We start from the raw sequence: 115,017 nt of genomic DNA, 5'->3' as shown, positions 1-115,017 counted from the left end.
TTTGCTCTGTCTTTGAAATGCATGTACTTTTATTTTTTTTTTAAGGCAAAATATGCAATCCAGCAAATTTTCTCTAAGAACCTAGGGGGTTTCTCTTGGAAAAGTAGCTATGGAGGAAGACAGTGACCCTATCTTCCAGTTTCCCTGGGAGGCCAGGAGCTTAACTTCAGTTGAAACCCAGCTCCAAATTGCAAATCTACCTGCAATTAAAGATAAATGAGAACTATATTTTTCTTTTAAAGGTAATTAGTGAACACATTAACCAAAGAGTGGAGGATGAACCACATGGAACAAATGTCCTCTTATATGAAAACTAATCCTTTTTTATGTTATGAAAATGTATGCAATAGATTGTTTGCCTGGCTATATAAAAGGACAAGATTACTCTTTTAGGGATTGTGATATGCATTGCATTTATTCCAATTTAATATCTATAAAAATTAAGGGTTTTCTTTCTCTTCTACCTCTGTGGAGAGGTTTAAAGGAGAGACAGGAGAATTTGGTTTAAATTATCTTTAATAGTCATTTTATTAAATTTTTTATTAATCCCTCAGATAATTAACTGTAGGAAAAATGTTATGGTAGAAAATTTTCTTATTTTGTGAACATCTTAAAAATCACAAAATCCCTCTTCCTAGTAAATTAGATAGTTAAATAAGAAAATATATAACAAAGTTTACTTTTAAAATTAGGGTGTTCATTGTATATAGGTTTAAGAAATCTAGGACTACCTTAATCTGTTTCTTCCATTCTTCACTTCTAAAGCCATTTCCTTCCCCAGGCTGGATAATTGCAATAAATATTAAAGGATATCTTCTAAGTTACCTAAATCATCTATGTGTAGAAAATTTGGGATAGCAACCATGGCCTACCATTTTCTGTGTGGACAAAATGTAGCGTGTGTGTGTGTGTGTGTGTGTGTGTGTGTGTGTGTGTGTAATAATCTAACTTTTACTTACATTGTGCTGAAGAAGAGGAGCTGATTAGGAGTCCTGGTTGATGTCTGAAAACCACAGCTATTCATTGCTAATAGTCCTCATTAAAGAATGTTTTTAAAAAGGTGATAACTGTTTGTCCCAGTAATTCTGGTTGGGCTTTTGCATTTTGCTCCAATGGCTGGTCAAGAACAATGAGTAACCTAGAGGGTTATTTTGATTGGAAAGGCCATTGTCTGAAAGCAAAGTGGGAGTTTGTTCAGTTCACTGAAACTCTCTTATAGATGTGACTGGAAGGAGGTAGCACAGTACTTCCTTGTTAGTGAGTGACCCTTAAGAAAAATGTTTCTTCTTCTCATTAAAAAAAAAAAAAGTAACAGAATATAAAAGATAAATAACTACAGGAAAAAATACAAAACAGGAGGATAGGCACTGTAAAAGTTCAAGAACTCAGCTAAGTTTTTAAAAATCAAAGTGAAAGGCCCAAGAAGAGTCTTTTATCAAAATATCATTAAAAAACAAGCAATGTTATGGACATTGTAAACAAATTAAGTGGGTTACCTCTGACAGTCAAATGGAAGCAAGCTCTAAGCGCCCTCTTCAGGCCAAAATCTGTGCATGACATTCTTTTAGATAAAAGTGAAGTCCTGGGCACAGAGCCCCCATTCCTGCACACCGGCAGGGGCACACCAGCACACATGGTCCAGGGTTATTTCGTGTTTCAGTGCCTTGTGTAGGGAGAGGTTTACAATCCAGTCCAAAAACCTAGCAGACATTGACAGCCCCTAATACTGTGGAGTATATGCTTCTCCAATAGCTTAGATTTTATTTGGAAACCTAGGCCACCTAAAAACTTTGTAAATTATGCTGTTTGGAGTCTTTCTGATTCCAGAGAAAAGAAAAGAAAGCAATCACATTCTCTTAGGTCAGTAATAAAGGGGTGTGTGTGTGTGTGTGTGTGTGTGTGTGTGTGTGTGTTTGATTCCTACTCCCCTCAATCCTTTGTCTTAATTTTCATTTGGTAAAGAACCAGGTTACCTTTACCACAAAGGACATTTTTGTGACTGGAATCTCTGCACTTTGCTCCTAAGAATGTGCCCATCACCAATTGTTTGACACAGCATTGAGATTTCTTAACTCCCAGAAAGTCTGAACCTGAAGGCATATTTAAATTTTTATTAATTCTGTAGGTATTTATTTAGTGTTTAGTATGGGGGAATATATGGCATGATGCCTTATTTTCAAATCTATAATCTGCTTCCTACAAGTTGTAGGATTTTTTGCAAATGGGTCAAACTCACCCAAGTTTACTCATTCATAAATTGGAAATAAAGGTGTCTACTTAACCTAGTTGCTATGAAGATTACAGGAGTTCATACCTATATAGTGTATTATATAGGCTAGTATACCTAACAAAGCATGCACTCTCCTGTGATGACTATTTTATAAATTTGTGTACCTAATATTGTGTTCATTGTTTTGGATAAAATGGATGCTAGAGGTTTCATTTAGGGATGGGTTATGTGGTTCAGTCTGAATCAGGTTCCATTCTTTACTATTATGACTGAGAAATTCTGAGCTCCCAAGATGAGTGAAATATGAAGAATGACAAAAATCAATCTTGTTGGATCAAGAGCAACATTTAAACCACATTTTAGTGGCATTTTATTATCCATAATAAAATGAATTGAATTATTATCACTCTAAAGACAATGCGCAAACTACCTTAGGTGACATAAACTTTTTTTTCTGACTCTTAAGACTAAAACTTACTCTAATATTTTTGAGATATCTGAATATTTAAAATAATAGATATTTTATATCAAGAACATTTTGCAAATATATATGTATGATTTGAGCTGGCTGGTCACCACATTCAGATGCCTTTTCTGCAGAGCTCCAAGAGCATCCACACAGGATCCAACCAGAGGCTGGCCCCTCTGGATGACGGAAGTGTGCTGCAGCCACAGCAGGCCTCCCAACACAGTCACAGCGATGCTTGCTTCCATCTTCAGTACAGGCTTGTCAACTGCTTCTGACCCAGGAGGGAAGAAAAAACACAAAGAAAGCAGAGAGCTTTGGAATCTCGCAGTATTGACCAACAATCTGAAACAGGATGTACTAGAGAGTCATTTCCACCCTCTCCCTCTCCCACCGTGGACCATCTCCTGGCCTTTATGGTCAAGGGTAAAGAAGGAAATTGCAGGAGTGAGTATGACCATTATCTCGTCATAAATTGGTGGCAGCAAGACAAACTGGGGGTAGAGTCAGAGCAGCACCTGGGGCCTGCTGAACTGGATGCAGTTGGTGTATGGATTATTAGGAGGAAGATGTTCTACTCTGGCAAACACTTAGTTCCTTAGCCCTCGCTGAGCTTCAGGTCAGGTTTTTCCCACTCTGTTACATAGCATCGATGAATGTAAAGAGTGACAGAAAGGAACAGCTAACTCTCAAGTTATACTTCAATAATGCTTAATAGTTATAATCATTTTTCATTATAGCACCAATAGAATGACACACAATAAGAGAAGTGAACAAAACCACCTCTGCTTTCACCTAATTACAACACAATCATTTAGATTTATTTTTTATAGTTATTTTGGGGTTAAAAGATGTCTATTGTATGTTGTATGTTCTACCTTCCTTTTCATAGTCTACATTGGACTACACAACCAGTCTTTTCAGTGGTTGTATGATATTTTCTTGAATGAATATTCTATATTGGACACTTGGACTCTTTTAATCATTATATTATTATTGCAATTAGAAATAGTATAGTGTCCTGGACATTTTGTTTACATTAATACCTGGGCTACTTCCAAGAACTGCCGAGTCAAAATATGTGAGCATATTTATGGTTGTTGTTATAATAAATTGCTTTCACTCATCTATCAGCAAAATATAAGAAAACCAGTATCATTCAATTTCCATCTATTTCAAAGGAAATAGATTTTGACATTAAAAACTGTACATATTTTGAAAAGCAAGTGTTTCTATTTCATTATTGTTTACGTTTGTATTTTGTAATTTACTGTTTTACCACATTAGATATTGTCTTGTACCTGAACAGGCTGTTCATGAGCTTGCCTACTGGAGTTATAGTTTTCCTTGTTATGCTATATGCTAGATAAAGATATTGCTTGTATTGTGAGCACACAATTCTTGCAAATAGTTTTCCCTAGTGTATTGTTCATGTTTAAATCTATTTTTTTTAAAAAAATTTAAATCTATTTTTAAATGCCTCCTTTGTCATAGGATGTGGCATGCAAGGTTACATTTACTTAGATGAAGATAAACCTATTTATCTGATGGTTTTTATTTTTTAACCCAGTGCTTATGCCCTGTGACATAAGTCATGTAAAACAGACATACATACAGATATTTACAACAGACACATCTGGCATAGCCAGCTGACAGATGGCTAGACTCATGGTTCCCCCAATGGTCTTGTTTTCTCATGTCCTCCATTCTGAACATCCTCTTTTTTCTCCAAAGAGTCTGTTAATTCTTCATTGCCATCTCTTTCTATTTCAAATTCCTTCAACATCAGCTGGCACTATCCACAGTGTATCCTCTATTGCTATTTAATTGTCCTCCAGTATGGTTTGTCTATGTAACTAAAACATAAATCCTTAGAAGCGAAGTCATAACTTATTATATTTTGATATCTTTCAACATTACATGGTCACTTGAAAAACAACCCAGTGAACTGGGAGCAGCCAGTGTTGCATGGAGGGGTTAAGTAGCAGAATAGAGAGGGGAAACCAGGAATCTATGTTTTAAGAAATCTAGACAGAGGAATCTTATTTTAAAAAGATAACTTTTCAAATTGGAATTTAGAGACACTGGGAGAATCAACTAGCGAGTGGGAAGTGCTCTAATCCACACTATCATACTAAGGGCAAATGCACTTCTGGTTTCAGTCTCCATTGGATATGTTCCTAGTCATGTCGAGGAAACTGAGGCAGCTTACCAGGTTTTCATTTAGGTTTTTTCTAGGAGATGCTTTAGACTTTGATATTCTCCTCGAGTAATGTTCCAGACTCTTCAGCCTAGAAATTGGGATAGGAAACAGGAGTCAAATTCTGAGGCTGTTAATAAGGGTCTGATTTATACAATCTAGTCTATAATCTAGTGTATAATCTAGTTCAAAGCCAGTTGAGGCTGGCTTTGAACTTGTGATCCTCCTGCCTCACCCTCCCAAGCTGCTGGGATTACAGGCGTGCACCACTGCACAAGTCTGGAAAATTAATTTTAAATGCCTACTTATAATCTTGTTGATTGCATGTTGAGTTACTTAATCATCCATTTATCATTATACATTTTGATTTTTTCTAAGTTTTTATTCTTATAAATAATGCTCAATGAACATTATTAGGAGAGCTGGGACTTCTGCATTGTGTGCATTGTCCTGAGAATCAGGACACTTTGCAAGGATGTTGTGACAGGCCTTCAAGGGAGCTTTTCATTTAGTGAAAGCAAAGCCACAATCCTAAGGTGGTCTTGGTGGGGAAAGGGTTTGGGGTAGTGGAAAGGGAGCCGGCACAGAAACACAGCCAGGATCTAACATCAGGGAGCAAAAGTATCTACTAGATAACACAGTCTGATGATGTTCCACTGGCTTATGTTAGTGCCCTTTAGTGAACTCCCACTTTCAACCATCTTGCCATCATTTTGTATTTTAATTGATGGACAAGCAGTACTTTTTGAGAATAGGCACAGGAAGAACATCAGCTTCCCTTGCTCTTTCCGCTACCTCCCCACACACCCCAAATACACTAAACTGAATCCTGCAAGCTTAATAGAGAGATGCCCTAGCCAGCAGGCACTGGAAATAGTTTATCTTAAAAATCTTCCTCATCTTTCTATTTTCATTGTCATTTCCCTTTGTTCTTCCAGGCAGAGGTAGGCTGGTAGAGATGTAATGACGCATTTTCACTGTATCTCTCCACTCAGTTTCGATTCAAGGTCCCAATACTGTTTCATAACTTAGAATCCTTTTGCAAAGTTGGCTTATTATTTTGAAGATCTTAAGATCCCCAAGTGATGTATCCAAATTCGTAGAGAACCATGACATCGATCAATATTTGTGGGACTTTCTGAGTAACTTAGGTTACCGTGGGATAAGTAGATGATAGGGCATTTGTTTTTGAGCTCTTGCTTTTATCAGGCATTGTGAGTACAAGAGCATTGTACCTTCAGGCTGAGAGCCTTCACCCCAGTCCAATTTTAACATGAGGTGGAGGGGAAGGGCCTTATATACTACAACGCAGCCATCTGTGGTGGTACCTGGATGCTAATGTAAGTCAAGGAAGTTCTGATATCTCTTTACACTTGTTTTCCTTTGTTATTTCTTTACTATTTACAAAAAATAATGATTTATATCATATACCTTGTGATAATAGAAACTTTTCATACTAAAATCTATGTAATGATTTTCTTTGGAGTAAGAAAAATACACTGGTAGTTCCTATAAATTGCAGAGTTTCTTTTACACAAACAAAATTTAAAAAAGAACTGTTCCAAGTTTACCTCCTCCTTAATATCACTTTCTTCTTGCAGTTCTTCTTCCAGGAATTCACTTGAAACTAGTTCAAAAAAGAAGGTGTGAACTCAACTACTGAAATGTGGGTCACAATTTCAGCTAGTCGAACTGTTAAGTTAGACCATATTCAACTCATTCATGCTGTGATCTGACATTGTGATCTGACATTGGTGTGAAGCAGAACCTTAAAAAAAGGCTTAGATATATTTTATTATAAAGATCATATAACAATGTGCAGAAAGTTTGAAAGGTAAGGAGACAAATCATCTTTTATCCCAATATCTCCAAATACTTTCAATATGTATTTGGAGTGCCAGGCACATTAAGTAATAAGGACACCTAAGACAGCACAATAGTTTTAAGATCCTATGCCTTTTTTTTTTTTTTTTTTTTTAGATAGTACAACAGCAGACCAGCAAACATACAAAAAAAGCCAAAACCAACTTGACATTGGCCTATGGGACAGTACATGTTGGGCTACTGGAGTGTACAGGAGAGTGGTTCAGTGAGGTTTGGAATTATCATTGATGGCTCCCTGAAGAAAAAATTAAGATTAAAGGGATAAGAAGGAGTTAGCTGTATGGAATGGAGACCTGAGGGTAAGGGGATGTTTAGAGGGTTCTAGGCAGAAGGAGTGTTTTGTGAAGGCTAAGGTGTGGGACACACCCAGATCTCCCATTTCAGGTGAACCATTAATAGTTTGCTATGGCTAGGTTTTGGAGAAGGAGAAGAGACATCTGATGAAGGAGCATATGGTGAAGGACCCATTAATATTTCTTGTGGACGCTTCATCTTAAGTTCAGTGGGAACCTATATAAATACAGTACTTTATGTCCACTTAGTTTCAAAATCATGCAACTGTAATGTAACAAATTATAATTCACTTAAAGTTAGCAACCTAGTGTTTTTATCATTGGCATTTTTACTTGACATATATCCTATGTCCTTCTCTACATTACAAAATAGAAAATTTCTTTTTTAATTATTTATTTGTTTGTTTATTTTTGGTACCAAGATTGAACCGAGGGATGCTTAACCACTAAGCCACCTCCCTAGCCCTTTTTCATATTTAGAGACAGGGTCTTGCTGAGTTACTTAGCTCCTTGCCAAATTGTTGAGGCTGGCTTTGAACTTGTGATCCTCCCGCCTCACCCTCCCAAGCTGCTGGGATTACAGGCGTGCACCACTGCACATGTCTGGAAAATTAATTTTTAATGCCTACTTATAATCTTGTTGACTGTTTGTTGAGTTACTTAATCATCCATTTATCATTATACATTTTGATTTTTTCTAAGTTTTTATTCTTATAAATAATGCTCAATGAACATTTCTATTTCTTATTTGCTTATATCTTTAGGGTAAATGTCTAGAAATTATATTGTTTATAAATACCTTTATGGCTTTTGCAATCTCTAACTTTATTAATGTATTCTGGTACCAACGAAGTAAGTACATATAGTAAATTCACAACATTTTAAAATCAATAAGTATTATTATTCTTTTAAAAACTCACTAATGAAATAAACCAAATATTTAATTTGTTATTATGTTATTATATCAACAACCTTGAACATTTTTCTGCATTTCACTTTCAATTTCTTCATTAAATTGTCCTTTGTTGTGCTCTTTTGGGCAGCACACAGACTGAAATTGGAACAATACAGAGAAGATTAGCATGGCCCCTGTGCAAGGATGACACGCAAATTTGTGAAGCGTTCCATATTTTTAAGTAGGACCTAATCTCCACCATGTGGAATTAGGTCCCAGCTTTCTTAATAAGACTCCTGTGGCACAAGAATTAAAATCAAGAATCAATAAATGGGATAGACTCAAACTAAAATGTTTCTTCTCAGCAAAAGAAACAATCTGTGAGGTGAACAGAGAGCCTATACCCTGGGAGCAAATTTTTACCCCTCACACATCAGATAGAGCACTAATCTCTACGGTATATAAAGAACTCAAAAAGCTAAACACTGAAAAAACAAATAACCCAATTAACAAATGAGCCAAGGACCTGAACAGACACTTCTCAGAAAAGATATACAATCAATCAACAAATATATGAAAAAATGCTCATCATCTCTAGCAATTAGAGAAATGCAAATCAGTCAGAATGGCAGCTATTATGCATACAAACAACAATAAGTGTTGGCGAGGATGTGAGGAAAAAAGGTACACTCATACACTGCTGGTGGGACTGCAAATTGATGCAGCCAATCTGGAAAGTAGTGTGGAGATTTCTTGGAAAATTGGGAATGGAACCACCATTTGACTCAGCTATCCCTCTCCTTGGTCTATACCCAAAGGACTTAAAAACAGCATACTACAGGGACCCAGCCACATCAATGTTTATAACAGCACAAATCACAATAGCTAAACTGTGGAACCTAGATGCCCTTCAATAGATGAATGGATAAAAATATGTGGCGTATACATACAATGGAATATTACTCAGCAATAAAAGCAAATAACATCATGGCATTTACAGGTAAATGGATGGAGTTAGAGAAGATAATGCTAAGTGAAGTTAGACAATCCCAAAAAACCAAATGCTGAATGTTTTTTTTGTTGTTGTTGTTTTTGTTTTTTTGTTTTAAATATAAGGAGGCTGATTCATAGTGGAATAGGGAGTGGGAGCATGGGAAGAATAGATGAACTCTAGATAGGGCAGAGGGGTTGGAGGGAAAGGGAGAGGGGATGGGGTTATTAATGATGGTGGAATGTGAGGATCATTATTATCCAAAGTACAGGTATGAAGACACACATTGGTGTGAATATACTTTGTATACAACTAGAAATATGAAAAATTGTGCTCTATGTGTAATAAATATTGTAATGCATTCCACTGTCATAAATAAGTAATTAAATAAATAAAATTGTCCTTTGTTTATTTCTTCATTACTAATATGGTTATTGACACTCAAGGTTTTAGAATTAATTTTTATATTTCTAAATTCTAACATTATTTTTCCTTTAAATAAATGACAACTATTAACTTCTATTGTTATTATTTATTTCAAAATTTAATTCTTTACAATTTTAAATCTCAAAATTATTTTTCAAATTTTAGTCAACAGATTTGTAGGAGTTATTAAATAATCATTTATGTTTTGATACAATTTTTATCATGTGAAATTTGTATGAAGAACAGAATTTATATCAAGATTACCCATTTAGTTCTAGTGATTTATATGTCAGTTATTTTTATTTTTATTATTATTGCCATATAAAATATTTTAATTCGGGGGAAGAGCCTGAAGTTCCCTCATTAATTTTTTCATATTATTAAGATAATTATGCATGTTTATTCTTATAGATAAAATACAATAATTTCTAAGCGTAACTTGATATTCTGAGTTCACGTATGAGTATTGAATATGGCGGTTGAAAAATACTCTAGGCAGCATGAATATACCTGTTCCAAATATATATATGACTATTTTATAAAAGAATAGTAAGTTCTCAAATTTCTCAAAAGATATAACTCACTTATTGATCCTAGTTTCAGGGAAGTTTTAGGTGTAGACATATACTTTCTTGTGTTCCATGTGTGTTTTTCCAGATCAATTGAAGTTTGAATAATCATTATTTTTGTGAAATCTTCTGTGCCTTGTATCTGTAAGTTCGTAGAATGGAAGTTAATTTCTGAATACATGAAATGCAATTAAATGTTTCTCTAGTTAGCTACTATTTCAGGTCCTCTCTAAATATTTAAAAGATGATTGAAATTATCAATAAATCAACAGAAGTAAGACAGATATCTTAAAATTCTTAGGCTGATCGTGGGAAGGTCAATATTCCATATACTGTCATTGATTTTAAAAAATATTTTTAGTTGTAGGTGGACACAATATCTTTATTTTATTTACTTAATTTTCTGTGGTGCTGAGGATCGAACCCAGTGCCTCATATGTGTGAGACAAGCACTCTACCACTGAGCTACAGCCCACTCTTACTGATTCTTAAAAATATTTTTCTTCCAGATGAGAAAATTATGAAGTTTAATTATCATTAAAAAAATTAATCAAAGAGTTTTTTTATATGGCAGAAAGAGTTTTAAAAATATTTCAAGAAATCATTCCAACATGTGCTGGTTTTTAATGCGTTGAGTCACACTGATACTCAAATCCACAATAAGCAGGGCTGTATGAGTAGGGGATAGACAGAGTTAGACAAGTGTAAGGGGGCTCTGGGACTTTCTTGTGTGAGACAATGCAAGAAAGTTAAGGTGAAATGATTGGGTTTATGAGTGCCGTCCCTTAAATCAGTGAGGGAATAACTGGGTGGTACCTGTAGGCAGGTGGGGTGCAGCTGGAGGAGGCGCGTTATAGGGAGCATAACTTTGGGGTTTACATTTTGTCTGTAGTGAGCACAGTTCTCTCCCCACGTCCTGGTGCAATGTCCTGAGCAGCTTTCCCCTGCCACATCCTTCCTCATGATTTTCTGCCTTCCCTCAAGCCCCAAGGAACGGAGCTGCTATCTGACTGCAAATCGATGCTTTACCAAAGCAATCGATGAAGACTGTATGTGGCTGTCGTGGGTGTTTATGGAGTGGGGGGAAAAGAGGATAATGGGAAGGTAGAAAGTTGAATTACGATTGCGACTTTCTGATACTAATACATTGTTGGACATAAAACATATTGGCCTGAAGACACGAATCAATATTTCTTTACCTGATGGCATGTTATAGGAATTAAGAAAGGTGCCTTATACAGTTTTCGTGACAGACAATCTTCTACGGCTCCATGTATGAGGATAACATAGGTTACACTTTCATCATAGATACCAATTTTGGTATTTTTTGGTATATCTCTTATGTGCATGTTATAGAGCTCTAATTGCATCTTATAGTTCCAGTCCTATAAGAAAAACACAATTTCATAGCCTATTGATTATTTATGAAGTTTAATATAAATTTGTGGTCAATTTTTGGCAATATCTTAATGAGAAGGTTGTACAAACACCTCTTACCTCATAAGATAAATGTTCCCTGATTTTTTGAGCAGTAATTCCACGTCCAATTTTTAGCCACATTTTATCTTCCATGCCAGGATACTTTTGTCTAAAGGCTTCATACAAGTGAGATTTTGGAATAAAATATGTCTGGGAAAAGGAAGATATAAATTTAATATTTCATTCTGTGCACCTATGGTTGAAGAAATAAGGTTTTCCCTATAATAACATTAAAACTAAGATTTTCAATTTAGTAAGTTTCTTACTGTGGCTTGGAAACATAATAAAATGTATATATTGATCACAATTTTTGTGATCTTGTCTTGTACTAAATTTTATTTTTATTTTTGTGATGTGGTGTTGGTGAATTGAACCCAAGAACTTGCACGTGCTAAGCAAATGCTCTACCACTGAGCCACATCCCTAGCCCCACTGTACTAAATTTTATTTTATTTTATTTATTTATTTTTGGTGACAGGGATTGAACCCAGGGACCCTTGACCATTGAGCCACATCCCCAGCCTGTTTCATTTTTTATTTTGAGACAGGGTCTCTCTAAGTTGCTCAGGACCTCACAAAGTTGCTGAGGTTGGCTTTGAACTTGCAGTCTTTCTGACTTAGCTCCACTGAGCTGAGATTACAGGTGTGAACCACCATGCCAGGCACCACTGCACTAAATTTCAAAAGGCCACACGGAGAAGTTCTTTAGTATTCTTCTATCAAATTGTAAGTATGTGATATTGTGTGAAGTTTTGATATATGTACACGTTGTAAAATGATATCTACTACTTCACATACTTATTTTTATTAATTTATTTTAAATTAATAATAATAATAATAATATATAATTTTGGGTAATGACCCATTTGTAGTTATTTTTTACTCTAGGTTACTACTTCATATTTCTTTGTATGACTCCTGATGATACATTGTAGAATTCTGTCTTTGAAAATTGTTGATTCTTGCTGGAGTTGGCAATTCATATACAATCTGATTACTGTGAGCTTGTGTCAGCTGGGTTTTATCATTTGCTTGGGCCAATCAGCAGAAAACCATATTTTCCAAGACAGTGCAACTTGGAAACTCTTTCCCCTCATGATTCTGCTAGGGCTTGCTCTTAAGCTGTTAGGGTGGATCTATAACAAGCCCTAATCAAGATCATGACCATCACTCCTAAAGTCTATTCTTTCTTGTTCCTTAACTGTCTACTTTTGGTTTTAACAAGTATCTCCTTCTCTGGCAAGATAGAACCTTAAAAGTCCCCAATCCTTGATGCTTCTAGACCTCAAAAGTCTCTATTCCATTTTCAACAACCTAGTAAAGCTGGGCACAGTGGCACACTCCTAAAATCCCAGAGGCTCCAGAGGCTGAGGAAGGAGAATCATGAGTTCAAAGCCAGACTCAGCAATGTAGAGAGGCCCTAAACAAGTTAGTGAGACCCTGTCTCTAAATAAAATAAAAAGGGCTGGGGATGTGGCTCAGTGGTTAAGTGCCCCTGGGTTCAATCTCCAGTACCAAAACAAACAAACAAACAAACAAATAAAACAAAGCCAAAAAAGAATAACTAAGTCACTCTACTTTTACTCATTCTGTGCATGTGCAATCCTCAACAGAGGGCTTGTGGAGAACCATCCTGCAGACTCCCTGAGTCTCTGCAGTTCCTTTTTTTGCTCCCTGCTTGGCAGATTTCCGCCATTTTAACCTCCCCCATTTCTCTTTCCATGAGGTTCTTAACTGCTGCATCATGGGTGGGATCAGGGTGCATGTGGGGCTTACATTGTGAATTTCTCTTAAGGTTTTCAGGCATAAACTGCCTATTTCAATGGCTGAAAACATTTACCTCATATATTTTGTCAAGTTTTGTAGTCATATATGGTTAGTGTGCTAGTAACTTCATCAAAGCCTGAAGTAGAAAGCTAGTATTTAAATTCAAATCCTAGGTATCACATAATTTCACTTATGAAATTTTCAATTTCCATCACCCAATGACAGAAATGTTTCAAAAATATAACATGTCAATTATCATACTTAAACAAAATTAAAGATAACAGTATCATCTGATATTCTGCTGATATTAAAATTTCCTAAATTATCTCAAATAAACTCCTAATAATTGGTTTGTTCAAATTAGGACAATTATATTTGGTCACTGTATTTCCTAAGTTTGTTTTTAATAATTTTCTCTTGCCTTCTTTCCCTCTCTCTCCACACACTATTTGTTGACGAAGTCAGGTCATTTGTCCTGCAGAATCTTCCATATTCTAGATTTAGCTAAGTATTCCTTCCTAATGTCACTTGTTTTTAGCTTGTATTTTCCATAAACTGGGTTGATATAATAGTTTGTAGAGCCATAGATTTTCTCTTTTCTTGTAACTTCAAGAATGGAAGTCTCCGTTCTTTTTGAGTTCAAATCATGCCAATGGGAACCCCGCACGTTGAAGATGTTGTCTTCAATCATCTCTAAGGAAGTTTTCCATTAATTAATTCTATCACTGCCATATCAAAAGAGGAATTTAACCATATGGCAAGTTCACTTTTAGAAGCCATTTATCTGGACATTATGCTAGGTGAGTACAACTTTGCAATAAAGTTTGCTCCTTAACTTTTCTTATTTAAAAATAATAATAAATTGAAACTAAACAGTAGACATATTACACATTAAGAGACCTTAAATTTTATATTAGACATTGGATGAGGTACCACAGGAAGACATAGGTGATGTTTTCTGACCTCCACTACAGTTTTGCAGGTGGCAGAATATTTCATTGGCTCATTAGTTAAGCAGTTTAACTCTCCTATTATTTCACCGCTGAGCACATAGTCTGTGTAAATGACTGGGTAAGCTTTCTCCTCTGTCTCCAAGAGTATTGGCTCACTCTCTGTACCCAGATTTACTCTTTTAAGCTGTTCAAGAACAAAGAAACAGAAAAATGCATTTGCCAGGTAATTTATGTTGTCCAAACTGTCAACCTTATGGTTTCTTCCCACTTTGGTTTTAACAATTATAATGCATACATGTTATTTTAAAAATGAAAATACTTATTTCTCCTTAAGTAAACCTATTATTAGCAATGACCTAGACACAAAGCATTCATAAATACTCTGATCTTTTGAATTTCTTCTGCTCAGCCAACTATATCTACTTTATATAAACATAAAATGAACAATAATTTATAATTTTCTGTCTTAAAACATGATCCTTTTGATGGATTCTTACTATCTAGGAGAAAATATGACTTAAAAGGTTATATGTATTATTATCCATTCTCTCTCATCAACAATATTATAGTTTGAATGGTATCTGCTGCCCTAAAAATGAACTATGCAAACTATGTACTTCTTAACATGGAAAGATATTAATTATCAATTTTATAATAAAAGTTTTTCTTAAACTAATGCTCACAAGTACATTTATAAATAAATATCCCTGATTTACCTTTACCATCCCTGAAATAATAATATAGATTCCTTTTGGCTCATCACCTTCTTCAAATATATCATTTCCACAATCAAATGTTACAATTTTAGCTCTTTCCTAAAAAAAAAAAAAAAAAAAAAATCACAAAGTACTTAACTTACCAATGATATTTTGGCAGGGGTTGAGAATGTTGAAATTCACATTTTAATAAAAATGTTACATTTTTAAAGTAAATATTGTAATGTTCAGCAAAATCTAATGTATTGGTAATAAATTTGTAAGAGGAAATAGAGATTATGAATAATAAAGAGGCCAGTAGATATTCATGACTATTTTAAATTTCAGCTGGAGTGTTTATATATGAGTGAGGAAAGAAATAATCTAAAAATGAGGATATAATGGAAGAATGAAAATGCTTCATGTGAGTGAAAAATAACGGAAACAGATGAAGGTTTCTGGCACATATTCTATTACTTATGCTCATAAAATAAATTTAAAAATTCCTTCACTCTAAATGTTTTAAGTAGGTGAAAAGATATAATTGGTCTTTTGGCACTCGATTGACATAGAAAACAAATATTATTGAAGCCAGTTAGACCCATTTATTTCTTAATTCCAAAAACTTTCATTGAGTAACCACTATGCAGCATTGAAAGTGAAAGAAACTGGATATTCAAAAGATGAGTGAGCTAAAAAAACACAGTAGGTGACAGAGATGTAAAAATAATTGTCATGTAATGAACTTAACGCTGGAATGAAAGCATATACTGGAAACGATGGTAGCACCTTTGGTCCTCCCAAGTCCAAGATGGACTACAGGATGGTAAGGAATTGGGCCCAAGGCCTACTTCTCTGAGCACCTCTGGTGGAATGTTTCTGGAGACATAAGTAACATGCAAATTTTGAAAAAAAAAAAAAAAGTGGAACTGAAGGACATTTCAAGGAAAGTAAATAGCACCCACAGATAAATGGAATTAGAAAACAGTGTAAAGTGTGTGGACCACCATGAGTGGATGGGTATGAGTAGAATATTAGGGACTGATGACAAATGGGAAATAGGCAGGGTAGAAGGACTGTGCATGTCATTTCAAAGGGATTTTGATTTTATCCTACAGATAATCAGGAACAATTAGAGAGTTTTTAACTTAGAGTGTATCATGGCCAAATACTTACTTTTGAAAAGATAAGCTGTTGGTACATGGAAGATGATATCACTAGCAAATAAAAATCTTACCTGAATAAAGTCTATACGGTCTTTGTCTTTCTCAAGCCATGGAATGTGATACATAGTTTCGTCAACAGTTAGTGGCTTGATAACAGATTGAAAATCAAGCACCTCTCTTTTTCTGGCCATGATTACCTAAAACCATACAATTTTAAAAAGAAGATGAAACAAACTGGTGTTCCTGGAATGTTAAAAAAAAAATAAAGTCATTTTCTATTATTTCCTAATCTTTATCTTCTGACATTTTTGTTCTTGCATAGAAACATCTGACCTCTTCTCTCTTATTACATCTTTGTGTTTCTTTGTATGATCATCATTCTAAAGTAGTAGCTTGGCTTTTTAAAGCAAATCTTCTTACTGAAGTATAGCAGATGTCCAAAAAATGCATAAATCATAAATGTCCACAACAAAACAATGGAGTGGCTGACCATGGACTAAAAACTCCGAAACCATCAGCCAAAATAAACGTTCTTCCTTGCTTTTGTCAGGTGTCAAATTTCTGATACTTGGAAGATAGGGTCCTTTTTGTGTGTTCTGTTTTCTGCAAGTTTTATATGATGTGCTTCTGAGACATGTGCACAGTTAACTGTTATGGTGTTGAGAGGTGAGAGATGGGTAACTGATACTGTGCTAAGGACTAAACTTGACAGACATTAACCACAAAGTAGTATCCAAACCTTCCCCTGGAATATGTCAACCCTTCAGTAGGTTCCAGAATTCCAACATGGTTACTTCAGAGAGATTCTTCCAGTGCAATTCCTGTCTAGGTGGGGAAACAGAATCTCGAGAGCTCTCCTCTCACTTTTGCTTGTGTGTTGGGAATCAAACCTAGGTAATCACTCCACTGCCAAGCTGCACCCCAGTCCAACGATCAGTTTTTGAAAAAAAATAATTTCTGAGCAATAAATTGTATTAGTAACCTACTGGTTAGGCTCCCTTGATGTTTTATTTTTTATTATTGTTTATTAGATTAACTTATTATTTTATGGATGATTCACATCTTAAATTTTTGAGTCTTTACAGCATGGGTTGAAAACTATTATAAGCTACTATTATAAACTACTATAAGCCAATTTTGCTTGATGCTTGCTTTTGTAAGGAGTATTTTGGGGATAGGATACTGCCAAGTCATTCATTTACATGTTTTTTATAGTTGCTCTGGTGCGACAATTACATCATTGAATGGTTGTGGCAGGAACCATAGTGCTTGAATAATATATTTGCTATGTTGCCCTTTCTAGAAATGTTCGTCAATCCCTCCTTGACAGAAATATGTGCTCAGTGAGATTTTTTTAGTTCTTACTACATGGGTGTTAAATTCATGTTGAGTTTGTACTTTTAATTGCAATTGTTAATAGACAGGAAACAGAGCTGGGAAGTTGGCAGGAAGCTGACGGTGGGAGGACCTCACGTGTCGTTCAAAGGGATTTTGAGTCTATCCTATAGATAACCAGGAATAATTAGAAAGAATATTTTTCTACATTGTCTTTTACTGGGGATACATTTTGTATACTATTTTGTTTCTGGGTACTCTATTGAATTCTCTTAATAATTTTACAGCTTTTAAACTAAATCCTTAGGATTTTTAATTAAATGATGAACAAATAACAACAGTTTATAGAATGAGTTGGGAAACTTTCTATCTTTTAATATGTCATGTCACTGTACCACTTATGTAACTTTGAGAAAGATAATGTAGTTAGTCCTAATCCTACACCTGAGCATTCTCATAGATTATGGCTTGTATGGGAAATGTTATTTCAGTATCATAAATAATTATCAAGAACACATTGATATCCATGGTAGTGAAGGATGAAGATTAGATTAATTAGACCATTGGTTTGAGAGAAAGATATGATCTTTCACTGGGGGCTAAAATGGAAAAAGAAGTTGACCACCAAGGCTACAGGAAGAAACCTTTCTATGGTGGGTGCTTGCCCTTAAATAATTATTTTAAGTGAGATTTTTATATCTCAAGGATGATATTTATTGAAAGAGTCAAAAGCAGGCTCCAATACTGTGAATGACTACATATGAAGTAAATATATTTGCTCCAAAAATATTTCACTTTACCTTAAAAATTTCAGCACCTTCAATTTTATGAAGAATTCCTTCTAACCTGAACGCCTTGACAATTTCTCTAGCCATATTGAGCATGACGTTAATCTCGTCCTTTGTTTTCATAGTGACAGCGATTTCTGGGTGATCATACTCTAAGTAACCTGAAAAGTAACAAATTATTTTCAAATGCAACGAGAATATGCTTGTAAATGCTTCATGTGGACAACAGCTAATGGACTAAAGCCTTCAACACAGGGAAATGAACCTCTCCCTGACACGCTCACTGTTGTCAATGGTCTCTTATGAGTAATACCAGAGTTCTGCCATTTTCTTGACAGCGCTCACACCTGTGCCTGAGCCCATGGGAAAGGATAGACAGTCCTCACCCTAAAACTAAGAGTTATATTGACCCATTGGCCCTGGACACTGGGAGGCTGCTTGGGGCTCCAAATCTTGGGTGTTCATGATCTACTTTTCTATTCTGTTTGGATCAGGATTTTTGTCTATGGACTGTGTGCTCAGATATGCCTTCTGATTTAAACCCTTTCATTCATCCAGGTTATGGTCCTCTCACCTGGCCTATGTATCTAGATGACTCATCCATTTGTGCTTTTCTGCTCGTCTCTTCTGGATTTTTGGCTCCCTGGAAAATTTTATCCACGCAGATTTTACAGTTGGACTTTTCTTTGGTCATGACCTCTTATCTGTCCTGGTAACTGTTTGCCATACACAATCTTGCTAATCTAGCCTCATTATCAGGCTTTTCTGTGTTCTTTTGCTGCCTACTACCTGGTACTGGACCTCTTTTTCCTAGGACTTGTGCAGCACACTTCTGTATTCAATTCAGTGTAACCCTAAACCTTTGAATGGCAGCTCTGTGGGCAGTGAAGAGAAAAAGGAACTTCTTTCCCCATTTTTCAGGAAGACACAAGTTTGGAAGAAAACGGAACTAATAAGGGCATAAAATGGCATGCTTAGTTATGGCAGGCAGGTATGGACTATTTAAACAGAAATTAAAAGATCTTCATTGTATCTGGCAGTGAGAATAAGTGTGTGGAGGTAATATTACACTGTACCCACTTATACTAGAAAATACAATTATGATGACTGTTGGAAGTCATCCACTTTATTATTATCATTGGAAATAAGTTTCCTTAAAGATTAGCTTAGTTATAAAAAGAAATCCTTGTTTTTCTGAAATCATGATGATAAAAGATGATCATGCTAAATATGTAGGAAGAAAGGTACTTACCTAGCTCTTTCATAGCTTGTTCCATATTACTTGTTACCTGAATTAATAACATCTACAGAACAAAAGAAATATTATTATCTCTATTGGAAAAATGAAACTTCATAAAATGTCTTTACATTTACAACTTTTGGATAGTTGACCAAATCAAACTTTGTAGAAAAGTATGATGGAGACCTTTGGGGGGATTAGAATTGAATTTTGTGCAATGAAAAGTTCCCATTTCCTTTCTTTTCTTTTTTTTTTTTTTTTTCCCTTTTGTCGATGCTAAGAATCATCAAACCTCACACACTCTACCACTGAGCTACGAGGGTACACCTCCAGCCCTGAAGGCTTCTTTGCTTCAGCAAGAGCACTGCAGAAAACAAGAAATGGCATTCCTAGGCTGGTTTGGAGAAGCCTAAAGGCACCTCATATATTTTTCCTCAAGGTAACTTGCTTTAGGATATTATTGATTCGGAAAGTTATGGGGGTTACTTGGCCATTCATCTTTACGAGACCCTACAAATTTGGGACACAGGAATGGCTTTCAACCTCAAGGTTAATAAAAGGTTTGGCTAAGGGTGTTTGAAAGTTGAAATGAAGACAAAAATCGGACAGTAATTTAGTGATCTAACTCCTTTTGCTTTTTCTCCTGTGTATCCTCCAATTCCAGGACTAAATATCAGAGGTTAAAAAAGACAACTAAACTCAGGAAGTTAGTTTTAAAGTTGTGTGGTGAAGAGAGGAAAACTACTTTTTGTTCTACCACACATTGAGTATACAGTTTTTGGTTTTTTTTTTTGTAACTACAAAGCTTTGCACACATAAAATATAATAGTCAAATGTTCTAAATCACTTCTGGAGGCAAATATTGAATTCTACCTGGACAATAAACTTGTGGGCACATGACAGTATTAGTTGAAACCTAGAATTTAGGCCCTAGCACTGTCTCTGCCTCTTACTATCTATGGGACTTTGAGTCGACCATTTAACCCTTCTTGTTCTTATACGTCTCATCTGCTTAATGAGAGAATTCCAAAAGGTTTCATGTAGAAAACTATTGTTTTCTTTACTTCCGTCTATTTGTTAGATCACTCACTTTTATTTCCTTTACTGTTTACTATGGAAAAAACAAGGAGATTGTAGGAAGCCTTTAGGCATTATGAGGAACCACTGCCCTACACTGCCGTCCCTTCTCACTTTCCAATATTTCCTATCTAATACAACAATAGCCTAATAAATCCTGGAGCTTGCGTTGGTAGAAAGCTGACCACTACATATGAATTTCATGAGGACCAAAAACTGATTTACAAGACTTACTGAAATGTGTTTCATATTAGCAAGAAATTTAAATGTAGACTAGTTTAAGCTTTTGCAGAGATTAATTAACACACCAGGAGTCACAAAGACCGCAGCTAAACGTACTGATTCAGAACATAATGGATGAGGTCAACCAGGGTAGAAGGAGTGAAGTCTTTTCCTAGTATTTAAAATTTTTCTCACCTGTTTAATTTGTTCAGAACTTGCAATCCGATCAATTATATTCATGACATCTGCTTCACCTTGGACATATCCTTTTAGTATAGCATACCGAAAGGACAGCTGATGACTCATCCTTTTATCTATTATTTGCAGCAACTTTGGAGTTATGAGCTGAGAAAAACAGGACAACTATTGTAAATTGCACAAATCTATCTTTGTGTGTGTGTGTGTGTGTGTGTGTGTGTGTATAATATATATATAAATTGCACAAATTTTATTTGCTTATATGTTGATCAGTTTAACCCAAATTAATAATGAAAAATTATGTGCCTTCTAAGGTAACTAGAGTAACCTGCCAAGGTTCTTATTTTATTCATGCTGTCTTTAATAACTTCATGACTAAAACTACTTCTCATAATGGATGATATTAGGTACCTATTTATAGCTTATAACTTTATTCTTTATATATGTATCTTATGGAGTATTAAATACTGTTTTCAAATGGCTTCAGTTCTTGTGAAACAATGTGACTTATCTTCTGAGTTTAGTTGTAAAATGATTATCTACAAAATACTGACACCCTCATATGCTAAATCTATAAAACTTCCGATTAGATGGTCTCTTCAGGTGAGAACCTACCACTACCTTATCCCCAGTTACATTCCACAATTAATTTCTCCCCTTTGCCAAGGGTTTAAGTCTCCAGCTTCTATGTTTTAACTGGGCAGTTCCCTAACTTTAGCAAAGACAGCTGTTCCCTCTGTTTTCCTTTCTATGCTCCATAATCTCCATACTCTCCACCCCAACCACCTGCCACTAATCCCAAAAAGATTCAGCTCAAGTATCACCTAATAAAGGAAGCTTTTTACTTTACTACTTGCATACTACTGTTTTGCATTTATCCTACCATATAACTTCGGAACCTAGAATACTTGTCATTTTCCTTCTACGACAAACTCCTTTGGAGCAGAGATTATCTAATTTGTCTTTCCTGAATCCATAAGCAAAAAATTTTTTCTTAGATGGGTTATCAGTTTCTTTATCCAAACTTTTGGTAGGTTTTGTATATCCTCCCTCTTATCAGAAAGAACTAACAGATGTTAAAATAGACTAGACTTGCCTTCCTTGGGTTAGATTGCACACTAGCATTACTTACTATTCCATAGAATACTAAAGTATTGACTGCATCCTTTTAACCTACTTGATTTATGCCTCTCAGTAGCAAAATAAAAGTTATAAGCACTCTATAATGTTATCTTAAACTCTTGATAAAATTGGTCTATTTAGCTTAGCATGTCACACAGTGCTTAAATGGGTTCATGTCCTGTGTACGAATAGCAAAAGAACCAGAGAAATTATATCTGCGTCCATATATCCTTACATGTCTTGTCATGGAGTTTCATGTCATTGAAATAATCATACAAAAAATGAAAACCACACATCATACTTGTTATAGAAACATGATTTAGAGCCAGGTGTGGTGGTGCACACCTGGAAACCCAGCAGCTCTGGAGGCTGAGGCAAGAAAAGTTCAAAGTCAGCCTCAGCAACTTAGAGAGGCCCTAAGCAACTTAGTGAGACCCTGTCTCAAATAAAATATAAAAAAGGGCTGGGGATGTGGCTCAGTGGTTAAGTGCCCCTGGGTTCAATTCCTAGTACCAAAAAAAGAAGCACATTTTCGATAATCAAAGGTCATTTTTGATACCACTCTATAACAGTGCTATGAATGTATATAACATGGCACATGTAGTTTTTGTTCTTAATTTGTGTGAATGTATGCTATTTGTTTTATTCCTGTGACTATTTTGAGTAAATGTTGTTTTTTTATCTCTATCTTTCATCTTCTTGTATCTATAAAAAGAAAAATTATTTCAAGGTTAACTTGTATTAGTATGGAATTTTTCATCTGCTCTCTGTTAAAAGGAAAAGCTGTGATGAGTATGTCTATACTTTCACATGATAAACTAATTTCTAATTTAATTAAATTATTATTCTTGCTTCTTATATTTAGTCATTGATTAATCTTTATTTATTTATATGTAGTGCTGAGAATCACACATGCCAGACAAGTGCTCTACCACTGAGCCACAAGCCCAGCCCTAATTTAATTATTCATAACATAAAATGTTATAAAACTTGATTCATCAAAGGGAGCTAAAATTTAAGATCTAAACAACCCAATAGAAAGTGGTTGCCATAAGTAAATTGATTTTAGCCACATTTCATGAAACAGGAGAAATCTGAAATTGAATGATTTACTGGCTCTTTACCTTCAAAATGCGTAATATGCGAAGGAGTCGAACTATTTTCATAAAGACCACTTTGGCTTCAATGAAATTCAAATAATAATTAATGAAATGTGTCTCAGTAAGTATTATATCTATGATGCCAATCAATGAAATTACTGACTCAAAAATATTCCAGGTATGTGAAAAATAGTCCTTCCTCATTGCTGCCATCTGTTGATTTAAGAAGAAATTACATGGTCATGGTTTCAATTTTACTACATCATTTTCCACAATACCTTAAATTTCACCAGTTAGGGAAATGGAACCACCATTTGACCCAGCTATTCCCCTTCTCGGACTATACCCAAAAGACCTAAAAAGAGCATACTACAGGGACATAGCCACATCAATGTTTATAGCAGCACAATTCACAATAGCTAGACTGTGGAACCAACCTAGATGCCTTTCAATAGATGAATGGATTTTAAAAATGTGGCATTTATACACTATGGAATATTACTCAGCACTAAAAAATAACAAGATCATGGCATTTGCAGGCAAATGGATAGCATTAGAGCAGATTATGCTAAGTGAAGTTAGCCAATCCCTAAAAAACAAATGCCAAATGTCTTCTCTGATATAAGGGGGGTGACTCAAAATGGGATAGGGAGGAAGAGTATGAGAAGAAGACTAGCACTAAATAGGGAAGAGAGGTGGGAGGGAAAAAGAGGGAGAAGGGGAGTTGCACGGAAGATGGAAGGAGAACCTCATTGTTATACAGAATACATATATGATGTTGGAATGAGAAAAAGAAAAAAAAAGTGTGTCACATTAGATTGGATAGAGAGAAAGGATGGGAGAGGAGGGGAGGAGTAGGAGGGATAGGAAGGGCAGCAGAATAGAATAGACATTATGATTGATGTATGTACATTCCATGTATGTATTATATGTCAAAATACATTCTGCTGTCATGTATGACTAAAAAAATAAAAATAAATCGTATGGTAAAAAAGAATAAAATAAAATAATAAATAAATACGCAAAAAAACACCCCCCCCCCAAAATTTCACCAGTTAGGTTTTTCTCTGATGCATCTAAGAGTCTGAATATCTAAAATGCCACCGAAAAACAAAGCCCAACAGGTTCAGCAATGCAGTCTGTAAAGGGGCACTCATTGACTTAGAATGGGTCATCAAGTAGAGGCATAGATAGAAAGAAGCAGATTTATAAAATGTCCCTGGAAACAAGGGGCAGCAGTGAAAAGACAGACAAATTCATGCAAATACACAGTGTGTCATGGTCCCTTAATGTAAAACAAACAGCCAAAAATGCTTACGGAATTAATGTAAGGATTTGAAATCTTGTAATGCAAGGATTTGAAATAGATGAAGAAAGCAGTAACTGGTGCCTTTATAGTTGTTATGAACATAATGGAGATTTTGAAAGACAGGATGAAAAGGGGCAGAGCTGAAATCAATAGAAAAAAGGGTAAAAAAAAAAAAGAGAGAGAGAGAAACAAGTGCCAGGGTGCAAATTGAGTAGTAAGAATGATTCTTGAGTTAAGAATCATTTGATTCTGGAGGTAACTATTTGAAGTTCAGTTGAAGGTAGAGACAAGGATTGCACAGAGGAAGTTTCCTCTCGGTATCTCCATAAAGTACAATGATGTCTTTACAGTCCAGTTCTGATACTTAACTAAGCTTGACTGGTAGGAAGCCAACTATAGCTAGGGCAGCAGCTCAAACTTGGTAAAGTACAAAGACGGATAGAAGCATTTAACAAATAAATATTTTTTAAAAGAGGCATCTATTATTGGATCCAGAGGCATTTTCATATATCATTTAGTAACCCTGCCTTTCTATAGTAGAGGAAATTAAGGTTGGGAAAAGTTCAGTAACTTGATGAATAGCTTACAACTCATCACAGAAAACTAAAATCAGAGGCAAGGTTGACTGCATTCTAGCTTAATGTTTTTTTCACCACAATGTGTGTTAAATGATGTTAGGGTACTCTTTACCCACTATTAAACCTAACCCCAATTGCTTAATTTCCTTTTAATTCTGATACCCCCTATGTTCTTTCTGATTAGCTTGGAATTTACCAAGCACTATGTGATTGGATTTGAATCCACTCTTTTCCACTACTATGACTCTGCAACAGCATTTAAATTTTACAGCCAAGATTTGAGATTTATTTATTTTGTCCAAACATCATATGCATTTATTTTATTTAAATCTTCTGGTGAAAAATGTTTTATACTACAACTTGTAGATCCATATGACAGAATATTGCTGTCCTTGCATTTAAAAATCCAGCTATGACTTTTTTCAAGTATAAAAAATCTGTCACATTATCTATTCATTTGTTTATCTGTATATAATAAAAATATAAAGTATAAAAATAATAGAATGAACATCCATCTGCTTAATACCTTGCTGAGTTTAAGAACATTCATAATACTATTTAAACTGTGTCTCTTGGACTTATACTGGTGAAAATTGATTTTTTGCAATATGGAATCAATGCTATAAGCATGCATATTTACTACTGAGTCACCCTAAACACCATCTTTAAAAAATAAAGTCTGTCTTGAGAAGGAAAATTTCATATACTCTTTTAGAAAATTGTCTGTAGTTAGTGTTTAAAAAGTCTCATTAAACATAACGAATTCACACACATAAATTTTATATTACCTTAAGTAGATCCTCTAGAATATAAAATGCAAGAAAATAGTAGTTAGTGAATCTTATTTCATGCTCATAGATGTCATTTAACTGGGATATCCAAGATATTATAATAGGAAATATATTCATTAGTACCACAAGGTATCCAATATACTCAAATTCATCAGTGAATACTATTTTATGGCATAGACGAAGAAAGCAATATCTGTAAAATAAAGAGAGAGTTTTATCTGACAAGAGGATTATGTTAAATAGTGTTCATTATACACTCAGTTCTGCTCTTAGTAGCCATAGCACCATGCTTAAGTCTGAAAAGCAGCCACCACTGGCTTAATATTGTCATCCTGACTCAGACATTGTCCTTTTAATTTCCTCTTCTGCTTAATCTCTTGAGTTTAGTTTTCCCTTTCACTTTCCTTCTTTTCTCACCTTTCATTAACTTTTATTTAACATTTAATAGAAATGCTTTTGGAATAAGCCATGGATAATTCAAACTGAAAATATTTTTTAAATAAAACAATAAGAATTCCTCTTACCTATATTATGAACATAAAGGAATTATAGCATGTATATGTCTTTCTGTAATCTGCTTTAAAAAAGAATTTATATAAACATCTTACCTTGTCCAGGCATAAAATTGGGAAGAAAGTCTGAGATGTGTGGTGTTAGAACAGAATGGACCCAAATCTTATCAAAAATTTTTGAAATGGTGATGTGCTTTAAAAAATAGTTTTCATACCAAGGATAATACTAAAGAGTAAAACTGTGGATGAGAAAATTTACTCTTTTTATACAATAATAACAATAATAATAATAATACTTAAAAATATTTTCAAGTAGTATAATAATATATTATTGTTTAAAATTAAATGATATGATTGATTAATAAATCAAATAATGCAGGATTATTTTCCCATTCTCAGGGGTACATTTGCGTTATGAAGCAGAAGCTCTTTATAATTTTGTGTTCTATTTGAAAAAAAAGAAAATGACATTTTTGAATACAAAAACATTGCCAGGGTCCTCCAAAGCCTTAAGCAATGCTTGCATGTGCAAGGAGCCAAGGTAAGCCTTGTTAACGTCATGACAGCAACACATCTGCCCTTCTTGGTCCGCTCTCCAGAATGTTGTTCTTGATCTCCTCCAGCAGCAAAGCTGTATTGGCACAGAATTGCACTTGTGATACCTTTTGTTTAAATTTATGGTTGATTATAATCTGTCTTGTTGGTGTCAGATAAGTGAATTTTGAAGGAGAAAAAAATAGAGACTATAGGGCTATTCATATTTCCTTTAAATCTTTATTGTTATGTAAACTTCTTCATTCCTCTTGGAATACTATATTGCCTCTTACTTACTATTTTGTTTATTGGTTCCACTTGGCCACTTGGCCACTCCTGCTGTAATAGGATAGTGGATCCACGTGAACATTTGACCTGATAGTTATGTATATGTGCCCTCAGGGATCTGAAGAAATAATCACATAGTAATTGATCAAATCTCTTTCATAACCAGGTTCTCTTTAGAAAAGTGTCTCTCTAGTTAACTGTTCATCTAAATGGCCCTTTGACACACATAATTTCTTAGCCATCCCCAGATCAAGGAGACTGAGGCCTGAAAAGCTCTTTTGGCTAATAAACCATGCAGCTAGGATTCTAAACTGAGACCCCTGACTTCAGAATCTGTACCACTACTTACCTAGGAACGATAATATTTAAAGAATACAGGGACTGCCAATACTAGCTTTTCAAATCTCTTTTTTTTTTTTCAAATTTAATCAATAGAAATGATTACTCAGAAGAGTTGTAGCGTAAATCAGTATTAAAAGCTCTTAAAGGTATGCAATACAAATGTAAACATTTGCCATTTGAGTGTGATAGATTAAAGTAGCCACAAATTTTTTGAAACTCCTGTTGAGAAACAGGGTCAATATTCCTGCCCATCAGTTCTAAGAAAAGAAATATAAGGCATACAAATTAAAAAAAAAAAAGAAATACAATTATCTTAATTTTTATATGGCATATACACTGGGAATAAACCATCTGAAAATGAAATTAAGGAAGCAACTCTAGTTAAAGCAGCATTAAAAAGAATAAATACTTAAAATTACATTTAACCAAAAATTTATACTCTGAAAACTACAATATACTACTAAAAGAAATTAAGGGTCTAAATTTTTTAAAGAGAGAAATTCCATTCCATTTTCATGGATTGGAAGGTTTAATATTGCTAAATTATAATACTACAGCCAGCAACGTATGGATTCAATGCATTTGCAGATTCAATGCAACCCCTATGAACATATCAGTGATTTTTTTCTGAAGAAATAGATAGGATAATCATAAAATTCATATGGTGTTTCAAGAGATTTCAAATAACTACTGCAGTTTTGAAAAAGAAAAAATAGAGTTGAAGAACTCATACTTTCTAATATTAAAATTGTTTAGCAGCTGTGGAAAACAATTTGGTGGTAGCTCAAGAAGCTAAATGTAAAATTATCAAGAAATTAAATATAAAATTATCTAAAGAATGGAAAGCAAACATTCAAACAAATACTTGTACACAAATATTTATAACAGTGCTATTTATACTAGCCAAAAGGTGGAAACAGTCCAAATGTCCATGATCAGATGAATGGGTTAAAAAAATTATATTCCACACAATGGAATATCATTCAGATGCAAAAAGGAGTAAAATATTGATATAAACTACAAAGTGGATGAACCTTATGCTAATGATACATACTACATTCATGTGCATGAAAACATTATGGTAAGTGAAAGAAGCTAGAAATAAAAGGCTACCCATGGATGATTCTATTAAAATTCAGAGCAGGCAAAAGAATATAATTTAGTGCTATCTGGGAGTTGGAGAAAGAAGGGAAAGAATGCAAAATGACTGCTAAATGAATATTGGCTTTCTTTTGGGTTAATGAAACTGTTACAGAATTTGACAGAATTGATGGTTGTCCAACACTATGATTGTACAAAATAATATTGAATTGTACACTTGAAAATAACTAGTGGTTAATTTTATGTTATATGAGATTTATCTCAATTAAAAAAAAGAGTTTTAAGCTACTTAAAAATATTTTTCAAAGTATTTAGGTTATAATTAAAAAGAGAATGAAAAGGGAATTTCAAAAAAACATAAAGCGCATTTCTTATAAGTCTCAAAAGCATTTACCTTGATGGAATCCCTTTATCTTTCTTAGTATTGTATACCCAATTGAGCAGTACTTTTCTAAGGAAGCTAAGTAGTTTTTTGCTTTCAGAATAATGCTTTATTGTCTCAGGAGTCATATATCTAAAAAGAGAGAGAGAGAGAGAGAGAGAGAGAGAGAGAGATATCTTTAAATATGCTTTAAACAGGTTGAGATAAATTTAATACAGTGTTGTCAGAAAGCAGGAAAAACATTTTATGCAGTGATATCTGTGAATGAGACATTTTCATGAGTACGGATGAAAGTCATGAAATCATAGACTCAAGTAGATACACAATTATGAAGTTAGGTTGTCAGACTCACTCATTAAAGAAAGAGCACACAAAAATTGGGGATTCCTGGTTTAAAAGAGCAGAGAGTTCAAGGCCCAGGAAGAGAATATCATTCAAATATTCAGGATTCAGATTCACCTTGGTTTTCATTGTGGATTTCCTACTGTCTGATATGGCAGTGAACACATAAACACATAAACTCACAAACATGTACTTACAATCTAGGGGTAAAAATATCCTGTCAGACTAAGATAGTTAAATGAGGATATATATATAAAGATGTATATATAAAGTAGCTGGACCATCTCACACATTTATCTCTTTTGTTTTACCTTTAGGGCAACGAGTCAAATTACAATGGAAAGGTCAGTGCTATGAAGGACCCCAAAAGACTTTCTGGGAGCGCTGCTTCAGATTATCTGCACGGTTTGTGCTGAGAAGGGTCAGATCCCTGTGTTGTGGCTTGATCTTGTTCAGTCAGCCCTTTTGGTTTTATAAGAAATTTCCCTGCTGTTGACCAGAAACCCTCACTGCCTTCATCAGACAGGTGATGAAGGTCTGGGTAAATGGGCCTGAGGCCCAAGCTTGTCCTCTGGCTTCTGGAAGGGCAATCAAACCTGAATTTAAAGGTGGACCTTGTCCTCTCTATTGATTAAAATGCTCTCACTTTGAAATGTGTGCAATTTCTCTACTAGAGGGATATTAATGTAATGGAAAAGAATGATGTCATTTGATTCTCCAAAATTCAATACAATAATGTGTTAGTTACGTGGAGAATCTTGAGTGTAGAGGTGATTTGATCCATTCACTATTTGAAAAAAAAAAAATATCTATTGAACATCCATTTTGTTTGCTGTGAATTTACTAGTCTCTGCCTTTGACATAATGTGGTGGTACTTCAAGAAATTAAATATCAATTTTATACTTAGGGGTTTACCCAAAAAACAAGAGAGATAAAACTTGCCCATAACAATTATATTGAAGTGTAGTGAGTGTTGCCACAGAGACACTCTCAAAGGGGGGCATTTAACAGAGTTCTGGAGAAGCAGGAAACCCTCCTAAAATAATTCGTATCTAAGTTAAGCTATGATGATTTCATGAGTTCTTATGTGATCATTTACAACCCAAATTTCTAAGTAATGCAGGCTCCTGAATTCATATTTTGCATCACATGTTCACTCTTTAGACATGATGTAGAGAACAGGATGATGTCTCTAACTGGATGGTGAGGCACCTTGCCTTATTATACAAAAGACCATGAGTAAGTTATCTAAAATCTTATGCTTCGTTTTCTTCCACGCATCTTGAAGATAATAATAGCACTTCTCTCATATAATTTTTCAAAAATAAATAATGCATCTAAAGTGTCAGGAGCTGCCACATAGGAACCGAGTGCCCTTAGCCTTGAGCCATGAGAATGTGGAGATGTGGCAAGCCAGCCATGGGCTGTGTGTGTGTGAACTATGAGCATTGAGTGCACAGAGTGAATTGAGTCAATGTTGCCCCTCTGGGCGGGCCTTACTCTGGTCTTTTCATTTGCTCTGCCTCTGATCCCCACACAGCTCATGAGATGGGCATGGCCTTCCTAGATGACAGTCAATCAGCTGACAGCAGACATCAGGAAGCTAGACTCAAGTCCCTGAAACCTGACCCCTTGCCTTATTTGAATGGCTTCTCCCCACTGAAAGGGTTCAGCAAGTGCTCCTTGCTCTCTCTCTTTTCCACGGATCCCTAAGGTCAGAGGAGCCATCACAAGACCCAAAGAAAAAGGTATTTCTCTGTCTCTGGGTGACTATTTCGTGTCAGCCCAGTTCACCTGGAGTGACCTTGAGCGTTTAGTGTTAAACAATGTGTCTGGCACAGCACACAATAAACTATACATTATTCTTGAGCAATTTTATAGACTTTTAGCATAGACCATGCTACCTTTGTGTAAATCCTCTACTCTTTCTATGCTTAAACTTGTTTTCTGGTCACAGGACACCCCAACCCAAGGAGCTATTATGGGAATGGTTAATAAATAGCAAAGTCAGCTCTCAGACATCTCAGCAAAGAAGCAAGTTCCATCAACAGACATTCTCTAGAAGCTGGAACATCAATTTACTAATCATGATATTCCCCACAATGTCTGACATGCAGCTTTGCACATATTAGCATTCAATGCATGTCTCTGACATATATAAGTAAAAAATATCATATATTCCAAAATTTGTATGTTGAATATTAATAGATGATGTTTGAAGTGCCACTTGTGCTTTGGGAAGATGTGCATGTGGAGATGAAGGAACGCTGTGCTCTTAAGCATTCAAACGGTCTTAGATAAAGTAATTTACCACAGCTTAACTTTGGGGTAGGGGCCAAAAATAGGAAGAGGAGAGCATTTTGTTCAAAAGGAGCGGCTTGTACAAAAGCACAGGCATGAACAAGTGCAGCAAGCTTGGCAAAGTGGAAGCAGGTGATTTTGCCTAACAGGCAGTGCCTTGTACTCACACATGAACCTGAGTTACCATACAAAAGCCGGAAAACTCACTTGCATAATTTCCTACATGCCCTGGCTTAAGATAGGAGGCCTCTCTTAACACATACTTACTCTCCCTTCCTTTCACCAAAGCTTCCTGCTGCACCAACCAACACCTGGGCTGCACTCTGGGACAGAGTCTCATTCTTGTATTGTCTTTGGTAGCTCGCCTAAAAGAAACATTGATTAAAATTATTGGATAGTGGGGCTGGGGATGTGGCTCAAGCGGTAGCGCGCTCTCCTGGCATGCATGCCGCCCGGGTTCCATCCTCAGCACCACATACAAACAAAGATGTTGTGTTCGCCGAATACTAAAAAATAAATGTTGAAGTTCTCTCTCTCCCTCTCTCTCACTCTCTCTTAAAAAAAAAAAAAAGAAATATTGGATAGCATGGAAGACAATGACAACTTATTATTTTCCATATGAAAAGATAATCTTTGAAAAAGAAGTCAAAATCCCCAGATAATCCAGTTTGTTTACATAGAGCATCTTTCTATGAAGTCCAGACCATCAGATCAACACAGAAGGTAAGACCTGAGCTTCGGGTGGAACAAGCTATCACCAAAAGACCTATTGCTGGTTGTTAACCAAGTTTCCAAAAAAATCAGTGAAGTTCTGTGCCCAAATAAATCTGAGAATGGCTGGAAGCTGTATTCCCATTTAAAAGTTCATAATGCATATTTGATACTTAAAAAAAAAAAGACTCTTGGAAATCCTAACGTATTAGAGTGATTCTGGTTTACAGCTTTATTTAATTTCACTTCCCTAAATATTTCCAATCAGAACTCTGCTCTGTGCAGTCTATTGTAAAGATAAAATGGACCGATACTGCTTTGCAAAGCACAATCTTTTTTAATTATACATAATAATTATTCAGAATAGTGGAGTTCTTTGTGGCATAGTCATACATGCATATAACATAATTGTCCAATAGATGGACCTTTTTTATGTAATTGGGACTTTCATTTTCATGCTTATGTTTCTGACAGGAGGCATAAGTTTGTTAAATGCCAAACAAATTAAATTTCAGATGGCTAGAACATAACAGGTAGTTCATGCCTTGAAGGCTGTTCTACTACCCCTCAGCATATCAAGGACAAAGTAGAAGGCTGTTCTTCTATCTCAGTACATTGAGGAAAAATCTGATAATGGACAACAATCATTTTCTGAAAGGTCATGAGAATTTTAGGCACCACATTGATTATATCAACTAGAACCCAAGCCCATATTTCCGGCCTCTTAGAAAACCTAATCATTATGCTTATTTTACAAAGCCCACCATATGTCGTCTCATTCTTGATTGAGGAAAGTTATATTATACACTTAGGAAAGTTAAAACATATAAAGATATATTCTTCTCTTTTTATAAACCCTTTTTTACTTTACATAGGAATTTATGATGAGCATAGTTAATATTGGTGGAAAGTGGATTGATGTTTAGAACTTACTTTCTATTGAGAAAGATTATAAAGATATGAGAACTAGTGCACCTTGACTGAGAAACAAAGAAACTCTTTGAGAAAGTAGCTCAACCAGTTTTATGAGAATAAATTTAGGAATTAATTAAAGTAGCTTCATAAGATATATTTTTAGAATAATGTTAGAAATATTATCCTATTTAGATTTTTGGTTTAGAAATTCTTAAGTTCTTAGTCGTATGGGTTTCTGATATGTTTTAAGAATGATTTATAAACTTTAGGATATTTTAAGTATAAGATTTAAGGGGACTTTTTTAGATGGGAATTTTAAAGTAAAGGTGTACTTTAAACTTAAAGGTTAATGATAGGTTAGGAGACTTAGAGTCTGGTTACGTAATTTGGCATTAGTTAATAAGAAAATAGCATATCTTGGGGGAAAATAGTAAATCTTGGGGAAATCTGAAAAATGTAAATTAGTGATGCATTTTATTAATGATTCTGTACTTTTAATAATTACATAACTAAAGGTCATATCCTGTAAAAATGTAAATTAAAGTTACATTTTTTGTACCCCTAATTATGTTTAAGGAAAAGTTTTAAATTGTCTTGGCAAAAGTTTTAAATTGTATAATCAATGACGTATTCTGAATCTATAATGATGAGAAAAAATGCAATAAAAGATGACCCAGGGAAAGCTGCATTAGCTCTCTCTCTGGAGATTGCTCCAACGGAACGACTCCTATCTCATCTTTTTGCCGACGCCACTCATCCTTCAGGACTCCCTGGACCCCACTAGGGCAGGACCCTGGCATTACACCTCTTTTGTTAGATTGATTCCCAGGTATTTTTTTTTTTTTTTTTGAGGCTATTGTAAATGAGGAAAGAAAACTTCAGACCAATATCCCTGATAAATACAGATACAAAAATGATCATCTCAATGCAGAAAAAGCATTTGACAAAATACAGTACTCCTTCAGGTTCAAAACACTAAAAAAACTAGGGATAGTAAGAACATTCCTCAGCATCATAAAAGCTATATATGCTAAACCCAAGACAAGCATCATTTTAAATGGAGAAAAATTGAAAGCATTCCCTCTAAAAACTGGAACAAGACAAGAAGTTCCTCTTTCACCGATTCTATTTAATATCATCCTTGTAAATCTAGCCAGAGCACTTAGAAGAAAGAAATTAAAGGGATACAAATAGGTAAAGAAAAACTATCATTATTTGATGATGACATAATTCTGTATCTAGAAGGTCCAAAAAATTTCACCAGAAAACTTCTAGAATAAATGAATTCAGTGAAGTAGCAGGATATAAAATCGACACCTATTATTCAAACGCATTCCTATACATCAGTGATGAAACCACTAAAAGAGAAAATAGGAAAACTACCCCATTCATATAGTTGAATAAAACTCTTCTCCTGTTCCATAAATGGGAGCATAAAGACTAAAAGGAGTAGTCCTGAGGTACACATCGAACTAATGACAATAGCAAGACTTGAAATGAAGTCCTTCTGCATTTGTTTTGATGCTTCTTGAATATTATATTTTTTGGAAATGACTAAGAAATCTGAGCCAGGCGTGGTGGCACACACCTGTAATCCCAGCAACTCAGGAGGCAGAGGCAGGAGGATCAAGAGTTCAAAGCCAGTCTCAGCAATTTAGCGAGGCGCTGAGCAACTCCGGGAGAACCTGTCTCTAATAAAATACAAAATAGGGCTGGGGATGTAAGCTCAGTGGTTGAGTGTCCCTGAGTTCAATCCCTGGTACAACCCCCACACTCAAAAAAAAAGAAAGAAAAAAATCGGGAAGTGATTTAAAGACCTCATAAATTTTTTAAGTGACAAGGAAAAAATTTTACAACCATTCAAGCAGGAAAAAAGGCTATATTTAATTTCATAACTATTAATTTATTGATTTCATACTTATCACTGCATTATTTTTATATGAACATATCATTAGTTAGATGCAGCTCTCATAGTTTCAGATCTAAATCATCTTTAGACACTTACTAATCAAATTGCTTTTTCTCCAATGTTAGGCCAAAAGCATGAGCCAAACCATTAAAACGTAAATTTTTAAATATTCTCAATTGGAAATGTTGTTACAAATAATCAGTACAATTATAAAATAAAATCAAATTGAATGTTGAAGAATATAATGCTTAAGAAAGAACATCTATAAAAGACTTGTTTATAAAATAACTAATGAGCATGATTGTTAGAATAAAATTATAAAATATAAAAGTTAAAATTAAAAGAGGAGTAACAAAGTTGTTTTAGAACACTGAATGAAATTTATCTTTGTATTCTTGGCCACTGGTGCTGTGCCCAGGACATTGTTTCTTTTTGCCTTTTAAAAAATAAAGTCATAGCAATATTGAGAAAAAGGAAATGGGAAAATATATCTATACGAAGAGCTGTAGTTGGCATTTTAATTAAAAGCTATAGATACATAAGTATTAATGTTTTATAACATGTTCTGACATAAAGTTAGATATATTTTAAATTGGTTTACCTAAAGAAACAAAAGGTATAACTAATCAGCATGATAGTTAGAATAAAACAAACATCTCTATACAAAAGAAAAAAAAAGGAAGGAAGGAAAGCAGGCAAGGAGAGAAAATTAAAGTGTCAAGAGAGATGGCAAAGCAGAGCAAAATTGAGATGGCAAAACAGACAATCTGTTTGTTCTCATAATCACCACTAATCAATTGAGCAAACGTTAACTTAACACCAATTCTGTGCTACACATTATGCTATTCATTAAAGGTGAACAGTTTAATGACAGATCATACCTTTGGGATTCTGCCCTGGTTCACTATCGGATTTACCTTGGAAGTAAATGACTTCTACTAAAAGGTAAAATTCAATAACGTCATGTACAAAGATAACAGTAAACAAAATGACATACTTTTAAGATTGGAAAAATTCTGTGTATGTATACATATGCTACATATGCACAAAATATGTGTGACAGTAAGGTGGGGTGGGAAATGGATTGTAGTAGTGGCAGAGCCTTTGGTCATGAGTTTGACTAGAAGGGTTATTAGGAAAATTAGCTAGCAATTATATTATGTGGAGAAGTAGAGGTAAATATTTGGAGAAAAGTCAAATGAGACATGAGAGAGATCAAAATGGATGTCTCTACAAATCTGAGTAGTAGATTTGTAGAGGAGAACACAGTGAACCAGTTCAAGTCCAAGGTGAAGTGAGATAAAGGCTGAGGTGTGGGCTTTCAGGGATGATATGATAGTGAGAAATGGGTGATGGCTCCGTGCACAAAGGGAAGGGCCAACTGTGAACATTTTGAGAAGTGGTCTGAAAAGAGTCACCTTTACAGATTTTGAGGGTAACATTTAGTATGAATAGCATATTTGGGCAGGTAAAGATTATGTAATTAGTGGTTGATTTTTTTTTTTTTTTTTTTTCATGATGTGATGTTCGTATTCTCCTAAGGTTTTCTTTTCAATCTCACTACAAATGTTTTGGCTTGTAAAAAAACAAAACAAAACAAAAAACAGAGTAGTGATTTCTACTTCCTAAATTCTATAGCAAATTGCATGAACTTTTCCATTATTCTATCACTTTTTTTTTTTTTGCAGTTATGGAGGAAGTTTTTGCAAACTTCCCTTTCTGCTTTCCTAAGAAAAGAGAGCAATTATTTTCGCTTAAGGAAGCCACACATGAATTTGACTAGAAGGGTTAGTCAAACTCACCCAGTGTTATGTCAGAACTAGCCCTACTCCATTGTTTCTAAATCCTCTTCTATTTTGGAATTCTGGTCTGGTTGCTTGTCTAGCCTGTTCCATTGTTTCCTTCCCACTGACAATTTTTCCCTCTCATTCCTGCTGGCTTGTTGTATTCAGACAGCCCAGCCCTTTGTCTTTGTTTTAGAAGCTGCTCAGAGATGGTTTCCCAGGGAAACCTGATGAATGAATGGCTTTTGTCCACTCACCTCACAGACTCATGCCCCCTGCAGCATTGGATTTAGAAGAGAGGGTAGAGCAAGAAAGGTGACTTTTCCCCTGTGAAGCTATGTGGTAGGAAACTATTGCCTAGCCAACAGCAATACCTAATTTGGTACAAATGGAAAACTTGTTGGAGGAGTAAAACTATGTGGGCATAAGCTTCAGTCTTTTTTTTTTAATATTTATTATTTAGTTGTAGTTGGACACAGTACCTTTATTTTACTTATTTATTTTTATGTGATGCTGAGGATCGAACCCAGGGCCTCACACGTGCTAGGCAAATGCTCTACCACTGAGCCCCAACCCCAACCCATAAGTTTCATTCTTCATGAAACTGCATCAAATGCTTAATGAAGTCATTTAGGTCCCCCCTAAAAGAGATTTTCAGACAAGTTTCCTACCAGGACTATTGCTGAAGACAGAACAGTCATGCTTAACAGATCCCCTGTTTCCCAGGTTAGACTGAGTGAGTACAGTTCTTAGATCCCCATGTGGCTAGAAGAGCTGATAAATGCTGGATAGCTCCATGTACAACAGGAAAGCCCAACATGAATATTTGAGATGATGGGTGGCAGCAAATAGTCAAGATCCTGATGGGTAATTGAATAGCAACGTCTGTCTTATATTCTACTAGTACAGAATGTCTATAACTTTTATGCCAGATTTGGATGAAGATAGGATACCCTCTACCTGCATTTTTTAGAGGACTTGGTGGCATCCTTCCAAGAAAAATTGGATTGGAACTAGAGAAGGCAGTGACAAGGAACTGATGGTCTAACACACCTGAAGGTTAGCCCACTGGTATTGTGAAATTTACAAATCTTCATAATAAATTACCTTTTACTTAAACTAATTTGAGTAGATTTTCTTCTTCCCAGTTTCTCCCTCCTTCCCTCTTTTCCTTTTCTTTGTCAAGCAAATTTCTAAGAAAATGCTGAACTTCTCTTTGCTTTTTAGCAAGAGAGAGGGCTTTCAGTATAACTTTAGGCCCCTAAATGTCAATAAATGAGTATGATAGAGTACTCACAATTTGTGCTGACAGGAGGCGCCTGTTGGCCAGCTTTATTGCTTCAATATTAAGGGTCTCATTTATTTCCTTGTTACAATCTGGACATACCACCTTCTGATATTCTGTTGTTTCTCCTTGTTTTAACTAAATAAAACACAAATTAAAAAGTAACAAAAAATATATGAATATGAATGCATTGTTTAGCATAAACCCCAAACAATCCTCCCACTAGTTTGGTTTAAAAAAATGATAGAAAATCTGGAAGATACAGAAAAATGTTCTTATGCTCATCATTTGCTCAAAAGTCCTCACTGTTTGCTCAATAATGCTGGAGGTAAAATATTTGCCCAGACTTAGGGGAAAGAGTAATATCATATATTTACTTTTACATGGCATTATTAAGTTTACAAAAGTTATCACATGAATGATCATACTTTAAGCCAGTAGTTCCATGTGGTCCCCTCGTGACAACAGCAGCACTTGGGAATTGTTAGAAATGCACATTCTCAAACCACTGAGACTCAGCAAATCAGAACTGGGAGAGGCAGGCAGCGATTGCTACAAACTCATTCAACGATTCTGCTTCAGTTATAGTTTGACAACCATGAGGCGAGGGTTGGGGGTGGGGCAAAAGGACAGTCAGTGTAGGTAATGAATGATCAGGTAGGTTTGGGAAGATGGGGACTGGCTGGAAATAAAAAGAAATAAAATGCTAATGCATTCAGGGCACTTCCCTTCCTCCTCCTCTCTTGCCAAGGTTACCTGCCTCCAAGGAACTGTTCCTGCTACAAAAAGTTGCTAATGAATACCCTCTGGGCTGCTAGCTTCCTGCCAGTACCCCTGGGCAGTTTCTTTCCTACCCTTGGATCACTATACCTTTTGGCCCACCTTTTAGATCATGTAGGCAAGATAGGGGAGGAGCAGGCATGAGAACAAAGGAAATCTAAGATCTATAAAAGAGGCAGGACACACCCACTTTGTACCAACTTACAACTTGGACCTCCTCCTCTGCCTCTGCAGAGGAATGCAATATGCTGTTCAAGGGGTTTTGACTTATTTGTCCCACTGTGATCGCTTAATTTCTCAAGATTTCCTCCTTTCTATTATGGTAAACAAGGAATAACCAATAAAACTTCTCTGTTTATTACAAATATGCAAAATCATGAATTAGTATTTATGACATGATTTGTACTTAATGACAATCATATCTAGTTTGCGAGAATAGAAAGATATTACATGCTTACTGCATATGGATTTTGAAGTACAATTGCCTTCTCAACCATGTTCCAATCAGCATTAGCAAGATCTTTGTCAAATTTGAGTGCAGATGCTGTAGATTTGGTTAGCTCTTGAAAATGTTGAAATGTATAATAAACTGATTTATATTTTGTTGATGTGACATCTCGAAGACCTTCAATGAAAAGAGCACATTTCATAAATAAGAACACCATCATTTTGATAGATTATAGAGCTTTCTGTTGTTCTTATTATCAATAAAGGTTTTTAGACATTAAATAAAGATTCATTATAAATTGTTTAATAATAGGGATGCTAACAATTTTTTTTTTAACATTCACACTCCTTACAAAAAGTGAAGATACAATAACAACAATAAGAGCTAATGCTTATTGGGTGCTTACTCTATGCTGGAAAATATACCTCAGCTCTTTGCATGTATTAAGTTTTTTTTTTGTTTTGTTATCTTGACCATCTTTTCAGGTGAGTCATTTTTTTCCCATTTGATGAGGAAACAGAAGAACAGATGATTCAATTTTTGTGTTAACTTGCTTGGACCACAGGGTGCCTACATATTTGGTTAAACAATGTTCTAGGTATGTCTGTAAGGATGCTTGTGGATGAGAATAGCTTTTAAAATGGTAGACTCTCCAATGTGACTGAGACTAATTCAATCTGTTGGAGGCTTGAATGAAATAAAGACAGAACAAAGGAGAATTATACTTTCTCTATCTGCCTCATGGTCTTGGAGCTGGGACATTGGTGTCCTCCTGCCTTTGAACTCAGGCTGAAACTTACCCCATTCTCTCTCTTAGTTCCCAGGCATTCAGGCTGCAGATACGGCACTTAGCTTCCATAATCACATAAGCCAGTTGAATACATGTGAGGCATTATCTGCATTATTCTCTAAGATCCAATACCTCAAACGTTTTTCTGTTTTTAAACACACCCAGTTTCTAGCTTCCTCAGGAATTTAGCATCTGCTATGTTCTCTATTTTATTTAATACTTTTTTTGTTGTTTATTTTGATGCACAGATGACTCTGACATTATTTGACTTATTTACCGTTTCTCTTTACTTTAACATAGGATCTTTCAGTTCAGAAATCTTTTCTGTCTTCAGATTGCAATACTACCAGTCAGAGTAGTACCAATCATTTAGGAGGCTTGTAAAGTTATTGAATAATTAGACTTATACTATTGATTTAGATACACTAGACTAAATTAAATCATTAATCCTTTCAAATAAACAATCTTATTGTCCTGAACCATCAATATAACTTTACATAGAAATTTAATTTCATCTTCAGCTAGAAATCTTTGATTAATCTTTACATGGACTTTTTATTGTTAGCATATTTCATTAGCATATTTAGAATGTTTTTCTCTTCACTAAGAATAGTAAATAGGAGTGCTTACCTAGTTTAGTAACTGCCATCGGCAAAATAAATCTATTGATAATCAGATTAATTAAGCATACCAACACTCCATGAAATAGTACCTAGAATTCAAAAGAAATATACAAAATGAGTATTCAGGATAGTTTACTATAATATATTCTGCATTTTCCAATGTAAATTAAGCTAGGTTGTATGATGCTAATAGATGCTCATGGCAGGTAAGAAATTTGTATCAAGCCTGATGAAATCACTCTGGAGATTCTCTCTCTTCCTGAGCATACTTCATTCATGTTTGAGAATGAAACCCAAATCAGAACTGTGAGTAAGTATTCTTTCTAGCTTTCTTGTTTGCTCATTCTGAGGGAAGTCAGCTACTTAATTGTGAACTGAGCTATGGAGAGATCCCAGTGACAAGGAACTGTGGCAGGCTTCTGGCCAATGGCCAGCAAGAAACCAAGGCCCTTTATAGTCCAGCCATCTGCAAGGATAGAATCTTACCAACAGCCAGGTTCTTGACTCACAAAAATCAAGATAATGTTTCTTCTTTGAAGTACCTAAACATGGGGATCATTTGTCATATATCCATGGATAATTAATACAAATGTTTCATTATTTTTATTCCTATAATTTTGACATTAATGAATATTATATAATTTGAATCAGCTAATATTGTCCTTTTTGAGATGAGCTTTTTTACTCAGCATAATTCTCTGGAGATTCAAAAGGTATCAATAATTTGTATGAATAATTTTTTCATTGCTAAATAGCATTCCATGGTACAGATCCACAACAGTATATTGGAACATTTACCAGCTGAAGGATCTCTAAATTGTTTTCAATTTTTTTTATTATTATAAATAAAACTACTATAATCATCATTGCTCATATTTGGTACATGTTTATTATCTGATAATGTCCTAAGAATTTTACATATAATTTTTATTTCTCATAGAAACCCTTTGAGATAATGGTGTGGTAGATTTTATTCTTACCAGCTCATGAGACCTAATCATTGAATATTCAGTAAGCTTATGGGCAGATTTGTATTCTGTTGATGGGAATGAATACAAAACGAAAATTTAGTGAATGCTAAAAATTATGACCTCTGCCCCCACATGAACATACTTGTTGAATACTTACCAGCAAATCACTGGTATTATTAGCTGCTTTAGAATGAGGAAACGGGCCTTTGGGGTGAGAAAAAAGTAACTTTTTGATAACCACACAGAAAATCCCAGCCAAACTAAAAATTTTAGAACCCAGATGCATGTGCAGGGTTCACTATCACAGTGGTCAAGCTGATTTTGATTATTCAGGCAGGTGAAAATAGATTGAAAAGAGGAGGGAGATCATCTAAAATTAGGTCATTTGGTTTCAAAAACAGTTAAAAGAGTTAGTATTTTTAAATATTTGAGCTATTATTTAATTAGCCACATAAAGATTACATTTGCATGCTTCCCTTTACACTTGGGATTTATATAAAACTTATGCATGCACAATGAAAATGGCAGATATATTAAAATTTCCCACAGAACTCTTTGCAATTATCTTGCCTTGAAATGCTGTGGAGGAAGAGCTGTTGGACAATCTGCGACACTACCTTAGAGATACTATGCCTATGGGAAGCTAAGCAGGGCCGGGCCTGGTTAGTACTTGGATGGGAGAGATACTATTCCTAATAATTAAAATGCTTCCCTGCCCCCAGCATTACTACAAGTGACCTTATAAAGTTATAGAAAACAATAGAGCTTTAAGTAATTAATTTTAAGTAAGTTCAGGCTTTAAGTAACTTTAAGTAAATTTCTGCCTCTTCTGAGTGAATATTAAGGAGTAAAGAAAATTTAAAACATTGGATATTTTATACCAAGCACTATTTTAAATGATCTATAAGTTTTATTAATTCCTTGAATCTTCCTAATGCACCCATTTTTAGGCTTCTAAAGGAACTGAGGAATACATAAACTGGTATGGAGAAGAGAACAGGAAGCCTGCCAGTTTCTCTCCAATCTTGCCATGATAGCTACAGCCCAAGTAGGGTTGAGCTATTTTACTCCAAAACCATAGTTTGAAAACACTTTTTTATAAAATATTCAAATAAGAAACGGAAACTTTCTTTACTTGAGATTTTTCCCTTTCTGTTCCAACAGAAAAGTTCGAGTAGGCAACCAGAAGGGCCATGCTTATGTTTGGTGTCCCTTTCATTTCACTCCAGACCATTATGAATGCCCAGCGCCAGCTGAATCCATGACCAAGTCGAGACAAAATGGGACTCATCATTATAAAAACCAGAAGTCTGAAAGATAAAACAGTTTTGAAAAAGTTATTCTTGTCATAGAAATTTCTTACCATTTCACTCTATTTTATTCCATTCTATTCCCCATGGAGAGGCTAACTCTGAAACAACTGAGCCATCTTTCACACACGGTTGGCATGCAATCCAAGGAGGGCAAAGGTATCCCATAGCGAGACATGCTCAGAGAATGACATTATTATCTTTGTTTCTTTCTACTGAACAAGTGGTAGGGTCATTTCACATCACTCTTGAATGGTGTTTTCTCAGGTGGAAAGAAAAATTGGAGATATTTTTTAGCTGTATTCTATATCTCAATAAGAAATAAAACAAAGTCAATAAATAAGCAATGAGAAGAAAATGTCCTTCCTTTCTTTTTATTCCTAGATGTTAGCACTGCTAAATCTGTCCAAGATTAGTTAATAATTTTCTATTCGTTCTTTCAGTTTCATAGCATTCCTACTTTTGACACTAATTTTATCTGATAAAAAAAATTAGGGGCCAATCTCTACTTACTTAGCTCTAGCTGAGTTGATGTTAGCAACCCAACTAACATTGCTAGATGAAAGTGGAATGTTAGCAATTTGAGTGAGGAGCTGAGATTCCAATTACAGTAAGTTTTGCTACTCTGCATCAACTGCATGGGCAGACTGGTCTTCCCTTTAAAATTGCAAAAAAGGGGCTACAAAAATTATTTGAGGAGAAAAGTCATTTATAAGAGTGTTTCCTTACAATTTTTAAAAAGGTATTTTCAATTCTAATTCATAGAAATTGCTATATCTTAAGCAAAAACACAGATTTCTATTTATGATAGGTGCTTAACTTCTTGAAACTTCATAGGAAAAATAACAATGGATGCCAAATATTAATAGTGGTTGTCTCAATAATCTTAACACATTATGAAAAATTTTTTACTTCTAATTTTCAGAAATTTTATGAAGTATTTAACTGAGAAAATACTGAGCATAATTTGTTGATAACTGAAAATTTTGAGTCAGTTGTTCAATATAAGGTATGAAAATTATTAATATTTTAAAAATACTCTTAAGACTTATTCTGTTTCCTATAAATGGAAAAATTCAAATAGCATTCTTACCTTAAAACAATCAGTGTGAAGTAGATATTTAATGAATAATATATATCAGAAAATGATATATATAAATATGTATGTGCAGGAATTAAAACTCCAAGAAAAGTAAACACCATAAGAAAAGCAACAAAAGATATACAATTCCAGAATCTGCATTTTCAGAAAAAAATAAGATATAGTTAATTATAATTAAGTTAACACATTTTTTACAAAGTTTACCAATATGAGTTATTATGCCATTCATTATCAAATAAAGATGAATATAATGTGTCAACACACAATAAGGCTTAAAGTCGAACTACAAAGAAAGGGCACTAAGGCAAGTAAACAAAAGATTCTGAAGCAATTCTAACCAATGTGTGTGTGTGTAAATTAGTGTATTTCTTATTTCATTGTTATCTGAAAGAAATATTCAGATTGTAGTCATGCTGTGTGATAAAACTCAAACATGGAGACATCATCATTGATGCAACTTGAAAATACTGATTGTAAAATCTTTCATTTCTTTTAGGAAAGCTAAACTCATTTACATTTAAATAGAATGCTAAAACACCAGAGTCTGATGTATATAGTGATAGAACTGAGTCATCCTGTAAAATCTAGCTGGTGTTCAGAGATGTGAATCTTTTTTTCCTGCTAATCTTATGGGGGATAATTGAAAAATACAAGTTGTGTATTTTTAAGGTCTATTATTTGATATTTACATGAATACAAACCTCAAAACATCAAAGAAATCATCACCACAGACAAGTTAGTTAACATATCCATCACTTCAAATACTGTGTGTGCCTGACATAAAAACACTATCAGTCCTCTCAGCAAATTCCAGATATACAATGAAGTAAACTATAGGGCACGTGAAGAATACAAATTTACAAGAAAAAAATTAAATAAACCCTGATAAGACGTCATGATAATATGATATAGTACTTAGTGATCACGTAATTAGCAGAGCGGTCACACCAGTGGAGCTGGGCAACCTGGGAAGTTCAAGAAGGAAGCCCTCCTTAGCCTGCGTCCTAGAAACAAGTTGAAACATATGCTTTTTCTTTTCTTTTTCTTTCTCTCTCTCTCTTTCTCTCTTTCTTTTTTTTTTTTTTTTTACCATGAGTGAACCCAGGGCTGTTTAACCACTGAGCCACATCAATAACTCTTTATTATTATTATTATTTTAATTTTTAAGGCAGGGTCTCATTACACTGCCTAGGGCCTTGCAAAGTTGCTGATGCTGGCTTTGAACTTGCAATCCTGCTACCTCAGCCTTCTGAGTCACTAGAATTACAAGCCTACACCACTATGCCTGGCTTATGGGGAGAGTGTAAAAATTATGAGTCCTATGATTGTACTCTCATGGATTTTGATTCTGGTACATCTAAACATCTATTATTTTTTATTGTCCAGTGTTGAGTAGCCAATAGTCTGGAGGGGTGATAATGGACTGGGCATTCTGGGGAAATCGATTTAACAGGAATAAAAGATTGTATAATCTGGGAAGAGTGGAAACATTTAAATAGAATACTAAAACATCAGTCTGATGTATGTAGTGATAGAACTGAGTCTAAACAGGGGAGCATGCTAGGCACGTTTGAGGAATAGCAAGGGTCTTGAAATTGGGATTGTACAGTGTTTATTTATGTATCCACAGAAGTAGGTGACTGAAGTAGAGTGGGAGACATACTCATTAAAGGAGAGAAGGTTCAGGAACTAAAATCCAGAGTGTAAGTATCAACTGAATGGATACTGACATCACTAAGAGTAATGATGGGGAAATGTTGGAGACAGTTAAAGAGAGACAGGAGCCCAAACTGCTGCAAAATAGAGAGTGTAGTTTAGGAGTCTAGAGATAACCACAGTCTAGATTGTAGCAGATGGTATAACCTGAAAGCATGAATTTTAAAACTGGGCTCTTCTGGAGTAAGAGAAAGAATGATCTAGAAATGACTTTGAGGTGCAGAGAGATTACCTACCTCAACTGCAGACTCAATAATACCAGTGTGCAGGTGAGAAACACACAACAACTTATAAGGGAAAGATGATGATGATGATGATGATGATGATGATGATGATGATGATGATTCAGGGGGGATCCAGCCTTCAGTTATAGCAAGAAGGTGAGGGAGCTTTCTGAATTACTTCCTATAGATATAAATACTTTCATATATTTTTAAATTCCTCTCACAACTGTGGTCCAGTTAATTCTCCCTCACTACAGGTACAACTGACTTTTGTTGCAGCTGACATGATTTTATTGCTGTTCTCCTTGATGAAGAGCTTATTCCTTGAGCTTCTGGCTTCTGAATTTATTATATCATCTGTAATATTCTCTCAAACTCAAAAAATCATCGTTTACTTTCAGGGCCTCTGTTTACACATATGTATCCATTGTGTGTTTAGGTTGGATTACCAAACCTGTGTATTAAAGCATCTCAGACAACAGCTCCCACTTATCCCATGGCTGGGTGCATTGGAGCAAGACATGAACTTTTTCACCCATAATCTGGCTCACATTTAGTGTGTCCACACCTTCTTTCCTGAGACTATCATTCCTCTTTAAATCACCTGCCTTAATCTTTTAATTTACCTTATATGGCATCTCTTCATTGTTTCTAAAACAATAGTCTTCAAATGTTTCTACATAAATTTCATTTCTTTAAAAAATACTGCATTGAAATATTTACCTCAATTATTATATTTTTCCCTTTGAAATTTCATGCCTGGGATGAGTCTCTCAACTTGTTTAATCCTGGCCTGGTCTAAGTGGGTTCAGGATTTAGATTGGAAAGTATTGAGTAGATGGTCAGAGATTTCAGGACTTAATAGGGAAATAGAACCAACACAAACTCAAAGTAGGATTACAACTTTTGCCTAAAATTAAAACATTTGAAGACACAGGTTTTCAGTGGAATAGTTACCATGTCAATGTCTTACTTAGACTATGTAAATGTAATTACTATTTTAATCTAATAGCTTCCAATATATGAAACAAAATGAAAATATGCTAGACACTCACTCGAGAAGAAGTGCTTCTACTCCTGGTTTAAAACTTGTAGAATTTAAAAAAAGTCCCATAATGGCCAGAGTGAATATTCCAGACATTTCAACCAACTCACCTTTTGTTAAAAGGGGGAAAAATAAGTATTAACAGTAGCACAAATTTTTGCCAGAGGTGAAAAAATATGTATGTTAGCATATATATAGTAGGCAAGTGCCCTACCCCTGAGCTACATCCCAGCCCTTTCTAATTTTATCTTATTTGGAAACAGGCTTTCATTAAAGTTGCCCATGTTAGCCTTGAACTTGGGCTTCCAAGTGGCTGGAATTTCAGGTGTGTGCCACCAGGCCTGGCTGCTTGCTGAGTCTCTATGCTGGAGACCAGTGAAATGTGAAAAAGATGAAAAGTAGGAAAGATGAAAAAGTGAGGAACTAGAGGTAGCTGTCAGAGCACATAGAATTGTGAACTATGTGACATTACTTCCCCTGTGAACTTCTCTTTTCCCCATTCTCAGACAAATATTTTATATTTGTCTAAAACCAGAAACTACTGTATATTCAGAAGGAGGAAGAGGAGATCATGAAGAGGAAAAACTCAGGATCAGGCATCATAAGACCACTGGATTTCCATAGAATTTCTATAGAATTGAAACTTCAAGATAATTGGATCAAAATCTTTAAGATGAGTGGAGTGACCTCCCTCGGCATGCACCCAATGTATATGTACACAAAGTCACACATTCAAAAAACAAAAAACAGACGGGATTATACAGTAAAATCTGTTAAAGCTCATATTTCCACTGAATGTTTAACAGACATTGTTCCAATTACCAAATTTGTTGTTAATCCTAAGGAGTATTGTGGATGTGTTATTTTTATCATATGTTAAATTACCATTCTGACGCATCTTTGCATCTGCCTGGGTCCTTTTCTGTTTCTTTGACTAACTTTGTATATATGTTGCTACAGCTGTATTTCATTTCGTGTAGGCATATTAAATATTTGGATAGCTACCTGGTAGGGCAGGTTGTCCACTTCAAAAATAAATTGTGTTGTGTATTCACACACAATAATTTTCCTAAATGAACTTTGGACTTGTTTTTATAAAATTTCAAAGTCAAGAAGTTTTGTCATTGTTTGATTTGGATTGTGATCAATTTTAATTTAATATTCTTTCCTTCTAGATATGTAAAATTGTAAACTTTATAATTTTAATTTTTGTCCTGGCTAGTAATACTATTAAAGGCAGAAGCAAATAATTTATTTGGCTACTTTTTTTTTTTTTTTTGGTACCAGGGATTGAACCCAGGGGTACTTAACTGCTGAGCCACATCTACAGAGCCACATCTCCTGCCCTTTTTACTTTTTATTTTGAGACAGGGTCTTAATAAGTTGCTTTGACCCTCACTGAATTGCTGAGGCTGATCTTGAATTTGTGATTCTCTTGCACCAGCCTCCCAAATCACTGGGATTACAGGTCTGTGCCTGCACACAAGAAAAATTCCTATACAAATATATACAGAGACATATTCAATCAATGGTTGGTTGATGTGGAATCTGGAGATATGGAGAGCCTACTTTATATGTAAAGGATATGCATTGTATCTTTGGAAGTAAAACTCTTTGTATATCTTAAAAACCAAGCATATAAGTTGTTATACAAATCTTCGTATAACCCAAATTACTATTTGTGCAGCTGATCACACAATTCTTTCTCCAGGAAAGGCATTCAATTAAATACTGACTGCAGCTTTGATTTTGTCACATTTATCTTTCTTTTATAACAGTATTTGTTTTACATTCTTGGTAGCTTGTTTTCTGTGTATAAATATTCACATATTATCTTTTTTGATAGATTATTTTAACCAAAAATATTCCTTATATAGATAAGTTGAATTATTTTATAAACTTTTTGGCCTGGTAGTTGTTTTCCTAGTATTCATATTTAGACTCCTTCTATATCATTTAACATTAGGCATTGACACTTCACTTACAAACATAAAAGATGAGGTACAGAATTGCAAGAATGAGACTTATATGATGGACATCATCACCAAAAACTGTTGACATACACAATTGAATCAGTTTTGAATTTAGAATTCCAAACAAAAAACTTTCCAGAAAATATGACCAAATTCCATGCATGACATAAAAGCCTAAAAGAAAAGGGAGAAAATAGAAACTAGTTAATAGAACTTACTTGTCCTTAATTTTAAATGATACCCTGGGTCAACTCTTCTTTTTGGCATTATCTTTAAAATTAGCTCATTGTTGTGATGAACATCAGAGTGTGGATATCCCTTCAACACCCTGATTTTAATTCCTTTAGATATCTATCCTGAAGTGAGATTATTGGTTTATATGGGGATTGCATCTAGCTTTTTGAGGAACATCTACACTGATTTACCTAAAGGCTATGTTAATTCACATTCCCACCAACAATGCACAAGAATTCCCTCTTCTTCACATATTCATCAACACTTATTTTATGTTTTTGACAAAAATTATCATAACAGATATAGCTCATTTGTGACTTTGGTTTACATTCCCCTAATGATTAATGATGATACGTGATATTGAACATTTTTTAAATTTTGAGACAGGATCTCACTAAGCTACTGAGGCCTGCCTTGAATTTGTGATCCTCCTGTCTCAGCAGACTGAGTCACTGGGATTACAAGTACCAGCAAACACACTGGAGGAAATAGTTTCTTTTTATTTGCTAAAAGCCACACTACAGTTTGTAAAATTTGGTTTTAGGAGTTTAGGAGCTTCTTTTGTTCAGGCTCCACTAAGGAATAAGCACATTTGCATCCAGTGCCTACAAAGAGTCAAATGGTGTCATAAATCTTGGAGGTACAGAAATGAGCAAGAACTAGGAAATCCCAAACTCATGAAATTCGTATTCTAGATCTAATGTAAGATGTATAGGGAACAGCAAAAGAAATGCCTCTGGGTGGCCGCTGGGTGAATCTCCTGCATTGTGTCGGCCTGTGGAACTGACTGCTTCTTTATTGTTGGGCATTTCATTTGCTTTAAAGTTACCCCTGATAAGTAATGCTTCAGTGTGTATTTCCAGGCGTCAATTTTTTACGCTTCTTTGCTTATTTCCTTAGTTACTAAAAGTGAAATCACTGCACTGAAAGATGGTCACTCCTTTGTTATTCTTCACAGTTTGAGGTTTTGCTAAATTGCTTTCCACAAGGCAACAAGAAGACCCATGCCCTGCCAAGGAAAACAGTTAGCCTGAGCCACAGCACCAGGCACAGCCTCGGGCAAGGAAGCCCTCTCACCTTTATTGGGACAGTGGGGGCTGGGGTGGGGAGAAAGAGGGAACAAAATTCAAATCCCAGCTGAGAGTAGGTCTTAGGGTCAGAAGTCTGAGGTGTGGTGGCACCCCCTCCTCCACAGAAAATCTTAATTAAGCTTCTCCAGAAATCTTCACCATAATTAGTTTTAGGATTATCAGTAAAAGTCTCTATAAGAGTTCGGTGCAGTCAAACTTCCTATTTTCCTGTTGCTCTATTTTACTTGGCCACTGGCCTGAAAGAGATCAGGACTCCAGGTGCTGAACGCCCCCTTGCTAGTTTTCCCACAAACATTTATCCAGTATAGTAGTTTGTAGAAGTGTGTTTGCAAATGCAAAATGTGATTTAAAAAAAAAAAAAAAAGCGCAGATCCTTTAACAAGGCCTCTGGCCTTGAGCTGGAGCTTCACAGAGATAAGAGAAGTTACCAATTGGGCTCCACTAGGAAGCCAGTATAGATAGGAAAATTGAGTCAGGTCAGATCAAGGAGGCCAATTATGAGTGAGTCTGGGAAGTTGGAGACTGTCCATGGAGGGATTGAAATGTTAATTCCTTCAGAGCCCTTCCTCCACCCTTATCAAGAACCTGCCCCTGCTTCAACCTGTTGCCAAGATAAACTGTCCCAGGATTGCCCCTCCCTACAGAGAGCTATAAGGTTGTTAAAGTGTCCTTGGCTTCTCCATCCTGCCCTTCCCCCTTCAGCCCACCTGTTTCCCACCTTTTGGCCGTCCCACCGAGCATTCCTGGGCCTAGTCCCATACACAGGAAGGAGAAAGATCAGGGGGAAAAGGCAGGAGAACAAAGAAAGCCTAGGAGATATAAAAAGGGCAGAACACCTCACTTCTTGGGATACCAGGATACCAGCTAAGGCTGAAAGGTGAGTGACTCACCCAAGAGATTGTATTGGGTGGGTGGGTGGGGGCTGTCCGAAGGGGAAGAAAGGAGAGGAAGAGAGCAGAGGAAGAGGGCAGAGAGCGTGAGCTTGCAAGCTTCAGTTTAAGAAGGGTTGCTTGGAGACTTGTGGGTGGGTGCTGATTGGCAGGGTGACTCAGGAATGGGCGAGCAGACACTGTGTCCCATGGGGATTGGTTGAGAAAACTTTGACTTTGGCGCCCTTTGGAGAGGAGGGGGAGGGATAAGGGATTACGTGATGCTCTTCTCCCAATGGGGGAAATAAAACCAAAAGGCAAGGTCTTCCACACACCCAACAACGGCTCCCTTCTCCCTCCTGGGAGAAGTCTACTACTTTACCCCTCTTTAAATAAACCCTGCTTTATGTGCTTGCCTCAGCGAGCTTGTGCTTCTCTTCATGTTCAAACTTCAACACGTGGCAAAGCCGGACTCACAGATAAATGGTGGTATCAGTAACAGCGGGCAGAGGGAGGAATAAAAGGGGAGGAGAAGCTCTCCCCTCCTCAGGTGTTGTCCTTGAAGGGTTAACTTGCCCAGAACAGTGAAGGAAAAAGCTGCTTTTATGTGAACTTGTGCAGACTGTGAACTTGTGAGCCCCTCCCCTTACATGCTGGGTATAAAGTTCTGAAACTCCCTGAACTCCTCGGGGTTCAGGGGATTGATTGATTACAGCAGAAGCTGTGTCCTCTGAACCTGGCTGCAGCCAAATAAAACTGTTTCCTGCTATCTTCGGTGCCTTGCCTCATCTGTCCCCTACAACAGAGGAACAGTCCAGTGGAACAGGTGGAAAGAGAGAAATCAACCAAAGCAAAGGTTGGCCCCCTGAGCAGCAGCAAGTGCCTCAATAAAAACAAGTAAATCCTAATATGGTGCTCTGAGGTGGCAGATGAAGGGGGGAAAAGTACATTTAGGAGTACTTGTCCATAAGCTGAGGTTGATTTAAAGTTATCCCTGTCGGAAATGGCATTTTTTGTGAAGACTTCTGATCTCCTGAGGTTCACCTTATATTTTGAAAATACACATTAAAGTAGTTTCTGTTGAAATAAAGTGTATTATTCTTATTTCTTAAAAAAATAAAAATTAAAAGTTTTTGTCCATAACCTCCATTGGTGGGGAAGCCACCATCAGGATTGCTGAGGTGACTGAGAGTCCTTCCCTAGTAAACTCATTCCCATGTCAAAAAGAGAGCTATAGTTTCTAGATTTACCAGCTAAAAAGAATAATATCTCTTGGAATAGTCTGAATGTGAGAGGGGAATTCCATGCATGGCTCTCCAGCCATGGAGCTGCCATTTCTTGTCACTAAAATATGAGATGGAGGCTGACTCTGGTTTCAGAAGCACACAGGCCTCTGGAGTTAGAAGACTTCTGTTGGAAAGTTATTTTCTCCTTTAAGAAAGGAAAATCACTTCAGTCAGAATGGCAATCATCAAGAGTACAGACAATAATAAATGTTGGTGAGGATGTAGGGGTAAAGGTACACTCACACATTTCTGGTGGGACTGCAAATTGGTGCAACATTTATGAAAAGTGGTATGAAGATTCCTCAGAAAACTTGGAATGGATCCACCATTTGACCCAGCTATCCCACTCCTCAGTTTATACCCAAAGGACTTAAAATCAGCATACTACAGTAATGCAGCCACGTCAATGTTTATAGCAGCTCAATTCACAATAGGTAAACATGAAACCAACCTAAGTGTCCTTCAGTAGATGACTGGATAAGGAAAATGTGCTATATATATATTCAATGGAATATTACTCAGCATTAAAGAAGAATGAAATTATGGCATTTGCAGGTAAATGGATGGAGTTGGAGACTATCATGCTAAGTGAAGTAAGCCAATCCCAAAAAACTAAAGGCTGAATGTGTTCTATAATTTGCAGATGCTAATTCACACTAAGTGTAGGGGGGGGGGCATTAGAGATGAATAGAGTTACATTAGATTAGGTAGAGGGAAGTGAAGGGAAGGAAGAGGAGAGGATGTGGGGATAGGAAGGATAGTAGAACAAAACAGACATTATGACTTTATGTGTATATATGACTTCATGACCAATGTGATTCTACAACATGTACACTCAGAAAAAAAGAGAAATTATATCCCATCTATGTATAATGTATCAAAGTGCATAAATGCATTCTACTGTCATGTATAACTAATTAAAACAAATTAAAAATTTTTAAAAGAAAAAAAAAAGGAAAATGACATTTAATAAATAACATGTTTGCTGCCTAGATTTGTTAGCAAGGAAATGTCTTAAAGCAAATAAATTTGTTACTACGTAACACTTTTCTTAAAATGCTAACATACAAGTTGGATAAGGTAAGAACAATACTCTTGTTCATTTTTCTCTGTTATAAAATATGTCATTACTTCAAAGAGTAACACTATTTAAATAACTTCATAAGTTTAGAAGCAAATTTACTCAGAAAACATCTGTTTAACTTCTTAAGGAAAATTTTTATTTCAAAGTTTTTACAAGTTCAAAGTCCTCATGTCTAAGTAAATTACTCCAGCATTGTTTTTATTTCTGAAGTTATTACTGTTATTATTTTAGTTTTCTAGCTCTCTAATAATAACCTAAAAATAAGTCCACAAAGTTCTGTTCCATTGATGGCCATCAAAACTACAAGGCACTCTCTATCAAAGAAAGGCAGTTTTGTCTACTGTGTTCATGAATTCCTAGATCCTAGAATAAGATCTATGACATGGTGCACATCACTAAATAATTGTTGAATTAAAGAATGAGTGAATTTTCACATTAGTACTCCCCCACTTTTGTCTCTTCTTTCCCCTTATAGTGATTTTCAAGAAAGTCCTCTAGATTAGACTGTAGATATAATTTCTGATATGTTTCTCTGAAATTCTGTGAACATTATGTCATGTTTTATTTATTTATTTGGCATTGAAGATTTGAACCCAGGGACATTTTACTACTGAGCCACATCCCCAGATCTTTTAATTTTTTTTATTTTGAGACAGGGCTTGCTAAGTTGCTTAGGGTCTTGCTAAATTGCTGAAGCTGGCCTTGAATTTGCAATCCTTCTGCCTCAGCCTCCCGAGACTGGGATTACATGAGTGTACCATCACACCTGGCAACATATCATATTTTAAATGAGGCCCGGTACAATACTATTCTAGTAGCTGACATGAATCTTCTTGACTGGTATGAACCATTTTACTTCTTTGTACTTTTCAGTTATCCCTAGGTTGACCCTTCAGGTTTTTGTTTTGTTTTGTTTTGTTTGTTTGTTTGTTTTGTTGTTGTTTTTTGGCAGTGGGGTGGGTACTGGGGATTGAACTCAGGGGCACTCGACCACTGAACTACATCCCCAGTCCTATTTTGTATTTTATTTAGAGGCAGGGTCTCAGTGAGTTGCTTAGTGCCCTGCTTTTGCTGAAGCTGGCTTTGAACTTGCAATTCTCCTGCCTCACAAGCTGCTGGGATTACAGGCACATGACACAGTGCCCAGCGGCCCTTCAGTTTTTAGGATGCTCTGGACACAGAAAGTCTCCTATTTTCACCTTAGTCATATTCAGGAAGATCATATTTGCAGGAAATTTTTACTAGTTTGTTGCTCACAAGTCTCAGAGGCTGAAAGCAAGGGCTTCATATTCCCAAACTGGATAAGGAAGCTCCTTTAAGGAAGAGATGAGAAGTAGTCCCCAAGATGGGTCTTCTTGGGAAAGAATAGTCTTTACTTAGAAGTTTAGGCATAGGGTGGGCAAAGCAGAGGTGGATCAGAATAGAAGTGAACAGAGTTGGCTGGATGTTCAACAACGAAGCACTCTCTAACACAGGAGAAAGTATAGCTAGTACCACACTTTCTGAGTGTTTAGAAAGGTAATTTGGGATAGCCTTCATTTCTGAGAGAAATGTAGCAGAAAGATTGCATTTATTTTTTAATTGTTGATGGATCTTTATTTATGAATTTATTTACATGTGGTGCTGAGAATCGAACCCAGTGCCATTTCATCAGAGTGGCTTATTTGGTATCATACAGATCCCTCGGTGGGCTAGACCATGCCCTGGAGGCACCCCCAAACATTCTTTGCTCAAGGGGAGAAAGGTGATAGTGGGATGTGAAATGCTACAGAAGACACCTGGTGAGTGGAATACTGTTATCATTTTCTCAAGAAGGCCAATAACCACTGCTTTTCCCAAAATGAGTGCAAATGCCAACATGATTTAAAAAAAAAGGTAAAAAAATTCTTAGTATTATTATGAAAATATTCTTATTTCAGGGACACCTCTTCTCCCCTTCTCCCACTGCCTAGTGATTCGAATTACACATTAAGAATGATTTTTTTTTTTTTTAAGCTGGGCATGGGCATGGAGGCACATGCCTGTAATCCCAGAAGCTCGGGAGGCTGAGGCAGGAGGATCTCAAGTTCGAAGCCTGCCTCAGCAACTTAGTGAGGCCCTAAGCAACTCAGTGATATAAAAAAGGGCTGAGGATGTGGCTCATAAATTAAGTGCCTCTGAGTTCGATCCCCAATACCAAAAAAAAAAAAAAAAAATTTAGGAGATATAGTTTTGACCAGGGAGGGGGACTAAGTAAAAATGCTTCTACAAGTTTAGCAGTCTATTTCTTGTCCTGAGTGATAATTACACAGATATATTTTAAGATCACTTATTATAATGCACAGATGTCATTTATTTTATGCACACATGTGCATATGATAAAGGGGGGGAAATCCCTCATGTTTCAGGGTTATCTGAAAAGGGTGAATGAGAGCACTTATGAGCACCGCTGCTGTCCGCAGCACTGCTCTCTGGCCCTGTAGATGGCTATGAAACTCACTTTCTCCCTGGGTTGACCTCTTTCTATGATACTCCTGGGAGATGGTCCCAGGGCAAATGGAAGGGAAGCTGCCTCCTCCCACTACTAGTAAATGTGCATCTCGGCTTATCCTCTTAGCTGTTCTGCAGCACCTTAACAACATCCCCTACTCCCACCCCTGTCAAGTGTTTTGGTTTAGACCAGGTCTGGGGAATCTGGCTCTTGTAGGCATCCTCAGGAATAGCTCCTATCTATATTCACAACAAAACCACAACTGATATTAATAAGGAAGCTGTGGTGTCAGCACTATATAAAAGGTAAATCAGTATACAATACTATTTTCTTTCTTTTTTGTCGGGGGATGTGTACTGGGGATTGAACTCAGGGGTACTTGACCACTAAGCCACATCCCCAGCCCAATTTTGTATTTTATTTAGAGACAGGGTCTCACTGAGTTGCTTAGCACCTTGCTTTTGCTGAGGCTGGTTTTGAACTTGAGATCCTCCTGCTTTAGCCTCCTGAGCTGGCATGTGCCACTGTACTCAGATAATACTACTTTATATCTATAAGCATAGTTTATGGCAAGATATTATGAAACCCATGTCAGCTTTCAGAAAATCCAGAAATCTTATTTTAAGAAATTGAGAAAAAAAAAGGGGGGGTCCTTACCTAGGGATTTGGACTTCGAATACTGTCTTTTGAAGTTAATATTCACAACAGTACTGAATACAATTATTGATATAACAGAGGTCATCAGACTTTCTCCACTAATTAGATTTGTGAGGGCTCTTGAAAGACCTGTGTGTATATATAAGTAAAGTATTAAAGCAATTGTCTAGATTATCCAGTTAGAAATGATCTGACTTTCCCACACATTCCTTTCCATAGATTAAGAATTCAAGCTCCATGAATAGAAAGCACCCTGGTATTACCTACCTTCGTCCTGATTCACGTCTGTTTATGATGATCTTCCAAGTTGAAACACTGATTGGTCATCTTTTTTCCTCTGCCTATACTACCTAAGTTGTAACTTTGAGTATCTTTATTAATTTTTGAGTAAAAACCATAGGAGAAAAATATTATTATATAGTAAAATTCCTTTCTGTGAATCAACCACTCTATAAACTGTGATCACGATCTAACTATAATACGTCTGCCGATAGAAGAGAAGACAGGCTAGGGCATTCAGTTTCTGAGACAGCTTATCTGCCTCGAGGGTCCAGTCCTCCACTTTCCTGTATCCATACAGCAAGATGCTGTGTGAAAAGATCCAGTCTCTTTTGTTATGAGACCTGATGAAAGCAGAAAAATTCTACTTCTTCTCTGTCTCACCCTTGCCACCATCATGGCAGCATGCCTTGGCTTTCCCACCAGATGGGAGAGTCCAGCCCGGCTCATGGGAACTGCCGTACTCATGAGGAATAGCACACCATTGTTGCTGTAAGACACTACATTCATTACTCAGCAAGACCTGCTATTGTGGCCTAATTCTTGTATTTTAGAAAATAGAACAGTATAGGAAAATGTGAATATTTGGAAATAACAGACTTAAGGGTATAAAATAAGCCAAAGAAAAAGAAAGCTCAAGACATGTAGTCTACTGATAGTCCTGGTAGATTAATTTTTTAAAGATACTATATCATTCATATGCATATGTATATGACACTAGTATGGCAGTATGTATAAACGTGGGAGTATAACCAATGTGATCCTGCAATTTGTACACGTGGTAAAAATAAGAATTCATACCCCATTTGAATCAAATGTATGATATATGATATGTCAAGATCATTGCAATGTTTTGAGCAATCAATAAAAAAAGATATAAAATTATATAGAGTATATAAATGTATATGTGTAAATAGCTATATATTTATAAATAGATATATAAATGTAATTTATCAATGCACATTTATAAATATATATGAACATGCATTTATAAATCTTGTTTAGAAAATTCAGGCAAAAATGCTGCTAAGAGGAAATGAGTTAAAATTTTTTTGAAAGATTCAAAGTGAGGAAAAAATAAAACTCAAAAAGGTAGCGTCAAGGGGCTGGGGTTGTGGCTCAGCGGTAGAGTGCTTGCCTAGCACATGCAAGGTGCTGGGCTCGAGCCTTAGCATCACATAAAAATAAATAAATTAATTAATTAAAGGTTAAAAAAGGTAGTATTAAGATGGCTAACATTTATAAGAATAACTTTGTAAGATCCACCAAATAGATTATTTAAATTGAAAAATGACAGGCTAGAAAAAAAAAATCAGTAGAATACTGGGTTTCAAGATTGTGAATTTAAACTGGGCACAGTGGTGCATGCCTGTAATCCCAGCAGTTTGGGAGGCTGAGGGAGGATTATCACAAGTTTGTGGCCAGCCTCAGCAAGTTAGTGAGACTCTAAGCATTTATCGAGACCCTATCTCAAAATAAAAAATAGAAACAGCTGGGGATGTAGCTGAGTGGTAAAACACCCCTGGGTTCAATCTCTAATACCAGAAAAAACCAAAACAAACAAACAAAAAAATATTAAGAAGTAAAAAAAAAAAAAAAAAAAAAAAAAAGATGTGAAATCAGATTCCAGGTATTATAGAACTCCCTCAAATTTATTGAAAAGAAAGTGCTGACACAAAGTCACATAAAAGTATCAATGTGGGTTAAAAGAGTAGGGGGAGAAAGACACAAGTTGAGGATAGGGTGACTGATGTTGGATCAGCACTTCCTTCCAAACATTCACCTCACTCCTTTTCATGAATATTCAACTTTCCTTTATTCTTGTATTTGTTCATATATTTATACAAGCTGTGTCTACCTCATGCTTTCTTTCCACTTGTCTCATATAGGTCTTTTCTCCTTAACTGGCCATAAAGTGAAGATGAAATTGAAATGAATGTGTGGATGTGTGTGTGTGTGTGTGTGTGTGTGTGTGTGAGAGAGAGAGAGAGAGAGAGAGAGAGAGAATATACATGGGCATGTCATATTAGTATTCTATTTTGAAGCATTTTTTTTAGTACCCATTATTAAAAAGTAACTGGGGAGGAAATTAGTTTATTACTTTTCTTTTTTCTTTTTCTTTTTTTTTTTTTATTACTTTTCTTGTATGAGGCTCTCAGATTGTTTTGCTTTTCTTAAATTAACTTGGTATTTTACCTTTAAATATAGATTTGTTCATCAAAAAGCAATTTATATATTATAAACACTATGTGATTGATAATTTTATCATTTTTAACTGTTTTAGGCTTTTGGTCTTAATGGTGACAATGACTCTCTCTTTTAAAGTGGCATCATCCTAATGACTGTTTTCAAAAGAGAGAAGAAAAAACAAAACAAAACAAAACAAAACTGGGTAACAGAAACATCACCACATGAGTATGGAACAGTGTAATGCTTCAGAATTGTTCTGTTGGCTCAATATACAATATATTCATGTATAAAGAATTCTAAATTATTCCTGTTCTAATTCACAACTGGATATAAGGCCTTTTTTGGATACTATCTAAGTCCATTACTGACACTATCTAAGCCCATTCTTCTGTCCTAACCCTCACTTCCAGAATCTTTACTAATCCTCCAGGTCCTCACTAGACTACTTCACATAGTGAAAAACTACTACACACAAAGGGATCTTAAAATAAACAAACATGATCTATAAAATATGATATATTCAATACAGGAAATAAGAAAAATATACCTACCAAGGTCTCTTATGGCAGCCGCAGTCAGCATGGGGTCCGAACTTATAAGAATAACTGCAAATAGGAGCCATGGGATGGTCTTCAAAAGTAATTTATTCACAGATTGCAGATACCAAAGAATTAAAACATAATTAACCACAAAGCCGGGAATTGTGATTAAAAGTATCTGCAAAGAAAGTTCAGAGTAGAAAAATCAGATTGGTTTTATATTCCATTTTAGAAAGCAGATGATCACAATTTGTTTTTAGAAACGTAGAACCAGGTAACACTAACAGCACCTACCAAGAGATGCATGAATGGGGAGACCCTCAATTGGCCCTGTACCAGCTAACCCTTGCCTGAAAACCCCACCTCATCCCACAAGACCAGAAATGCAGGAAATGGCTTAGCGAACATCATCTGAGTCAACCCAACCCAAATCATATCTCTGTTCTTTTCAGTTTCATTTTTTGACATTTGTCTGAATTTAATGTACCTGGATTTGGATTAAAATGTAAATTGTTCTAAAAGTTTTGTTTTAGGTAATGCCTTCTATTTACAAAACTGTTTTGATTACTTTGAAAGAAATATACATCCTGCTCTTGATCTGAAGTAGTTTATCACAAGGTCTTTCCCTGATACAGTCCAAATTTCCCAAGATTAAAAAAAAAAAATTTAAACAGGGTTACGTCTGCTTCTATGCATTTTCTTATCTGCATTTAGTCTTTGAAATGTGGATATAGGAAGCTTTAGACTGTAAGAATTAAAATTTGATTTTTCTTAACAGTTTCTTTTTTCCTAGAGCTAATATATTCCATAATAGCTCTCTTGTAGCTTCTCAGAATAAAAATTTTAATTGAAGTTCTGCCAGTCAAATTTTCAGAATTGCTCCCCCCACCCCATCATTTTCCCCCTGGGTTGCTAATGTGCTAGATGATTGCCAAGATACAGTTTATTCACTAAAATACTAAGCTGAATTTAGACTCTGATACTATGTACTTTTTTTCAATCCTTTTTGTTTTCTATTTTGTAGCAAAATTTTAAAAATCTGAAAATAAATGATATGGTTCATGAGTGAAAGGTATTACTGAAAAAGAATACTTACCTGCCAAAATAACTTTTGAAGCATGTATACATCCATGTCATATGCAACATTAAAGATAATTACTGGTGTAAATATACCAAAAAACAACTCTGGGTTCATCCATTGTATGGCATCTGCATATTTTTGGATCTAGTAATATAAAATTCTTTTATTCTTATTTGTCCATCTCTTTCTTAGTATAAAATATATACCACATACTCCTATCTCTAGCAATGGAGAAAGAAAATCTGAAAATGTATCAGGTGTAAGTGGCACTCATCTGAAATCTAGCAACTTGGGAGATTGAGGTAGGAGGATCTCAAGTTTGAGGCCAGCTTCAGAAATTTACTGAGGTCCTAAGCAATTGAGCAAGATCCCTATCTCAAAATAAAAACTTAAAAGGGGCTAGAGATGTACTTTAGTGATAAAGCACCCCTGGGTTCCACTCCCAGTACCATTACAAAAAAAAAAAAAATCTGAAAAGTTATGACATAATGTTTGTAAGTGCTAAAGTCTTAATTATATTGGATTTTCATTATTTTGCATCTGATTATTATTGCCAATTACAGAAGAAAGTTAATGTACTTCTCTATGCCTATTTTATTTTTGTAAAAAGGTATAGGAAACATTGACATAGGAATCAGAGAATACATAGTAGATTTTCAGGCATACAAGAGAAAAATTTCAGATGGATGGATTAACGCACAAATATCCATGAAGGAATAAATGATTATATTAAATTATAGAAAATACAAATATTTAGTCATGGGCTATATAGAAGATACATGTGAAAGTATAAAAGACTAAAAAAAAATAGAAACTGAAAAGTTAATAAAGTTTATGAAATAACTAATTAATGATGTGCATCATAAAATATCTAATTGACATTAGTAAATCCGGTTATGGATATCCACTCACCTTTCACTCATAAACACTGACAATACCTTATTGTTGGGGTGATAATTTTCCACAAGTTACTTTTATTACTCCAGGTCTAATGAAAGCAGGCCCTGATTGTGTTTCATGAATACGTGTAAGGCTAACAGCCTTGGGAAACAGAGCAAGAGTGTTTCCTCCAGAGTAGAGTTCAGGTTTAATTTACAGCCAAGAATAATAAAAATAACTTCTCCCTCTGGGACAAGCAAGCAAATGATTTTACAATCCAATTTAAAAGATTCAGGTTCCCTAAACTCAGGTATCTCATTTAATAATTCAGTCTCACTGGGTGTGCAGATTTCACTAACCCTCTTTGTTTCTCTTTGTGCAATGGGGATTCTGAGAACAAGCACAGGAAAAGGCTCATACTCTGATTATTGTTATTGCATAATAAATCCTCTGTCTCTAACCCAGGTATTCCCTGTCTTGTGCCTGGACCATGAAATTGTGGCAGGCTAGCTCGAAAGTGGAGTAAAATCTGAATCCCTTCACAACTCTTGACATGTGGTCTCTTCTTTTGAAGAAGTTACTGACAAATAATAAAGTTTATAGAAATAATTGAAATTTCATTTTTGTTAAAATCATATAATTATAAAACTTCTTTATGATAAGTGAAGTAATAACCTGCTTTTGGTTTTTTACATGAATGTGTGTTTTCTGTAATATTTTTAACATTACTGGCTAATTTTATTTGGGAAAGTCAATGATTTTCAGACAAGTTCTCAAATCCATGCTGACTAACTAGGGTAGGCAAACTATAGATCCTGGGCCAAATCTGGCCTACTGGTTTTTGTGGGTTTGTTGGTAAATAAAATTTTATTGGGACCCAGCCATGCCACTTCATTTATGTAGTACTACCCTTGGCTGCTTTTGAGCTTTAGTGGTAGAGTTTATTAGCTGGACAGAGATCATAAGGCCCACATACTGTAAAATTTCTGTGTGGCCCTTTACAGACATTTGCCACAAACTCCTGGGCTATAGCTCTATTTAATATATACAGTAATGCATTCTATGTAACTTAGAGTAAGCATTTTCCCTTTCTTCTCCCTGACTCTGTTCCCAACTATTTTAAAATACTATAGCTTCCTTGGCTATATCTGTAGTTTACCTTATTCCTCACTTCTGACTCCAGAACAAGTTATTTTTTCATATGTTCTACCCTAGATACGCTTACACACTATCATCTATTCTTAAGGAAACCCTATGAAACATTTCTGAGGCCAAAAGATGGTTTAATATTAGAATGATTTTGCTACTAAAATTCTGCACCAACAGCACATTCTCCCTGAGCTTCTATCTTGTTAGCCAATTTCGTGTCTAAGCTATTGAATTCTGCTGAAACACCCATTGGCCACTGCTGCACAGGGGCTGTATGCACGCTCATTCTGAGTTGCCTACATACTTTCAGTCCTGGGTTCTTCTCTGACTATGTTTAGATGGATCTCCTCTTTTTCAGCCCTTGATCCTTTTTCTACATCACAAGCATCTCCATCACAAGCACAAGCGGGGCAGAGAGGGGATGAGTATTTCTGTAAATTTTCTTAAGCCATCTTTGCATTTATGTAATTCTTATAGTGCAAAATACTCATTTATTATACACACCTGGAAAGATGTAAAACTTAGCATTTCAAAACTGCATCCAATTAAAAATAATATCACAGGGAGAGGAATTGGAAAGTCTTTCAAGTGCATGTTCAAAAATGCTGCAAAAAAATGTTGTTACTGAAAGGCAATATAATATCACATATATAGAACTTTTATGTGCTATGATTTCTTAATACTGAGGATAATTAATTACTGTTCCATTGCTAATTTTCTATTTTCCTATAACTGAGACCTTCCCTCACACTTGCAGTACACAGAATCAGTGTAATTGTTAATCTATCAGTTTCTTGCTTTATTTCTCCCGTGATGTATCTCATTTCCTTATAATCTTTAGTAACATTGCTAGCAATCATTGGTTGTCTGGTTTTTACTGAAATATTTATATTAGTTTTTGAATACACCATAAATAAGAGGTTAGTTTAACTAGCAATTCTGCAATGAAAGGTTAATGAATACATTTTAATGAAAACTCCTGAGAAATATTATCATTGTTATCAAAGTACAACAAATAACATCATAGTTTTTTCTTTCATTTAATTTTTTTTCTGCTTCTTCATATATAAATTTTAAAGAAAGTGGAAAAAACCCCTGAAGAACAGCACTTTATTTTGGTTCTTTGTATTATAACTAGGCATAAATTTATCATTTGAGTATAACTCCTGAGACATCCTACCCTAACATGTGATTTTCTGCTTATTTGCTTCCGTTTATCCTTATTGCTGAGATTGAACCCTGACACAGCCAGTAGGAAGTTGTTGCTATTTTTAATAGCAGTTGTTGCATATTTTTAATCCAATGGAGAAGAATATGGAAGTCATATGCTACATAATTGTTTTGATTGAAAATATTGAGATAAAAGTATGAATTTAAGTACAATATTCTTATTTCCCATTATTGCTACTTGCCTGAATTCCCCATAGTAGCATTTATATGATATACCCATCATATAAAATTGGAGCTAGAATGACACTTACCTCCAATAGCACAGATCAAAGACAATACTAGAATGATTTCAGGGAGGTCCTTGGGAGTGCTCAATAATACCGTCTTGAAAAATTCCATCCATGTGCCAGGAAGTTTGTTATAAAACGTTACATTGATATGGATTCCGTGTTCATCCATACTGTTGTTTCTTGCAGTTAATCTGAATGTGACTTTATTATGTATCTCTGTAAAATTCAGAGAGGATCACAGAAGCATAAGGTTTGCCTTCTAGGTGGCCTTCAGGTGGTTTTCTAAAAAGAAGGAAAAAAACACCATTTAATTATTTCTAGTGACATCTTATGATTTACCACAATTAGCAATGCCTCTCCCTTATGATACTTTCAACTTAAATGAAAGGGGCAGAATCCCTTGTGACGCAGAATACCCAGTGACACCTTGGGTTCATTTACAATACCAAGCACTGCTCAATTTATTATCCACCCCACATCTACCCAACTATTTGAAAGAATTCTTTTGTTTTTCCTTATTAAATTTTGTTTTTAAAATTTGTTCTAATTAGTTAAAAGGATTCTTTATATAACCACAAACAGATTACTTAGATCTGGACATGGACATGTTCTGGCAGCAACTCCAAGTAGGAAGTTGAATGAATGAAGAATATGCTAATCTTTATTGTTACTTTATCTGGACAGAAACTAATAGCTTATGTTGTTGTATATTCCTGACCTTCTTTAATCTCATTTGGAACACCAACAGGTGAGGTTTCCTATCTTTATAACTTTATACAGCAATCAAAAAATATGAGAAATATTGAAACCAAAAGAACTTATCTAATACAGGGTTAATCGTTAATTGATAAGGGTTTGAAACAATAGATAATAGCCACCCTCAGTTAATTTTATCTGCTTTACATGGAAAACAGAGTTTTACATCAAAGGTCTTAAACTTCCTTCAGAGAATTCTTATGATTCTCTCATAAGAGTAGCTTAGCATTTCCTAGTACCTACTCATAGCTTTCCCTCTGACAGCCTTGCTAAGTGACCAGTTAGTTGCCATTAAAATTCCTCTTATAGTTCAGTGATTTGTCTTTTTTAATTCAGTTTCTGTGATATATAAGCTATATATACATAGAGAGAGAGAGAGCTTATGTGCTCTTATCTGATTATAAAAACAATATTTTGAAAGAGAAAAACAAATTAATACATTTTTTGAAATAAACATGTAAACATTTCAAAAGCATTAAAAAAAACCTCCGTGCATATCATCAAGTGTCTTTTATATTTCATTTACATAGTTGAGCTCATCTTTTTAATATGTATACTTCTTGCTGCTTTTTACTTGTTACTGTATTGCCAGTATCTAAAAGCCTTGCAGACAACCCTTTACAAAGGTTGGTCATATTAGCAACAAAGTAAAAGTACAGACTCCTGTGCTCAGGCTTCCTGAACAGAAAGGTCTGACTGACAGGCTTCTGCTGGTAGGTTGAAAGACTGTGCAAACTAATTCAACTCCATTGGACTGTTTTCAAATCTGTATAGTTTCATAGTCTATGTAATTTTTATTCCTGTATTTATTACTTTTCAGAATCATCTGGGGGAGATATAGTGATACTAGGGGTTTGGGTCCTATCTGCAGAGATTCTGATTTAAATTCAATCTAGGGTTCAGCCTTGATTCCCCAGGTGATTTTAATGTGTAGCCAAAGTTAACAACCACTATGATCTGCCCAATTCAGAGGCAACATTGCTCAAGTTTGACCCTCCAAGTGAACTTTTCAATATTCTTGGTAACCCTTAAGAGAAAGGGTATCAGTGCTCTCCAGCCAAAGACCACCAGAAATACCTCTGTGATTGATAGGTATTGTTTATTATTTGTTGCCACAAAGGAGATTGCTTACACTTGGATCTCTGAGACCTCTCAGTAAAAGAGTGTTAGATAGAACCCATTATAAGACATGCACTTAGACTGGGTCAATTTTGGTGAGGGCCTAAGGAACTCAGGGTTCATTCTAGATAGGATGTTGTTAAAAGATGAGGCCAATTCTCTGATTGGGTATCCCAATAAATCTAGTTTTGGGAGAGAGCTGATTAAGGTGAAGATAAAGCAGTACTTGGTAGGAGAGTGGGAATGTTTGTTGTTGCAAGGGTTGCACAGTGACCTTGTTTTGTCTCACTTTGTTGTGGTTTAGGATGACCTTAATTGATGTTCTGTGAGATAGTTTATGTCCAAGAGGGGAACAACTTGCTCTAGCCTTTAGCATCAGGCCTTTTCTTTTAAACACTGAGCCCCAGCTACGAGACTGCCTTAGTTTAGTGTTTGTTTGTTTTTTTCCTCAAAGCATACTTAAACTCCTTATCCTGACCTTGGTATATCAAGAGTGAGAGGTAGTGAGATGTCAAGAGCTTTGTAATATTTTGAACAATCAATAAAAAAAAAAAAAAAAAAAAAAGAGTGAGAGGTAGAACTGGAGATCTTGATGTGAGTGATTAAGTTCAGCTGTGCCTGGTAAGTCGAGAGATTCTCAACCTTGGTTACACATGGCATTACCTGGAGAGTGTTTTTTAAAAGTACAGATACCTGGGTGCCACTCTAAGAGGTTAATTGGCTTGGGGTGCAGCCTGGGCACTAGGAACTTTAAAAGTGTCCTGGTGATTCTAACAAGCACACAGCTTTTAAAATCACTGCTCCTGGAGAAGTCCCTGCTCCTAGGAAGGAACATTTTGATTGTTGATACTTGCTCTTAATTAGATCAAACTATTTAGGAGAAAATTTTCATTGCCACCTCTTAACTCACTCACTCCAGCGTCAAACATACTGGAACATAATGGCTCCACCAAATAAATAAATAAAAGATACCAGATGGTTCTGATAGTTACACATTCCTACATGCTTTCAGAAGTTAAAATAGTTAAGAAGGGGCTGGGGATGTGGCTCAAGCAGTAACACGCTCACCTGGCATGCACGGGGTGCTGGGTTTGATCCTCAGCACCACATAAAAATAAAATAAAGATGTTGTGTCCACCGAAAACTAAAAAATAAGTATTAAAAAATTATTTCTCTCTTCTCTCTCTCTCTTTAAAAAAAATTAGTTAAGAAGCCTATTGTTTTCTGAACTGTAAGTGGGGATACCCAGATACATGTTCCCATAGCATTTTTCTCATTAGATTATTTATCTAGTAATCTTAATATCTGTTTACACATTCAGTCCTAATAAATTCTTTTCAGAAAATAATGAAATTGCCAGAAGTCCTGATTACTCTTGAATTTCACAAAGACATGTTCTCAACTGACACAATTTCTATTCTGATAGTGAATATGTGGTAAATTCTTAGTTTAGTATCCCCAAACTTTAAAACATCCTAAATAATCTTTACCCAATACAAAGATTTCATGTTAAATTAACTTGTAAATGCTAATGTAACTCTAGTTTAATATTTTAAAGTTTGGGGTAATGAAGCAACAGAGAGATTAAACAGGTTTTCAATGCCATTATAATTCTTTTTCAGGTTAAATTGACTTTTGACAGCTTTATCAGACCAAATCTGTGTTGCTGTTTTTTTACAGTCTTCAGTTTATTGTTTTTAAAAATTTTTATTTGTTCTTCATAGTTATACATTACAGAATGTATTTGACATATTATACATACATGGAGCATAATTTCCCATTCTTGTGGTTGTACATGATGTGGAATTACACTGGTCATGTATTCATATATGAACACAGGAAAGTTATGTCTTATTTATTCTATTTCCTATTCCCATTCTCCTTCCTTTCCCTTCATTCCCGTTGTCTAATCCAAACTCTATCTATTCTCCCTACCCCCTTATTGTGGGTTACCATCCAAATATCAGAGAGAACATTTAGCCTTTGGTTTATTGGGATTGGCTTATTTCCCTTAATATGATAGTCTCCAGTTCCACCCATTTACTGGAAAATGCCATAATTTAATTCTTTATGGCTGAGTAATAGTCCATAGTATATATATATATACTACATTTTCTTTATCCATTCATTTGTTGAAGGGTTCCTAGGTTGGTTCCATAGCTTAGCTACTGTGAATTGAACTGCTAAAACATTGATGTGGCTGAGTATATGCAAAGGAGTGGAATAACTGGGTCAAATAGTATTTCCATTCCAAGTTTTCTGAACAATCTACTTACTGCTTTCCAAAATGGTTGCACCAATTTGTAGTCCCACCAGAAATGTATGAGTGAACCTTTTTTCCCACATATTTACCAATCTTTATTATTTCTTGTATTGTTGATGATTGCCATTCTGCCTGGAGTAAGATGAAATCTCAGTGTAGTTTTAATTTGCATTTCTTTAATTGCTAGAGATGTTGAACACTTTTTTATGTATTTGTTGATTGTATTTCTTCTTCTGTGAGGTGCGTGTTCAGTTCCTTTGCCCATTTATTGAGTTATTTGATTTTAGTGGTTTTTATTTTTAATTTTTTAGTTTTTTGTAGATCCTGGAGATTAGTTCTTTATCTGAGGTACAGGTGGCAAAGATTTCTCCCATTCTGTAGGCTCTCTCATCATGTTCTTGATTGTTTCCTTTGCTGTAAAGAAGCTTTTTAATTTGCCAGCATCCTATTTATTGATTCTCAATTTTAATTCTTGTGCTTTAGGAATCTTGTTGAGGAATTCAGTTTCTAAGCTGACATGATGGATATTTGGGCCAACTTTTTCTTCTAGTAGGTACAGGATCTCTGTTTTAGTTCCTAAGTCTTTGATCTATTTTGAGTTGATTTTTGTGCAAGGCAAGAGGTGTTTAATTTCATTTTGCTACATATGGGTTTCCAGTTTTCCCATCACCATTTGTTGAACAGGCTATCTTTTCTCTAATGTATGTTTTTGGCACCGTTGTCTAGTACAGATAACTGTATTTATGTGGATTTGTCTCTGTGTCCTCTATTCTGTACCATTGGCATATGTGTCTGTTTTGGTGCCAATACCATGCTATTTTTGTTACTATGGCTCTGTAGTACTAAAGTTCTGCTTTACTTTTCGTGCAAAGAATTGCTTTGGTCTGGGTTTTTAATTTTCCCAAATGAATTTAATGACTGCTCTTTCTATTTCTCTGAAGAACATCATTGAAACCCTAATAGGAATTGCATTAAATTTGTATAGCACTTTGGGTAGTGTGGCCATTTTACAATATTAATTCTACCTATCTAAGAGCATAGGAGATCTTTCCATCTTCTAATGTCTTCTTTAATTTTTTTCCTTTAGTGTTTTGTAGTTTTCATTGTAGAGCTATTTCACCTCTTTTGTTAGATTGATTCCCAAGTAGTTTATGTTTTTTAACACTATTCTGAATACAGTAACTTTCTAATTTCTTTCAGTTGATTCATCATTTATGTATAGGAACACAATTTATTTATGGGTGTTTATATACTGCTACTTTGCTGAATTCTTTTATAAGTTCTAGAAGTTTTCTGGTGGAGATTTTTAGGCTTTCTAAATATAGAGTCATGTCATTAGAAAGTAGGGATAATTTGAGTTCTTGAGGATAGGGTAATCCCATTCATTTTCCTTTAATTTCTTTCTCCTAATTGCTCTGGCTAGAATTTCAAGGATGATGTTGAATAGAAGTGGTGAAAGAGGGCATCTTTGTCTTGCTCCAGTTCTTAGATGGAATACTTTCAAATTTTCTCCATTTCAAATGATGTTGGCCTTGGTTTTAACACACATAGCTTTTATAATGTTGAGGTATGTTCCTACTAGCCCTAGTTTTTCTAGTGTTTTGAGCATGAATGGATGCTGAATTTTGTTAGATGATTTTTTTGTATCTGTTGAGATAATCATGTGATTCTTTAACTCTATTAATGTGATGAATTATGTTTATTGATTTCTATATGTTGCACCAAACTTGCATCCCTAGGATGAACTCCATTTGATCATGGTGTACTATCTTTTAAATATGTTTTTGTATATGATTTTCCAGTATTTTATTAAGAATTTTTGCCTCTATGTTTATCAGGGATATTGGTCTAAAGTTTTCTTTCTTTGATGTGCCTATTTGGTTTTGGCATCAGGATGATTCTAGATCCATAGAATGCATTTGGAAGGTTTCTCTTCTTTTCTATTTCATGGAATAATTTGAGGAGTATTGATGTTAGTTCTTCTTTGAAGGTCAGTAGAAATTGGTTGAGAATCCATCTGATCCTGGGATTCCCTTGTTTGGTAGGTTTTTGATGGCATCTTCAATTTCATTGCTTGAAATTTATCTGTTTAAATTTTCTGTGTACTCCTGATTTAATTTGGGTAGATCATATGTCTCTAGAAGTTTGTTAATGTCTTCACGATTTTCTATTTTATTGGAGTATAAATTTTCAAAATAATTTGATTGTCATCTGTATTTCAGTAGCATCTGTCATGATATTTCCTTTTTCATCATAAATTTTAGTAATTTGCTTTCTCTCTCTTTGTTAGCTTGGCTAAGGATTTATCAAATTTATTGATTTTTTTTAAAGAACCAGTTTTTTGTTTTGTCAGTTTTTTTCTTGTTGTTTCCGTTTCACTAATTTCAGCTCTGATTTCAATTATTTCCTGTATTCTACTGCTTTTGTTGTTGGTTCTTTTTTCCTAGGGCTTTGAGATGTAATATTAGGTTATTTACTTGTTGACTTTCTATTCTTTTAATGAATCAGCTCATGCAATGAATTTTCCTCTTAGCACTGCCTTCAAGGTGTTCCAGAGATTTTGATATGTTGTATCACTTTTCTCATTTACCTCTAAGTAGTTTTTGTTTCATCCCTGATTTCTTTTGCTATCCATTGGTCATTTAATAGCATATCATATATCTTCAGTTGTTAGAGTAGCTTCTATTTTTTAATTTTATCATGATTTCTAATTTCATTCCAATATGATCTGAAAGAATACAAACTATTATCTCTATTTTTTTTATATTTGTTAGGGGTTGCTTTGTGGACTAAGATATGATCTATTTTAGAGAAGGATTCGTGTGCTCCTGAGAAAAAGTGTATTTAGTTATCAAAGGATGAAATATTCTATATATCTCTCTTAAGTCTAAATTATTAATTGTATCTTTAGTTCTATAGCTCCTTTATTTAGTTTTAGTTTTGAGGATCTATCCAGCAGTGAGAGAGGTGTGTTAAAGTCACCCAGTATTACTGTGTTGTGGTCTCTTTGATTCTCGAAATTGAAAAGGGTTTATTTGATGTACATAGATGCTCTATTGTTTGGGGCATAAATATTTACCATTGTTATGTCTTGTTGATGTATAATTCCCTTAAGCAGTATGAAATGTCCTTCTTTGTCCCTTCTGATTAACTTTGGCTTGAAGCCAACTTTATCTGATGAGGATAGAAACTGCTGCTTTTTTATGAGATCCATGTGAATGATTGTTTTCCATTCCTTTACCTTCAATCTGTAGATGTATTTGCTTATGATGTGGGTCTCTTGGAGACAGCATATAGTTGGGTCTTGTTTATAAATCCAAGTATGTCAGTTTATGTCTTTTGATGGATGAGTGCAGGCCATTTACATTCAATGTCATTATTGAGATATGATTTTTATTCCCTGCCATTTTGATTTATTTCTGATATTAAACTTGAATTAGTTTCTACTTTGATTGACTATTCTTCTAGTGTAGTTCCTCCCTTAGCTTGTTTTCACTTTCATTTTTCATTTCTTTTTCATGAAATATTTTGTTGAGTATGTTTTGTAGTGCCAATTTTCTAGTTGTAAGTTCTCTTAAATTTTGTTTATCATGAAAGGTGTTATTTCATCAGCAATTTTGAAGCTTAATTTTGGTGGATATACTATGGGTACCATTTATTTCACAGATTGATACATATTAATCTAAGACCTCCTAGCTCTGAGGGTCTGGGTTGAGAAATCACCTGGGATCTGGATTGGTTTCCTTTTAAATGTGACTTGTCTTTTTTCTCTGGCATATATTAGAATTCTATCCTTATTCTGTATTTTAGGCAATTTCACATGTGCCTTCATTTGGGTCTGTTATAGTTTTGTATATTCAGAGTCCTGTAAGCCTCTTGTATCTGATTTTCCATTTCATTCTTAAGTTTGGGAAGTTTTCTGATATTTCATTTTAAAGTTTGTGCATTCCTTTGGTTTGTATCTCTGAGCCTCTTCTGTCCCACGTTATCCCAAATTTCTTGGAAGTTCTGTTCATAGTCTCTTAACATCTTTTGTCCATGATCAACTTGATTTTCAAGATTATACATTTTGTCTTTTTTGTCCAATACTTTGTATTTCATGTGGTCTAGCCTGGTTGGTGATGCTTTCCATTGAATTTGGTTTATTGATTCCATTCATTTCAAGTATTTCTGTTTAACTTTTTTCAAAATATCCGTCTTTATTGAAGTGATCTTTCACTTCCTGCATTTTCTCTGATTTTATTCCTTACATTATCCTTTACCTTGCAGATTAGTTTAACTACATACATTCTCAATGCCTTCTCTGATATATCTTCCACTGTGATGTTGATGGATTCTGATATTGGCATATCTTGGTTTGTTTGGGGTGATTTGTTCCCTTACTTTTCCACACTGTTCTTGTGTCTACGTATCTAATAGTATGGGTCTGAGGTAGTAGAGTTTCTATCCTGTAGACATACAGTGTCCACGAAGGTTTCTAGTACCTCACCATTTAGAGGGAGACTAATAACCAATGCAAACAATATACAGCAGAAAACAAATAGTTCCTACTTTGATGTCTTCAATGTCTTCACAATAAATAGAGATTTTATAATCAGTTATTGCATACTGTAAAAATAGTAAGTTTGCAAAAGGGTTGATACTTTCAAATTGTGGACAGAGGGATGTGATGATTATGAGGGATTAGGAGAAAAGATAGAAGTAAAATATTAAAGAGAAGATTAAAGAAAACAATAGAGATTGGATGTTAGAAGAGAGAAAGAAATGTGAGAGAAAAAATATATATAAAGAAAATATTTTAAAAATTAAAAATAAAAATAAAAGAATACCAAACAAAACAGAAATATACTGATTAATCATCCTTGTCCTCACAAAACTGATCCATGAAAAATAACTGGTTTGAAACATGCTAGAAATTAGAAAAAAATATGAATATATATAAATGTCCATGAGGTCACATTTAAACAGAAAAAAGAAAAAAGGTAGAAAAAATTTCTGGATGAAAAGTTAAAGAGTTATTTCTGTTGAAGTTCAAAAGACTCTCAGCTTCCCTTCTCAGCAGTATTAGGTAAAGTCATCTGGAGTATGATACTGCTCTATGCTTAGGGTGGGGTTGCTAGAGTGAGAGAGTTAATCCTATAGGCAGAACTCCTGGAGGTGGGGTTTAGGCTTAGGCAGGCTCCGGGCTCTTCACTGAATGCCAATTGGTTTGGAGATTTTAAATCAGCACATCTCCAGGGCCAAGCAAGTGCAGGTCCATGCTGGAAGACTGCACCCCAGGATCTCCCCTGGGTTCCACTCCTGTGGTGGAGGAGCCAATTCTTAATCCATTACATCAGCTGGGAACCACATTTCCTGGTCTCAGGTTCAGTCTCCAAACTCAAACTCTCCTGCCCCTGCCCTTTTGAATTCCCATCCAGGCATGTCTCTTCCAGCCAGTCCTGCAAATGACCAGATTGGAGGGGGAGGGGGAAAGTTGGGTGGATTTTCATGACCAATTGTTCCCTTTGTAAATCTCTCTCCACGTTTGATTTTTCTTCTGGTCACTTAGGCATACTCTATGCTGTGCAGTGTGGGTTTGCCAGGACTGTATTTCGGGCCAGACTTGGGTTTGTCAGGAATAGTCTCCCTCAGCGGCCAGCCCCCACTGTGGCTGCAAAATGGTTCCTTCCTGTTCTCTTCATGCAGCCAATAGAGATATGGTTTCTTTCCTGTACAAGGATATTGTGTCACATGCTTTTCCGTTTAATTGGGCAATGTCTTTTAACTCTAAACTCTCTGTATCCAGATGTGCCTCAAGCCTCTTAAAAATGCAGGTTCCTTTAATTTTACTTATGCCCCCACTTTGCTCATGGAGACACAGCTCTGGCTGGTGCCTCTAGTGGTGACAGCACCTGTAACACTGAAGATCTCTTCCTTTTTATATTATATCCAATCTCCTAAACCCCCAATCTGCTGTGAATGTCCCATATTAAATTCCAGTAAAGTTTCCCCTTTTTCTTCTTCTTCACCCACTTTGCTGAGAAACTGCCTGTTTTCTTGGCTTCACAGCATGGAGCAACCAGGAAAGTGACTGTCTCTATGCTGCCATCTTGAAACAATCCCAGATAAAGTCTTATTAAGGAAAAAATAATAATATACTATATAGATTCTGTAAATTAATTTATCAATAATTAAGATCTCAGTTTTTGCTGTGGGCAGTGGTGCACTCCTATAATCCCAGTGACTCTCTGGAGGTTGAGACAGGAGGATCATGAGTTCAACATCAGCCTCAGCAACTTAGCGAGGTTCTAAAGCAAAACTTAGCAAGATAAAAAAGGGCTGGAGATGTAACTCACTCATTTAAGTACCACTGGGTTCAATCCATGGTTCAAAAAAAAAAAAAAAAAAGAACCTTAATTTTCTTTGTGTGTGATGGTAATTAAAGACTGCCCTCTTACAAATGGCTTATAGATTTTCCTTTACAGTCAGCCACCTTCAGAAATTCTCTTTCTCATGGAATGTGACATTAATTTCATCTTGTCGCTGAAAATGAGAAATCTTCCTTTCAATCACATTTTGCAGGGTTGTGGTGACAAAAATACCCTTAAGAAGGCACAGTGGAATCTCAGTAATCTGCACAAGCTGCAAAGCTCAAACTTAATGGTTTATTGTTTGTAGGTTTAAATCACAAAGGCTGGATTGTCTCTAAACTTTCCTAGCCCACTAGGCAGCCTTTTCCCCCACTGACTCTGAGGGCAGGTGGTCTATCACCCTCCAAATGCCCTATTACTCGGAATAAGTCCTTCCTCAGGTCAGGACCCTTTCCATATTCATTACTCGGAAGTGCTTTCCTCTGGGGCTTTACTTTTCAGTGTCTCATCAATGAAAAAGGTGCTATTGAATCATTTGGAAAGAACTGAGGATAAAAGCATAATGGAGGAGGGGTGGGGCAAAGGGCCAGACATTCAAACTAACAGCCTGGTTGATCTTTAGGACAGTCCTTGATTATCTGCCACAAGACAGACAGAATCTAAAGAGGGGACATGGCTGAACCTGTAGCTGAGAACTGTAAGGGCATTTGTTGTTCTGGGAGAAAAGACTAAGAGAGAAAGCACCAATGGGAATTGTCAACTCCTGAAAGGGAAACTATAGCAGATCTCACCTTCCAGAGCCTCAGGAGGAGTATCTAATAGTATGGGAGGTGAGGCCAGTAGCTTCTTTCACTCCAGAATGGTCAAGACCAACTGCAAACTCACTGACAGTTATTTGCTCCAAGCCCCGCCCCTGGCCTGCACCCATTGGCTTGGAACTCACAAGCCCTGACTTGATTCGCTAGTAAAATACAGCCTTATTTCCCTGTGGACTAAGGCATTTAAGTTATAAGGCTGTGTATATTTAAAAGTAAGTGAGGCCAGATGTCATGGCACATACCTGTAATCCCAGGGCTGGAGAGACTGAGGCAGGAGGATCACTAGTTCAAAGCCAGCCTCAGCAAAAGCCAGGCCCTAAGCAACTCATTGAGACCCTGTCTCTAAATAAAATACAAAATAGGGCTGGAGATATGGTTCAGTGGTGGTGTGCCCCTGAGTTCAATCCCCAGTATAAAAAAAAACACAAAAAACCAAACACACAAACAGACAAACAAAAAAGAAACATAAAATAAGTGAATAAATAAGTAAACAAGGGCTGAAAAGAAACTTCCAAAAATTTTATTGCTTATGTTAATATAAAGCTTTGGAACAGCAAATTTTTGGCAAAGAGCCAATGGATGCTGTTTTCTCAGAATTCTAGGGGGAGGGAGTTTCTTGGATAAAATAGAGATTGAGATTTTGCAATATAAGAATATTTGTTCCTGAGTTAGAAAAAAGAGAATGGCTATTCTGGGCAAGTAGAAGAATAAAATCAAGACAGATAGACTAGGTCAATGTTTATTATGGATCATATGTGATAAAATGTTTAGGAATAATGATTTACTCATTTCTTTTTTCTAAATATAATACCAAACTATTTTAATTGAAATTACTTAGCATTATTACTGTAGAGGTGATTTCCATATTTCTACTTAAACAAAAATATTTGGCAAGAAATTTTATAATGATTTTGAAATCTAGTAACTATTGGGCAAGAGATGCCTCTTTATACTTTCGCTGAAAGTTCTTGTGAAGCTATTTTGATTCTTGTGAAAAGGGAGGAAGAGGTGAGAGAGGTCAAAGATTGAGGAAATGAAAGAGGAAGATAAAGATGGAAGTAATGCTTAGGAATAGCCAATTCTTGGCTCTCAGAGAAGCATTTACTGTCTTCACACTGTCTTGTGGACAATAGGTGTTATGAGGGAAATGATCTTCACAAGGTTAACATTCTGGAGAACAGTCACTCAGGGAAAGTGCACATATATTTTAATAAAATAAAAATTAAGATTATTTTTGAGTCATTCATTTAGAAGGAAATACATATTTATTAGTAGAAATGGAATTATATTAGATAATGAAACAATCACTATATTTTTAAGAGAAAGATAATTGATTTATATTTTAAAGTTAGTTTTTAATTTTAACTTTATTTTTTATTATTTGTGTTCTGTCTTTTGCCAGCCCACTCTTAATTCACTCTGGTGACTGTGAAGATCAGGTAACTAACTGTATTATCTCTAATTAGTTTTACTGGAATTCAATGGAAAATAGTAATTATTTGTTTCTATTATGTGATTTTACAACAGTTATTTGGCTTCCTGGTTTGATTATGATTTTTTAAATGTCACCATTTTTAAATTTAAAATTTGTATGTGCTAAAATCTATTGATGCTTTTTATTCACAGCTTTCTTCTTTAATCTTTAAGTGCCTTTCTTTTATGGTTAAGAAGTATACTTAATATTAAAACCTATTGACTTCCAATTTTGAAAGAATTTTTTTTCATTTGTTTGTTTTTTTTGGTACCAGGAATCAAATGCAGGCGTGCTTAATCACTGAGTCACATTCTTGGCTCTTTTTGTTTTATTTTGAGACAGGGTCTCCCTAAGTTGTGTAGGGTCTCACAAAGTTGCTGAGGCTAGCTTTGAACTTGCAATCCTCCTGCCCACCTCCCAAACAACTGGATTATGTGTGTAAATCATAGTGACAAACAAGTTCCAATTTTTGAAGTATTATTATTATTTTATTTTATTTATTTTTTATACCTGGGATTGAACTCAGGGCACTTAACCACTGAGTCACATCCCCAGCCCTTTTTTTGTATTTTACTTAGGACAGGGTCTCACTGAATTGCTTAGGACCTTGCTAAGTTGCTGAGGCTTCAAACTCACAATCCTCCTGCCTCAGTCTCCCAAGCCCCTGGGATTATAGGCATGCGCCACTGTGCCCAGCAAGAATTAAAAAATTTCTGAAGCCCATTAAACTCAGATTCCTTCAAAATTATTTTGGTGTAAAGTAAATGCCATAAAAATGGTGTTATTGCTCTTCAGAGACAAGGTCATGATCACTTTGACTGAGATGATCAGTGAAGGCCTTCTAAAAGAAGTAGGATTTGAGTCTCATGAAGCCTTGTTGAATGCACAAGTTCTGTAAGAAAATGGGGAAAACATAGCAATCATCTTTTATGCATTATTTCTACATACATAAGAGCAGTGTGTGTGTGTGTGTAAAGATAAACAGTAAGGAAATAATGAGATTTCTTTTTCTTTCTTTTTTTTTTTTTAGAGTTCATAGGAGATTGGTAAAAATGGGGCAATGTTTTAGCAAATTTTGACAGACCAAGCTGTGTATACTCTGGGTTTTGGAAAATACTATAATGCATTTAGGATACTCTAAGTAGTTCGTTATAGTGGATACTGGGGCTATGCCATTGGTGTTGATAGACTGGTAGGAGATTGTATATTTAAGGCTCTGAAGTATATGTGTAATAGTAATTAGGTAGAAAGAGCTGGAGAATTTGGTTAAAAAAGTGATAGTTACACTTAATGCCAAACACTTATCTTTTTTATGTATTGATTGTCTACTTGAAGGGTTTTGCTTGTGAAGTGCCTGTTGAAGTCTATTACTTGTTCTTAAAAATTGATACGTGAAGGCTGGGGAGGTAGCTCAGTGGCAGAGCACTTGCTGAGCATACATAAGGCCCTGGTTTGGAACAGAACAGGGAGGAAGAGCATGAGGAAAAGATTAACATTAAACAAAGATGATTGGGGGGAGAGAGAGGGAGAGAGAAGGGAAAACATGGAAATGGTAGAAGACCCTCAATGTTACACAAAATACATAGAAGAGGTTGTGAGGGGAAAGGGGGGGAAACAAGGGAGAGAATTGAACAACAGCACAAGAGGTAGAGAGGGAAGATGGGAGGGGAGGGGAGGGGGGGTAGTAGGGGATAGGAAAGGTAGCAGAATACAACAGTCACTAATATGCCATTATGTAAAAAGGTGAGTGGGTAACCGATGTGATTCTGCAATATGTATTTGGGGTAAAAATGGGAGTTCATAACCCAATTGAGTCAAATGTATGAAAGATGATTTATCATGAGCTTTGTAATGTTTTGAACAACCAATAAAAAAAAATAAAAAGGCCCTGGTTTGGATCCTCAGCACCAATTTAAAAAAAAATTATAAATGAGGGATTTTGATTTCTGGGAATACATAGTCAGTGTATCTTTCTCAATCCCTTGCAGTAAGTGTAACTAAAAGCCCTGGACATTATATATAAAATAAATACAAGAAGACTCTGAAGATGAAGAAAAAGGAAACCAGATAGGGACCTTGAGAATGAAACAGTGATGAGTTCCCTGGATGATGATGATGATGATGGTTATCATCATCATTTTTTATCTCTTCTATCCCAGACTGGGTACTGGAAATTCCAATGAGTATGGATTTAAAAAGAAAGAAAAGAAAAGAAAAAGAAAAAAAACCTAGAGAAACCTATTCTTTCCAGTTAAAAAAGAGGAAAGGGTAGCTTAGAAGATTGCTTTGGAAATTATGGACATTTTCACAGTATTAATTAATTTGATCTGTGACAATTTTTAATTTCATTCATAGCTCAGTAATATTCCATCGTGTGTGTGCGTGCGTGCGTGCGTGCGTGTGTGTGTGTGTGTGTGTGTGTATCACATTTTCTTTATCCATTCATCTGTTGAAGGACGCCTAGGTTGGTTCCATAGCTTAGCTATTATAAATTAAGCTGCTATAAACATTGATGTGGCTGCATCACTGTAGTATGTCAATTTTAAGTCCTTTGAGTGTGTGCCAAGGAGTGAGATAGCTGGGTCAAATGGTCCATCCACTTCAAGTTTTCTGAGGAATCTCCATACTGCTTTCCAGAGCCCTTGCTGGTATTTGAGTATGGATGGGTGAGTGAAAATTTTTCTGTGTTGTTTAACCAGAGGAGAGCAATTTGAGTAGACGTTTTCAGTGGTTGCACCAATTTGCAGTTCCACCAGCAGTGTTATGAGTACATCCTTGTCTCACTGCCCTGAACAACAAACTTTCCTAGGTTTTAGGAAGCTAGTCAACCATGAATGAGGGAGCAGAGAAAGGACAATGAAGGGTGACTGAAAATCACAGGGAACCTTATCTCACAGATCACACCTGGAAGGTTATAACACCTGTGTGTTAAACCTGTCCCAGTCATAATGGTATCCCCTAAGAAAATCCATTGTTTCAAGATCATACTCCACCAGGTAGCCTGGACTCTCCCTTATCATTGAAACCATGTCACAACCCCCAATCACCCTGACAACCAAAACATTAAGACCCTCACTAAAAATGCTTGCTGAATTCTTCTCAAAGAGTAATAAACTGATTGAGGGGGCAGGAAAATTGAGGCAAAAACAGGGGGGACTCAATTTCCTTCAAAACTTCCTCTCTGTGAGTACTATACCACCCCTTCTTGTAGGTAGCCTGCAGTTCTTATGCCGTGAGTCAAAAGTCAAAAGGTGGACCTGGGTTGTGTTCTCTGGAGACTTCCCTGGGAACCCCAATAACTCTGGAGGGCTGGAGAAGCACACTGTTCTCTTCCCTGAGAGGACCCACTGTCTGCCTTGAGAACATCCACTTTCCCTTCTAATAAATGCATGCCTGTTACTCTGAGTGACATGTCTGAAATCTTTCTGGCATGACAGCAAGAACTGGGATAAGGGGGGCCTTCAGGTCTGCCTCAGCTTTTCATCAGGGCTCTGCCCTGCGGCAGGAGGCACCCAAAGCAGTCTTGTTCCTTGATCTCACTCACTGTGGATAAATGAGCTCCATATTTGTCATGTGCATGGATAACAGGACATTAATATTAGGAAAGGCTTAGTGACACTCTCAAAAGGAGTGCTAATTAAATTTTCTTGCAAATCAGCAGAAAGGAGCCTGTGAATAAATCGTGTGACAGCTACAAACAGCAGACAGATATTTAGAAAAATGTTTTTATAGATCTAAGTACCTGAAAAGAACTGGTGGCTAGGCAGACCAGGAAGTTGAAAAACAACAGTTTACAGGCGGGAAAAGGTGGAGGTAGTGAATGGTGCACATTCACTTTCAGTTCACAGTGCTGGAGGTAGGATAAGAAAATGCATCAATAGTGAAAGTTCTCATCAACAAATTCCATGGGTTTTTCACTCCATCTTGTCCCCCACCTCTTGATTCTTCCCATCTGTGCACAACAAACAGGTAACTCTACAGTTTTTCTTTCAACATGTTTGGCTGGAATCAATAGTTTAAAAAATGTCTATTTATTTTTATATAGTGAGGTAAACAAGGTGGTATGTTTGCATCTGTATCATGTAGCGATTCAATCATGTAGCTAGCAAGTTGTTTAAACTGAGTCTGTTTGAAACAATGAGTTATTCAACAAAATGCAAGAAAGGTAAGAATGAAGAGTCTTTCTGCATCAGAGGAGTATCTGAATAGCTCAAACTGGAGGTTATAAACCTACCAGAAGCATATGGACTCTTGGCAAACTTGCTTTGCTTTGTAGGAGTCCTGGTGAATATATTGAAGCAGCATATCTGCCTTTTAGTTTTGAGTCTGACTTGTTCTGTGTCTCTTCTTGTTCATGAAGACCTTTTTGATGCTATCCAGTCTGTAAATCTTTTCCTTTGTGGGTTTGTCTATCCTTACGAGCTTTAAGAATTAACAAGTATTCGGTCCTATTATTTTTAGTCATTTAAAATTATTTAATTAAAGATATTTAACCTGAATCCTTCTAAATCCATTTGGTTCATGATAAAAGCAATAACGAGTGTACTTTAAGAATTCAGGAGATTTTTTTTTTTTTTTAAATCACAGTGATTTCAAGATCAAAGAAAAACAGTAACTTCTAGTTAAGGAGTTTTTTTCCTGGGGGAGGTATCATTTGAATTCAATTAGATATTTGAATTCAATTGAATTCAAAGCTGAATGATGGATGACAGAAGCTGGGGCCAATGGGGGGTGACAGTAGAAGAAATCAGCATGTCCTGTTCTTTCTGTTCTATTCCCCTAATATACTTCAGCACCTAAAATGTACAGCTCATTGTGACCAAAATTTAGTGTAGTGGTACAGAAGGTGCTTAGCAAGGAATGCTCCTTTGAACATCTCTGTTTATGTTTTTGGAAAATCTATACATTTACTTCTATTAGGCATGTAGTTAGAAGTAGATTGGCTGATTATAGGAGTGCTTGTATAGTCCTCATTTTAATTAATGTATTCCTGATGACAAAGTTGAGCACCTTAAATACGTTTATTGGTCATTTAAATAATCTTTTTTGTGTGTGATGTGTGTATTCAAATATTTTGTTCAGTTTTCCATTGATTTGTTGATTTGTGGAAATATATATACATTAGGGTATAAATTTTTGTCATGTACACATATGGAAAATATATTTTCTCACTCCATGGGTTGCCTCCTTACTTTTGAAGATGTATCTTTGGTGAATTGAAGTTATTAAATCCTAAAATAAGCTAGCTTTTCATTTATTACTTCATATCACCAAGAAAGGAATAAGGCACTAAATAACAATGTATTCCCTATTTAAAAAATCAATGGCACCGGGTGCAGTGGCACTGACCTGTAATCCCAATGGCTTGGAAGGCTGAAGCAGGAGGATGGAAAGTTCAAAGTTAGCTTCAACAACTTTGCAAGGCCCTAAGCAACTTAGTAAATAGTCCCTGTCTCAAAATAATAGATAAAGAGGGCTGGGCATGTGGCTCAGTGGTGGGTCCAATCCTCAATATCAAAAAAAAAAAAAAAAAAAAAAGAGAGAGAGAGAGAGAGAGAGAGCGAGCAATCAATGGCTACCACAGTCATATAGATGTTATACAATATTCTAAAAACTGTGTTTTATCTCTCACATTTAGATTTTCAGTGCATTTTAAATAGATTTTTTGTCTCTGGTCTTAGGTGGTGGCAATCTATAATTTGTCCATACAGATGTCCCATGGACACAGCATTTATTGGGAAGATCATCTTTTTATGCAACATGACATTACTTTAGCTTTTCATCTAGATAGTAAGTCTTCAGTTTATTGTATTGGCTTTTTAGAATCAACTCCTTAATTCAAGAATTTTTAAAAAATTAAAAACTACTTGAGTTTTGATTAAATTTCCACTGAGTTTCAAATTTAACTTGGAGAGGATTGACATTTAATTTTTTTTCCTATCTGAATATGGTATATTTCTAAATTTATATATATCTTCTTTGTTTCTAAGAAGTCTTTTGTAGATTTAAGTAGAGAGGTATTATATATCTTCCATTTTGTTTATTTCTAGATTTTCTTTTCATTAGGAGGGTGAACTATTGTAAGTACTATTCTCAAGTGTATATTTTCTACTTGCTTAGTGTGCATATATAGAGGTACAATGATTCTTTAAAATGGCTTATTTTTTTAGAAAGTTTTAGGCTTATAGAAAAATTGAGAAGCTAGTAGACAGTTTCAGTAACTCCCATGACTAGATTTTCCTGTTATTAACATCACATATTAGTATAACATTTGTTAAAATTAATAAACCAAATCTGATACATTGTCCATAACTAACATCCATAGTAAATTTATGTTACTTTAGTTTGTTCTCAATGCTCTGTGCCTGGATCCCATCCAAGGTATCACATTACACAACCCTGTCATATCTCTTTATGCCATGATTACTGCAGGAATTTCTCAGAGTTTCCTTGTTTTTGATGACCATGACTATTTTGAGGAAAAAAAAAATATATGGAGGGGGATGTTTGGCAGAAGAAGTTGTTCACCTTAGAACGCAGCAGGAAATAAAAGAAAAAAAAAGAGCTATAGGGATTTCAACATCCATTTCAAGGGCCTGGCCTAATGACCTAGTTTCTTGCACTATGTTCCACCTCCTAAAGATTGCATTACCTCCCAATAGCAGTGCAGCACATTTAGGGATAAATGCCTGTTTATCAGCAACATCTAAGATCCAAACTGTAACACCACATATTAAAAGAATTGTGTAACATGCCAAGCATGGCGGCACACACCTAAAATCCCAGGGACTCAGGAAGTTGAGGCAGGACTATCACAAGTTCAAGGCCAGCCCTAAGCAGCTTTGTGAGACCTTGTCTCAAAATAAAAAATGAAAAGGGCCAGGAAAGTTGCTCAGTGGTTAAGCACCCTGATTTCAATCACTGTACCCAGGGGTGTGGGGCGGAGAGATGTTACTGAGCAGACATCTCATTAAATGAAATACACTCTAGCTCTGGGTTTTAAAAAACAAAACAAACAAACAAACAAACACCTCTCTATTCCCTGATTTCTAGTTTCTTACCTACAGAGAACTGACAACCCCAGATTACTCACCTCTGAGATATTCTCTCTTCCTGAAATTTTATTCCCTCTAATTTTTCTTGGTTTTGCCGTTGTCTGATGCTCTTAAGTATATTGTTATGTAATTAATTCAACTTTCCTAGTTGTTCTCAGAGAGTGTTAATATCCCACAGAGTACTCCATCCTACCTAGCTATGACATTTTATGATTTTAGTTTTTATTTAGGTTTACAGATTGTGACACTTAGAAAACACATTCAAACACACACACACACACACACACACACACACACATATCACTTAATATAAAAATTTTCCAAAGTCTTTACAGAAGCAAAATAACATTTCACTTAACTTTCTATTAGAGAATACATAATCAGATTCCCTTTTCTACATATCAGGAAAATTATTAAATTTTTTTGGTTCAACCAACAGAGAAACTGTGGCCTCCTGCCAGTCTTCTATTGTAGCAGAAGATTGAGGAAATCAGTGCTTTTGAAGATCTAAAGGTTTTATATGCTCTATGAATTCTATGCCCATAACACCTCACCTTTAGTTTAGATCAGTTAGTAGCATTCTTACCTTGTGATCTACTTTAACTAAAAAGCATTTTTAAAAGCTAACAATACTCATGTTGCTTAATTTGTGTTTCAACTTTTGTACTCAATAAATATGAATTGATTAGGTAATATATGCCAGAAACAATTGTAGAACTAGATATTCAATATAGAAGAGTTTATTTTCTAGTGAGCAAGACAGATAAATAAATGATAATTAAAAGACAGAGAGGTAAGTGCTATGATATGCATTAGCATAAAAGCACATTTTTCTTAATTTTGAACTTTATTTTCAGATTCCTTACATAAAATAAAGCATAACAGTAATGAAACAGCTGCATTAGGAGGAAGTGTGACCATTTTCTGCAATTTGACAACTCCAGCAAATGTCGTGCAAATCACCTGGCAGAAGATCCAAGACTCTCTTCCACAAAATATTGGCACTTACAGCAGTAAATACGGAGAAAAGATTCTTCCACCATACATAGACAGGCTGCACTGCAAGATCATTGAACCCAATTGCTCCTTCCTGACAATCAATGAAGTAACATTTGACGACGAAGCCTGCTACAAATGTCTCTTTAACGTGTTTCCTCATGGAAGTCATGGAGGAAAAATCTGCCTGAACATCTTAAGTATTTAAATGTTTTCTGTGGGATCAGAGTACTAAAGCAGAAATCATGGGCTTGTGGTATTTTAAGGTTGGCATTCAGAGAATGTTAGAGGATGAAGGACTGATAGAGAGCATCCCAGCCAAGTCATTTACTATATGTAAGGGATAAAAAAAAAGGGGAAAGCCAGTAACGATCACGTGACTGCCCATGTTCACACAGTGCAGGACCTTCTCCCCTGTCCTCTAACTTCTTTGCCCTGCACTGGCTTTCATCTGTGAAGCATCCCTTCATTCAGCTGGAGAGTTGAGAAAAGTGAGGAAAAGAAAAAGACTTTAGGGAAAGAGAAAGAATGATGATGACTAAGAGAATAAGGAGTTTCCAGTCTTCAAATAAGCAAAATGTCTCATGGCTTGTGGCAGTGCGACAGAGTCACCTTACTATATTGTGATAAATGTAACTTTTAGGCTGGATGAAAGTTGAGACACCAGTTGTTCCTCTCACCTTGGAAGGGCTGTGGGTATAGGAAATGATAGTATGAGGTTGTTGTTTGTTTTTTTTAAATGCAAGGAAAGGTATCTGAGAGGGCTCTTCTCAACATTTTGGGATCATATAAAACTTTGGGGAGGCCAAGTTTTTAACAGCATAGGAATCTGGTATGGTATATTTTTATACTTAATTGTGTTTCTCTTTCTGCCTCAGCTGTAACTGAACTAACATCGGAACCCCGATTCAGTCCTGACTCTGAAGGTTTACTTAGCTTTAATTATTCAGCCGTGGGAAAACCTGCACCTCGAATCTCTCTTTTCCCCTCACAAATCCTGAATTGTTCACCTGAGGAGTACCTTGCTCAGAACCCCAACGGTACCATAACCGTCACTAAAATGTACACCATCTCTATGGAAACCGTGAGGTCCCTAGGACTCCAACACCTGATTGTGCACGTGGATCACCCTCTAAGGAATGAAGAGAAGATTGTTCCTCTGTCAGAAAAACAACAATGTAAGTAACAGTGGAGCCCAGAGAGGGGAAATATTTATCTTCCTTTAAAATTCACTTTCATAGGTGTTTGTTAAATCATGTACTTTGAAAAAAAAAGTCATACACATGCATAGTTAAAAGACTGAAATAATGAAGACAGCCTCATAAACCTGCTCACCTGCTCCCTGGTGCAGCTGTTTTTAAATGGAAGATTTTGAAATTGATCTTGATGTGTCTTCTACCCAATTTCTACCTCGATCACTTTGGGCTTATTTACTCTACCTTCAACTTTTCCTCTGCCCTTTCCCTTCCTCTGCAACCTTTATGGTTAAACCTATTTCTTGTTTCATACTCTACAAAAAGTCTCTCTTTGCTGTCCATTTCTTTCTGCCTTCTTTCCCTTCTAGCTCTGCCAACTGTATTTATAACCATAATTTTTTTTTGTTATGACTAGGTATAAACCAATTATTCTTTTACCGAAGTAAAATAACAAAGTATTGTTGATGGACTCCCAGACAGAGGCTTTAAGGAGTAAAAAAATAATAATTATTTGTAATTAGTATGTCAAGGTTTTAATGAAATAAAAATTATATACAACATCATTCTCACACTAGAAGCCTTAAATAGGTTAGCCCCAAAGTGTTTCTTTTTAAATAGTTTAAATTATTTGTCAACATTTAAAGATCCATAAAATTTGGGTGAATATTGTGGGTTTCATCTTTTCTCTAAAATGGAAAGTTCTGGCAAATCTGGGCCCACATTTGTGCTCGGTGACGACCGTCTCATCTTGGTTCCTTAGCTTGGGTGTGGGTGCTCACTCAGTTCTATAACCATAATTAAACAGGGTTAATAGGAATGGGATAATTTTTAAAGAGCTCAAGAAATAGTATGTGAATAATGTCTTTATATTCTACCCAGTAATCTTTTAAAATTAGAATTTCTCCAAATATTTACTCTACATACTGATAATCTGAGGTTTTATTCCACCACTTTACCATTTATTTTCTGTTATCTCACCTTTAGACTCAAAATATTTATGGTACATACTGACAATTTAAGGGTTTAATCTACCACACTCCTATCATTTTCTGTTAGCTCACCTGTTCCTTTCTCTCTTTTTTTTTACTAATTTCTTTTGGTTAATGATTTATCTATATTTCCTTTACCTCATATATTGGTTTACAGATTACATTATTTTAGTGATTGACTTGGAAATTATGACATACATTCATGACTAATTAAGGTCTAAAAAATTGAATACTTTAGTAATCACTTTCCAACAGTGCAATGAGTTTATATTAACTCCCACTCCTTGTGCCAATATTTTTGGGCATTCTTTATGCTTATATATCACAGCATATTATCATTGCTATGACTGTTATTTGTTGTACTATTCATTTAGATTTACCCTCTCTGTTGCTATTCATTTCCTTGCCCATTTTTCATGCTTTTCTCTGAAATCATTTTTCCTCTACGTGGAGAATTTCTCTATTGCTTTCCTTTAGTAGAGGCTTATCTGGGACCAATTCTCTCAATATTTTTGATTAAAGAATATGTCTTCACTTTTGAAGAACATTTTCAGGAAATTTGTGATTCCAATTTGACAGATTTTTTTTGCATTAATTTGACAATGTCAAATATGTCATTTTATTGACTTTCTATTGCCATGATTACTGTTGAAAAGACATTTCTTCATCTTGTTGCTTAGTCTTTAGAAAGAAAAGTATCTTCCCCATCCCCAGCTCTGGCTATGTGTAAGATTTTCTCCTAGTGTTTGTTGCTTACCAGTTTTATTATCATGTGCCCTAATGTAGTATTCTTATTCTGCTTGTGGTTGTCCAAAACCCTTGATTTCTTTTTTTTTTTTTTTTTTTTTGTGGTGCTGGGTATTGAACCCAGGGCCTTGTGCATGCAAGGCAAGCACTCTACCAACTGAGCTATCTAAATATGGGAGAAAATATCCTTTTCTATAAATATTCCACATTTTGTTTACCCATCCATCAGTTGATAAATATCTGAGTTATTTTCATTTTTTTGTTATGGCAAATAATTTTGCTATGAATATTTGTGTAAAAGCTTTTGCATGTGCATGTTTCCAATTCTCTTGGGAATATACCCAAAAGTAAATTGGTGGTTCACATGGTAATATGATTTTGACCTTTTTGAGGAACTACTAAACCGTTTTCCACAGTGGTTGAACCATTTTAAGTTCCTAATAGCAATACACGAATGTTTGAATTTCTTCACATTCTTTCCAATGCTTTTTATTCTCTCAATTTTAAAAGAAATTATAGCCATAGCAGTGGAGGTGAAGGGGTATGTTATTGAAGTACTTTATACTCTTTAACCTAAATTCCCAAATGCTCATATCCCCAGCCCCGGGAAAAACTAATTTGATTTATATATCTATACATCTGTATATTTTCATGTAAATGTAATCATATTTGTGGTCTTTTGTGATGTATGATTTTATCTTCTTTCAGAAAGCATTTACTTTTGCTTTCTGTAGGTGCTTATTAGGGATAGATTGCCTTAATCCAATTAGGGATTAGATGACTTGAAATGGTCTATACTCTTCATTCCTTGAAAAGTGGGGTCTCTTTCTGGTCCATTCTTTTTTGATTTTGTTGTTTTTGCTTTTTTGTTTGTTTGTTTTGGGTACTAGGAATTGAACTTGGGGTACTTAACCACTGAACCACATCCCCAGTCCTTTTTTATTTTGAGATTAAGTCTTGCTAAATTGCTTAGGGTCTCACTAAATTGCTGAGACTGGCTTTGAACTTGCCATCCTCCTTCCTCAGCCTCCTAAACTGCTGGGATTAGAGGTGTGTGCCTGGCTCTGGTTCATCTTACCTCCTGAACTTTAAGCCTAGAGTGGATACCAGGACCCTTTGCCTTGGTAGACTTTTAATTCCAGGCTTTATTGCTTCAGCCCACTTTGCTGACTTTTTTGCTCAACTTTTCAGTATCTCAGCTTTGGCTTTCACTTTAAAAATCTGTGCTTCTCCTGAGTAAAAACATATCTTAAAATGAGACTCCCTCTCTTGACTTTCTCCTTTTACTGGGTCTATAAATTCTTAATGATCTGGTAACCCTTTGATGTTTCAGAACATTTTTAAAGTAATTTGTCCATATTTTCTTAATGTCTTCAGTGGGAGGGTTAGCCTCAAACTAATTAGGTCATTGCTAGAATTAAAAACTGCCTATATTACCCAATTTCATACTGATAAGCATCTTTTCTTGTGTTACAACTGCATTTCCATAGCTTTGTTGCCCATAGGGCCCTTGTGAAAATGTTCAGGAATTGCTGTGCTTTGAACCCCCTCTCCCAGAAGTACAAGACAGCATCATTTTCAACCCTTATCACATTGCCTTAGATATTCTCTACAGAATGATGAAGAGATCCTGACTTACCTGCTAACCAGAATGTCCATCCTCTTTTTTTTTTTTTTTCCTGAAAGAAGCTTAGAAATGATACTCCTAACATTTTGCTCCATTTTGGGAATACCTTTATGTTTGGATAAGCACTACAGAACAAGATTTGGATACAAATGTCATCCAAAAGCTCCTGTGTTAACTCAGGAATATTCAGAGATGGGGCATGATTGGAAAAGGTGGGTCACTGGGGGCATGTCCCCAGTGCCATAGTCCTGCACATATTCATATTCTCCCTCTGTCCTTCCTGGTCATCATGAGGTGAGCAGTGCTACTTCACCACCCTCTCTTGTTATGATGTTCTGCCTCGTCTTGGGCCCAGAGCAGTGGACTTGACAGATCAGGGAATAAACCTTTGAAACCATGAGCCAAAATAAGCTTTTCATCCTCCAGCTTGTTCTTGTTGGGTCACAGCAATGGAAGGCTGACTAACACACATATTCTATAACCGTCCTTCTGCCTGAATCGTCCATTGGTCCTGACGAGAAGTCACATGTCAATCTTCTAATTGTAATAGCAGATACTACTCCATATTCTTTTCCTCTTTATTTTTGTTGTGGTTTGGAGATGAGGTGTCCCTCAAAAGCTGATGTGTGAGACAATCCAAGAAAGCTTACAGAGAAAATGATTGGGTTGTGAGCGCCTTAACCTAATAAGTGTATTAATCTTCTGACAGAAATTAACTGGGCACTCACGGTAGGTAATTGGGGTGTGGCTGAAGAAGGTGGGTCCCTAGGGGTGTGGCTTTGGGGTTTATATTTTATCCTTCTTGAGCAGATCTCTCTCCGCATTCCGGTCCCATGTTCCCAGATGCTTTCTTCCTCCACACCCTTCCACCATGATGTTCTACTTCACCTTGAGTCCCGGAGAATGGAGTTATCCATCTATGGACTGTGACCTCTGAAACTGTGAGCCTCCAAATAAACTTTTCCTTCTTTAATTGTTCTTGTCAGATCTTTTGGTCACAGCAATGAAAAAACTGTTTAAAACAATCCTAGTGCCATGTTTTGTTTTGTTTGTTTATTCATTTTATCCTTCCATGTGAATACATGTGCTGCATTCATTTAATCTAAAGTATTTCAATTCTGAGAATTTTCTCATTTCTCTGATAATTTCCTGCCTGTTCATCTAACTGATTCTTTTTGTATAAACCTCTGATTAAATAAGCATTGAAATATTTGGATTCAATTTTTTTTTCTAATATTTGTATCTTTTTTTCTCTTTTTCATGTCAGCTGGAGGGTTTTCTAAAAATTATCTTCAAACTGATTCATTGAATTTTTCCTTTTTTGGACAAATCAGGTTTTTAATTTAGAATTGCTTTGGGGATTTAAAATGAAAATTGTCTAATTTTTTATAGACTTTAAGAAAGTAATATCAAATATATGTGGGAATAATAATTTGGAAAGATTATATTTAATTTCTGTTTCCTTAATTGTCTCCCCCCTACCTCCACCCCTACCATTTTAACATTATGTTTCTTTTACTTAGCCGCCTCACTTGGATGAAGCTTTCTTCAGAGTGTGGTGATCCTTTCTTTATTGGAGGTTTATAAAAGGCTGCAGTTTTTGAAGGGGTGAACTTTTGTTGTGTAGAGAGCAGGCAGCAATTAGACAGGAAATCCTGAAAATCAGAGTGTAAAGGCCTTCATTCTGGAGCCCTGAACAGAACTGCCTTAGTTATTTGAAGTGAGTTTAATAAGTTACACCTACTCCTCCATTTTTATTTTAGCTGGGTTGTAAGCATCATAGCTGTCCAACGTTGCACTTTGGAATATGAAGTAGGTGATTTTAACTATAAATTCTGTTATTCCCCCTGAGTTGTCTTCTGCTTTTTCAAGGCTCTTTCTTCCTGTGTTGTTTGCTTTGTACCTCCCCAAGGCTGCAACCTCTTTTATCTTGTACCTTCATAGCTCATTGCTTTGTCTTCTTTACATCTCCTATTTCTGATTCTTCATAATTTCTTATCACTGGAAGTTCCTCTGCAGTATTTTTGTTGTTTTGAATTTAAATCTTTTACTTTTATCACTATAATTTTAATGAAGTCTCAAGAAATATTTTTGCTTATCTGTTTCTTGAAGCTGAAATTAATTAGTTTCTTTTTCCTGGTAAATCTTCCCATCTTATTTCCCATCAATCTATTGGCTAGTTTGGTTAACTTATGGTTAAGTTTACTTCTTATTAAGGTACAAAGTTTGTAAGAAGTAATGTGAATTTATAAAAGCATTATTCCTTGCTTACTTTTGTGACAATATCAAGGAGGTTAATTTCTGATTCTGTTGAAATCTCATATAGAGCTTTATCCCCTATGATATATATATATATTGTTTTGTTTTGTTTTTTTCCTCTTAATACCAGGAACTGAACCCAGAGACACTTGACCACTGGGTCACATCCCCAGACCTATTTTTGTATTTTACTTAGAGACAGGGCCTCGTTGAGTTGCTTAGTGCCTTGCTAAGTTGCTGAGGTTGGCTTTGAATTCACAATCCTCCTACCTCAGCCTCCCAAGCTGCTGGGATTACAGGTGTGCACCATTGCGCCTGGGCTTCCTGGGAATTGAACTCAGAGGCACTTGACCACTAAGCCACACCCCCAGCCCTATTTTGTATTTTATTTAGAGACAGGGTCTCACTGAGTTGCTTAGAGTCTTACTTTTGCTGAGACTGACTTTGAACTGGGGATCCTCCTTTCTCAGCTTCCGGAGCCACTGGGATTACTGGTGTGTGCCACCATGCCTAACTCCCCTATGCTTCTTTGTTGTTGACTTTAGAGATTTATGTTCACGTTTGGGTCTTCAGGTTCAGTCTCCTCTGACTATTTAGAATGGGAATGTAGTATCTCATTGAATAAGAACATCAGTAAAAACAGAAACTCACACAAAACAATGGCTGAGCAGTCAAAAGTAAATGGCCAAAGTTATTCAACTAAAACACAAGTGCTTTTCTAACAGCATTTAGGGAAGAAGAAACTAGTGACAAGGCTCTCTTTTCCTTCAATGTAATAGAAAATTCAAACCAGCAAATTAAACAGGGGTGAAAGTTTACTATAGGATTAATATTTATATTTAGGATAATTTTAAAAAGGACAAGACAAACAAATAAACAAATAAACAAATAAACCCCTACCCTGACAAGACTTAAGAATATAAAACTCACAATATTTCATGCATTTAACATAACTTCAAATTTCCTTAGGGGCCAACATAAAACACAAGTTCAATTTTCTATTTTATCTAAGAACAATCATTGTTAATCCTTAAGAATGGCCTTTTGTTAATTTTAAATTATATTAAAAGAAGTAGGAATTATATTCAAAGGCAACATAGAAAGAAGAGGTATCTATCATATGATTTGGGAACACTAGGGTCAAAAAAACCTATTTTCAAAAGTGTTGATGCTCAAAACCTTGCAGTTTGTTTTTTGTTTTCCCAAGAGTTCATCTTCTGGAGTTGGAACTGAACTTGTTTCCCAATTTTGCCACTTAATCACCGTGTATTTAGGTGATTCTCTTAACTACAGACACTGCATTTCCCCATCTGTACCTAATAACTGTACCTACCAGTTAATGTAAATAGTCCTTGTAAAATGCTTCTTACAGTTTTTTTGTATGTTAATCTTAAATATTTGTTATTATTAGAAATTCATTTTCTGATGTTATTACAGACTCTAAATTTCATTTTGGTAATGTAGTCATCCAGTATACTATATTTTGCTTAATCATTTTTCTATGATGAATATTTAAGTGGTTATGTAATTTTTTTCTCCTTTTTGAGATCAATAGGATTATATTAAATATCACATTTCTTATTTTGAAGAATATGTACCAGTTTGAGTATATTTTACTATATTTTTTTATAAATTGGAATATGGCACATTCTTGTAAAGAATAAATTTGAATGTCAGTGAAGCAGTAAGATTCAAAAGAAGAGAAGGAAGAAAAAGGGAAAGGGGGAAGGAGAGAAGAGGCATTGAGGAATGAAATTAACCAAATTATTTGTACATACAAACTTATCACAATGAATTCAGCATATGTAATTATGATAAACCAATAAAATTAATAATAAAAAATGAATAGTGCAAATTAAAGGTACCAGGATGCAGTACACTGTAGAGGAAAAAAAGTATGGTCATGAAGAACATGTTTCTGGTTTTTCTTTCAGGTGCTACTTGTTCTTCTACTTGCATATATATAGTTTCGATGATCTTCGTTTGTTTTTTTCTTATCGAACTCTTCCTCATTCTCTATTTTGTTTGGAGAAAGAAAAAGTAAGTCATATTACTATATGTTTGTGATAAAGAAAGTTGTTAAAACAAGATTAGTTTTAAATATTTTTGCAATAATTCCAAGGGATCTGGCAAAATCCATCATGAAAAGAGGAATGAAAACTCTTCTATATGCTTGGTTCTTCCCATTATCAGGGGTGTGACTTTGTCAGAATGATACTTTACTTAGGATTGCCTTAAGGGTGTAACCACTTATGCTTGTAGTAAATTGAGTTTAAGATTTTTTATTGAGATTTTTATAGGAGACTGCATATGGACCCTAGACAACTGGTGGGAGGGAGCCCACTGTGTAGTAGAAAAGACTGAGACTGGGAGCCCCAAAGTCTGACTAAGTCATAATGAGCTGAAAGTGATCTTATTTTTACAAGACTAATATAATAAAACATCCATTTGGTAATCCAACAAATACTTCCTGAGGCCTCTATATTGCTGTGCATTGTTCTCAGTATCAAAGACAGAATTGAAACAGGTGAGTTCTTTGCCTTAAGGAGTCTACATCCTAGTGAAAAGAAATAGACCATGGAATGACAAAAGGAAAGAGGAAATATCAGGCAATGATAAGTACTGGGTAAAAAATAAAGCAGAATGATATGATTGAAAGACATGTGGCTAGTTTATGTTAAGAGGTCTCTGGGAATGGGGACGTTTCAACTGATACCTGAATAAGTATAACTAAGTATAACTGATACCTGAATAAGCATGAGTGGAATGCTTGGTGAAGAGCATTACAGACAAAAATGAAGAATATTTAATTCATATACCAATGTGGGAATAAGCTTGGTGTGTTACAAGAATAAAAAGAAAGTTGGGGCTTGGGTTATAGATCAGTGATAAAGCGCTTGCCTAGCATGTGTGATGCACTGGGTTCAATTCTCAGCACCACATACAAATAAATAAAAAGTAAATAAAAATAAAGGTCCATCAACAACCAAAAAAATATTTTTTAAAAAAAGTCAATGTGGTTGGAACAATGTTATGGAAATGGAAGTGGTGGCCAGAATAGGTTAGGCCCACAGACTTGGGATTTTTATCATCTGCAATTTCAATCCATGGAAACAAGAAGCACACGAATTTGATTTACACTATCAAAAGCTCTGTCTTGCAAGAATGTGGACAAGGTTCCTTAGAAATCAAGAATGAAGGACAAAGAGAAGAGAAGTGAGACGGTCTGGAATACAGTCTAGAATACAGTTTAAGATTTTATATGAATGGAGGCATTAGTGATGTATTTGGAATCTGTACATTGGGAGAAGAGGATGTGGGCATCTCACTCAGACCTAATGCAAATGCTCTACCACTGAGCTACATTCACTGCTCAGGGGTATGTTTAGGATGACAAGATTTACTGAAAGATCAGATGGGGAGAAAGAGCAAAAGGAAAGAAGTATGCTGATTACTAGACATAGAACAATGAGGTTATTGGAGTACATTTTGAACATTAGATAAAGACAATTTATAAATCTGGGAGAGAACAGAGAAGAAGCTTTGGGTGAAGGATTAAGAATTCTATGTGAAACATGTTAATTTTGAAATGCCTATTTTACATCCAAGGGAATATGTTATTTAAGTATCTACATATATGAAATCTGAAATTTAGGGAGTAAAGACCAGAGGTATAAGTCTCCAATGAGACAATCATAAATTATATTACTATAGAATAGAAACAATATGCAGGTCCTGTAATTGGAGTATTTTTATATTGAACTAAGCCCTTGAAAAGATATTTTGACAATCTCTCAAGAGAATTTGAATCAGAATCTTCCAATATTTTATTAATGTTTTGTTTTCATATTTCATATTTTTACAATGTACTGCCATGAGGGGGAGTGTTTGAGCCATATTCATCTTATGGATGCATCAATGTTACTATATGTCTAGGCACCTGTGTGAACGATCATCATTACAGTCAAGAGAGATTCCTAAGGAGACTGAACTTCATCTGACACACAGGTGATTGGCACTGCCTGATTTTGTTTTTTACTGTTATTGTGTATTCCTCAAATTTAATACCTAATTTTCCAAGTTAAATTATGCATTTGGTAGCAGCAATTATCATTTTAGAAATAAAGGGAAACAAAGATTGATTTGTTTAAATATATAATCCAATTTTATGAAGTAGTGGATTCAAATGAGGCTAGTTAATATTAATACCTTTGTTTTATTTTTAATTTTTAAAACTTAAATTTTCTAACTGATACATAAAAATACAAATATTGTGATGTATAGATATAGGTATATATTATATAATTACATAAACATATAATATTTAAATCAAGTTAAATGTATGTATCTCCTCAAACATCATGTTTTGTAGTGAAAACACGTAAAATTATTTGTACTAGCCTTTAATAATATACAGAATTTTATCATTATTTGTAGTTATTCTACTGTGAAATAGCACACTGGAAGTTATTCCTCCTATATAACTAGTTTTTCTAAATTCTCTTTCAGTGAATTCATCACTAATGTATAGGAACACATTTGATTTATGGGTGTTGATTTTATATTCAGCTACTTTGCTGAATTCATTTGTTAGTTCTAGAAGATCTCTGGTGGAATTTTTGGATCTTCTAAATATAGAATAATGTTGTCAGCAAATAGTGATAGTTTGAGTTCTTTTTCCCCTTATATATATTGTTTTAATTTCTTTCTTCTCTCTAATTGCTCTGGCTAGAGTTTCAAGGACAATGTTGAATAAAAGTGGTAAAAGAGGGCATCCTTATTTTGTTCCAGTTCTTGGAATGCTTTCAATTTTTCTCCATTTAAAATAATGTTGGCCTTGAGTTCAGCATATATAGCTTCTACAATATTGAGGTATTTTCATAATATTCCTAGTTTTTCTAGTGTTTTGATCTACATCTATTGAGATCATCATATGATTCTTGTCTTTAAGTCTATTAATGTGATGAATCATGTTTATTTATTTCCATATGTTGAACCAACCCTGCATCTCTGGGGTGAACCCACTTGGTCATGGGGTACTATCTTTTTAATATGTTTTTGTATGAAATTTGCCAGAATTTTATTGAGAATTTTTGCATGTTTGTTCATTAGGGATACTGATCTGAAGTTTTCTTTCCTTGGTGTGTCTTTGGTTTTGGTATCAGAATGATACCAGCTTCATAGAGTGAGTTTGGAAAGCTTCCCTCCTTTTCTGTTTCATGGTATAATTTGAGAGGTATTGGTGTTAATTCTTCTTTGAAGGTTTTGCAGAACTCAGCTGAGAGTCCGTCTGGTTCTGGGCTTTCTTAATTGTTAGGCTTTTGATGGCTTCTTCATTGCTTGAATTTGATCTGTTCAAATCGTGTATGTTCAATCTGGGTAGTTCAATCTGGGTAGGTCATATGTCTCTAAAAATTTGTCATGTCTTTGAGAATTTTTATTTTATTGGAGTATACATTTTCAAAATATTTTCTAAATATCTCTGTATTTCAGAAGTGTCAGTAATGATATTTCCTTTGTCATCACAAATTTTAGTAATTTGAGTTTTTTATCTCTTTCTTTTTGTTAGCATGGCTAATGGCTTATAAATTTTATTTATTTTTACAAAGATCCAACTTTTCATTTTGTCAATTTTTTGGATTTTTTTTTGTTTGCTTCAATTTGTTTGATGTACATAGATGCTCCATTGTTTGGGGCATAAATATTTATGATTGTTATATCTGATCCATCTATAATTCCCTTAAGCAGTATAAAATGTCCTTCTTTGTCCCTTCTGATTAACTTTGGCTTGAAGTCTACTTTATCTGATATGAGGACAGAAACCTCTGCTTGTTTACACAATCCATGTGAGCGATATATTTTTTCCATCATTTAATCTTTAGTCTGTGGTTGTCTTTACCTCTGAGGTAAGTCTTTTGTAAATAGCATATTGTTGGGTCTGTTTTTTAATTCAATCTGCTAGTCTTTGTCTTTTAGTGATGAGTTCAGGCTATTAATGTTCAAGGTTTTATTGAGATATGATTTGTGTTTCTGGTCATTTTTTATTTATTTCTGGTTTTTATTTGAATTTGTTTCTTCTTTTATTGACTAGTCCTTTAGTGTATTTCCTCCTTTCACTGGTTTACACTTTTTCTTTTCATTTCATCTTCATGGAATATTTTGTTGAAAATATTCTAAAGTGCAAACGTCCTGATTGTGAATTCTTTTAATTTTTGTTTATCATGGAAGGTTTTTATTTCATCTTCATATCTGAAGAAGCTTAATTTCACTGGATATAGGATTCTTGGTTGGCATCCATTTTTCTTTCAGAGCTGATATATGTTATTCTAGGACCTACCATCTTTGAGAGTCTGGGCTCAAAAATCAGCTAAGATTCATATTAGTTTCCCCTGTATGTAATCTGATATTTTTCTTTTTGCAGCCTTTAAAATTCTCTTTATTCTATATGCTAGGCATTTTCATTATAATATGCCTTGATGTGGGTCTGTTGTAATTTTGCACACTTGGGTTCCTGCAAGCCTCTTGTATTTGATTTTCCACTTCATTCTTTAGATTTGGAAAAATTTCTGATATTATTTCATTAAAAAGATTGTGCATTCCTTTGGTTTGTATCTCTGTGCCTTCATCTATCCTGATAAATATTAAATTTTTTTTCATGTTATCCTGTAATTCTTGAAAGTTCTGTTCATGGTTTCTTAACATCTTCTCTCTGTGGTCAACTCTATTTTCAAGATTATATATTTTTATATTTTGTCTTCATTGTCTGAGGTTCTTTCTTCTAAGTGGTCTAGTCTGTTAGTAATGCTTTCTTTTTTATTTATTTTTTTTTAATTTTTATTATTGGTTGTTCAAAACATTACATAGTTCTTGACATATCATATTTCACACGTTTGATTCAAGTGGGTTATGAACTCCCATTTTTACCCCGTAAACAGATTGCAGAATCACATCTGTTACACATCCACTGTTTTACATATTGCCATACTAGTGTCTGTTGTATTCTGCTGCCTTTCCTATCCTCTACTATCCCCCCTCCCCTCCCCTCCCATCTTCTGTCTCTACCCCATCTACTGTAATTCATTTCTCCCCCTTGTTTTTTTCCCCTTTCCCCTCACTTCCTCTTGTATGTAATTTTGTATAACAATGAGGGTCTCCTTCCATTTCCATGCAGTTACCCTTTTCTCTCCCTTTCCCTCCCACCTCTTGTCCCTGTTTAATGTTAATCTTCTTCTCATGCTCTTCCTTCCTACTCTGTTCTTAGTTGCTCTCCTTATATCAAAGAAGACATTTGGCATTTTTTTTAGGGATTGTCTAGCTTCACTTAGCATATTCTGCTCTAATGCCATCCATTTCCCTGCAAATTCCATGATTTTGTCATTTTTTAGTGCAGAGTAATACTCCATTGTGTATAAATGCCACATTTTTTAATCCATTCATCTATTGAAGGGCATCTAGGTTGGTTCCACAGTCTAGCTATTGTGAATTGTGCTGCTATGAACATCCATGTAGCAGTATCCCTGTAGTATGCTCTTTTTAGGTCTTTAGGGAATAGACCAAGAAGGGGAATGGCTGGGTCAAATGGTGATTCCATTCCCAGTTTTCCAAGAAATCTCCATATTGTTTTCCAAATTGGCCACACCAATTTGCAGTCCCACCGGCAATGTACAAGTGTACCCTTTTCCCCACATCCTTGCCAGCACTTGTTGTTGTTTGACTTCATAAAGGCTGCCAATCTTACTGGAGTGAGATGGTATCTTAGGGTGGTTTTGATTTGCATTTCTCTGACTGCTAGAGATGGTGAGCATTTTTTCATGTACTTGTCGATTGATTGTATGTCCTCCTCTGAGAAGTGTCGGAGCTGAAATCAATGAAATTGAAACAAAAGAAAAAATTGACAAAATTAAAAGTTGGTTCTTTGAAAAAATAAATAAGATCCACAGACCCTTAGCCATGCTAACGAAGAGAAGAAGAGAACTCAAATTACTAGCATATGGGATGAAAAAGGCAATATCACAAACAGACACTTCAGAAATACAGAAGATATTTAGAAATTATTTTTAATCCTTATACTCCAATAAAATAGAAGATAGTGAAGGCATAGATGAATTTCTTAAGTCATATGATCTCCCCAGATTGTGTCAGGAGGATATACACAATTTAAACAGACCAATATCAATTGAGGAAATAGAAGAAGCCATCAAAAGACTACCAACTAAGAAAAGCCCAGGACCGGATGGGTATACACACAGCAGAATTTTACAAAACCTTTAAAGAAGAACTAATACCAATACTTTTCAAGCTATTTCAGGAAATAGAAAAAGAGGGAGAACTTCCAAATTCATTCTACGAGTAATGCTTTCTATTGAATTTTTAATTTGGTTTATTGTTTCCTTTATTTCAAGGATTTCTACTTTTTTCAGAATTTGTACCTCTTTCTTGAAGTGATATTTTGCTATCTGTTTTTGCTCTCTTACATCATCCTTTACTTTGCAGATAAGTTTAACTATGTACATTCTAAACTCCTTTTCTGACATTTCTTCAACTGTCATGTTGATAGATTCTGCTATTGGAGTATCTTGGTTTGCTTGCAACTGTTTGTTCCCTTGCTTTTTCATGTGGTTTCTGTGCCTAGCCATCTACCAGAATGGATCTGAGGCAGTAGAGTTTCTACCCTGTGGACTTATAGTATCTTTGAAGGTTTACATACCTCACTGTTTAGGGGGAGACAAATAATAACAACCAATGTAAACAATTTACAACATTAAATAAAATAGTTCCTACTATGACATCTACAATATTAATTATCACAATAAACAAAAATGGATATGATCAGTTATTGCCTATAAAAAGAACAGCAAGTTTGCAAAAGGGTTTACATTTTCAAATGGTAGACAGTGAGAGAACAGAAGTGATATAGAAATGTGATGATTATGAGGGAGGAGGAGAGAAGACAGAAGTAAAGAATCAAAGAAAAGTGAAAGAACAATAGAGGTCGGTTGTGAGCAGAATAATAGAGATAATCCAGGAAAACAGGTAGAAAAAATATATAAAGCAAAAATTCTAAAAAATAAAAATTAAAAGAATACAAAACAAAAATAAAATATATTAATCAAAATCCTGGTTCATGAAAAAAACTAATCTATTTAAAATAACTGGCTTCAAAAGAGAAGAAGAAGCAAAATGGAAACTATATAAATGGCCATGTACCATTAAGCTCACAATTAAACAGTGAAAAAAATTTTTTTTTAAAAAGGAAAAAGAAAAAAAAAGAAATAAAAATCTGGATGAAAATTTAAAGAATTCTTTCTTTGGAGTTCAAAATATTCTTAGTTTCTCAGCAGTTTTAGGTGGGGTCATCTGGAGTGTGATGCTCCACCCTCTGGATTGCTGGAGTGAGAGAGGTAATCCTGTGGGTGGAGTTCTTGGAAGCATGGTTTAGGCTCAGGCAGGCTCCAGGCTCTCTGCTGAATGCTAATTGGTCTGGAGATTTAGCACACCTCCAGTGTGCCGCAGTCTCTGGCTGGGCACAAGATCACGAGCCACTCAAACAGGAACAAACTTTATTTGAAAGAACCGCCAATAACACGTCCGCCCGGGAAGCTTCCCGATCCACCCACGCGGCGTTCTCCCGGTTCCTTCCCGGAACTCTAGCGCAAGCGCCTCCCCGGAATTCCCTCCTACTGCACTTTCCCAACCAATGGGAACTCTCCAGGAGTCCCGCAGCAGGAGTCCGGTATCCATATGAATGTAATTTTTAACATAATCATATCATCTCAATGGCTAGCTGGCTTCACCTTTCAATCAAAAATGCCATGCATCATATTAATTGGCTGTGGCTCCCAGCATCTCCCCCCTTCTGTTTAATTAAGTAACAAGTAATGTGGCTAGGGACCGTGCCTGTTAGGTTTGTCCAATTCAACATATGGTTCTTACCCGTCATTGGAAAACTGACCTTTAGGCGTCAGCCTCCTGTCTTAGGTTGATACCACTGCAATTGGATCATACCCGTCACTGACTACCGGTCCAGCATATAGCCATACTTGTGGATAGGCCTATGCACCAGTGGGGGGGTGAGGTTCTTTGCCTCACCTCTGTTGGCCCCCAGATTTGGCCTTGGTGCCAGTGGGGGGGTGAGGTTCTTTGCCTCACCTCTGTTGGCCCCCAGATTTGGCCTTGGTGCCAGTGGGGGGGTGAGGTTCTTTGCCTCACCTCTGTTGGCCCCCAAAATTAGACCATCACTAGTAGAAGGGAGGAGGATACAGAAATGCCACAACACCACATCAATTGACGACTCCTAGGGAAAATTGCATCACTGGTGACACATCAGCAAAGATACGCCAGCATTACCATAATTTGTTGTATCAACAGATAGATCACAGTGCATACAAGTGATACATAGTCCAGGCAAGTTTTGTAAGCAGTTCATAGTGGAGGAATCTATCAATATGTCCATTTCCTCCCAAGATCATTGATGTATCAGTTTATACAGTTTGTTGTGATAATTATCGAAGAAGTTGTAGTTTGGTTTCATCTTTGTCTTCACCGGCACTGGGATGAAAAATAGGAATTCTGACAATGATGTTAAAGAGAGAAAGAAAAAAAATGTAACATTTTAACAGGTACTAAGAAAACATTTTTTTTTTTTTTTTGGAACAATTTACATTATCTTGAACAGAATTATTAAATATAATGAAAAGGAAAGATGAAAATAAACAAACAGATTTGTTAACCTGCTTATTTGTACACATATTAAAATAATTTTTAACAGCTGTTTACCCAATTTAAATTAAACCATTAAAATTACGTGAATAATAAAAAGTACTTGGATCCATTTTTTTATGGACATACGCACATATAGACACATAACACAAAACAGAAGTGTGCACATATAACATACAACACATAAGACAATAGTAAAGGCCTTGTAGTTTCACCTAGGTGAAATCTCCATTGCAATGTTAAAAACTCCACAGTTAAAAAATAAAACTGATCAGAAAAACATCAACCTAGGTCTGTATGAGCTCAAAAATAAAATAGAACCTTATGATATGGAAAAATGCAATAATAAAATAGATATTGAAAAAGGCATTCTGGTTAATCACTGTCGCAGATGTAAGAATGGCCAAGCTGGAGTTCTGGATATCAGCTGTTATGGATTTGAGTCAAATCATCTTCTTTTTGATCTGTAGAAATCGTTTTAGTTAGTCTTTCTGGAACCCAGATCGGTTGCTGTTCTCCCTGTGGAAACACACAGACAGAGCCCCGACTCCAGACAATCACTGGATCAGGACCTTTCCATTGTCCTGTTAGAATATCTTTCCAAAGAACTTTAGGCTTATGCACATTTTTTGGATACATATGCCTTTCCGCAGCACTAAGTCCTGATGAATCCAAATTTAAAAAGTTTAGAGTAAAGAGGGTTATTTTAAGTTTATCTTTGGGGGATATATACCCCTTTCCAATTCCCTCCTTTTGTTTTAATAAGTACATTTTAATAGTTTGATGAGCTCTTTCAACTATGCCTTGTCCCTGTGGATTGTATGGAATTCCTGTTATGTGAGTAATGCCAAATGATGAGCAGAATTGTTTAAAAGGGGTAGAAGCATAACCGGGACCGTTATCTGTTTTTAACTGTTTTGGAACGCCCACAGTGGCAAAATTTTGTAAGCAATGAGCTATAACATCTTTAGTTTTTTCTCCGGCATGAAGGGAGCCCATCAAAAATCCAGAAGAAGTATCAACTGTAACATGCAAATATTTTAATTTTCCAAATTCTGGCAAGTGTGTGACGTCCATCTGCCAAATATGGTTAGGTATCAGTCCTCTAGGATTGACTCCAAGATTAACTTGTGGTAAAAATGTCACACAATTTTGACATTGTTTTATTATATGTCTGGCTTGTTCTTTAGTTATTTTAAAACGTTTTTGTAAAGTATTAGCATTGACATGAAACCTTTTATGAAAATTTATAGCTTCTTCTATTGTGGAGAAAATATGTATGTCATGTGTAGATTTATCTGCTAATTCATTGCCCAAACTAAGGGCTCCAGGCAATCCTGTATGTGCCCTGATATGTCCTATAAAGAATGGATCTTTTCTGTCCCAGATTAGACTTTGTATAGTGGAAAACAAAGAGAAAACAGTAGAAGAAGGGGAAATCCTACCTGCATCTTCAAGGGATACTATAGCATTAACTACATATTGACTATCAGAAAATAAATTAAATACGGAATCTTTAAACATCATAAAAGCTTGTAATACTGCATTAAGCTCTACCTTTTGAGCTGATTGTTTGGGTACTAAAAATGTAAAAGTTTGATCAGGGGTAACTACTGCTGCTGTACCATTATTTGACCCATCAGTGAATATATTTGGAGCATTCATGATAGGGGTCTTTCTTGTCATTTTTGGAAAAACTACAGGATGCTTAGACCAAAAAGACAACAAAGGATTAGATGGCAAGTGATTATCAAATGAAACATTAGATTTACACATGATTATTGCCCAAGTATTTAACTCATTGGCTAACTCATCAATTTGATCCATAGTATATGGAGTAATAATTTTATTGGGAGAAATCCCAAACACTCCCTTTGCTGCTTTTATTCCTTTGAGTATTAATTGTCCTACAGCCTCAGGATACCTAGTAAGAATAGTGTTAGGAGAATAAGATAAATGTATCCACAATAATGGACCTTCTTGCCAAAATACTCCTGTAGGAATATTTTTTGTTGGTAGTACAATAAATAATAAAGGCAAACTTATATCAATTCTATCCAAGTGCATATTTTCCATATATGTTTCAATGATTTTTAATGCCTTTCTTGCTTCAGGCGTTAACATGCGGGGTGAATTTGGATCTGATGGACCTTTTAGGATATCAAATAAAGGTCCCAACTCTCCTGTTGGTATGCCTAGATAAGGCCTTATCCAATTTATGTCTCCCAATAACTTTTGAAAGTCATTAAGTGATTTGAGTTGATCTACTCGTATTTGAATTTTTGGTGGACGGACCATGGTTGAGGATAACAGAACTCCTAGATAATTAATTGGAAGATTTAATTGTACTTTATCTATTGCTATCTCTAGATTATAACCTTTTAATAAATTTGTAAGTGTGGCATAACATTCTAGCAGTGTGTTTTTATCTTTATGTGCCAATAACATATCATCCATATAGTGAAATATTTGTAGTTCAGGATTTTGATTTCTAAGTGGTTGGATTGCTTTGTTAACATAAATTTGACACATAGTTGGACTATTAGCCATCCCCTGAGGGAGTACTTTCCATTCATATCTCTGATCAGGACCTTCATGATTTAGTGCAGGGATAGTAAATGCAAAATGTGGACTATCCTCAGGATGAATAGGAATTGAAAAAAAACAATCTTTAATATCTATAGCTAAAACATACCAGGTTTTTGGTAAAGCAGACAATTGGGGAATCCCTGATTGAGCAGGTCCCATAATAACCATCTCATTATTAATGGCTCTTAAATCTTGTAATAATCTCCATTTACCAGATTTCTTTTTAATAACAAAAATGGGAGTATTATGGGGAGATATGGAAGGTTGTATATGTCCTTTCGCTAATTGTTGTTTAACCAGATCATGGGCTACTTGTATCTTTTCTTTAGTCAGGGGCCACTGAGGAACCCACACTGGTCTTTCTGATTTCCAAGTAATTTTTATTGTCTCAGTGGCCCTTTCTGAAAATCCAACCCATGTCTGTCTGTTCCTTGATCTATTTGAATTGGTGCTGCTATATTTTGTCCTTGTTTTCCTAATCTTTTTTCTTTTTTAAAACCTTGTTTAGCCCTAGTAGTGGGCGCATTAGAATTGATGTTATTTGTTAACGTTAAACCTAATTGATCTAGGACATCTCGTCCCCATAAATTTATAGGAAGATGATCCAATACATATGGCTGTATAGTTCCCTCACATCCTTCAGGATCCTTCCAATCTAATACCATTGCACTTCTATGGGGATTAGTAGCCACTCCTAGGCCTCGAAGCGTTTGAGTGGCTTGTTGTAATGGCCAATGTTTTGGCCATTCCTGACTAGATATGATGCTAAGGTCTGCACCTGTGTCCAGTAGCCCATTAAAGTCGTATCCTTGAATATTTAGTTTTAGCATGGGGCGAGAATCTAAATTTAAAGACAGCATAGCCCAATCTACACCTGTGGAGCCCAATCCCCTGGTACCTCTTTCTACAGTACGACTGGAAAATTTATCATGTAGGCTGGGTATTATTAGTAACTGTGCTATTCTATCCCCTGGTGAGATAACTGATATGCCTCTTGGAGAACTAGCTATAATTTTTATTTCACCTTCATAATCGGGATCAATTACCCCGGGACTTATCATAAGTCCTTTTAGTGTGGAAGAACTGCGTCCCAATAATAAGCCTACCGTTCCTTGGGGAAGAGGTCCTTTTACTCCTGTGGGAATGATTTGAATTCCCATCTCTGGAGTTAGTACTGCTCTTGCGGAGGCGCAGATGTCCAGCCCTGCGCTCCCTCTAGTTTGTCTGATGAGGGATTTAATGGATAATGTGTCCTGGGCACTACCTTGATGGTGCTGCTGGGTTCCTCCATTGCCCCGTATATTTGTGGTTTTGGGCCCCGGAGCATTGGGCCCTCCAGTCCGTTTTTTGGCAATGGAGCCTGATGCCTTTCTCCACGATATCGTGGGTAAACACTTGATCCTTGTCCGTTTTTTGATAACGGAGTGCCCTCTATGGTGGTTTGAGAACGGCATTCATTAGCCCAATGTCTCCCTCTACGGCATCGTGGGCAAATACCTGGTATTCTATTCCTTTGATACCTAGCTTTGTTAAACCCTCCTCCTATGGGGCAATTCCTTTTAAAATGTCCTGTCTGATCACAATTGTAGCATGTTTTTGGCCTGGCATCTAAAGCCTGTTGTACTGCTGCTAAGACTTGTCCTTGTTCATTAATGTCTCTACATAATTTAATATATGTGTTTAAATCTTCATGTTTCCATGGTCTAATGACCTCTCTGCAGCAACGATTTGCTTGGTCATAAGCCAGTTGTTTTATAAATGGCATTGCCTGTTCTACATCTCCAAATATTCTAGAAGCGGTCTGAATAAGCCTATCTACAAATTCAGCGTAAGGTTCGTTAGTTCCTTGTATTACCTTAGATAACTGTCCTTGTAAATCTCCATGCCCCTGTAAAGTTTTCCATGCCCTAACTGCATCTGCAGCAATTTGTGCGTATACACCAGGATCATATTCAATTTGTTGCCGTTGACCCTCATAAGGTCCCTTTCCTAACAACATCTCCAGATTTCTTTGAGGGTAACCGGCTGCTGTATTTCGCCTAGCTGTCTCCATGCAGAATTCCTCATTGGCAACCTTCCATAACAAATATTGTCCTCCATTTAGCACAGATCGACACATGTTAGCCCAATCTGCTGGTGTCATGTCTAAGTTGGTAATAGATTCGACCATGCTTATGGTGAAGGGTGCTTGCGGGCCATAGGTTGTTACAGCCTCCTTTAATTGCTTTACTGTTTTGAAATCTAAAGCACGATGGATTCGTTGCCCTCCTGCCTGCTCAAGTACAGGGCATGCTAGTCTTTGGGATCTTGCCTTAGGATTTTGTGCATCAACTACGGGAGTTGAGGGCCTCTCAGCTGTTACGCCCTCTGGTGATAGAACGGAGTTAGTAGCAGCCTCCTGTTGTAACTCCCCAACTGATGGTCGTTTTTCCTCTAAGCTTTCTTTCTTCAAATTTTCCTCTGTCTGACTAGCTGGAGAGACCTTCTCTTTTGCTTGACCTGACATGTTTTCTACCACAGTTTGGACCTCTAACAATTTACTTAACAGTTTTTCGGTTTGTTTTTTACTAGTTTCTAATCTACTATAAAGGTAACGCAACCCAGTAAGGTAGCATAAAACAAAGCCAAAACAGAATGAAACAAAAACGGAGCAAAGAATAGTTGTATCAATTTTCTCTTTCTCCGGGCCAAACAACTTCAAGCCTTGAGCCAACCATTTTTCCCAGTTTGCCTGAGAAAATTCTAGGGATAGGCAGCTTGAAACAAAAACAAAATAAATCAAAAGAAGAACACATTGTTTTTTGAAATGGTCACCCATTCTGTCGCCTTCCCTCAGGGGCGAGCAATTTTACTCACCTCCAAGCTTCAGGCGCTCCCCGTACAGGGCCACCAGTTGCCGCAGTCTCTGGCTGGGCACAAGATCACGAGCCACTCAAACAGGAACAAACTTTATTTGAAAGAACCGCCAATAACACGTCCGCCCGGGAAGCTTCCCGATCCACCCACGCGGCGTTCTCCCGGTTCCTTCCCGGAACTCTAGCGCAAGCGCCTCCCCGGAATTCCCTCCTACTGCACTTTCCCAACCAATGGGAACTCTCCAGGAGTCCCGCAGCAGGAGTCCGGTATCCATATGAATGTAATTTTTAACATAATCATATCATCTCAATGGCTAGCTGGCTTCACCTTTCAATCAAAAATGCCATGCATCATATTAATTGGCTGTGGCTCCCAGCACCAGTGCCCAGTACTTGCTGGTCCATGCTGGAAGACTTTACCCCAGGTGTCTCCTGGGTTCCACTCATGTGGTGGGGGAGCCAATTCTTAGTTCCCTATGTCACCTGCAGACCCCAGGTTTCCTGGTCTTGGGTTCAGTCTCCAAACAATCTCTCCCGCCCTGCCCTTCTGAGTTCCTGGCCAGATAGGTCTCTCCCAGCTGCAAGCAGTTGAATTAGAGAGGGAGGGGTAGTGCCAGGAGGGTTTCCTTGACCAGTTGTCCCCTACGTAAATCGCTCTCCACGTTTGATTTTCTTCTGGTCACTTATGCACACTCTGTGCCCTGCAGAGTGTGTTTACTGATCCTGTATTTAGGGCCAAACTCTGGTTTGCCTGGAATAGGCTTCCTGCATTGCTAACCCCTAGCCACAGCTGCAAAATGGTTCCTTTCTCTTCCTCATGCCACCTAGAGAGATGGTGGCTTCTTTTTCCAAACATGGATATCATGCAGTGAGTCCTTCAGGTTTGTTGGGCAATATCCTTGGTCTCTAAACACTCCGTCCCCAAACACTCCTCGGTCCTTCCCAAAATGTGGGTTCCTTTAATTCCATTATTCCTCTACTATACCCACAGAGGGGCCTCTCTGGCTAGAGCCTCCAGCCCAGCTGTGGTGGTGGCTATCCCAATGGGGTGGGGAGGGTTCCTTATTTTATTATATCCAACCTCCTGTGCCCTGGTCTGCTTTGAATGTCCAGTTTTAGTGTCCAGTAAAGTCCCCCACCCCCCATTTTTGTTCACCTACCTTATAGAGAAGCTGCCTATCTGCTTTCTTGGTTTCACACCATGGAGCAGCCAGGCATGCAACCTCCTCTATTCCTCCATCTTGGACCTGAGCCCTCCACAATGTTTTCCGTAATGGTTATTCTCATTTACATTGCTACTAACAGTGTCCACGTTGACCACTGTTATCTTTTATCTATTTTTGATAATAGCCATCCTTACCTAAGTGATAGCTCACTGTAGTCTTGATTTACATTTCCCTGATGATTAGTGATGTTGAGTCTTTCATTTAAAGAATGTCTGTTTAGGTCATTAATATTTATTGTTTATTTTTAATCAGGTTATTTTTTTGTTCATTGTATATTCTGAGTATTAAATACTTGTCAGATGTTCTCCCATTATGTAACTTGTCTCTTAACTTTGTTGTTTTCTTTGCTGACCAGTACTTTTTTAGTTTGATGTGATCACTCTATTTGTCTGTCTATTAGCTTTTCCCTGTTATTTTACAATCTTTTCCAAAAACTTATTGCTTATACTAATGTCCTGAGTGTTTTCTTCCAGTAGTTTTATAATTTCAGGTCGTAGATTTAAGTCATTCAATCATGTTGTTCTTTTGTAACTAGTAAAAAGTAGAGATCTAGTTTCATTACACATATAGATATTCATTTTTTTCAGCATTATTTATTGAAACAACTATTTCATTTCTAGTATGTGTCCTTAGCATTTTTGTTGAAAATCAGTTGGCTTATAGACATGTGGGTTTACTTCTAGGTTCTATTCTGTTTCATTGATCTGTGTGTCTGTTTTATGAAAATATGCTCTTTTCATTACTACAGCTTCATAGTATGTTTTGAAATCAGGTAGCATAATGCCTACTTATTTATACTTTGTGCTCAAGATGGCTTTAGCTATTAGGAGGTTATTTTTGGTGGTCTTATAAAAATTTTAGGATTGTTTTTTCTGTTTATGTGAAGAATGTCATTAGTATTTTGATAGAAGTTGCCTTAAAAGGTGGATTGTATGGACATTTTTATAATACTGATTGTTCCAATCTATGAACATGGGATATCTTTGCACTTTTTGTGTTTCCTTTAATTTCTTCCATCAGTGTTTTATAATATTTATTAAAGGATTATTGAAATTTTAAGAAGTATTGATATCTTTTTAGTGTAATTTGCTCCGTCCATATTCTGGTATCCATTTAGTCAAGTCTTTCTGAAAGAATTTTAGGAGAAAAATTAAATTTTCTCTCTGTAAGGTTTGTGTAATTCTTGCTAAGTTAATTCCTTTGTACTCTTCCTTTGCTCACCATAATAAATAATATATATTTTTTTAAAAATGAAATCTGGGCTGGGGATGTGGCTCAAGCGGTAGCACGCTCGCCTGGCATGCATGCGGCCCGGGTTCGATCCTCAGCACCACATACAAACAAAGATGTTGTGTCCACTGGAAAAAAAAAAAAAAAACTAAAAATAAATATTAAAATTCTCTCTCTCTCTCTCTCTCTAAAAAAAAAAATGAAATCTGACTAGTTATTAGTGGGTTAAAAAATTTCTTGAGTTTGTGAGTTAACTCATATTCAGAAACCATTCTAACCTCTATCAACTCAAAGTTATTCTGTTGATTCTGATAATTTTCTATGCAGATGATCATTTCTCTCATAAATAACAAAGGTTTGGCTTTTTAAAATTTTATATATATATAAACAATGATCCTTTCATTTATATATATATATATATATATATATATATATATATATATAATAACATTAATAGTGTTTTTCTTGTTTCTGGATTAAAAGAAAATGTTAAAAATTTTTCTATTAAGTATGATATTTCGTGTATTTTGGCCATTGAGCATATCATCAAGGTTGAGAAATATTTCATTCTTCTTTTTTTCTTAAGTTTCTATTGTAAATAGGTTTTTGAACTTAAGAAGTATTTTTCTATTCAGATAGTCATATAAATCATAGTAGTCCACCAATATAATAAGTTATGTTGACAAAATTTTTAATGTCAAACCATTCTGGGAATTTTCCTACTTTGTAAATAAAAGAAGACTACAATTTCATTTTCTTGTATTATCTTTCCCTGGTTTTGAAATGACGATAACATTACCCTCAAAGAAAGAACTAGGTAACTTTATATTTCTCCTTTTTGAAACATATAAGATAGAGACATGTATTCTACAACCACCATCAGGTTCTGTGGCTTTTTTCAGGGGAAATCTTTGCTTTCAAAGTTATTGGCCTATTCACTTTTTAAAAATTTTATGACCAATGTGTCCCTTTCAGAAATTAATTCATCAAATGTTTCAAATTGATATGACTGTTCATCATATTGTTCTACTCTTTTTACTGTTTGTTACATCAGTATTACCTCTTACTTTTCATTTTATAGTCTACTTAATTTATCTTCCATTTTCAGTAAATCTTGACAGAAGTTTGTTGAATAATCTTTAGAAAAAAATTTTTGTTTACATTTTATTTTTATTCCTTTTTGTTGATATCAGTTCTTAGTTTTATTATACCCCATCTTTTCATGTTGGTGAGTTCAGTTTGCTTGTTTGCTCAACATTGACATCTGATAAGACATTTAAGGTGGTATATTCATTTTGAGTGTACACTCTTTTAAATCTGTCCAAGAATTTTAAATGCCCCTTTTTCCTTGTCTGCAAAGCATTACTTAAATTATGTAAACAACTTTCTTCTTTCCCAAAGAATTTTAATGCAATTTCTTTACTTCATGGTGGCAGAGAATTTGCTTTCCCTTCTTTTGTTCACTCTTCTGTGTCTCAAGGCTCTATCCTTTGTGTTACTAACCAATTTGTATGTTATAATCACTGATACATCAGGACTTTCCTCCCATTTTATTGTTAATTTTCCTATTCAATTTAGTATTTTCTTATCCTTTTATTAGACTCAGTATTGCTTTGGTGGTTTAAGGGGAACTCTATGCTTATTCTTCTGCTATTTTCTCCTAACTTACTAAAAACAATGCACATACTTATTTTTTAATGTCAATGTCAAAATTTTCCAACATATATACCTTTGCATAATTCTTTCTACCTCTCATAATCTTGTTCTCTAAGCCTTCCATTTAGATCTGAATTATTTAATTATTTTACTTGAGATACAGTAACTTGCTTTTGTTAGAAAGCAATAATTCTGGTGAGTTACTTATCCTTTCTATCTTGTCACTTCCTCTTGGATTAATTTTTCCTTTTACCAAAATATTTCTTTTCAAAAATGTTTTCAAGGAGAGTCTTGATGCAATAAATTTTCTGAGGATTACATGCTTAATAGTGTCTTATTTCATTCTGTCATTGTATAGTTCTTTGATCATAAAATCTAGGACCAAGACTTTCAACAGATGAAAACAATCAAGGCCCAGTAAAATATCATTTAGCCACTTAAAAAAAGACAAAAGTTAAAAATAATGTGATAGGCAAGTGTATGCCCCAAATCCAAGTTAATCTAACAGAATGTTGTATGTGTGCTTATAAAAAAAAACTATGTATCAGAATGTTTATAGCCACACTACTAATAATAACCTCAATTTGGAGAACAAATTCCCATTAACAGTAGAATAGGTAAATAACTGTATTGATATAATGGGATGCTCTTCAGCAATGAGAATGAATGAACTACAGCCATGTAATAAGGTAGATAAATATTTCAAATTTACATTGAGTGAAAGAATCCAGGCACAAAGGAAGACATGTTCTATGAAGCATTTACATAAAGTTCAGAAACAGACAAGGTAGCCTATGGTGTTACAGAGTGTTTTCCAAGGCAGGAGTGGAACAGTGACAGGAAGGTAGGCGAGGAGTAGGACAGGATCTGTGGGTTATTCAAGTTCATTTTTTTGTTCTGGGTTCTAAGTATATTATAACAATTCAAATTGTGTACTCAGGATGTATACACTTCATGACTGATACTTTTAACATAAAATGTTTTTAAAATATACTAATTTGACTTTTTTAAAAAATAAAAGACAAAATGGAATTCAGAGTTCTCTTCAACACTTTGAAAATATTAACCCACTGCTTTCTTGCTTCCAACACTGCCTTGTGACATTTGATGTCCTTTGATTCTTTTTCCTTTGTAAGTGCTGCTTTTGAAGTTTTTAGAATTTTCCCCTTGATCTTTTAAATTTTACAAGCGCACATATACAAGCACACATATACACCTACTAGAGATTGAACCCAGGGGAGCTTTACCACTGAACTACGACATTCCCATCCCTTTTTATTTTGATATAGGATATCACTAAGTTGCTGAGGGTCTTCCTAAGTTACTAAGGCTGGCCTTGAACTTGTGATCCTCTTGCCTTAGCCTCCTGAGTAGCTAGGATTACAGCTACTATTATTATACTACTGCACCTGGCTTAATTTGATATTCTTGATTTCACTGGATATCTATAAATTTTCTCTTATATGTCTCTTATGTATCACTTATGTTTGGCACTCCATGAGTCATATATATGTATACATATATATACATATACATACATACATACATACATACCATGTTTCAGTTTTTCTGAAGAAAGTCATTTATTATTCACAATCCTTATTTTTTTTCTTTTCTTGAGTCTGCTCCTCTTACACAAATATTGATACTCTCTGTTCTCCTGTTTGCCTTGTATATGTGTGTATGCATATATGTGTAAATATTCTTATTAACACAAATTGGCACACAGTAGCATGTGAGAAAGTGGTTAAATGAGGGGAACAAAAGAGCTTAGCAGATGTAAAATCATTTCTTCCTTGAGTAACTGATATGCTTTATAAAAGAAGCTTCTGAGGCCTGTGTTAAGATACGACAGTCCAGAAGTGAAAGTGAATCTCAGTTTCCAAAGTAACCTGAGTGGTTAAAAGATTAAATGCATTCTGGCTCACCTGTTAAGTGTGAAGTACTTTCACACTCTGACAAATAATAGTGATATGCCCTGAGAGCTCACCATGTGCCAGGAATTGCTTTAACCTCACAAGATATTATGAGTCTGGTGGTATAACTCTTCCATTTTCCTCTGTCTAAAGCATTCAGAACTTGCCCACAGTCACATAGCTATTTCATAAATTCCTGGCTGTATGCTGTTTCTGGTTCTATCTATATGGGGTTTGAGTCATATAACCCTCTTTAAGTTGTGGTTGTCACTTACCTAGCTCATAGGTCATTTGACTCATAAATATAATGATGAAGGTCTTGAGAAAAGAAATTTATGCTTCCAAGTAAAAATTTCCATGATACCACTTAATGAAGAATCTAAAATTGTCAAGTAGAATGGTGGTTGGTAGAAGCTGGTAGGAGGGGGAAACCTAGAGATATTAATCAAAGAATACAAAATTACAATTTTTGTATTGTTGAATAAGTCCTAGAGATCTACCATCTAGCACAGTGCCTATAGGTCACAATGTTGTATACTTAAAATTTTGATGAGGGTCAATTCTATCATGTGTTCTTATCTCAAGTAATAGTAATAATAAATAGAGTGTGAGTAAACTTTCAGAAGGGATGATTTCACAGGTGTATATTATCTTGAAGTTGCGTACAGCTGTGAATTGTACATAAGTAGTATGTATAGATAGATATGTTAATCATTCCTCAATAAAGTGGGGAAGGAAGAGAG

The 115,017-nt window shown here is 35.5% G+C and overlaps 2 protein-coding genes and 1 non-coding gene across 3 annotated transcripts; 2 read left to right on the top strand and 1 right to left on the bottom strand.

Annotated features, from left to right (window-relative positions):
- Positions 1-4,942: 4,942 nt before the first annotated feature.
- Positions 4,943-64,600, bottom strand: Slc9c1 (solute carrier family 9 member C1). Its single transcript, XM_076867021.2, has 27 exons — positions 64,453-64,600; positions 63,476-63,576; positions 60,959-61,087; positions 59,875-60,040; positions 56,855-56,983; positions 49,176-49,337; positions 47,201-47,300; positions 44,197-44,340; positions 42,929-43,103; positions 40,830-40,911; positions 39,420-39,586; positions 38,194-38,319; positions 31,845-31,942; positions 28,946-29,065; positions 25,772-25,967; positions 23,121-23,309; positions 20,872-21,021; positions 19,390-19,441; positions 18,150-18,298; positions 16,086-16,211; positions 14,870-14,968; positions 14,164-14,337; positions 11,452-11,583; positions 11,154-11,339; positions 9,970-10,096; positions 6,468-6,523; positions 4,943-4,987 (listed from the first exon to the last, which is right to left on the bottom strand). The coding sequence occupies exons 1-27, from the start codon at positions 64,598-64,600 to the stop codon at positions 4,943-4,945; spliced, it is 3,528 nt and encodes a 1,175-aa protein (XP_076723136.1).
- On the top strand, positions 8,101-8,207 carry LOC143409080 (U6 spliceosomal RNA). Its single transcript, XR_013092591.1, has one exon. It is a non-coding gene; the product is annotated as a U6 spliceosomal RNA (small nuclear RNA).
- Positions 64,601-81,119: 16,519 nt separating the features above from the next.
- LOC143407847 (OX-2 membrane glycoprotein-like) lies at positions 81,120-86,451 on the top strand. Its single transcript, XM_076867020.2, has 3 exons — positions 81,120-81,183; positions 85,127-85,465; positions 86,144-86,451. Exons 1-3 carry the CDS (start codon positions 81,120-81,122, stop codon positions 86,449-86,451), a joined length of 711 nt encoding a protein of 236 aa, XP_076723135.2.
- Positions 86,452-115,017: the final 28,566 nt, after the last annotated feature.

This window comes from Callospermophilus lateralis, chromosome 10, assembly GCF_048772815.1.
Source record: "Callospermophilus lateralis isolate mCalLat2 chromosome 10, mCalLat2.hap1, whole genome shotgun sequence".
NCBI lineage: Eukaryota > Metazoa > Chordata > Mammalia > Rodentia > Sciuridae > Callospermophilus > Callospermophilus lateralis.
The sequence above is the reverse complement of the archived record's forward strand: the minus strand, read 5'-3'. Positions and strand labels throughout refer to the sequence as shown.

Excerpts from the sequence above, each read along its gene's own strand:
- Slc9c1 (XM_076867021.2), bottom strand. The coding sequence starts at position 64,600 with ATGGATGAACACGGAATCCATATCAATGTAACGTTTTATAACAAACTT. Across the intron at positions 61,088-63,475 it reads TAAGTTTTACATCTTTCCAG|ATCCAAAAATATGCAGATGC; the intron begins GTGTGTATAATA and ends TTATATTACTAG. Across the intron at positions 18,299-19,389 it reads ACAAGCTATGAAAGAGCTAG|GTTACTTAGAGTATGATCAC; the intron begins GTAAGTACCTTT and ends GTTACTTTTCAG.
- LOC143407847 (XM_076867020.2), top strand. The coding sequence starts at position 81,120 with ATGGGTTTTTCACTCCATCTTGTCCCCCACCTCTTGATTCTTCCCATC. Across the intron at positions 81,184-85,126 it reads CATCTGTGCACAACAAACAG|ATTCCTTACATAAAATAAAG; the intron begins GTAACTCTACAG and ends CTTTATTTTCAG. Across the intron at positions 85,466-86,143 it reads AATCTGCCTGAACATCTTAA|CTGTAACTGAACTAACATCG; the intron begins GTATTTAAATGT and ends TTTCTGCCTCAG.